At 36.6% G+C, this 112,726-nt stretch overlaps 9 protein-coding genes across 11 annotated transcripts; 7 read left to right on the forward strand and 2 right to left on the reverse strand.

Annotated features, from left to right (window-relative positions):
• Window positions 1-11,818: 11,818 nt before the first annotated feature.
• LOC122724381 (retrovirus-related Pol polyprotein from transposon TNT 1-94) lies at window positions 11,819-34,364 on the reverse strand. Its single transcript, XM_043959115.1, has 6 exons — window positions 33,878-34,364; window positions 33,622-33,659; window positions 33,506-33,553; window positions 32,975-33,412; window positions 12,295-12,724; window positions 11,819-12,096 (listed from the first exon to the last, which is right to left on the reverse strand). The coding sequence occupies exons 1-6, from the start codon at window positions 34,362-34,364 to the stop codon at window positions 11,819-11,821; spliced, it is 1,719 nt and encodes a 572-aa protein (XP_043815050.1).
• A 1,087-nt stretch (window positions 34,365-35,451) lies between these two features.
• On the forward strand, window positions 35,452-36,691 carry LOC110621333 (secoisolariciresinol dehydrogenase). The gene is made up of 2 exons (XM_021765582.2): window positions 35,452-35,648; window positions 35,751-36,691. Exons 1-2 carry the CDS (start codon window positions 35,611-35,613, stop codon window positions 36,547-36,549), a joined length of 837 nt encoding a protein of 278 aa, XP_021621274.1. The 5' UTR covers window positions 35,452-35,610; the 3' UTR covers window positions 36,550-36,691.
• An 18,916-nt stretch (window positions 36,692-55,607) lies between these two features.
• On the forward strand, window positions 55,608-56,830 carry LOC110620376 (secoisolariciresinol dehydrogenase). Of its 2 annotated transcripts, XM_021764085.2 has the most exons (3): window positions 55,608-55,768; window positions 55,867-56,097; window positions 56,173-56,830. In XM_021764085.2, the coding sequence occupies exons 1-3, from the start codon at window positions 55,731-55,733 to the stop codon at window positions 56,669-56,671; spliced, it is 768 nt and encodes a 255-aa protein (XP_021619777.1). In that variant the 5' UTR covers window positions 55,608-55,730; the 3' UTR covers window positions 56,672-56,830. The 2 variants fall into 2 exon arrangements, with proteins under 2 accessions (XP_021619777.1, XP_021619776.1); XM_021764084.2 differs by having other exon boundaries at window positions 55,867-56,830.
• Window positions 56,831-58,987: 2,157 nt separating this feature from the next.
• LOC110620465 (secoisolariciresinol dehydrogenase) lies at window positions 58,988-60,196 on the forward strand. Its single transcript, XM_021764213.2, has 2 exons — window positions 58,988-59,146; window positions 59,241-60,196. The coding sequence occupies exons 1-2, from the start codon at window positions 59,109-59,111 to the stop codon at window positions 60,037-60,039; spliced, it is 837 nt and encodes a 278-aa protein (XP_021619905.1). The 5' UTR covers window positions 58,988-59,108; the 3' UTR covers window positions 60,040-60,196.
• A 3,316-nt stretch (window positions 60,197-63,512) lies between these two features.
• On the forward strand, window positions 63,513-64,228 carry LOC110620288 (40S ribosomal protein S17-4). Its single transcript, XM_021763970.2, has one exon. It carries the CDS (start codon window positions 63,609-63,611, stop codon window positions 64,044-64,046), a length of 438 nt encoding a protein of 145 aa, XP_021619662.1. The 5' UTR covers window positions 63,513-63,608; the 3' UTR covers window positions 64,047-64,228.
• A 1,370-nt stretch (window positions 64,229-65,598) lies between these two features.
• Window positions 65,599-70,832, reverse strand: LOC110621633 (MTOR-associated protein MEAK7). Its single transcript, XM_021765901.2, has 8 exons — window positions 70,704-70,832; window positions 70,501-70,603; window positions 70,302-70,406; window positions 70,135-70,220; window positions 69,790-70,031; window positions 68,136-68,325; window positions 67,249-67,432; window positions 65,599-66,238 (listed from the first exon to the last, which is right to left on the reverse strand). The coding sequence occupies exons 1-8, from the start codon at window positions 70,754-70,756 to the stop codon at window positions 65,933-65,935; spliced, it is 1,269 nt and encodes a 422-aa protein (XP_021621593.1). The 5' UTR covers window positions 70,757-70,832; the 3' UTR covers window positions 65,599-65,932.
• Window positions 70,833-71,598: 766 nt separating this feature from the next.
• Window positions 71,599-76,421, forward strand: LOC110620013. Of its 2 annotated transcripts, none has more exons than XM_021763559.2 (4): window positions 71,599-71,757; window positions 71,878-72,069; window positions 75,840-76,034; window positions 76,195-76,421. In XM_021763559.2, the coding sequence occupies exons 2-3, from the start codon at window positions 71,911-71,913 to the stop codon at window positions 76,002-76,004; spliced, it is 324 nt and encodes a 107-aa protein (XP_021619251.1). In that variant the 5' UTR covers window positions 71,599-71,757; window positions 71,878-71,910; the 3' UTR covers window positions 76,005-76,034; window positions 76,195-76,421. The 2 variants fall into 2 exon arrangements, with proteins under 2 accessions (XP_021619251.1, XP_021619252.1); XM_021763560.2 differs by having other exon boundaries at window positions 71,617-71,757; window positions 71,884-72,069.
• Window positions 76,422-92,011: 15,590 nt separating this feature from the next.
• Window positions 92,012-92,772, forward strand: LOC122724340 (protein GL2-INTERACTING REPRESSOR 1-like). Its single transcript, XM_043958885.1, has one exon. It carries the CDS (start codon window positions 92,025-92,027, stop codon window positions 92,355-92,357), a length of 333 nt encoding a protein of 110 aa, XP_043814820.1. The 5' UTR covers window positions 92,012-92,024; the 3' UTR covers window positions 92,358-92,772.
• A 9,092-nt stretch (window positions 92,773-101,864) lies between these two features.
• Window positions 101,865-104,626, forward strand: LOC110621675 (ubiquitin-conjugating enzyme E2 variant 1D). The gene is made up of 5 exons (XM_021765952.2): window positions 101,865-101,970; window positions 102,046-102,089; window positions 103,153-103,292; window positions 103,699-103,824; window positions 104,223-104,626. The coding sequence occupies exons 2-5, from the start codon at window positions 102,056-102,058 to the stop codon at window positions 104,361-104,363; spliced, it is 441 nt and encodes a 146-aa protein (XP_021621644.1). The 5' UTR covers window positions 101,865-101,970; window positions 102,046-102,055; the 3' UTR covers window positions 104,364-104,626.
• The last annotated feature ends 8,100 nt before the right edge of the window (window positions 104,627-112,726 follow it).

The raw sequence follows: 112,726 nt of genomic DNA on the forward strand, positions 1-112,726 counted from the left end.
CATAATTATAATTTATTTATTTAATTAGTTAAATAAATAAATAAACACTATTATATTGAAATCCTAGAGTTTTAGTATAAAAGGATATATTATGAGAATATGTGCCTCAGCTGACAAAAACATTTTGATAGCCTCCAGAATTTATAGGAAAGACAGAGAGTTAACACTCAAAACATCTACACTTCTCGATCCCTTAGAACCGTTCTAAGATTTTTCAATTGTCATTCTGCCTAGATATCGTTAGAGACCGTACACTTGTACAATTTATGATTTGCGACAACCCAATCGAGATGAACGATCTTGTGTTTTGCTGCAAAAAAAAAATGGAAGGTATTTATTTTCTCTTTAAATATTATTGCTTTTTTCTTTTAAACGAGATTCATGTTGGTGAAAAATTTTATTTTTCTATTTTTTTTCTTTACGTTCAATCCGATTGAAACCCAGTATACACCTAGATATTTACTTAGATTATCAGATGCTACAACCTCTAATTGTGCACATACATTTTGCACACTGGTATTGACATTTCTAGCAAAAAAAACACTCGCGTCTTAGGAAAAACTTTAAGAAATGATATTAATACTACATGGAGAGTAGCAAGTTATTGTTAGGAATCGAACAATCACATAATCTAAAAATAAGCACAAAAAGAAATTAACACACATATTTAACGTGGGTCACTAATTTGACTATGTCCATGGCGGCTAGAGTTTTCTTATTTCTCTTGAGTTTTGAAACAGAATACACTAGGAGAATATTACATATTTATATACTCAGGAAAAATACAAAAAATAAAATAGCTCTCAAAAAAATTAGAGACAGTAGGGTATGGTGTATAGTCCATAATATATTATTAGATTACATATCTTAACAATTCTCCCACTTGGAGACTAATCTAGTCAACCCAACCATTTTCATACTCCATGCCAATGTACCAATAGAGACACCTAACTGCAAATATCTTCCATACTATTGTAGAAGACCAACTGAAGTCTTGTACAGCCCCAACTTTCCAGCATCAACATCTTTAGTCAACATGTCTGCTGGATTCTTAGTATCTTCAATTTTCTTCAAACACATCTCACCTTCTTCCATCAAACTGTGAGTGAAATGGTACCTATGTTAGATGTGTTTTGTTCTGAAGTGATACATTGGGTTTTTCACTAAATGTATGACACTCTGACTATCGGTAAAAAGAAGTTTGTCAAGCTGCTTCTTGTCAAACTCTTCCAAATAATCAGTCAACCATATCATCCCCTTACCAGCTTCAGCAATTATAATATATTCAACCTCTGTAGATAACATAAAGACACACTTCTGAAGTTTAGACATCCAACTCACTACTGTCCCATCTATAGTGTAGACATACCTAAATATACTTTTACTTGTATCTATATCTCCACTAAGATCAGCATCAACAAAATCTTCTAATACTATCTTGTTATTCCCATTACAAAGTGATGTACTAGCTGTTCCTTTCAAGTATCTCACGAGCCACTTCACAGCTTTTCAATGCTCTTTTCTTGGATCTGATATATATCTACTCACAGCTCTTACTGCATGTGCTATATCAAGTCTAGTACTGTAATATCCGGCTCAAGTCCGGCCTCGGAATTCCTGTAGTTCGGTGGAATCTCGAGTGTCGGAACCCTCGAGAAGGGTAAGACATATGTTTTCATGTGTGTTTTAAGAGTTTTGAATGTTTTCAGGTGTGAAAGGAAATGAGTGTTGAAAGAAAAGCAACAAGGGAGAAATGCAAAGGTTCGGCCGCCGAAGGTCACTTTCGGCCGCCGAACATTGCATGGTTTCGGATTCACGTTCGGCTGCAGAAGGTGGTCTGGCCAGCCACCTATAAAAGGGCCAAAGGTCGGTGGAAGGAGGCTATTTCTCCTCCACTTGCAGCCAGAGGTGAGTTCTAGCCTCTCTCACGTTGACTTTCATGGTTTTTATGATTTCCTTCAAATCTTTCCAAGGTTTTAAGCGTTTTGATGATTTTTGAAGGTTTTAAGCAAAAAGAACAAAGTTTGAAGCTTGGAGAGTTTGAGAACGGATTTCTCTCTATCTCCACGTTAGGATCGTGTAATCTCTTGTTTAGAAGAGGTAAGTACAGATCCTGAACCTTCTTTGTTGATTTTTGAAGGTTTTATGAAGTTTGTATGGGTAGTATGCATGTTTAGGTTTAGGTGAGGTTTTTGGTGATCTTTCATGTTTAAGTGTTATGTGCTATGTTTGTTTGGGGTTTAGGATAGTTTGAGACTCCTTTGTGCATATATATGTGTATGTGCTAGTTGGGAGTAGTTGATATGCATGTTGTAGGTTTTTGGGCAAAGTTTGCATGAAACAGAGCAAGGTTCTGTCCCCTGGACAAAACCAGGTTCGGCCGTCGAACATGCTTGGAGGCAGTTTCGGCTGCCAAAGCTTGCCTCCGAAAGCTAAGCTTTCGGTTTAGAAAGGGACTTTCGGCCGCCGAAAGAGGGAGTTCGGCCGCCGAAAGAGGGAGTTCGGCCGCCGAAAGGAGGTGAGTTTCGTCTCTGGAGAGGGGTTTCGGCCGCCGAACCTGCCGCCGAAAGTGCCCTGTCCAGCCTTCTTTTGCCTGTTTTCTGTGAATGTTCTAGGATGGTTTAGAAGGGTTTTGGGGAGTTTCTTAGAAGTGTTCTTGAGTGAGTTTGGTCCCTCATTTGAGTCCACCTGTGTAGGTACGGACCAGAGGAATCAGGGAGGTCAGCAGTGAGTCCAGTTTCAGAACCTGCAGAGTCAGTTCAGAGTCAACCCGAGGTGAGTGGAACTGAATTTCGTATTTTAATATGAGAAACGAGTATTTTATCATGCTTCATGCATCATGAATATGCTATAGGGTGAGTGCATTAGTGTACACGAATATGATGCATTGCATTTATCCTTGATTCTATGACTGTATGGACATAGTAAGGATTCAATAGCCCTCAGAGGAAAGACCTGGAACAGCCCTACGGGGACCAGGCATAAAGACCTGGAACAGCCCTACGGGGACCAGGCACAAAGACCTGGAACAGCCCTACAGGGACCAGGCATATGATATAGAGGGAGTGTTGATCCGTCCATGCTGAGATGTGATTACTTGTGATGTGAGACATTGCATGAAAGCATGTTTTATCACCTGTTCTTTATTACTGTTCTACTCACTGGGCTATAGTAGCTCATCCCTCTCCCCTAACTCCAGTTGTGCAGGTTCAGAATTCAGAGGGAAGTCAGCAGGGTACAGGAAGAGTATATAGTTTGTAATAGTTAGTTAGTGTGGACATGTAACTGTAAATGTAAAGAGATAATGTATGTGTACAGTGTATAGAATGGTGCTTGATTATAAGAGTTGTAATCCCTTTTTGTGGTTTCACATGATCAGTTTATGTTTATATATTGTTGTATGTTTATGAGAAAACCAGGCTTAACATTATGAGTTTTATCCGCCTAGAGCAATGAGGAGCTCTAGTAGGGATTGGTAGAGAACAGAGATAGTGCATGCACAGGTTAAGCCTTGGAATGAAGAAAAGTTTTATGTTTTGACAGCAAATATATGATCATGTATGGGATGTCACAGGTTCACAGTCAGGATAGCAGGCTTACTACGGGTCCCGGCGACCTTAAGTCGATCTGGATCCTAGTGCCGGTGGCAGTTCGATTTTCGGGCTGTTACAGATTGGTATCAGAGCCCTAGGTTCACATGGTCGGACCTATAGAGCTAGAGTTGGGCTCATAGAGGTTTTAGCAGGTCAGGCACCATAGGGAAACATGTCCACTAGGATAGGATGTCAGTCCTGTCGCTATATACTGATGTGCAATGCCATGATTCATACATGTGCATTCGTTTATATGTGGTGTATGCTGATATGTGTTGCTTATGTGCTCTGTGATGTGTTGTTTTCCAGCGAGAGTTAAGATGCGAGGAACTCGTCGATCCGCGAGATTGACTGGAGTCCCACCTGTAAGTGAGGGTACAGCTGCTCGTCCACCTGCCTTGCCAAGGGCAAGATCTCACAGGTCAAGCAGGGAGGGAACGTCAAGAGACCCTAGAAGGTCTTCTGACGAGAGCAGAAGAGGAATAGACAGAGGGGGAAGATCAGACGAAGAGAGAGTTTCTATGGAGGAGGATCAGAGGAGAGAGGTCAGTATGGGTATAGGAAGGTCAGAAGAAGGTATGGGGGAGTCCCAGGGAGGCGCACATGCCTCAGGGTTTGGCTATCCACCCTTTCCTCAGGGCCCAGAGTATCCGATGGGAGGCACGTCGGATTACTCCAGCTTTGCCCCATATCCACCCTACATGCCATATATGCCCTATCCTTCCTTCTATCCACCATATCATATGTATCCACCCCCACCTTTTCAGCCAAGTTCAGCATCGCCTGAATCCAGAGAAACAGTACCTCCACCACCACCTGAACCAATAGCCCCTGTTGTTGAAATACAACCCAGTTCTTCAGGGGGAACTAAGGTGAAGATGATTGAGTACTTAAAGTTGGATGCTCCTAAATTCAATACGGGAGATGATCCCTTTGAGTATCTCAGTGCAGTCAGAATGATAACAAGCGAGTTGGGAGCAGATGATAGCAGGGCCATTGAGATGGCAGGGTTCACATTAAAGTGCAAGAAAGCCAGAGAATGGTTTAAGAACTATGTGGACCCCAGAATTGACAGTATGACATGGGAAGAGTTCGCCAACGAATTTGCTGGGTGGGCTTTCCCTGACAGTTCCAGGGAGCTAAAGGTTGTGGAGTTTGAGCAGTTGAGACAGACGGAGGAGATGAGCGTTGATGAGTATACAGATAAGTTCCTGGAATTGTTACCATACGTGGGTCAGGCGTATGATACAGATCAGAAGAAGGCAAAGAGATATGCCACAAGGCTTCATCCCCGGTATTTCTCTTTGATTCTCCACGCGGAGAAGGAGAGTTTCCACTCCATTGTGGATGCTGCTAGAAAGATGGAGGCCAGTGCCATAAGTCAAGGAGTAGTCAATCAACCAAAGGCACAGTCTTCTGGTACTAAACCAGGTTCCTCCTCACAGAGTACAGCAAGTGCGAGTAAGAAGAGATGGCACAAACTCAGAGGAAAGAGAGGCAAGTTCTGGAACCGGATTAAAACGGGTCTGGGAATGAGGAGCGGCTCTAGTTCTGGCACAGATCTTCCAGTTTGCAATAGGTGTGGGAGACCACATAGCGGAGCTTGTTTGTTGGGATCTACAGCCTGCTATAGATGTGGGCAGGAGGGACATTTTGCACGGGAATGTCCTCAGGCGACTTTGGTTACACCATCCCAGCAGATGACCTTAGGTAGTGTCGTTCAGTCAGCAGCTTCAGTCCGTCCACCAAGCAGTGGCAGAGGTAGAGGAAGAGGGGCAGCCTCCTCATCAGGGATGGGTTCCCGAGGTGCAGGTCCATCAGCCCCAGCACGGATTTTCACCATGACTCAATAGGAGGCAGACACTTCGAACACAGTGGTGTCAGGTAATCTCATCATTGGGTGTTCAGAGGTGTATGCTTTGATGGACCCCGGTGCTTCTCACTCTTTCATTTCTTATAGAGCCGCAGAGAGATTGGGGTTGATTGTATCCGAGTTAGCGTGTCCTCTCTGGGTCAGTGGACCTAGATGTGACCCATCCTTGGCAGAGTCAGTCTGTCAGTTCAGTCCAGTGTTTATAGAGGATAGATGCCTTCCAGCTGACCTTGTGGTTCTAGAGTTGACAGATTTTGATGTCATTCTAGGGATGGATTGGTTATCTATCTATAGTGCTACCTTGCACTGTAGGGACAAGGTAGTGAGTCTCAGAGACCAGGATGGGTCAGAGTGTGTCTTCAGAGGAGATAGGAGAGGGACACCTAGGGGTTTAATATCAGCCCTCCAGGCTCGTAGGATGTTGCGGAAAGGTTGTCAGGGGTTCCTAGCTTATGTGAGAGAGCTAGACAGTCAGGTTAGGGAACCATCCTCAGTACCAGTTGTTAGAGACTTCCCAGATGTGTTTCCTGAAGAGCTTCCAGGACTACCACCTGATAGGGAAATAGAGTTCGAGATAGAGTTGATGCCCAGTGCCAGACCGATCTCTATTCCTCCCTACAGGATGGCACCAGCAGAGTTGAGAGAGTTGAAAGAGCAGTTACAGGATTTGGTAGCTAAGGGTTTCATCCGTCCGAGTACCTCACCCTGGGGTGCTCCAGTTTTATTTGTCAGAAAGAAGGATGGACCTCTTAGACTTTGTGTCGACTACAGAAAGTTGAACAAAGTTACTATAAAAAACAAGTATCCTTTACCCAGGATCGATGATCTATTCGACCAACTGTTAGGAGCAGGTTGTTTTTCGAAGATAGATATGAGATCCGGATACCACCAGTTAAAGATCAGGGAAGGAGATGTCTCCAAGGATGCTTTTCGAACCAGATATGGGCATTATGAGTTCCTAGTGATGCCGTTCGGGTTGACTAATGCCCCTGCAGCATTCATGGATCTCATGAATAGGGTTTTCAGGGAGTACTTGGATCGTTTTGTGATCGTCTTTATAGATGATATCTTGGTGTACTCCAGGAATGCAGAAGAGCATGCCCAGCATCTGAGGATAGTGTTGCAAACCTTGCGAGAGCATGGCTTGTATGCCAAGTTCTCCAAGTGCAAATTCTGGCTAAGGAGCATTGCCTTTTTGGGACATGTAGTTTCAGAGAAAGGAATAGCAGTAGATCCCAAGAAGGTAGAGGCAGTAGCTAATTGGTCTACACCCACGACAGTGACTGAGATCAAGAGTTTTCTGGGTTTGGCAGGCTACTATCGGAGGTTCGTTCAGGACTTTTCGAAGATAGCTGCTCCTATGACCAGACTGACCAGGAAGAATCAGAAGTTCGTATGGTCAGAGGATTGTGATGCGAGTTTTGAAGAGTTGAAGAGACGGTTGACTTTAGCACCGGTGTTAGCTCTGCCGATTAATGATGAAGACTTCACAGTGTTCTGTGATGCATCCCGAGTGGGATTAGGTTGTGTGTTAATGCAGAATGACAGAGTGATAGCTTATGCTTCTAGGCAGCTGAAGAGGCACGAGCTGAACTATCCGACACATGATCTTGAGATGGCAGCTGTTATCTTTGCACTTAAGATGTGGAGGCATTACCTCTATGGGGTAAAGTGTGAGATCTATACAGATCATAAGAGCCTGCAGCACATCTTGAGTCAGAGAGAGTTAAACTTGAGGCAGAGACGGTGGGTAGAATTGCTCAGTGATTACGATTGTAAGATCCAGTATCATCCGGGTAAGGCTAATGTTGTAGCTAATGCCTTAAGCCGGAAATCACTTGGCAGTTTATCCCACATTGCAGTAGAGAGAAGACCGGTGGTGAAGGACTTTTATAGACTCATGGATGAAGGACTACAGTTGCAGTTATCTGGTACAGGTGCTTTGCTTGCACAGATGAGAGTTACACCAGTGTTTCTAGAGCAAGTGGCTCTGAAACAGCACGAAGATCCTGAGTTAGTGAAAATTGCCAGGACTGTTCAGTCTGGCAACAGTGCAGCGTTCAGATTTGACAGTGAGGGGATTCTTCGTCATGGTAAGAGATTATGTGTACCAGATGATAGCAGTTTAAAGGAAGACATTATGAGGGAAGCTCATAATGCAAGGTATAGCGTTCACCCTGGAGCCACCAAGATGTATCAAGATCTGAGAAGGGTGTATTGGTGGCCAGCAATGAAGAGGGAAGTGGCACAGTTTGTGTCAGCCTGCGAGACATGTCAAAGGGTGAAGCTAGAACACCAGAAGCCGGCTGGAATGCTTAACCCACTGCCGATTCCAGAGTGGAAATGGGAGACCATAGCTATGGATTTTGTAGTGGGGTTACCGACGACGTCTAACAGACTAGACTCCATATGGGTGATTGTGGATAGACTCACCAAATCTGCCCACTTCATTCCAGTCAGGAGTAACTATTCTGTGGACAAGTTGGCGCAGGTGTATGTAGACGAGATAGTGAGGCTGCATGGAGTTCCAGTGTCGATAGTATCAGATAGAGGACCTCAGTTCACCTCCAGGTTTTGGCGAAGTCTGCAGAGTGAATTGGGCACAAGATTGGATTTCAGCACTGCTTTCCATCCACAGACAGACGGTCAGTCAGAGAGGACCATCCAAACCATAGAAGATATGTTGAGAATGTGTGTGTTAGACTTTGGCGGTTCTTGGAGGCAGCATCTACCTCTGGTGGAGTTTGCCTACAACAACAGCCATCATGCTAGCATAGGGATGGCCCCTTATGAAGCTTTGTATGGGAGGAAGTGCCGAACACCTGTTTGCTGGGAAGAGGTAGGAGAGAAGGCTCTTGCAGGGCCAGAGCTAGTTGAGATTACCAGCAAGTTAGTGCCTATCATCAGAGAGAGGATCAAGACAGCTGTTAGCAGACAGAAAAGCTATGCAGACATCCGTAGGAAACAGATAGAGTTTCAGGAGGGGGATATGGTATTGTTAAAGGTGTCTCCAATGAAGGGAGTGGTTCGCTTTGGAAAGAAGGGTAAACTGGCCCCACAGTACATTGGTCCCTTTGAGATTTTGCAAAGGATCGGAAATGTGTCGTATAAGCTGGATTTACCTACCTCGATGGAAAGAATTCACCCGGTATTCCATGTTTCTATGTTGAGCAAGTTTGTGTCAGATCCAGAGAAGGTTCTTAATGAACCTGAGGTGGAAATCTTAAGTGATCTCACCTATGTAGAGCAGCCAGTGCGGATCTTAGACACCCAGATCAGAAAGCTGAGAAACAAGGAGATACCAATGGTTAAAGTCCTATGGAACCACCACAATCTAGAAGAGTGCACCTGGGAGACACGGGAGTCTATGCTCCAACAGTACCCATATCTGTTTTAAGGTTAGTTTTTCCCCTTTTCTATGTGTTTTATGTTGTGTTAGGGACATTCGGGGACGAATGTTCTTAAGGGGGGGAGAATGTAATATCCGGCTCGAGTCCGGCCTCGGAATTCCTGTAGTTCGGTGGAATCTCGAGTGTCGGAACCCTCGAGAAGGGTAAGACATATGTTTTCATGTGTATTTTAAGAGTTTTGAATGTTTTCAGGTGTGAAAGGAAATGAGTGTTGAAAGAAAAGCAACAAGGGAGAAATGCAAAGGTTCGGCCGCCGAAGGTCACTTTCGGCCGCCGAACATTGCATGGTTTCGGATTCACGTTCGGCTGCCGAAGGTGGTCTGGCCAGCCACCTATAAAAGGGCCAAAGGTCGGTGGAAGGAGGCTATTTCTCCTCCACTTGCAGCCAGAGGTGAGTTCTAGCCTCTCTCACGTTGACTTTCATGGTTTTTATGATTTCCTTCAAATCTTTCCAAGGTTTTAAGCGTTTTGATGATTTTTGAAGGTTTTAAGCAAAAAGAACAAAGTTTGAAGCTTGGAGAGTTTGAAAACAGATTTCTCTCTATCTCCACGTTAGGATCGTGTAATCTCTTGTTTAGAAGAGGTAAGTACAGATCCTGAACCTTCTTTGTTGATTTTTGAAGGTTTTATGAAGTTTGTATGGGTAGTATGCATGTTTAGGTTTAGGTGAGGTTTTTGGTGATCTTTCATGTTTAAGTGTTATGTGCTATGTTTGTTTGGGGTTTAGGATAATTTGAGACCCCTTTGTGCATATATATGTGTATGTGCTAGTTGGGAGTAGTTGATATGCATGTTGTAGGTTTTTGGGCAAAGTTTGCATGAAACAGAGCAAGGTTCTGTCCCCTGGACAAAACCAGATTCGGCCGCCGAAAGAAGGTTCGGCCGCCGAACATGCTTGGAGGCAGTTTCGGCTGCCAAAGCTTGCCCCCGAAAGCTAAGCTTTCGGTTTAGAAAGGGACTTTCGGCCGCCGAAAGAGGGAGTTCGGCCGCCGAAAGGAGGTGAGTTTCGTCTCTGGAGAGGGGTTTCGGCCGCCGAACCTGCCGCCGAAAGTGCCCTGTCCAGCCTTCTTTTGCCTGTTTTCTGTGAATGTTCTAGGATGGTTTAGAAGGGTTTTGGGGAGTTTCTTAGAAGTGTTCTTGAGTTAGTTTGGTCCCTCATTTGAGTCCACCTGTGTAGGTACGGACCAGAGGAATCAGGGAGGTCAGCAGTGAGTCCAGTTTCAGAACCTGCAGAGTCAGTTCAGAGTCAACCCGAGGTGAGTGGAACTGAATTTCGTATTTTAATATGAGAAACGAGTATTTTATCATGCTTCATGCATCATGAATATTCTATAGGGTGAGTGCATTAGTGTACACGAATATGATGCATTGCATTTATCCTTGATTCTATGACTGTATGGACATAGTAAGGATTCAATAGCCCTCAGAGGAAAGACCTGGAACAGCCCTACGGGGACCAGGCATAAAGACCTGGAACAGCCCTACGGGGACCAGGCACAAAGACCTGGAACAGCCCTACGAGGACCAGGCATATGATATAGAGGGAGTGTTGATCCGTCCATGCTGAGATGTGATTACTTGTGATGTGAGACATTGCATGAAAGTATGTTTTATCACCTGTTCTTTATTACTGTTCTACTCACTGGGCTATAGTAGCTCATCCCTCTCCCCTAACTCCAGTTGTGCAGGTTCAGAATTCAGAGGGAAGTCAGCAGGGTACCGGAAGAGTATATAGTTTGTAATAGTTAGTTAGTGTGGACATGTAACTGTAAATGTAAAGAGATAATGTATGTGTACAGTGTATAAAATGGTGCTTGATTATAAGAGTTGTAATCCTTTTTTGTGGTTTCACATGATCAGTTTATGTTTATATATTGTTGTATGTTTATGAGAAAACCAGGCTTAACATTATGAGTTTTATCCGCCTAGAGCAATGAGGAGCTCTAGTAGGGATTGGTAGAGAACAGAGATAGTGCATGCACAGGTTAAGCCTTCGAATGAAGAAAAGTTTTATGTTTTGACAGCAAATATATGATCATGTATGGGATGTCACAGGTTCACAGTCAGGATAGCAGGCTTACTACGGGTCCCGGCGACCTTAAGTCGATCTGGATCCTAGTGCCGGTGGCAGTTCGGTTTCCGGGCTGTTACAAGTACAAACCATAGCATACATCAAACTCCCAACTGCGGAAGCATAAGGTATTTTTGCCATATGATCACGCTCCATAGCTATCTTAGGTGATTGTTCCTTTGATAATTTGAGATGGTTAGCCAAAGACGTGCACATGGGCTTAGTATCATTAACTCAGAACCTGGACAATACCTTTTGAATATATTGCTCCGAGGACAAATTTAGAATTCAAGCAGAATTATCCCGAAAAATCCTCATCCCTAGAATTTGCTTTGTTGCACCCAAAATTTTCATCTCAAACTCCAATGACAGTCTTCTCTTAGAATTATTGATCTCCTCCATACTTGACCCTACAATTAACATATCATCCATATACAAGGGTAAAATAACAAAGAAGTCAGTAGACTTCTTAATATAATAACACTAATTCTTTTCACTCTTGCAAAAACCGTTTCTGCACATGAAAGAGTCAAACTTCTTATTTTACTGTCTTGGAGCCTACTTCAACCCATACAAACTCCTCTTGAGCTTGCACATCATGTGTTCCATATCAGGAACCTCATATTCCTATAGTTGCTTTATGTAGATCTTGAGCTTGCACATCCATCTGCTCAAGGTGCAAGTTTTCTACTGCAACAATACTCAGTAAAATTCTGATTGTGATTAACTTCACAACAGGAGAGAATATTTTAGTGTAATCAATATCTTTTCTTTGTTAATACCCCTTGACCACCAATCGAGCTTTGAACCTAATTTTACCATCAGTTTCATTCTTGATCCTGTAAACCCACTTGTTCAACAAAGCTTTCTTCTATGCAGGCAACTCAGTTAATTTCCAAGTGTCATTCTTCTCAAGTGACCATATCTCATCATCCATGGCTTGCTCCCACTTAATTGAATCCTTCACCTGCAAATCCTCATCAAAGGATTCTGATTCCCCTCCATCAGTCAACAACAAATAATACAGGAAAGGTGAATACCTTTCTGATGACTTGGTAGCCCTAGTAGATCTCCTCAACACTGGTGCAGGTGTGGCTGGTTGCTGTTCTGATTCTGCAATAGTATTTTTTGGATTCTCCTGTGGTCTTACTACAACATCACTAGGTGAAATTTCCTACAACTCAACTTGAGCTCCCACTTCTTCTGCATCTTTAGATCGCACCCCAAATTTGTCTTTATATAGGATATTCTCATCAAATGTCACATCACAGTGTCTCAAGATCTTCCTATTTTTGTCATCCTAAAATCTGTACCCAAACTAATCTGAACCATACCCAATGAACTAACACTTCAAAGCCTTTGCATCAAGCTTGTCTCTCTTTTCTGGATCAATGCGAACATAGGCAGCACACCCAAAAGTCCGCAGATAAATAAACTTAAGCTCTTTACCCGACGAAACTTCTTCTAGAATCTTAAAACCCAAAGGAACTGAAGGTCCTCTATTTATTAAATATGTTATTGTGCTCACTATATCTGCCCAAAACATTTTTAGCAGCCTAACATGTAGCATCATGCTTCTTGCTCGCTCATTCAACGTTCTGTTCATCCTTTCAACAATCTCATTCTGTCTTACCTTGCCAAGAACTATCTTGGTGCACCTAATTTCCTCATCAGCACAGAACTTCTTGAATTCTGTAGAATTATACTCGCCTCCATTATCAGACCTTAGGTATTTGATCTTCAACCCAGTCTGATTTTCAACTTCAGCCTTCCATCTCTTAAAAGTGACAAACACATCTGATTTGTGTTTCAGAAAGTAAACCCATATTGTAATACCCGGCTAGATTCCGGCATCGGAATCCCTACCTTCCGGCGGAATCTCCGTTAAAATCTGGAATTTTGAAGATGCCAGAGGCTTCTAGAGGGGTAAAATGTGTTTCTAAAATATTTTCACATGATTTTATGGTTTTAAATGGAAAAGAATTGAGTTTTGAAAAGAAAAGACCAAGGAGGCATGTACCAGGTTCGGCCGCCGAACATGGGAAGGTTTTGGAAGCGCTTTTGGCCTCCAAAAGCTTTGTTTGAACTAACCAAGGTTCGGCTGCCAAACCTCAAGTTCGGCCGCCGAACATGCATGAGTTTAGGGGGCACGTTAGGCTGCCGAAGGTTGTTGACCAGGCCACCTATAAAGAGCCCTCAGATCGGAAATGGGTGAGTTTTCTCCCCATTTTCGAGCTCAGGTGAGTTTTTGTACTCCTTCAATCATTTTCATGTTTTCTCTACCCATCCCTCTAGTTTTCATGAGTTCTACCCTTGTTTTGAAGTTTTGAAGCTTAAATAGGAGTTTTGGGAACTTGGAGACTGTTGGAGCTTGGATCCTCCACACCTCCGAGTTAGGGATCGCACCACCCCTTGATCTTCAAGAGGTAAGTGTAGATCCTTGCTTTCCTGTGTTTTAATGAAGTTTTACGTGAGTTTAAAGATGTTTTGATGGTTGAGTATGGGTAGATATGCATGTTTAGGTTTTTGTGGGTTTTATGCCCAATGTATGTTTATGTATGTTTAAATGATGTTGTGTTGAGGAGTTTATGTTAGTTTATGCTCCTTTATGCATGTGGGAGAGTGTATGCATGATTGGGAAAGAGCAAGTGAGGTTTTGAGTAGTTTTGGTGGTTTTGGCTTATGTGGGTCATAAGCTATTGATGCATGCTTTTTGATGTTCTTTGTTGGAGTTTAAGCTTGTTTAAGCTCCTTTGTGCATGATTGAGGGTTTATGCATGTTTTTGTAAGGTTGGGTGCTTGTTTGGGGTGTTTGGAAGGCTTGGGAGGCTTGTATGCATAAGAGGCTGAGTTCTGGATGAACTCAGGTTCGGCCGCCGAACCTACCTGTGGATGCATGGATTGGCCGCCTAACCTTACCCCCGAAAGTTGTGTTTCGGATCTGGAGCAGACTTTCGGCCGCCGAAGGTGATGTTCGGCCGCCGAAAGTGCCTGACTTTCGGATCTAGAGAGAGGCTTCGGCCGCCGAACCTGCCGCCGAACCTGCATGGCTTTCGGCTCTGGAAGGGACCTTCGGCCGCCGAAAGTGCCTTGTCCATCCCTTTCATGGTTATTTTCTATGCATGTTTAAGTGATGTTTTAGGGGGTTTTTGGGGAGTTGTTTATGAGTTGTTTAGAGTGTGTTTGGCACCTCATTCGAGTCCACCTGTGTAGGATCGGACCTGAGGGACCGAGGAGGCCATCAGTGTTAGCAGTTGCAGAGTCAATCCAGCGTCTTCCAGAGGTGAGTAGAACTAAACTTAATCTTTTATTTTACGAAATCAAATGCCTAAAGCATGTTCATGCATCATGTTTATATGTAATAGGTTGATTGCATTAGTTACACGACTATGACGCATTGCATTATTTACTGTTGATGTGGATGGACCAAGGCGACCCCAATGGCCCACGATCTTCACGATAAGAGAAGTCCTGTGGAGCTCCTTTGCGGGCCGGGCACCATGTAATGAAAGTCCTGTGAGCTCCTTTGAGGGCCAGGCACTATGTTATGTATTGAAAGTCCTATGTGAGCTCCTTTGGGGCCGGGCATTGGCAGAGGGAGCTTTGGAGGTCATGTCCAATCCGTGACGTGAATTGTTTGTGCTGTGACGCATTTCATAAAAGCATGTAATTAATGAACTGTTTTCCTTGTTTCTACTCACTGGGCTTTTTAGCTCACCCCTCTTTCCTAACCCTAGTGTTACAGGTCTGAGGAAGATTGGGAAGTCTCAAGAGTTAAGGTTTTGCTTTTGTAATAGAGTAGTACTTTTAGAGTGGACATGATGTAATGTAAATTGATATAATGAATTGTAAGATAATGAAATGTAATGTAAAGTAAAGTAGAGTTATGTTTATGTATTAGTACTGTGCTTGGCCCTAAGACTTGGTTAGTCCCTTTTTAGTACATGATGTATGTTATGTCAGATGTTGAGTTGTGTTTGAACTAAACTTGTGGCATGTGTTGTTTACCACGCTATGGTATTTGATGAGGACCCTAGTGGAGGTCTTATGTTTGTGGTTTGATGCATGCACAGGTTAGTTTTGGTTCATTGGATGTGACTCCGGCTTGATGTATGTTGTGTTGATCCAGCTAGAGTTTTGATGAGGACTCTAGTAGGGGGTTCTTTTATGTTTTCAGTTATGTCGCATACAGGTCAGGCTCAGGATGTACATCAGATGTTTAAGTTTTTATGTTAAAGTTTTGATCATATATGGGATTTGACCAGGTGATAGGAAGTATGTTTGGCTTGCTACGGGTCCCGGCGGCCTTAAGCTGATCTGGATCCTAGCGCCGGTAGCGGTTCGGGCCGTTACAGAGGGGTATCGGTTTCCGGACTGTTATAGAGTGGTATCAGAGCTTTGGGCCTCATCAGTACGGTGTGTTGAGCAAAGATGCTCACGGATTAGAGATATCCCACATCGGAAAGAGGTTGGTTTAGAGGTCATAGAAGGGCAAGCATAATAGGAAAAATCATGTCCACTAGGATAGGATGTAGAGTCCTGTCTTGTATGATAATGATGTGAAATGCCATGATGTTATGCTATGTATGCTATGTTTGTTGTAGGTTCATGTGTTTTCATATGAACCGTATAATGCTAATGATTGTTTGCATGCTTGTGTGTGTTGTTCTTCAGAGGAGCTAGGATGCGAGGTGCTCGTCGATCTGTGGAATCGACTGGAATTCCATCTGAGAGGGAAGGTACGGATACCTTTCCCCCTGCTCTGCCAAGAGCGCAGTCGTGGGGAGTCAGCAGATGGGGAACATCAAGGGACCCTGGAAGGTCTTTTGATGTGAGCAGAGAAGGAATGGCTCCAAGAAGGATGTCAGCTAGTATGAGGGAAGTGGAGATGGATGTTCAGAGAAGAGATATCAGTTTGGGAATCAGAGTGCCAGAGGAAGGCATGGGAGATTCTCAGGAGGATGCTCAGACTCAGGATTCCAGAATTTCAAGTTCAGGAGGGATTGATCCCCCCACTCTGAGTACAGCCTCCACGAAAAATAAGAAGTGGGGCAGAACCCTGAGGGGGAAGAGGAAGAAGTTCTGGAAGAATTTGAAGGCTAGTCTGGGTTTTGGTGGTGGCTCGAGTTCTGGCTCAGGCAGTTCAAGATACTTGAGGTGCGGTAGGCCGCATAAGGGAGTCTGTCTGGCGGGGACAACAGCATGTTATAGGTGCGAACAGGAGGGGCACATAGCACGTGAGTGTCCCACTGCGCCCTGGACGGCTCAGTCTCAGCGGGCAACTTCAGGTGGAGCGGCTCAGCCAGTAGCTCCAGCCATGTTCCAGGTCAGTGGTCAAGGCAGAGGAAGAGGGTTGGCCTCTTCTTCAGTAGGTTCCCGTGGAGAAGGTCTGTTAGCTCCAGCTCGGATCTTCACCCAATCTCAGCAGGAGACAAACACATCGAACACAGTGGTGCCAGGTATGCTCACTTTTGATTGTTCTGATGTGTATGTGTTTGTGGACCCTAGTGCTTTTCTTTCTTTAGTTGCTCTAGGAGCCGTCGAGAGGTTGAGTTGATAGCTTCTGGGCTAGAGTGTTCTCTTTGGGTCAGTGGACTCACGTGTGATCCATCTATGGCAGAGTCAGTCTGCCGGTCCAGTTCTGTGTCAGTTGAGGGTAGATGCCTTCCACTCGACTTTGAGGTCCTAGACTTGACTGTCTGGACGTCAATCGAGGGATGGATTTGGTTTTTCTACTCGTGGTACTATCTTGGTCTGCAGAGACAAGGTAGTCAGGTTCAGAGGACAGGATGGGTCAGAGGTAGTCTTCTGAGGGGACACAGTAGGGATGCCTAGAGGTTTGATGTCAGCCTGTCAGGTTCGTAGGGTGCGTAGGAGGGGTTGTCAGAGGGTTCGAGTTCTTGTTGAGAGTTTAGTAGTCAGGTCGGGGAACCAGCCTCAGTGCCAGTTGTTAGAGAGAGTCTTAGAAGTTTTCCCAGGCGGGCTATCAGGTTTACCATCAGTTAGGGCGATAGAGTTGGGGACGGAAGTGGTACTTGGTACCAGAACCATTTCTATCTTTCCTTACAGGATGGCACCTGCAGAGTTGTTAGATCTGTTGCGAGAGCTTGGTAGACAAAGGTTTTATCCGACCTAGTACCTCACCCTGGATTGCTCCAGTGTTGTTGTGGGAAAAGGAGGATGGATCCTTGAGACCCTGTGTCGACTTTAGGCAGTCGGACAAGGTCGCTACCAAGAGCAGGTATCTCTTACCTGTTGAGAGTTAGAGAAGAAGTCAGTTTAGTAGAGAAGAGGAGAGAAGAGTAAGGATCAGAGTAGCGCTTTGTGTAATACCCGGCTAGATTCCGGCATCGGAACCTCTACCTTCCGGCGGAATTTCCGTTGGAACCTAGGGTTTTCTGAAGAAGCCAGAGGCTTCTAGAGGGGTAAAATGTGTTTTTCTAAAATGTTTTTACTGATTTCATGGTTTTAAATGAAAAGGATTTGAGTTTTGAAGAGAAAAGGCCAAGGAGGAAGAACCCAGGTTCGGCCGCCGAAGATGACGTTCGGCCGCCGAACATGAGAAGGTTTCGGATGGACTTTTGGCTTCCGAAAGTTGAGATGGGCAGAAACCAGGTTCGGCTGCCGAACCTCAAGTTCGGCCGCCGAACATGGGGGACTTTAGGGTGCTGGTTTGGCCGCCGAATGTGGCTCAGCCGGTCGCCTATAAAAGGCTCTCAGACCGAAAATGGGCGAGTTTCTCCCCATTCTCGTGCCCAGGTGTGTTCATGTTCTCCCTTGGTCGATTTCATGTTTTCCTTCAATCTTCTATGGTTTTCATGAGTTTTATTCTTGGTTTTAAAGAGTTTTAAGCTTGGATCAAGGATTTGGAGCTTGGAGACCCCGGAGCTAGTTTTCTCCACATCTCCAAGGTTCGGGTCACACCAACCCTCGATCTCCAAGAGGTTAGTGTAGATCCTTGCTTTCCCTTATGTTTAATGAAGTTTTAAGTAAGTTTTATAGAGTTTGATGGTTGAGTTTGGATAGAAATGCATGTTTAAGGTTTATGTGGGTTTTGTGCCAATGTATGTTGTATGTATGTTTATATGATGTATTGTTGAGGTTTAAGCTAGTTGATGCATGTGGGAGTGAGTATGCATGATTGGGAGAGAGTATGTAAGGATTTGGGTGTATTTGAGTTTGGTTTTTGGCTTGGCAGAATCGGACCTGTCGTCCAGAGGGGACCAGGTTCGGCCGCCGAAAGGAGTTTCGGCCGCCGAACCTGCATGGGAGGCAGTCTTTCGGCTGCCGAACGTGCCCCCGAAGGAGGGACTTTCGTTTCTGTCCAGAGGTTTCGGCCGCCGAACCTGCCGCCGAACTTACCCGAGTTTCGTCTCTGGAAGGGACTTTCGGCCGCCGAAGGTGCCTGTAACGACCCGGAAACCGGACCGCTACCGGCGCTAGGATTCAGGTCGGCTTAAGGCCGCCGGAACCCGTAGCAAGCCAAACATACATCCTGTGAACCTGTTCAATCCCATACATGAACCAAAACATACATAAAAATTAAAACTTTTCTTTCATTTAAACATTTCTTTACCCAGCCTAGCCTGTGCAAGCATAACCATAACATAAACCCCTCATTGGAGTTCTCAACAAATACTCCAATGGGGTACATAACATATATCAGGCTTGGGTTACATAAACATCATAAAACATTTATCTCATGTATTCAAGGGATTACAACAGACTCTAGTCAAGCACACTATATAACTTACATTACATTACATAACATACTTTTACATTATGAATAAACCATGTCCACTTCTATGCTATTACAGAGACTTCTCTTACTCTTGCTGACTTCTCTATCTACACAGTACCTGCAAGACTGGGGTTAGGGGAGAGGGGTGAGCTAAAAAGCCCAGTGAGTAAAAAGTAAAAACATGATATTAATTCCTCCCTTTTTAGGTATTTTATTCTTAATTTTATTATTATTATCATTTGATTTAGTTCCACACTTTTTAGGTATATTATTATTCATTTTATTATTAACATTAAATAACTTAACTTTTACTTCACATGCTTTCATGAAATGCAACACATCACATTTAATCACATAAAGGATGGTATTGTCACCATTAGTCCTCACATCTCCAAGTGCCAGGGGCGTAGAATGGGCCTCGCTGGTCTTTCTCTTACATAACATACATATCATAACATTCCAAAGTGCCAGGGGCGTAGAATGGGCCTCGCTGGTCTTTCTCTTACATAGTGCCAGGGGCGTAGAATGGGCCTCACTGGTCTTCCATAACATATCATCATAACATAACATTAGAGGACTATGGATCACCCAATAACCATCCACATCAACATCAAATTATGCAATGCAACATATTCGTGAATTTCTAATGCAAACATCCTGAACATCACATGGCATTAATGATGCATGAGTATGCTATCAGATTCATTCATTTGTTCATTCATTCATTACTTAAAAACTTAGGGAATAATCCCACTCACCTGGTGACCGAAGCTTTAACGACGGACTCTGAAAGACTATCTCACAACCGGGGGTCTCGGGTCCTCGGGTCCGAACCTACACAGGTGGACTCAAATGAGGCACCAAACAACAAGAACATAACTCTAAACATACCCCCAAAAACTTCCTAAAAACACCTCAAAACATCCCTAGAAAACATGCAAGAAAAGGCTGGGAAGGGCACTTTCGGCGGCACCTTCGGCGGCCGGAAGTCCCTCCAGAGCCGAAAGTCAGGCAGGTTCGGCGGCACCTTCGGCGGCCGAAACTCCCAGACAGAGACGAAACTCATGCATGTTCGGCGGCACCTTCGGCGGCCGAAAGTCTCGGACAGAGCCGAAACTCAAACTTTCGGGGGCAGGCTTCGGCAGCCTAAAGCTGCCTCCCACGCTGGTTCGGCGGCCGAAAGTACCTTCGGCTGCCGAACCTGGTTTCTGCCAAAGGGCAGAAACTTGGTTCCTCTTGCCCAAAACAACCCCCTACACAACCAATCATGCATAAACCTATTCTACAACAATCATACTCAAGCATACAAACTCCTAGGGGCCTCCAACAAGCTTAAACCCCAACTACAACACACAAGCAAGCCACATTGCACATAAACACACATTAAACCATGGATTTTTCATAAAAACTCATCGAGCCTACTCATGCATTTCTACCCCAAAAACTTGCATAAAACTTACTTAAAACACATATAGAACTAGAGATCGGCTCTTACCTCTTGAAGATCGAGAGAGAAACGATCCTAGCTCGAAGATGGGGAGATTCGAGTTCTTGAACCTCAAAGCTCCAAAACTTGCTTAAACTTTAAAACTCTTCAAAAACAAGATGTAACTTGTTAAGATCTAAAGGATTTGAGGGAAAACACTTAAAATGATCATAGGAGGGCTAAAGCTTACCGTCGGCCGAAATGGGAGAGAAAACCTCGCCTGTTTCGGTCACGGGGTCTCTTATAGGGCAGGTTCTGTCACCTTTCGGCGGCCTAACGTGCCCCCACATCTCATGCATGTTCGGCGGCCGAACATGAGGTTCGGCGGCCGAACCTTGAGTCTTTCAAACAAGGCTTTCGGAGGCCTAAAGCGCTCCCAAAACCCCACCATGTTCGGCGGCCGAACCTCACTTTCGGCGGCCGAACCTGGCAAAGCCTCCTTTGGTCTTTTTCATTCAAAAACTCAATTTCCTTTTTGTTTAAAACATAAAATACATTAAAAACATTTCATAAAACATGGTTTTACCCTTCTAGAGGTTTCCGACATCCGAGATTCCACCGGACGGTAGGAATTCCGATACCGGAGTCTAGCCGGGTATTACATTCTTCCCCCCTTAAGAACATTCGTCCCCGAATGTTCACCAAACAACACATAACATGGCAAACATATAACATACATACTAAGCACATCAACACATAGGGATCTAACCTTAAAAGAGCTGAGGGTACTGCTGGAGCATAGACTCCCGTGTCTCCCAAGTGCACTCTTCCAAGTTGTGGTGGTTCCACAGGACTTTCACCATCGGGATTTCCTTGTTTCTTAACTTTCTGATCTGCGTGTCTATGATCCGTACTGGCTGTTCAACATAGGTGAGATCCTCTTGGACCTCCACATCAGGCTCACTAAGAACCTTGCTCGGATCTGACACAAACTTCCTCAACATCGAAACATGGAAGACCGGATGGATTCTTGCCATTGAAGCAGGTAAATCTAGCTTGTACGACACATTCCCAATCTTTTGCAAGATTTCAAAGGGTCCGATGTATCGTGGGGCTAGTTTACCTTTCTTCCCGAAGCGAACCACTCCCTTCATTGGAGACACCTTGAGCAATACCAGATCCCCCTCCTGAAACTCTAACTGCCTTCTGCGGTAGTCTGTATAACTCTTCTGCCTGCTTGCAGCAGTCTTGATTCTTTCTCTGATTATGGGTACCACCCTGCTGGTAATCTCTACTAGCTCAGGCCCTGCCAAGGCCTTCTCTCCAACTTCCTCCCAGCAAACAGGTGATCTGCACTTCCTTCCGTACAAAGCTTCATATGGAGCCATCCCGATGCTAGCATGATGGCTGTTATTGTAGGCAAACTCCACCAAAGGTAGATGCTGCCTCCAAGAACCGCCAAAGTCCAGCACACACATTCTGAGCATATCCTCGATAGTCTGGATGGTCCTTTCTGACTGTCCATCAGTCTGGGGGTGGAAGGCAGTACTGAAATCCAACCTAGTACCCATGGCATTCTGCAGACTCCGCCAAAACCTGGAGGTGAACTGGGGCCCTCTATCTGACACTATCGAAACGGGAACCCCATGCAGCCTGACGATCTCGTCCACATACACCTGCGCCAACTTGTCCACAGAATAGCCACTCCTGACAGGAATGAAGTGAGCAGATTTGGTGAGTCTGTCCACAATCACCCATATGGAGTCCACTCTGTTGGACGCCGCTGGTAACCCTACTACGAAGTCCATAGCTATATTTTCCCATTTCCATTCTGGAATAGGTAGCGGGTTAAGCATTCCAGCTGGCTTCTGATGTTCCAGCTTCACCCTCTGACACACTTCGCAGGCTGACACGAACTGTGCCACTTCTTTCTTCATTGCTGGCCACCAATAAACCTTTTTCAAATCTTGATACATCTTGGTGGCTCCGGGGTGAATGCTGTATCTTGCATTATGAGCCTCTCTCATAATGTCTCCTTTTAGCCCTATGTCGTCTGGTACACATAATCGACTCCCATAGCGGAGGATCCCTTTACTGTCGAATCTGAACTCACTATCATTGCCTGACTGAACAGTCCTGGCAATCTTCACTAACTCGGGGTCCTCATGCTGTTTCTGAGCAACTTGCTCAAGGAACACGGGTGTCACTTTCATCTGAGCCAACAAGGCACCTGTACCCGACAACTCTAACTGTAGCCCTTCTTCGATGAGCTTGTAGAACTCCTTTACTACTGGTCTTCGTTCTGCCGTGATGTGGGATAGACTGCCGAGTGATTTCCGGCTTAAGGCATCAGCTACTACATTAGCCTTACCCGGATGATACTGGATTTTGCAATCGTAGTCACTGAGCAGTTCTACCCATCTTCTCTGTCTCAAATTCAAATCTCTTTGACTCAGGATGTGCTGCAGGCTCTTATGATCTGTAAAGATCTCACATTTTACCCCATAGAGGTAGTGCCTCCACATCTTGAGTGCAAAGATTACTGCTGCCATCTCAAGGTCATGTGTGGGGTAATTCAACTCATGCTTCTTCAGCTGCCTAGAAGCATAAGCAATCACCCTCTCATTCTGCATCAGTACACAACCCAGTCCCACACGGGACGCATCACAAAAGACTGTAAAGTCCTCATCACCAGATGGCAGAGCTAAAACTGGTGCTGAAGTCAACCTCTTCTTAAGTTCTTCAAAACTCTCTTCGCACTGGTCGGTCCACAGAAATTTCTGATTCTTCCTGGTTAACCTGGTCAGAGGAGCTGCTATCTTTGAGAAGTCCTGAACGAACCTCCTGTAGTAACCAGCCAAACCCAAGAAACTTCTAATCTCTGTCACTGAAGTGGGTCTAGGCCAGTTAGCCACAGTTTCTGTCTTCTTGGGGTCCACCTCAATACCATTCTCTGACACTACATGCCCCAAGAACGAAATGCTCCTCAGCCAGAATTCACATTTAGAGAACTTGGCATACAAGCCATGTTCCCTCAAAGTCTGCAAGACCAACCGCAGATGATGGGCATGCTCTTCTGCATTCCTGGAATACACTAAGATATCATCTATGAAGACAATAACGAAGTGATCCAGGTATTGGCTAAATACTCTGTTCATGAGATCCATGAATGCTGCAGGGGCGTTTGTTAACCCGAACGGCATCACTAGGAACTCATAGTGCCCATATCTGGTTCTGAAAGCTGTCTTCGGCACGTCCTCATCTCTGATCCTCAGCTGATGATACCCAGATCTCAGATCTATTTTGGAGAAACAACCTGCTCCTGCTAGCTGGTCGAATAGATCATCGATCCTAGGCAACGGGTACTTGTTCTTGGTAGTGACCTTGTTCAACTGTCTGTAGTCGATACAAAGTCTAAGGGATCCATCCTTCTTTTTCACGAACAACACTGGAGCACCCCAGGGTGAGGTACTCGGTCGGATGAAACCCTTATCTACCAGCTCCTGCAACTGTTCTTTAAGCTCTTTCAGCTCTGCTGGCGCCATCCTGTAGGGAGGGATAGAGATCGGTCTGGTTCCTGGCATCAATTCTATCTCGAACTCTATCTCCCTAGGAGGCGGTAAACCTGGCAGTTCGTCTGGGAAGACATCTAAGAACTCTCTAACCACAGGCACTGAGGCGGGCTCTCTGACATCTCTGTCTAGCTCTCTCACATGAGCTAGATAACCCTGACAACCCCTCCTGAGCAGCCTACGAGCCTGTAGGGCTGATATCAAACCTCTAGGTGTACTCCCCCTGTCTCCTCTAAAGACAACCTCTGACCCATCCTGACATCTGAACTTAACTACCTTGTCTCTGCAATCCAAGGTAGCACCATGGGTAGATAGCCAATCCATCCCTAGAATGACGTCAAAATCTGTCAAGTCTAGAACCACAAGGTCGGCGGATAGGCATCTTCCCTCTATGAAAATTGGACTGTACTGGCAGACTGACTCCGCCACTGACGGGTCACACTTGGGTCCACTAACCCATAGGGGACACTCTAACCCAGAGACCATCAAACCCAACCTCTCGACCGCTCTCGGAGAAACAAAAGAATGGGATGCACCCGGGTCCATTAAGGCATAAGCATCTGAACAACCAATGATGATATTACCTGACACCACGGTGTTGGATGCGTTTGCCTCCTGCTGTGTCATAGTGAAGATCCGTGCTGGAGCTGACGGACCTTCCCCTCTGTAAGCTGATGAAGAAGAGGCTGACCCTCTCCCTCGGCCTCTGCCACTGGCCTGTGTCGCGGCTGAAGCTGCTGGCTGTGCCACACTACCCGAAGTAGTCTGCTGGGGCCGTGCCATAGGAACTGCTCTAGGACACTCCATGGACATGTGTCCCTCCTGCCCACACCTGTAGCAGGCTGTTGTCCCAAAACGGCATACCCCTCTGTGTAGCTTACCACACCGTGCACACACTGCATTATCAGCACCAGAGCTTGAGCCACTTCCTAGTCCCAGACCTGATTTGATCTTGCTCCAGAACTTATTCTTCTTTGGTTTCTTAGTGGTACTGCTCCACTTCTTACTAGCTGAACTCAAGGATGAAGGATCTATCCTTCCCCCACCTGGGGTCTTAGAACCAGAAGGTTGTGCCACTGACTGTTTAACTTTTCCCTCTATTACGGCACTAGCCTCCATTCTCCTGGCCATGTCTATAATGGCATGGAAACTTTCTCTATCGGCTGACTGAATCAAAGAGGAATACCTGGAATTGAGCCTCATGGTATACCTCCTCGACTTCTTCGAATCTGTGTCCAGATGTTGCCCAGCAAACGGCAACAACTCTAAGAATCTATCGGTGTACTCATCGACACCCATCTCATCTGTCTGTTTCAGCTGTTCAAACTCAATCATCTTCAACTCCCTTGAACTGTCAGGGAAAGCCCAACCTGCGAACTCAGTCGCGAACTCCTCCCATGAAAGATTGTCCACCCTCGGTTTCACATAGCCCTTGAACCATTCACGGGCCTTTTTGCATTTCAGGGTGAAACCAGCCATCTGAATGGCTCTGCTGTCATCAGCACCTATCTCATCTGTAATTGTTTTGACCTTCTCCAGGTACACAAACGGATCATCACCTGTATCAAACTGGGGAGCACCCAACTTCATGTAGTCGGTCATCTTGGCCTTGCTCCCTCTAGATGAGGTAGGTTGAGGTCTTTGGGTTTCTGGAACTGTGGGTTCTGCTGGTGGTGGTGGTGCGACATCCCCTGGGATAGGGTTTGCCGTGCCTGGATGGAAGGATGGAGGTGGGTACATAGGGTACTGTGGATACTGTGGGTAGAAAGGTGGGTATGGCATGTGAGAAGGGTAATGATTAAAACTGGGGTAATCCGATGTACTTCCCATCGAATACCCGGGGTATGGTGAAAAAGGTGGGTACTGGGGTGGTAGAACAAACCCCGAGGCCTGAGTGCCTCCCTGAGACTCACCCATGCCCTCTTCTGGCATGTTTACACCAAGGTTACCGTCCCTCCTCTGCTCCACATCCATCTCTTCTTCTCCATCAACTGACATTCTTTCCTGAACTGTACCCCTTACTGATCTGCTTCTACCCAGATCCAAGGACCTTCTAGGGTCCCTCACTGTTCTGTCTCTGTTGGACCTGCTTGACATTGCCCTTGGCAATGCTGGAGGACGGGCGCTCGTGCCCTCATCCTCCGGTGGTACTCTAGTCAATCTAGCTGATCGACGAGTTCCTCGCATTCTGTTTACTGAAAAACAGCACAGATAACAAAACATTAGCATCAGATGGTTCATGTGGAAACACATGAACCCACATCATATACACATCATAATCATAGCATATCTCATGGCATACATACTTGCATTCTAGACAGGACTCTACATCCTATCCTAGTGGACATGATTTCCTATTGTGCTTGACCTTTCTATAACATCTATGAGCCCGACACTCTAGGTCCGACCATATGAACCTAGGGCTTTGATACCATTTTGTAACGACCCGGAAACCGGACCGCTACCGGCGCTAGGATTCAGGTCGGCTTAAGGCCGCCGGAACCCGTAGCAAGCCAAACATACATCCTGTGAACCTGTTCAATCCCATACATGAACCAAAACATACATAAAAATTAAAACTTTTCTTTCATTTAAACATTTCTTTACCCAGCCTAGCCTGTGCAAGCATAACCATAACATAAACCCCTCATTGGAGTTCTCAACAAATACTCCAATGGGGTACATAACATATATCAGGCTTGGGTTACATAAACATCATAAAACATTTATCTCATGTATTCAAGGGATTACAACAGACTCTAGTCAAGCACACTATATAACTTACATTACATTACATAACATACTTTTACATTATGAATAAACCATGTCCACTTCTATGCTATTACAGAGACTTCTCTTACTCTTGCTGACTTCTCTATCTACACAGTACCTGCAAGACTGGGGTTAGGGGAGAGGGGTGAGCTAAAAAGCCCAGTGAGTAAAAAGTAAAAACATGATATTAATTCCTCCCTTTTTAGGTATTTTATTCTTAATTTTATTATTATTATCATTTGATTTAGTTCCACACTTTTTAGGTATATTATTATTCATTTTATTATTAACATTAAATAACTTAACTTTTACTTCACATGCTTTCATGAAATGCAACACATCACATTTAATCACATAAAGGATGGTATTGTCACCATTAGTCCTCACATCTCCAAGTGCCAGGGGCGTAGAATGGGCCTCGCTGGTCTTTCTCTTACATAACATACATATCATAACATTCCAAAGTGCCAGGGGCGTAGAATGGGCCTCGCTGGTCTTTCTCTTACATAGTGCCAGGGGCGTAGAATGGGCCTCACTGGTCTTCCATAACATATCATCATAACATAACATTAGAGGACTATGGATCACCCAATAACCATCCACATCAACATCAAATTATGCAATGCAACATATTCGTGAATTTCTAATGCAAACATCCTGAACATCACATGGCATTAATGATGCATGAGTATGCTATCAGATTCATTCATTTGTTCATTCATTCATTACTTAAAAACTTAGGGAATAATCCCACTCACCTGGTGACCGAAGCTTTAACGACGGACTCTGAAAGACTATCTCACAACCGGGGGTCTCGGGTCCTCGGGTCCGAACCTACACAGGTGGACTCAAATGAGGCACCAAACAACAAGAACATAACTCTAAACATACCCCCAAAAACTTCCTAAAAACACCTCAAAACATCCCTAGAAAACATGCAAGAAAAGGCTGGGAAGGGCACTTTCGGCGGCACCTTCGGCGGCCGGAAGTCCCTCCAGAGCCGAAAGTCAGGCAGGTTCGGCGGCACCTTCGGCGGCCGAAACTCCCAGACAGAGACGAAACTCATGCATGTTCGGCGGCACCTTCGGCGGCCGAAAGTCTCGGACAGAGCCGAAACTCAAACTTTCGGGGGCAGGCTTCGGCAGCCTAAAGCTGCCTCCCACGCTGGTTCGGCGGCCGAAAGTACCTTCGGCTGCCGAACCTGGTTTCTGCCAAAGGGCAGAAACTTGGTTCCTCTTGCCCAAAACAACCCCCTACACAACCAATCATGCATAAACCTATTCTACAACAATCATACTCAAGCATACAAACTCCTAGGGGCCTCCAACAAGCTTAAACCCCAACTACAACACACAAGCAAGCCACATTGCACATAAACACACATTAAACCATGGATTTTTCATAAAAACTCATCAAGCCTACTCATGCATTTCTACCCCAAAAACTTGCATAAAACTTACTTAAAACACATATAGAACTAGAGATCGGCTCTTACCTCTTGAAGATCGAGAGAGAAACGATCCTAGCTCGAAGATGGGGAGATTCGAGTTCTTGAACCTCAAAGCTCCAAAACTTGCTTAAACTTTAAAACTCTTCAAAAACAAGATGTAACTTGTTAAGATCTAAAGGATTTGAGGGAAAACACTTAAAATGATCATAGGAGGGCTAAAGCTTACCGTCGGCCGAAATGGGAGAGAAAACCTCGCCTGTTTCGGTCACGGGGTCTCTTATAGGGCAGGTTCTGTCACCTTTCGGCGGCCTAACGTGCCCCCACATCTCATGCATGTTCGGCGGCCGAACATGAGGTTCGGCGGCCGAACCTTGAGTCTTTCAAACAAGGCTTTCGGAGGCCTAAAGCGCTCCCAAAACCCCACCATGTTCGGCGGCCGAACCTCACTTTCGGCGGCCGAACCTGGCAAAGCCTCCTTTGGTCTTTTTCATTCAAAAACTCAATTTCCTTTTTGTTTAAAACATAAAATACATTAAAAACATTTCATAAAACATGGTTTTACCCTTCTAGAGGTTTCCGACATCCGAGATTCCACCGGACGGTAGGAATTCCGATACCGGAGTCTAGCCGGGTATTACAGTGCCGCCGAAAGTGCCCTGTCCAGCCGTTTCTTGGGTGTTTTCTATGCATGTTTAAGTGATGTTTTAGAGGGTTTTTGGGGAGTTGTTCATGAGTGGTTAGATTGTGTTTGGCATCTCATTCGAGTCCACCTGTGTAGGATCGGACCCGAAGGATCGAGGAGGCCATCAGTGTTAGCAGTTGCAGAGTCAGTCAGCGTCTGCCAGGAGGTGAGTAGAACTAAACCTAATCTTTTATGTACGAAATCGAATGCTTAAAGCATGCTCATGCATCATGATTATATGTAATAGGATGATTGCACTAGTTTCACGAATGTGACGCATTGCATTATTTGATGTTGATTCAGGAGGTTCGGACCAAGGCGACTTCAATAGCCCATATCTGTCATTGAGTCTTGGGTGAGTCTTTTGAGAGCCGGACAAGTACATATAGGAAAGTCCTGGTGAGCTCTCTGTGGACTAGGCACCCTGTCATGTATGTGAAAGTCCTGTGTGAGCTCCTTTGGGGGAGCCGGGCACCGACAGAGGGATTTTTGAGGTCATGTCTGATCCTTGAGAGTAAAGGTTGCTAGCAAAGAAAGAAACTCTCAAAAACAGTCCGTGGGGAATATTTAGCTGCATGAACCCCGAGACGGACAAGATACAGTTATGTGATTTCTTTGTGATATGACGCATTTCATGAGAGCATGTAATTAATGAATTGTTTTCTTTGTTTCTACTCACTGGGCTTTTTAGCTCACCCCTCTCCCCTAACCCCAGTTTTGCAGGTTAGAAGTAGTCCAGGAGGACGTCAAGGGTAAAGGTTATGGTTATGTAATAGATTAGTAAGCTTTTAGTGTGGACATGTATTAAGATTCGATATTCTTTATGTAAGATGTTATGCATTGCAAGAATTATGTTTATGGATTAGAAATGTGCTTGGCCCTAAGACTTGGTTAGTCCCTGTTCAATACATGATGTATGTAATGTTTTAGATGTTGAGTTGTGTTGAACTAATCTTGTGGCATGTGTTGTTTACCACGATATGTTATGGATGAGGACCCTAGTAGAGGTCTTATGTTTGTGGTTTGATGCATGCACAGGTTAGGTTCTAGTTCTTTGGATGTATCCCAGCTTGATGTATGTTATGTTGACCCAGCTAGAGTTTTGAGGGCTCTAGAAAAAGGGGGTTTCTTTATGTTTTCAGTTATGTTGCATACAGGTCAAGCTCGGTATTTACATCAGATGTTTCAGTCTTTATGTTTATGTTTTGATCATGTATGGGGATTAAACAGGTTTACAGGTTACATGTTAGGCTTGCTACGGGTCCCGGCGGCCTTAAGCCGATCTGGATCCTAGCGCCGAACAGTTTGGAGCCGTTAAGGCAGGGTACCGGTTTCCGGGCTGTTACACTTTGGAAGCGTGTTGAGTTCAGAAGAAGGTTGGGTATTGCTAAGGTGTTTCTTTTGGTTAGGGTGATTTCCCTATGGAGAAGAATCCATTCGGATTCCCATGTTCCATGTTATGGAAGCTCGTGTCAGATCCAAGTGAGGTTTTAAAGAACCAGGGGTGGAGATCGAAGGAGGTCTCACCTATGTTGAGTAGCTAGTGCGGATCATTGACACACAAGTCGAGAAGCTGAGGAACAAGGAAGTCCCGATGGTGAAAAGTTTTTGGAAGACCCGGGAGTTTATACTCCAGCAGTACCTGTGTCTCTCTTTGGAGAGAGGTTTTAGGTTTTGCTTGCTTGTTTGCTTGCTTATTTATGTATGCTTGATGCTATGTTTTATGAATGCCTGTTTGTTTGTGGAACATTCGGGGATGAATGTTCTTAAAGGGGGGAAGAATGTAATACCCGGCTAGATTCCGGCATCGAAATCCCTACCTTCTGGCGGAATCTCCGTTGAAATCTGGAATTTTAAAGATGCCAGAGGCTTCTAGAGGGGTAAAATGTGTTTCTAAAATATTTTCACATGATTTTATGGTTTTAAATGGAAAAGAATTGAGTTTTGAAAAGAAAAGACCAAGGAGGCATGTGCCAGGTTCGGCCACCGAAAGTGAAGTTCGGCCACCGAAAGTGAAGTTCGGCCTCCGAACATGGGAAGGTTTTGGAAGCGCTTTTGGCCTCCGAAAGCTTTGTTTGAACTAACTAAGATTCGGCCGCTGAACCTCAAGTTCGGCCGCCGAACATGCATGAGTTTAGGGGGCACGTTAGGCTGCCGAAGGTTGTTGACCAGGCCACCTATAAAGAGCCCTCAGATCGAAAATGGGCGAGTTTTCTCCCCATTCTCGAGCTCAGGTGAGTTTTTGTACTCCTTTGGTCGTTTTCATGTTTTCTCTACCCATCCCTCAAGTTTTCATGAGTTCTACCCTTGTTTTGAAGTTTTGAAGCTTAAATAGGAGTTTTGGGAACTTGGAGACTGTTGGAGCTTGGATCCTCCACACCTCCGAGTTAGGGATCGCACCACCCCTAAATCTTTAAGAGGTAAGTGTAGATCCTTGCTTTCCTTATGTTTTAATGAAGTTTTACGTGAGTTTAAAGATGTTTTGATGGTTGAGTATGGGTAGATATGCATGTTTAGGTTTTTGTGGGTTTTATGCCCAATGTATGTTTATGTATGTTTAAATGATGTTGTGTTGAGGAGTTTATGTTAGTTTATGCTCCTTTATGCATGTGGGAGAGTGTATGCATGATTGGGAAAGAGCAAGTGAGGTTTTGAGTAGTTTTGGTGGTTTTGGCTTATGTGGGTCATAAGCTATTGATGCATGCTTTTTGATATTCTTTGTTGGAGTTTAAGCTTGTTTAAGCTCCTTTGTGCATGATTGAGGGTTTATGCATGTTTTTGTAAGGTTGGGTGCTTGTTGGGGGTGTTTGGAAGGCTTGGGAGGCTTGTATGCATAAGAGGCTGAGTTCTGGATGAACTCAGGTTCGGCCGCCGAAGGTGGTTTCGGCCGCCGAACCTGCCTGTGGATGCATGGATTGGCAGCCTAATCTTGCCCCCGAAAGTTGTGTTTCGGATCTGGAGCAGACTTTCGGCCGCCGAAGGTGATGTTCGGCCGCCGAAAGTGCCTGACTTTCTGATCTGAAGAGAGGTTTCGGCCGCCGAACTTGCATGGCTTTCGGCTCTGGAAGGGACCTTCGGCCGCCGAAAGTGCCCTGTCCAGCCCTTTCATGGTTATTTTCTATGCATGTTTAAGTGATGTTTTAGGGGGTTTTTAGGGAGTTATTTATGAGTTGTTTAGAGTGTGTTTGGAACCTCATTCGAGTCCACCTGTGTAGGATCGGACCCGAGGGACCGAGGAGGTCATTAGTGTTAGCAGTTGCAGAGTCAGTCCAGCGTCTGCCAGAGGTGAGTAGAACTAAACTTAATCTTTTATTTTACGAAATCAAATGCCTAAAGCATGTTCATGCATCATGTTTATATGTAATAGGTTGATTGCATTAGTTACACGACTATGACGCATTGCATTATTTACTGTTGATGTGGATGGACCAAGGCGACCCCAATGGCCCACGATCTGTCACGACAAGAGAAGTCCTGTGGAGCTCCTTTGCGGGCCGGGCACCATGTAATGAAAGTCCTGTGAGCTCCTTTGAGGGCCAGGCACCATATTATGTATTGAAAGTCCTATGTGAGCTCCTTTGGGGCCGGGTATTGACAGAGGGAGCTTTGGAGGTCATGTCCAATCCGTGACGTGAATTGTTTGTGCTGTGACGCATTTCATAAAAGCATGTAATTAATGAACTGTTTTCCTTGTTTCTACTCACTGGGCTTTTTAGCTCACCCCTCTCCCCTAACCCCAGTGTTGCAGGTCTGAGGAAGATTGGGAAGTCTCAAGAGTTAAGGTTTTGCTTTTGTAATAGAGTAGTACTTTTAGAGTGGACATGATGTAATGTAAATTGATATAATGAATTGTAAGATAATGAAATGTAATGTAAAGTAAAGTAGAGTTATGTTTATGTATTAGTACTGTGCTTGGCCCTAAGACTTGGTTAGTCCCTTTTTAGTACATGATGTATGTTATGTCAGATGTTGAGTTGTGTTTGAACTAAACTTGTGGCATGTGTTGTTTACCACGCTATGGTATTTGATGAGAACCCTAGTGGAGGTCTTATGTTTGTGGTTTGATGCATGCACAGGTTAGTTTTGGTTCATTGGATGTGACTCCGGCTTGATGTATGTTGTGTTGACCCAGCTAGAGTTTTGATGAGGACTCTAGTAGGGGGTTCTTTTATGTTTTTAGTTATGTCGCATACAGGTCAGGCTCAGGATGTACATCAGATGTTTAAGTTTTTATGTTAAAGTTTTGATCATGTATGGGATTTGACCAGGTGATAGGAAGTATGTTTGGCTTGCTACGGGTCCCGGCGGCCTTAAGTCGATCTGGATCCTAGCGCCGGTAGCGGTTCAGGCCGTTACAGAGGGGTATCGATTTCTGGGCTGTTACACATATCCTCCTACTGAAGTCATCAATGAAGGTAACATAGTATTTCGAACCACCAAGAGAGGAAACTAGAGATGGCCCCCACATGTCTGTATATACTAGTTCTAACCGTTCTGCCTTTGGTTCTATGATAGCCTTTGTGAAACTGACCTGTTTTTGCTTTTCCAGAACACAACTCTCACATAAATCCATATCAACAGATTTCAACTCTTGCATATACCCTTTTGAAGCTAGCATCTCCATCCGCTTCTCACTCATGTGTCCAAGCCTATTGTACCATAGACTTGAGCTCAATATACTATCAATCGCAGCAACCATGTCCGAACACCCTGCAGTAGTGTATAAAGTTCCAGATTTTATACCCCATGCTATCACTATAACTCCTTTCACAATTTTCCAAGAACTCTCCCCAAATACTATTCTGTAACCTGTATTGTCCACCTGGCCAATAGAGATCAGATTCTTCTTCAAGTCATAAATATATCTGACATTCTGCAACTTTCACTTACCCCCACCTGAGGTTTAGATACATACATCCCCCTTTCCAACAATCTTCAAGGCTTTATTATCAGCAAGATACACCTTCCCATAATTTCCAGACTTGAAATTATAGAATAACTATCTGCTCGGAGAAGAATGGAATGATGCACCTGAATCAAGTATCCATGAGTCAATCGGACTATCCACACTAAGAATTAAAGCATCACCAATGTCATTTGTAGAATATACAGAATCATCATCTTCATGAGACTTGTTCTTTTGACCTTTCTTATTCTTAGGTTTAAGGCAGTCCTTTTTAAAGTGTCTCTTTTCACCATAGCTCCAATAGATAATCTCGTTTCTGCCATGAGATTTCCCCTGCCCCTTTAACTTCAATCGACCATGTTTACTATGGCCTCCTTTCACCCTTGCTCCTGCCTCTACCCTCGACACTGAGTGTATTACTAGATGAATCCTTTATTTCATTTTTGTGAATGCTCTCACTCATGACAACATCCCGGACTTTATCAAACTTTAACTTCTCAAATCCACGTGAACTGCTAATTGTGGAAACAATAGTATCACACGACTCAAGTAGAGAGGATAACAAAATTAGAGCTCTTATCTCATCATTAAAATTAATTTTTGCAGATCTTAATTGATCGATGATTATATTAAATTCGTTAATATGATCCGTGACAGATCCACTTTCAGACATTTTCAAATTAAACAAACAACGCATCAGGTATACCTTGTTAATGACCGATGGTTTCTCATACATGTTTGCCAAAGCTGTTAGCAACCCTACAGTCGTCGTCTCTTTAATGATATTGAAGGCAATGTTTCTCGCCAACGTCAAACAGATCAACCCTAGTGCCTTCCGATCTTTTAAATTCCAAACCTCCTGTTTCATAGTTTTTGACTTCTCCCCTAATAGGAATTTATGGAGGTTATTCTGATACAGACAATCTTCAATTTACATGTTTCAGAAACCAAAATCTGTTCCATCAAATTTCTCAATTCGAACCTTCGAGCTTTTCATCGTCTTTTCAGATTATTGGTTTCCATTTCCCTTGTAGCAGCTCCTTCTTTGATCATGTTGAAAGAAGCCAGGAAATCGATTCATGGCATGACTTTTTCGACCAAAACAAGTATTATGATCATGTTTAGTCTTATTTCTACGTAACAAATTTTGTTAGTGAACATTCTAAAAATCCTTTTCTCGGCTCATAAAAAAATTGCAGAAATATGAACAAGTCTCCATATAATGGAAGAACACGACAAAAGAAAATTCCTTTGAAAAATATAGGATATATAATTATTTTATTTGCTTTCATAAATTAAAGAAAAACAACTAAAAATTCCACTTTAGAAAAGAGACAAAAATTAAACTACAGAATGTTAGATATTTTATTATGTGGAATCATGTTTATCTAATCTTTTTACCATTCGTTAGATAGACGTCTTAATTTCAACTTTTAAATATAATATTATATAAGTTTCATTATTTATTTTTATTTTAAATTCAGCATGGGTTAGATCTAAGTTTTTTATGTATACTTCAATTTTAATCATATCTAATAAATACATAAATTTTAAAAATATTATTTTTAAATATAATTTTTTAAATTTATGATATATATATTTGGTGAAGATTTATTGGCCTCTTAATTATGCAATCATACATGTGTGTTTTTATTATGGTGTTGTATTCAATTCATGAATAATGTTATTGTCAACTCCCCCATGGCTATACATGCTGAGACGGCAATGTATAAATAATACAATACAAATTGTTTTTGGCCATATGCATGTGGCAGACGCAAAAACTAAATATAAAGCGAGCAAAACTCAAATAACATACCATTTATAAATTATATTTTTGTCAAATAATAATAAATATTTATTATTTTTTAAATCATATCAAATATATATATATATAAACTTATCAAAAATATTGGTAATAATATACCTAACTTTAATTAGGGGGACGTGTGCCTGGTCGGCCGCTAGGCTCATGTAATCTTCCCATAATGCCTTGGTCAAATTGCACAAGCGCAGGCATTCCAAATCAATAGTCGTTCTTTGCCTATAAAAAAAAAACTCCACACAATCACCACGAAGCCAAAAAAAAATTCATAAACAAACTCTCAGAGAAGATGAGTTCCATCGATTCAACAACTTCCATCACCAGAAGGTAACATCAATAATCACATTTCCTTTCTACAAGTAATTATACAGTTTGTTAATTGTTGGTGCTTATGGATCAGTTTGTAATCAGCTAATTTTCTTTTCACAGGTTAGAAGGCAAGGTAGCCTTGATAACCGGCGGCGCAAGTGGAATAGGAGAGGCCACCGCCAGGCTATTTGTCCACCATGGAGCAAAGGTACTCATCGCCGATATCCAAGATGAGCTTGGTCTCTCCCTCTGCCAAGAATTCAGCTCCCAAGAAACCATCTCTTACGTCCACTGCGATGTAACAAGCGACACAGATGTCAAAAACGCTGTCGATACAGCTATCTCCAAGTATGGAAAGCTCGATATAATGTTCAACAACGCCGGAATCGGAGGCATAGCAGAATCGGGAATATCAACTTCTAGTAATGAAAACTTTAAAAAAGTGTTTGATGTGAATGTGTTCGGTGCCTTCTTGGGTGCCAAGCATGCAGCAAGAGTGATGATCCCTGCTAAGAAAGGCTGCATAATCTTTACTTCTAGTGGGGCTTCAGTATGCGCCATGGAGGTTGCTTCAAATGCATATGCAGCTTCGAAACATGCAGTGGTGGGGCTAGCCAAGAACTTATGCGTGGAGTTGGGGCAATATGGGATAAGGGTTAACTGCATTTCGCCATTTGGTGTCGCCACCCCATTGTTTCTAAGAAATATGACGTTGGGGAAGAAGGAGGCTGAAGAGTTAATTTCATCTGCAGGGAATTTGAAAGGGGTGGTTTTGGAAGTAGAGGATATAGCAGAGGCAGCTTTGTATTTTGCAAGTGAGGAATCAAAGTATGTTAGTGGGATCAACTTGGTCGTTGATGGTGGCTATAGTTTGACCAATCCCACCTTTGCAAATGCATTGAAAAGTCTATTTTCCTAAAAAAACTATTTATTATTCGTTAAGTTGTTTCTTTTTCTTTTTCTGTTTTAATAAAATCGTGAATATTTTAATAAAGCATCTTTGAATTAGCACTTTGTTTTTTCTTTTTTTTTGACCAAGATGGGTTTTGGTGGGTCAAATATTTGTTTTGAGAGATTATATAATACCTGTGATTGTATGTAATACACTGCGTATAAAATGATAATTTAATAAAAAATAACTATAAATATCATTGCAAGATACCCTCCAAAGTTTAAATACATCAGTTCATAAGACTTAATAGGACCAACATATGATATGTCAAATATTTTGAGAGCTTTCCATTTCGATTGGTCTTTTGTTTTTATGAGGCTTCAAGCTTAGTTTGTATCGAACTCTTACAGCTACTCTTACTTTTGTTTATGCCCTTGCCCTTCCTAAGTAGCACTGGCTCCTTTTCTCTCTCCTTCAAACGTGGATTATCTCTTTTTCCGTTTGGGGCAAAGGTGTACATAATTTTGTATATATTCTGTTTTTTGGTGAGAGGCGATTCATCTTAGAGAGTTTGTGTTGTGGCTTTGCTTTATGGTTGTTGTTTTTCTATTTTTTCTTTTTTTTTATAGATGTAGATCCATACCTATGTTCTTTCATGGTATAGTTCGCAAAAGGTGGGTGGTGGTCTTGATTACCAAACACATCCTCTTTTACCACTATTTGGATCAACTGGTATCTCTTTCTTGGCTTTAAAGAGGGTGGTCTGGCTCGATTGGAAGATCGATCTTCCCTTTTTTAAGCATCTAGTACCTTTGTTTCCAACTGAATGTATATCAACATGCATATGCTTTGATTTTCTAATTTCATTGTCTTTTTCTTTATGTTTTGACCTTGATGACGACCGGGCCCTAGACGCCCCGACCATGGCTGAGTCTGCACTAGGAAGATCGAATCTTAGTTCTATTAGAGTCCAATACACGGGCCTACTCCATGTACAAGCTCTAGACTTGCCTTGACGAGCCGGCTGGGCGTGGATCTGCACGTGGAGGACTTGGCCTCGAATATCCATTAGGCCCGTGGGACAACAAATCCCGTGATACCCGGGATCATGTCCAAATGGCGCCAGATGGAATTAAATGGCTGCCTGATGATAAGGAAGGATACAGTACATCCGTACATACGATCAGCATGACTATGACAAGAGAGTACGAGCGCAGGCCAACGGTTACACATCATTAGAGGACAAAAGAGAAAATGAATAAAAGGAAATAAGGGGGAAGGACAAACCAAACTTACCATAATATACTCTGAGCATGACCTCTTACTAGATCTTAAACATCAATTGGCGCCGTCTGTGGGGTGAAGGAGATCTTATCATCACCGGAGTTCTCATTCTCATTTCACCCACTAAAATCCACATGGCCAATCACGACAAAAACCATACTGGAAATACTCCAAACGACCTGAGCTCAATACAAGAAGGTCCACAGTTCTCGTTCTCTAGCCCAACTGCCCCAGTAAATCAGCCACCCATATTGTTTAACACTTCACCAAGCTCAGGTAGGACCATGTCCAGAACTACTCTATCCGATCAAGAACTGTAAAGTATGGCTCTCCAATTACAGAACACTGCCCATTGGCTAGGCTAGATGTTATAGTTGAGAGGGCTCAGTATCTCGTTGAGCATAATACCTGTAGTCAAGAGGCTCAACATCAATGAGCCCTAACTTATATTGAACTATCAAATCCCTCAATAGATTAGTAGAAGGACATACAATGGAGATAGAGAAGCCAGTCAGAGAAACGAGCTAACAGCCCGAGCTAGAAACAGAGTAGTGAGGGAGCTTATTGAGAATGATAGAGGTAAAAGCTACTCTTCCAAGCCAGTAGGAAGGTTGGAAAATGAAGAGCTAGAAAGAACCTACCGCCTAAAGAAGAGGCCTAGAAGGGAAGATGCATACATAGACCAAAAGTTAGAAAGATTGAATAGCAACTACTAACAGAGTTGGGAGCATGAGACAATAGCAATCCCCTATTGCTAATCTCATTGTCGTTTGTGAAATGGGTTCAACAAGAAACCATACAAAAAAAGTTCATGATGCCGACTATAGCAGCCTATGATGGAACGGAAAACCCCCGAGAGCACATCTTAAACTATAAGATATTTATAGAGTTGCAGACCCATTCAGATGTCTTGATGGGTAAGGTCTCTCAAACCACCGTAACAGGACCATCCCAGGCATAGTTTAACAGCTTGGAGTCAAGGAGCATCAAGAACTTCATAAACCTAACCCTTGTATTCATCAGCAGATTCATTGCCAGAGTTCCTGCAGAAAAAAAAAGAGCTACTTAGAAATCATGTGCCAGAGGAGAAATGAATCCCTCAAAGATTATGTGGCCAGATTCAACTATGAGATTTTGCAGATATCCGAGCTGGATGAGGGAAGGGCAATAGAAGCAATGCAAAAGGGTACAACCTCCCCGAAATCTTTAGGTCATTGTGTAGAAAGCCCTAATACCCTATCAGAGCTTATGAAAAAAATAGAAAAATATATATCCGATTTGCTAGGGATGACAAAAAAAGAGGCAAAATTAGGAAAGACAAGAGACAAGAGAGAAAACAAGACTAGGGATAGGGATCAGAGACACTAAATAAATATTGTGATACTTAATTTTCAATTGGGTAGTGATCAAGCATAATTTAACCATGTTTTTAATATATTATTTACTGTTTATTTACACATTTTTCTAGCTTAAATTGTGTTTTTGTTATGATTTTGTAGAAAAGGAAGAAATTGAAAAGTTGGAGAAAAAGTGCAGAAAATGACAGCAAAAGTGATTGGACCAGTGATTTGCCCAAATCACTCGCAGAAACTTCCCAGATCACTAGCAGAGATAGCACAGACTTGCAGAAAGTGATTGGACCAGTGATTTGCCCAAATCACTGCCCCGATCACAATGACAGCAGAAAATACAGCAGAGCGGGAAATTGTTCAGGAAACCGAATTTTGAGTTTGCAGAAGTCCAAATCCAACTCAATCACTACCAAAACAATTGCAAGAGCCACGAAAGAGTTTCTCACTTAAGGAATTCCAGTTGCAATTAAATTCAACATCAAAAGAGGAATCACAAGCCAAATTAAAAAGGGGATTTCAAAACCCTAGAAGGAGGGAATTCTTCAGCTATAAAAGAGCAACCTCCAAACCAGCAAGGGGCATCTTCTGATCAGCTACTCAGCATCTTCTCCTCTCGCCAGAAACTCTGTAACAGCCTGAAAACCGAACTGCTACCGGCACTAGGATCCAGATCGACTTAAGGTCGCCGGGACCTGTAGTAAGCCTGCTAGGAACTCTGTGTGCCTGTGAAATCCCATACATGATCAAACATTTTCTGTAAAATAATGAACATTTTTCTCATACCAAGGCTTAACCTGTGCACATACTGCCACTGTACTACAAAACGCCAGCCAGAGCTCTCCTCTATGCTCAAGGCGGCTCAACTCATCTATGTTAAGCCTGGTTCTTTCATATATACAACACATATATGTAAACATAAACAGATCATGTGAAAAGAACAAGGGATTACAACTCTTCTAGTCAAGCACCATTCTATACCCTATACATAAACCTTATCTCTTTACATTTACATGTCCACACTAGCTATTACAATACTCTGTACTCTTCCTGTACCCTGCTGACCTCTCTGACCTCTGAACCTGCACAACTGGAGTTAGGGGAGAGGGATGAGCTACTATAGCCCAGTGAGTAGAATAGTAATCAAATAACAGGTGATAAAACATGCTCTCATGGAATGCATCACATCACAAGTAATCACATCACCTCGGCCGGACGGATCAAAACTCCCTCTATCTCATCTGGGGTACCGGAGTACCATGTGCCTGGTCCCCGTAGGGCTGTTCCAGGTCTTTGTGCCTGGTCCCCGTAGGGCTGTTCCAGGTCTTTCCTCTGAGGGCTAATGAATCCTCACGAAGTCCGTGCCGTCTCACATAAGCAATGTACAAGGAGCCATGCCAAGTACAAGGATAGATGCAATGCGTCATATTCGTGTCCACTAATGCACTCACCCTAGAGCATATTCATGATGCATGAAGCATGATAAAAGATGCAGTTCTCATCTTAAAATATTAAGTTAAGTTCCACTCACCTCTGGCTATCGCTGAACGGACTCTGCAGGTTCTGACACTGGACTCACTGCTGACTTCCCTGATTCCTCTGGTCCGTACCTACACAGGTGGACTCAAATGAGGGACCAAACTCACTCAAGAACATCTCTAAGAAACTCCCCAAAACCCCTCTAAACAATCCTAAAACCAGCACATAAAACATGCAAAAGAAAGCTGGACAGGGCACTTTCGGCGGCAGGTTCGGCGGCCGAAACCCCACTCTAGAGACGAAACTCATGCATGTTCGGCGGCACCTTCGGCGACCGAAGGTCTCGTCCAGAGACGAAACTCACACACTTTCGGCGGCCGAACTCCCTCTTTCGGCGGCCGAAAGTCCCTTTCTAAACCGAAAGCCTAGCTTTTGGGGGCAACCTTTGGCAGCCGAAACTGCCTCCACAAGGGGTTCGGCGGCCGAACCTGGTTTTGCCCGAAGGGCAGAACCCTGCTCTGTTTCATGCAAACTGTGCCCAAACACCTACAAACATGCATAGCAACTACTCCCAACTAGCATATACACATATATATGCACAAAGGGGTCTAAAACTACCCTAAAACCCCAAACAAACATAGCAACACCACAAATCACCAAAGACCTCACCTAAACCTAAACATGCATACTACCCATACAAACTTCATAAAACCTTTCAAAAGCATCAAAGAAGCTCAGGATCTTCACTTACCTCGGAAACAACTTGAGGATGAAGGATCCTAACGTGGAGATATGAAGAAAAGCTCCTCCAAAGCTCCAAGCTTTAAAACTTGGTTCTTTTGCTCAAAACCTTCACAAATCACCAAAACTCTTAAAACTCTTGAAAGATTTGATGAAAATCATGGAAAACATGAAAGTCAACGTGGGAGAGGCTGGAACTCACCTCTGGCTGCAAGTGGAGGAGAAATAACCTCCTTCCACCGACCCTTGGCCCTTTTATAGGTGGCTGGCCAGACCACCTTCGGCAGCCGAACGTAAAGCCGAAACCATGCAATGTTCGGCAGCCGAAAGTGACCTTCGGCGGCCGAACCTTTGCCTTTCTCCCTTGTTGCTTTTCTTTAAAACTCAATGCTTTTCACACTTCAAAACATGAAAACAAGTGAAAATACCTTAGCAAACATATGTATTACCCTTCTCGAGGGTTCCGACACCCGAGATTTCACCGGACTACCGGAACTCCGATGCCGGACTCGAGCCGGGTATTACATTCCTTTTTTATGTAACAGCCCGGACATGAACCCCGGCACTGTTACCGCTCACAGCCCGTGACCTTCCTCTGGGCCCAGCCACTGTGAGCAGCTCTTAACATCCCTTCACCCTCACGGGTTCCAGGCAGGATTTGTCCCTCGGGGGAGCCATTACGGCCCGCCCTAGCCCGAGTGGATTTGGCCCAATTCCTTCCTCTGGGAATTAGGTCGCCTCCCCCACTGCTCGAACCCTTGACCTCCCAGAGGAAGGAATTGGGCCAAATCCACTCGGGCTAGGGCGGGCCGTAATGGCTCCCCCGAGGGACAAATCCTGCCTGGAACCCGTGAGGGTGAAGGGATGTTAAGAGCTGCTCACAGTGGCTGGGCCCAGAGGAAGGTCACGGGCTGTGAGCGGTAACAGTGCCGGGGTTCACGTCCGGGCTGTTACAAACTCTGCAGCTTCTTTCTTTCTCCTTTCTTTTCATCTTTTGTGTATTTTAGTCACCATGAGTGGCTAAATTCATTCTTTTCTAGTTGAAGTTGAGAATATTCAAATTTGTGATGAATTGGGAGGTTTAATACTCCATTGTTGAACTCTTGTTTGTTTCAATATTTATGCAATCTGATCTTTTCCATAATTATTACTTTGCTTTTAGAATCAATAAGGGCCCATTGCTTTTAAATTGCTTAAGTGATAAATTGTTTGAATGATTTAGGTCCGTAATTGCTTAAATTGTTTGAACATAAATATAATCAGTTGCATAACCTAGCCTTGACCACGCGGTTGGCAAGGATAGAATTGGGTTTCTCTAAGTCTTAATGCGATCAACGGTTGTTCGATGCTAAATGCCCCAAGGACGTTCCTTGGCAACTTGTTGATCAGTGTTTGATTAGCGAACGTTTCCTAATCAAACTAGAACTAAGGAGGAATTTGGATTGTGAGAAGCGTCTTCCACAACCAAAACTGATTTATTGAAATCAAATAGGAGTCTTTAATAATCAATGATCAATTCTGAACAAACTGAATTAGGCTCACACTTCAGCTAGAATCTCTTTCCCATTGATATTCTCACTTATTTAAATTATTGTTCTCTTTTGCTTTTAGATTTTAACTCATCAAAACAAACCCCCCTTTTTTACTTATTTGTTATTACTTGCCTTAGTCATTATTAGGAAGATACTTGGTGTCAATTCCCTGTGGTTCGACCCTATTGCCACTATTTGCAAATTTATTTGTTGATTGATAATAGGTTTATTTTTGACGGCTTCGACAACCGCTTATCAAAAATTGGCGCCGTTGCCGGGGACTTGATCTAACTAACATATTTTCCCTTTATGACCAGGTCTGGCCGTAAAGACACTCTTCTTTACGATCCGGAGATTGAGAAAACTGCCAAGAGCTTAAGAAAGCAAGCAAATTTGAGGAACCAAGCCTCAAAACCATCTTCATCAACAACTCCACCTCACAGACCACCTACTGCCCCTGCTGAAGAAATTTCTGCACCAGCAGAAACTTCCATCACCGCACCTACTACTACTGAATTTGCACCAGAAACTGAACTTCTAGTTATGGCAGAAAATCCAGCAATGGCAGCACCACCTGCTGCACATGTAGAAGCTGAAATACAAGCTGGAAACGTGCCCATCCAAGCACGTCAGCCACGGGAAAGAACTCTCGGAGAGTTAGCTGAACCAGTAGGAGATCAAGCACCCTTATGCATTGAATATCCCCTATTGACAGCACCATTCGAGCTAAAGACAGGTCTAATTCATCTCTTTCCCAAATTCAGAGGCCTAGAAAATGAAGATCCTCACAAACATTTGAAGGCATTCCACGTTTTGTGCTCAACCATGAGACCCCAAGGTATTCCAGAAGAAGATATCAAACTTAGAGCCTTCCCTTTTTCCCTTGAAGACTATGCCAAAGAATGGCTATTCTACTTGCCACCCGGATCCATCACATCATGGGCTGATATGGTAAGAGCATTCTTGAGAAAATTCTTCCCAACCTCAAAAGCCATAGGCATCCGTCGAGAGATAAGTGGCATAAGGCAAAAGCACTCTGAAGGCTTGTATGAGTACTGGAAGAGGTTCAAAAAGTTGTGCACAAGCTGCCCTCGACATGATATTTCTGACCAATCTCTCATCGAGTACTTCTATGGAGGATTGCTACCCTCAGAAAGAAAATTTATTGACGCAGCCTGTGAAGGAACAATTGAAAAAAAATCACCTCGAGAGATGAGGGACTTAATTTCCTCCATGGCTGTAGCTTCTCAACAATTTGGAGACCAAGAGCTGCCATCAAGGAATGTAAATGAGGTGAGTACATCCATTTTAGCATCCCAAATTTCTGAACTCACCAATGCTATCCGTAGCCTTGTTGTGGGTCAAACCCAACAAGTCCAGCAGATTCAGCAGCCCAAGACATGTGGAATATGTGCCAACAACCACCCAACTGATCTATGTCCTTCCCTTCAAGAGGAGGACCAGCAAGTCAATGCTGTTGGAGGTTTCAATGGGCAAAGGAGGTATGATCCCTATGCAAATACTTATAATCCAGGTTGGAGGGACCATCCAAATTTCAGTTATGCAAGGGGAAATCAATATCCAAGCTACCAGCAAAGGAATCAAGCTCAAGCTGCACCTCAGAACTCCAATGCACCTCTTGAAGAGATTGTGAAGAATTTAACAAATACGGTGCAAAATCTTGAAAACAAGTGAGCCAAATGGCCACTTCAATGAGCAAATATGAGTCCCAAGGGAAGCTACCCTCCCAAACTGAGATAAATCCAAGGCAAAATGCTAGTGCCATCACATTGAGGAGTGGAAAAGAGTTGCAAGACAATAGGGCTGAAAAATCACAAAAACAGGCCATGAAAGAAATTCTGCCAGAAAGTGATCAGGGCAGTCGATTTGCCCAAATCACTGACCCAATCGCTAGACAGACTGAGCTGCCCAGCAATGATTTGCCCAAATCACCAGAGAAGGCAGAAAGTGATCAGCCCAAATCAACAGACCAGGCAGAATCCAGTCAAAGGCAGAAACAGCAACCTATGGACAAATTCAAGGTACCTCCTCCCTTCCCAAAGAGATTTGCAAGGTCCCAAAAAGAGAAAGAGGAAAAAGAGATATTGGAGACACTTCGCAAAGTGGAAATCAACATACCCCTACTTGATGCTGTAAAGCAAATTCTAAGGTATGCCAAGTTTCTCAAAGAGCTATGCACCAACCGAAGGAAACTTGCTGAACGTGAAAAGGTAAGTGTGGGGGAGTGTGTTTCAGCTGTCATTCAAAGGAAACTTCCAGTCAAATGCAAGGATAGAGGGATGTTTGCAGTTTCATGCAAGATAGGCAATGTGGGAATAAAGAAGGCCATGTGTGACCTTGGAGCTTCAATTAATGTCATGCCCCTTTCTATTTTTAACTTGTTGAATGCAAGTACACTCAAGGCACCAGCATCATAATCCAATTGGCTAACCGATCCATTGTCTACCCTAAAGGAGTGCTTGAAGATGTGTTAGTGCAAGTGGACCAACTAGTCTTCCCAGCTAATTTTTATGTCATTGACATGGAGGAAGATAAGAGCAACACCACCTCTGATATCTTACTTGGGAGACCATTCTTGAGCACAGCAAGAACAAAAATTGATGTGCATGATGGCACATTGACCATGGAGTTTGAAGGGGAAATTATAAAATTTAATGTTTATGATGCCATGAAATTCCCCAATGATGTTTCTCCTGTTTATGGCCTTGATATAATTGATGATTTAAGTTAAGAAATTTTTTATTTTGATCAAGAAAACTTACTTTATGAAGGTCTTTGCAGGAGAGAAGAAGTGGACAGCAACACCAAGACAGACCAGATGGAGTACTGTTCACAGCTGGTTACAGGTGATTTGCCCAGCGATCTGCCCAAATCACCCAGACAATCTGCCCAAATCAGTGAGCAGACAGACTTAACAGAAAGTGATTTGACCAGTGATTTGCCCAAATCACTGGGCAAATCAGACAGCAAGCAGACAGAAAACCAGCAGACAGAGAAAGCACCAGATCTGAAACCCTTGCCTAGCCACCTCAAATATGCCTACTTGGGGGCTGAAAATACACTTCCAGTAATTATTTCCAACCAGCTCAGCCAAGAAGAAGAGGAAAAGCTCCTGGATGTGTTGAGGAAGCACAAGAAGGCAATTGGGTGGACATTGGAGGACATAAAGGGTATCTCACCCTCAACATGCATGCATCGGATACTTATGGAGGATGAGCGCAAACCTGTTCGTGAGGCACAAAGAAGGCTGAATCCACCAATGATGGAGGTTGTGAAGAAGGAGATAGTGAAGCTCCTAGACATTGGGGTAATCTACCCCATTTCTGACAGTAAGTGGGTGAGTCCCATCCATGTGGTACCAAAGAAGACCGGGATTACCATTGTCCCTAATTCTGAAGGAGAGCTAGTACCCACTCGTGTGCAAAATGGGTGGAGAGTTTGCATGGACTACAGGAAGCTCAACACAGTCACAAGGAAGGACCATTTTCCCTTGCCCTTCATGGACCAAATGCTTGAGAGACTTGCTGGAAAAAGTCATTACTGCCTCCTCGATGGATATTCAGGATTTTATCAAATCCCCGTTGCACCTGAAGATCAAGAGAAGACCACTTTCACTTGCCCATTTGGCACCTTCGCATTTAGGAGGATGCCCTTCGGTCTTTGCAATGCACCAGCCACTTTCCAAAGGTGCATGATGAGCATTTTTTCTGACTATGTGGAGAAAATCATTGAAGTCTTCATGGATGAATTTACGGTGTATGGCAACTCATTCCATGAATGCCTAGCCAACTTGGAGAAGATACTTCAAAGGTGTTTGGAGACAAACTTGGTTCTCAACTATGAGAAGTGCCACTTCATGGCCAGCCATGGCTTAATCTTAGGCCATATTGTTTCAGCAAAAGGGATTGAGGTGGACAAAGCCAAAATTGACACCATCAAAAATCTGCCCTACCCAACCAGCATTAGGGAGATTAGATCATTCCTTGGACATGTTGGTTTTTATAGGAGGTTCATCAAGGATTTTTCCAAAATAACTCAGCCTTTGTGCAAGTTGTTACAGCAGGAGGTACCATTCAACTTTGATGGCAGCTGCAAAACAACTTTTGATTTGATCAAATCACTGCTGATTTCTGCCCCAGTCATCCAGCCACCTGATTGGACTCTTCCATTTGAGATCATATGTGATGCTAGCAACTTTGCTGTAGGTGCAGTATTGGGACAACGTAAAGGTAACTCTCCTCATGTTATTCACTATGCTTCACGCACCCTAGATGCTGCACAATGCAATTATTCAACCATGGAAAAAGAATTACTGGCTGTTGTGTTTGCATTGGAGAAGTTTCGGTCCTATCTACTTGGGACAAAGGTGATTATATACTCAGATCATGCTGCACTAAGATATTTAATCAAGAAAAAGGAGTCCAAACCTAGGTTGGTGCAATGGATATTGCTGTTGCAAGAATTTGACTTGGAAATCCGCGACAAGAAAGGAAAGGAGAACCTTGTGGCTGATCACCTCAGCAGAATTCTGACCGAGATGGAGACATGCCCCATCAATGAGACCTTCCCTGATGAGCACCTCTTTGCTGTCCAAGAAGAGGAACCATGGTATGCTGATATTGTTAATTACCTTGCCATAGGTGATTTGCCCAAACATATGAGAGACAAGATCAAGAAAGAGGCAAGGTATTATGTGTGGGATGAGCCTTACCTATGGAAGCATTGTGCAGACCAAGTCATAAGGAGATGCATCCCAAACCATGAGATCACTTCTGTCCTAACTTTCTGCCACTCTTACAGCTGTGGAGGTCACTTTGGGCCACGCAAGACAGCCTTGAAAGTTCTTGAAAGTGGGTTATTTTGGCCTAAAATATTTAGAGATGCTTATTTATTTTGTAGGTCATGTGCAAGATGCCAACAAACAGGAAACCTTGGCAATAGAAGTGAAATGCCACAAGCCCCCATCATGGTGTGTGAAATCTTTGACATATGGGGCATTGACTTCATGGGACCATTCCCACCTTCCTTTGGCAATACCTACATACTTCTTGCTGTAGATTATGTGTCCAAGTGGATTGAGGCCAAAGCAACAAGGGCTGATGATGCAAAAACAGTGTGTGATTTTGTAAAATCTCACATTTTCTCAAGATTTGGACTGCCCAAGGCCATAATCAGTGACCGAGGCACCCATTTTTGCAACAAGGTGGTAGAAACTCTCCTAAAGAAGCACCATGTCATCCATAGAACCTCTACCGCCTATCATCCTCAAACAAATGGGCTGGCTGAAGTGTTAAATAGGGAGATCAAGTCAATCTTGGAGAAAACGGTCTGTCCAAATCGCAAGGACTGGAGTGTGCGCCTAAATGATGCCTTATGGGCATATAGAACAGCATATAAAACTCCAATTGGGATGTCTCCATATAGGCTGATTTATGGGAAAGCATGCCATCTACCTGTGGAACTTGAACACAAAGCCTATTGGGCTGTGAAGAGCTGCAATCTTGATGAAAAAGAGGCTGGAGTTCACAGAAAATTGCAAATCCAAGAGCTTGAGGAGATTCGGCGTGATGCATATGAAGCTTCATGGGATTATAAAGCAAGGACCAAAGCCTTCCATGACAAAAACATCTCCAGAAAACACTTCCAGGTTGGTGATAAGGTTTTGCTTTTTGATTCCAGGTTCAAATTATTCCCTGGAAAGCTTCGGTCTAGGTGGATTGGGCCATTCTTGGTTGAGCATGTCTATCCACATGGAGCTGTTGACATACGGAGCCCACAAACAAGCAAAGTTTTCAAAGTTAATGGGCATCATTTGAAGAGATTCTATGAAGGTTTTACTGTTCATGTTGTGGAGGAGGTTCCCTTGGATCCCCCTTCCCAAGACTGCTGAGCAAGACACTGAAGTCCAGCCCAAGACAGAAAATAGGGCGCTACTGGGATGCAGCCCAGATGTGGTGATTTGCCCAAATCACCGGAGTGATTTGCCTAAATCACTGGGCATATCACCTGACTGTAGAGTAGTATCAAGTGATTGGGGCAGTGATTTGCCCAAATCGACAATCAGGCAGTTGCACCAAAGAAGTGATTTGCCCAGGTGATTTGACCAAATTACCGGCCAAATCACCAAATCAAGCACATCATCAGGAAAGGCGTGAACAGTCACGTGAACAGTACCAGCCAAGCAACAGCAAGGAAGAAAGTGATCGGGGCAGTGATTTGCCCAAATCACTGCTCAAATCACCCTGTCAAGAATCCAAAGAGCCAACATTGAATGATCAGGGCAGTTCACCTACCCAAATCACTTTAAGTATATTTTCTCTTATTTTTTACTTTTTACACAATTTACTGTTTTCATCTCTTCTTCTTCAAGATTTTCTTCTCCAACCACCACTCACCCACCGGCGAACTCAAGACCACCATGGTCCGAATCAAGATGAAAGCCACCGGCGGACCATTCATGTGGAAGAAATTAGGGCTACCGAGACCACCCAGTCCCTCTGACAGTGATGACGAAACATGGGATGCACCACCAGTCCACACCAGCACCGAAACGCCACCGGCTAAGGGAACAGCATCAGGACGCACTGACTCACCGGCCGTCCAGACATATCGCCGGCAAAAGAAACGGCCAAGGACGCCGACATCACCTCCACCATCCACATCCCCAATAGCCCCGACAGCAAACCCTGCAGGCGAAACGCCACCAGAAGCCACCACTTCCTCCAGCCACGGAAAGAAACGGCCAAGAACGCCGTCACCACCCTCACCGTCACACCCAGAACAAGAAACAGAGACTGCCATTGCCATACATCCCGCAGGACACAAAGAAAGCGGTGCGCCCAGTGATTTGACCAGCAATGTGCCCAGCACTATGCCCAGCAATATGCCAAGCACTGTGCCCAGAAATGTGCCCACTGATACGCCCAGCACTATGCCCAGCAATGTGCCAAGCGCTATGCCCAGAAATGTGCCCACTGATGCGCCCAGCGATTTGCCCACTGATACGCCCACTGACTTGCCCGCTGACTTGCCAACTGATGTGCCCATCGATATGCCGAGTGATTTGCCCAGCGATCTGCCCAGACCATCATGCCCTGATCACATCACTCAGGCCCTGAAATTCAACAAAATTTTTGAGCAGACCGGGCTGGCCAAAATATCATCTCTTCCATATCATCCAGACCTACGCACATTAGATGACATGGGGTTGCTTTGCAAAGTGGGGGATACTTTTTCCATTGCACCTGCAGGTCCAGTAACACCACGCCACGAGCGTATTTTCAGAAGAAAGAAAGCCAACAATACCACCACCCAACAGCCAGTCTCCATCGCTGCCCTAGCAGATAGGACAACACAGGAAACAGGGCAGGAACCAGCACCAGCACAGGAAGCACCCCCAGCAGCCCCCCAGCAAGATGCCCATCAGCCACCTGAAGACGAAGCCCCCAACCAGACATTAGAGGCTCGTCTCACTAGAATTGAGGACCGAATGCAACGGATGGAGCACCTATTGGACCTGCTGGTAGACCATTTTCTGCCCCAGCATCGTGGCAGACAGTGATTTGACCAGTGATTTGGCCAAATCACCCACAGGCCAGGAAATCCCTTTCCCTTTCCTCATTCATTCTTTATATATATATGCTTATACATTGAGGACAATGTTTGCCATAGGTGTGGGGGTATTGTTAGGTTATTTTTGTATTGATTCCATCATCTATTTGTTTCTTTTTGTTCCTTTTTGTTTCTTTTTGCATTGTTTTTACCCCTTTTTGCACACACCAGAATTTTTTTTTTTCACACTTCTTGCACACACACACAGAATTTTGTCTTAGCTAATTGCTCTACTCAACATAGATAACAAGGTTAAAAGAGCTTCCTTATCTCATGACCCCATTGATTTGCCACCCCTTTAAGCCTAAATTGAATCATTCACAGTATATTACCTTCACTTAGGGAGTTTTTTCTCTTGAACTGAATCCTTAAATTTGCTATGGTCAAGGAAAATAAAAATACAAATACATGCAAACAAAAAGTTAGTGTAACTCTCTATGAGCTGATTTGCCCAAACTATCATGAAAAACCAGCACAAAGCACAAATCATAAACCTGTTCCAATGGTCTAAGACTATGAACTGAGCCTAATAGCCACTTGGAGAAGTGACTGACTGAGTAACCGGGGGTGTATCACCCATGTACACAATCGCGTAAAAAGGGTAGTGATTTTTTCAAGCAAATAAGTTTCGATGGTCTAGACTATGAACAGAGCTAGTAGCTACTTGAACAAGTGACTAACTGAGTAACCGGGGGTGTATCACCCATGCACACAATCGCGTAAAAAGGTTAGTGACTTTTTCAGGCAAGGATAAGAATAAGTGCAGCTAAAAATAAAAATAAAAATAAAAAGAAAGAGAGAAAAAAAGGGGCAAGTCACTCCTAGGGGTTGCATTAAAACTAACATAAAGGAATAAGCATGATTGAGCCATAAACCTTTCTCTTGACCATGGTAGGTGAAGGGAAACAAGGAAAGGAGAGGATGACCTTGGTGCATGTACTATATACTGTGATACTTCAGTTTAGGAGTCTAGGGGGGCTGATTAAGTGGTATTTAGGATCAAAAGAAAAGGGGGGCTTGATTAGCTAAGTTATTGTTTGCTTGAGGACAAGCAAAAAGCTAGGTGTGGGGGTATTTGATCAAGCATAATTTAACCATGTTTTTAATATATTATTTACTTTTTATTTACACATTTTTCTAGCTTAAATTGTGTTTTTGTTATGGTTTTGTAGAAAAGGAAGAAATTGAAAAGTTGGAGAAAATGTACAGAAAATGACAGCAAAAGTGATTGGATCAGTGATTTGCCCAAATCACTCGCAAAAACTGCCCAGATCACTAGCAGAGATAGCACAGACTTGCAGAAAGTGATTGGACCAGTGATTTGCCCAAATCACTGCCCCGATCACAATGACAGCAGAAAATACAGCAGAGCGGAAAATTGTTCAGGAAACCGAATTTTGAGTTTTCAGAAGTCCAAATCCAACTCAATCACTACCAAAACAATTCCAAGAGCCACGAAAGAGTTTCTCACTTAAGAAATTCCAGTTGCAATTAAATTCAACATCAAAAGAGGAATCACAAGCCAAATTAAAAAGAGGATTTCAAAACCCTAGAAGGAGGGAATTCTTCAGCTATAAAAGAGCAACCTCCAAACCAGCAAGGGGCATCTTCTGATCAGCTACTCAGCATCTTCTCCTCTCGCCAGAAACTCTGCAGCTTCTTTCTTTCTCCTTTCTTTTCATCTTTTGTGTATTTTAGTCACCATGAGTGGCTAAATTCATTATTTTCTAGTTGAAGTTGAGAATATTCAGATTTGTGATGAATTGGGAGGTTTAATACTCCATTGTTGAACTCTTGTTTGTTTCAATATTTATGCAATCTGATCTTTTCCATAATTATTACTTTGCTTTTAGAATCAATAAGGGCCCATTGCTTTTAAATTGCTTAAGTGATAAATTGTTTGAATGATTTAGGTCCGTAATTGCTTAAATTGTTTGAACATAAATATAATCAGTTGCATAACCTAGCCTTGACCACGCGGTTGGCAAGGATAGAATTGGGTTTCTCTAAGTCTTAATGCGATCAACGGTTGTTCGATGCTAAATGCCCCAAGGACGTTCCTTGGCAACTTGTTGATCAGTGTTTGATTAGCGAACGTTTCCTAATCAAACTAGAACTAAGGAGGAATTTGGATTGTGAGAAGCGTCTTCCACAGCCAAAACTGATTTATTGAAATCAAATAGGAGTCTTTAATAATCAATGATCAATTCTGAACAAACTGAATTAGGCTCACACTTCAGCTAGAATCTCTTTCCCATTGATATTCTCACTTATTTAAATTATTGTTCTCTTTTGCTTTTAGATTTTAACTCATCAAAATAAACCTACCCCTCTTTTACTTATTTGTTATTACTTGCCTTAGTCATTATTAGGAAGATACTTGGTGTCAATTCCTTGTGGTTCGACCCTATTGCCACTATCTGCAAATTTATTTGTTGATTGATAATAGGTTTATTTTTTACGGCTTCGACAACCGCTTATCAGGTAGATATCCACATGACAGTGAATTTACACAAACAATTCCCCTTTTTTATCCAATAAACTAATTTCTTTATTATTTGAAATAGAAAGATTTTTTATTATTATTATTGGCATGTGAAATGTACTTATTTTTCATAATTTTTTCTTATTTTACTAAAAAAATGAGAATTTAAGTTTTTTTTTCAAAAATAAAAAATATATATAAAACAGAAAACTATTTTCACTTTTTAACATGATAAATTATACATAAAACATGTAATACTCATAGGGAAAAAAATTATTTATATCCAAATATATCGATAGAAGATATAATAAATTTATAGTAAAATCATAAAATTATGTATATTTACGTTAATATATACATTCGATTTAAGTTTTAAAAAAATTCCTATCAAAATTGAATTTTGGTGTCACTGACTCGCGATTGTCGAAACCGGTCAAAAATAACCTTCTTGGTTATCAACAATTTACAACTGCAGATAGTGGTGAATGATCGAATCCACAGAGAATTGATTACCTATTTATTTTTTCTCAACAAAACCAATAAAATAAACTGAAACAATGAGATAAACCAAAAATGAGATAAACTGAAAGCGGAATAAAAATAAATTGCAGTAAAATTAAAATGGGGGGTTTGAGATTGATTTGATTAATAAACTAATAATGAGAAAAATAATGGAAAGTAAATAATTAAATAAAAAGTAACCAATAATGAGAAAGCTCTAGTTGAAGTATTGGATCCACTTTAGTTGTTGGGATTGATCACAGACACTTTGTTTTTTGGGTTGATTCAATAGATTAGTTATGGAGATGGAAGACGCTTCTCACCACCATTATCTCTCCTTATTATTAAATTAATTAGTGAACATCCTCTAATTAATTATTAATTAACAAATTGCCAAGGAACGTCCTTGGGTCTTAGGCATCAAAACAATTGTCAATTGTATTAAGAAATAGAGAGATCCAATCCTAACTACCCAAACGTATGGAGACAACGCTAGATCATGCAATTTCCTTGGGTTTGATCCCAAGTGTTCTCATGTAAGAATAATCCAAGCAATTACGGATTTAAATTATTCAAATTAATAAATAATTATTTTGTAATAAAAAATTAATGTAGATCTCAATAACAAATAATATGAGAATTAAATATGAAATTGCATAAATATTGAATTTTTAAAAATTAAATAATATTTGATCAAGTCTCACGATTCATTAACCAATCAAAGTTTCAATCAAATATTTAACTAGATGAAAAGAATTCAGCCACTCATGGCTGAAATAAAAAAAAAAAAAAACAGAAAAATAAAAAGGAAAAGAAAGAAACCCTAGGAGCTGAGACCTTCCTCGCGCCGGGCGGCGGAATTGCCGGGAGAAGAATTTTGTGTCATTCGTTCACTGAAGAGCTCTTTAAATAGAGCTCGAGAGCTGTGCTAATTGGGAAATTGCGGTCCACGTGCATGGTGTGTTGAGCGGCGGGCCTTTGTGAAATGGAATTGAGGTCCCATATGCGTGAGTGGGCAATGTGCGGGAATGGTGAGGCGTGGGCCGTCCATGTGAAGAAGCGCGGTCTACGGGCTGTCCGGGTCCACGTGAATGTGGAGTGAATGGCGAAGCACGGGCCCATGTGCAAATGAAGGAGCGGTCCACGGCGAAGTGATGAAGCGAGGGAATGGGCCATTTGCGTGTGAATTTGCTGAAACGCCTTGGTGGGACCCATGCGCGTGTTGGATGTGCAGGAGTGTGGGCCATGTGCGGGAGCTTCGGCGGGTCCATGCATTTGTGATCTTGGCCCGTGCGCTGGAATTGTGAAATGCACCGGTCATGTGCACTGCGTGGGTGGATGTGCGGGCCCATGTGCTTGTGATTGTGCGTGGACTGGTCCACTGGAGGAAATGGTGGACTTGCGGCCATGTGCTGGAGTGGTGAAAGTGCAGTGGCCCATTTTCGTGGATTGAATTGAAGGGTTGCTTTGGCGGGCCCATATGCTTCAAGTGCTTGGTCCTGTTCTTGAATATTTAAGTCTCAAAATATTTTTTTCATATTTCACTTAATCCAACTTGACAGACTTTCTCTTTTGCTACAAGACAGTTTTAGAGGAATTTTCTTTAAAATGTCCTTTTATACCATTTTCTGTAAAATAATATTAAAAGCAATAAATTAAACAGAAATTATATAAATATTTATCAATAAGATTAATATAAAATGGACTAATTTATATTCTATCAATCACCTTACGAATAGTCAATTGATTGTTCATAATTATCTTTAAAAGAGCAAACCATAAAGAAAAGTCATAAATTTTCAGAAGAAAAGGAAAAGAAAAGTCATAAATTAATTCGAGTTTCTTAAAGAAAAATTTGATAGTGATGGAAAAAAGAATGAATGAAAGTAAAATTCATCACAAACATAAAAGGACTTATCTCTTTGATTTATCGTCGAGCGACTTTTCTTCGTCTACTACTCAGAAACATATAGCGACATTTTCTACAAACGCAATACATCCTTTTCAGAACAAAAAGAAATAATAAAATTTGTTATAAAATACATTATTTAATGATTTTATATAAAATAATTGAAATAAATATGTTTTATTGGAATCCAGAATTATATAATTGTTCGCTTGTAAGGTGTAATTTACAGTGAAGCACAGTTGGCAAACAAAGAGAAGTATCAGTGTTCATCAACTCTTGAAAGATTAAAATAGAAAATGAGTTCCAGTATTTCAGCAAAATCTACCCCCAGGAGGTAATTAAATCACTCCCTCAACCTTGTTTATGAATGAATTATCTTACAAGTAAGGTCAGTTTCCCCACAATTCTTTACGACCAGCCAATTTTTTGTAGGCTAGAAGGCAAGGTAGCATTGATAACTGGTGGCGCAAGTGGAATAGGTGAGTGCACCGCCAGGCTATTCGTCCAACATGGAGCAAAGGTACTCATTGCGGATGTTCAAGATAATCTAGGGAAGTCACTCTGTCAAGAATTTGGCTCCCAAGAAGACATCATCTCTTATGTCCACTGCGATGTAACTTCTGACTCTGATGTCCAAAACGCTGTGGATACCGCCGTTTCCAGGTATGGAAAACTTGATATAATGTTCAATAATGCTGGAATTGAGGGTGACGCAGAACCAACAATCTTGGCTTGTAGTGAAGAAAATTTTAAGAGAGTATTTGATGTCAATACGTTTGGTGCCTTCTTGGGTGCTAAGCATGCAGCCAGAGTGATGATCCCAGCCAAGAAAGGCTGCATACTGTTCACTTCAAGTCTAGCTTCAGTATGTTGCATAGCTTCACATGCCTACACAGCATCAAAACATGCAGTTGTAGGGCTAGCCAAGAACCTGTGCGTGGAATTAGGACAATATGGGATAAGGGTTAATATTATTTCCCCTTATGCTGTTGCAAGCCCGATGTTAGAAAGAGGTTTGAAGATGGAGAAGAAGGAGGCTGAAGAGTTTATTTCATCAACTGCGAATTTGAAAGGAGTAGTGTTAGAACCAGAAGATATTGCACATGCAGCCTTGTACCTAGGGAGTGACGAGTCCAAGTATGTGAGTGGTATCAACTTTGTGGTTGATGGAGGCTATAGTCTCACCAACCCCTCCTTTGGAATGGCAATGAAAAGCCTATTTGCTTCAGATAAGTAGTCTCTGTTCCATGAAAATTTCAAATAAGATGGGGCTCTGTTTTCATCCCCAAGTGTGCTGTTTCTCTTTATACTGAATCAGGCTGTTTAAACATATCCAGCACTCAATAATGGAGATTATAAGTTTGTGCCAGTAAATAAAGGCTTGTTTTCATGGCCATCTATATCTTGCTTAAGCATCTTTGGTACATAAAATGACAATCCCATGAAGGCAATCTTACAAAGGACAATCCAATAAAATCCAATTAGGTATATGTAATAAAAATATCTATTTAGATTTCACTTGTAAATAACTCATTCCATTTAAGCCCAGCTCGCAGAAAATAACCAAATACACATCCAGATAAGGGGAGGAGCTGCCCCAACCCAGAAAGGGCAGGAACAGCTGCAAGACTCGGCAAAAAAGAAAAGCATGTGCCTCAGAAAATACAGAGAACAAACCTCTCTCTAACGTTAGAGAGAGGAAAAGTCACTTGCTGTCGTTTGATTGTGCAATCTGGACATGTGAAATACTACTTTTCTGTACAAGTTTGAAAATTTGCTGGTTCTACTAATCTTTGAAGGTTATATTTTCAAATATCAAGTGTGACAGTTGAATTAGACAAATATTTGAATTGAAATTAAGAATATGTACATATAATTTACAATTTTCAAATTTGGCACCTCCTATCCTTCTCATAGACAAAATTTTATTGGACTTTTTTTTTCCTCTGATTAGACCTCCAACTTGTTAAGTTTATGGAAGTTTTTAACACTGAGAAAACAGAGTATCCGTGCCAAAAGGTGGAAAAGTAGAAAGAACATACTTCTGTAGAATGAAAGCAAGCAGTTGAAACATATTCCACAAATGCCATGTCTTGGGTTAAAGTCAAACTCATACATAAATACAAATTTTATATTTTTTAATTTTTTAGTAATTTAATATTAAATTAATTCAAATCTTAATATTTTAGATTTCATAAGATTTGCAAGCCCTTTTCGTTAACAGAAAATAATTAGTGACGAGATACTCTTTTGCTAAAATAATGGTTAATTGAATAAAGCATGTAATTAATATATGATTGTCGTTAGAGTCGGAGAAATGTATTTTCCTTTTATAGTGAGTCTAAGTTTAAGTGGAAATTAGGTATTTCCCCTTTGTTTTTTTTATCCCACATAATGTCATTCTATTACAGTAACATCATATATTTCTATCATACAACCTTTGTTTTTTTTTTATCCCACATAATCGCCATTTTATTACAGTAACATCACATGTTTCTATCATACAAATTTATTATGTACAGATGTACCTCATTATTTATTTTTATTAGATGATCATTTGATTTCTTTTCGGCGTGCGTACTTATAGAGTCGTAGCGTAATTAGACCTACTCTTTAACTTCTCACCACACCAAACAAGATAAACTCTCTTTTAACGGATCTAAACACTCGGTCAGTCCGACCTGCTTTAGCAGTTTGGACTATCTCGATTTACTTAATTATAAATAATTAGATAATTCTTATTTTCAATCACAAACTTATAATAGCAGATCGGACTACCTCGGTTTACTTGATTATAAATAATTAGATAATTCTTATTTTCAATCATAAACTTATAATAAATTATGTGTAGTTTAAATAACATAAAAATATATTACCATGGTCTACTTATTATAAATAATTAGATAATTTTTATTTTCAACCACAAACTTATAATAAATTATGTGTAGTTTAAATAACATAAAGATATATTACCATTTAATTTAAAATATTTTACAACAAATTTAATCACTATTACTTATTTTTGAATTTCAAATAAAATTAATTATATAAAAAATGAAGGTGAAACTTTCTTCCCTTCTATATATATTATTTAAAAAAAAATTGTACATGTCAAAAGGTGATGGCTGCAAGGAAAAGGCAGAAACCTACATTAATTTTTTTAATATATATGATATAGTACTCATCAAAATTATTTATTAATTAAAAATATAATTTTTCTTCCTAATGATAAATTGCTTTGATCGTTCTGAAATAAACAAATATTGCAGGCAGGAGCCAAGTATGACTTCCTGGCATTCATATCATAAAATAATAGTATTAGTAGAAATTTTATCCTTTAAAAAATTCCCCCAAGTGCTTGGCATGCTTGATTGCCTCGCCATTTGCCCTTCCATTGTTTGAAACTTATATTAAATTGAATTTTTTTATTTTATTCTTCACAGACTTTATTGAATACTTGAACAATAGACTTACTGGCCACGTCACATAAACCCCCAGGTAATTTCCTTTGTTTTTTCTTACTTGGACTGCAAAGCCTGTACACATGGCAAGATATTCTCACTTTGCTCTCAGCTTTTTGCCTATAAAGGTCCAATCATCCAACAACACAAACATCACAAGCTTGCATACATTACACTGAGCAAGTAACCATCACCCACCAGTTCTCTGCTAAAATGGCTTCCATTCCTCCTGCAACTTCCACCCCCAGGAGGTGAGATTAACAATGTCTTCAACTTGAATTGTCTTATTATTGTTTTTTAAGGTTTTTGTGTTGATTGATATGATTATTTGATGGATTTTTGCAGGCTTGAAGGAAAGGTGGCACTGATAACTGGTGGAGCTAGTGGCATTGGCGAGTGCACCGCCAGGATATTTGTCCAACATGGTGCTAAAGTTGTAATAGCAGATGTCCAAGATGAGCTCGGCCACAATCTTTGCCAAGAATTTGGATCCGATGAAATCATCTCTTATGTTCACTGCGATGTGACTAGCGACTCTGACGTAAAAAACGCTGTGGATACTGCCGTCTCTAAGTATGGAAAACTAGACATCATGTTCAACAACGCTGGAGTTTCAGGCAGCCCTGGAGCAAACATCCTGGGATCTGACAACGAAGAATTCAAGAAGGTGTTTGATGTGAACGTCTACGGTCCATTCTTGGGAGCCAAGCACGCTGCAAGGGTGATGATCCCAGCCAAAAAAGGTTGCATACTTTTCACTTCAAGCGCAGTTTCTGTTTGCTGCGGTGAATCTTCGCACGCATATGCAGCATCGAAGCACGCAGTGGTGGGGCTTGCCAAGAACTTGTGTGTGGAGTTGGGGCAATACGGAATAAGAGTTAACAGTATCTCTCCATTTACTGTTGTGACTCCAATGATGAAGAATCTCTTGGGGATACAGAACAAGAGAGAGGCGGAGGAATTTATTTCATCGATTGGGAACTTGAAAACAGTGATATTGGAACCAGAAGACATTGCAAATGCAGCTCTGTATTTAGCAAGTGATGAGTCTAAGTATGTGAGTGGGATGAATTTGGTGGTTGATGGAGGCTATCACGTCACCAATCCATCGTTTGCAATTGCTATGAGAAACTTATACTCTTGAGATATGGTTGATGAAGACGCTGGTGCTTTCAGCGATTTTCTCCTTTTTCTACTATTCTGTTTTTTTCCTCCTTCTGTGATCAATCATGTATGCTTCTTTTAAACCCCAATATAATAACAAAATGCTTAATAATAAAGATGATGATGAGATTCGAAGATTTGTTTTGTATTATCTCTTTTTATTGTTTTTGATATGGTGGGACCCATTGTTGGAGAATTAATTTATTTGCATAATAAGATGTCACATGCATCAGCATGTGACCACTGCAAGCACATGCTAGACTTAATAAAATTTATAAATTATAAAAGCTATTTTTTTTTAATTTTATAAATTATTTTTTATTATTAAAATTAAAATTATAATAACAGACTCTCAGATTTAGTCTAATAATAAATGTATCAAAATAAATATAAAAAATTTCAAGTTACATTCTTTTAATTTTTATTTAAAAAAAAATTAAATACATATAAATTTTACTAAGTCTGTTAGTAGGTGTATCAAAATAAATTTAAAAAATTTTAAATTTTATTTTTTAATTTTTATTTTAAAAAAATAATTAAATATATATAAATTTTAAAAGTACGGAGATAAATTTATAAATTTCAATAAACTATACCAACTTGTAGTTTATTCAATAAGAAATCAGCTTTTTTTTTTAAAGCTGATTTTGTATTACAATATTAAATATAATTAATTTTTTTATTGAGTATCTATATTTTACCGCTTTAATTACCGTCATAGTGGCAGTCAAAAGTTTTGGACTGATGAAATGTAGTCAAAATTTTCAGGCATCCATTTTCCATGGTAAGCAAACAATAACTACTCTCCATTTACTAATTTTCGGCTTCCACGGCCACTTGCTTTTTTCTATTTTTCTTCCCCAACTTTCTCTCTAGAAAAACGTTGGAGAAAATAATTATTCTGTCTGTTTCATCATTTTTTATTTTATTTTTTTATTCATATTAAAAACATATTTTTTTATTAATTTTTCAGTTATATTTATTTTACATTAATTTTTATTAAATATTTATTTTATTTCATAATTTTTATTTATTTAATTTTTTATATATATTAAAAAAATAATATTTTATTAACTTTTCAATTATATTCATTTTAAAAATATTAAATTTTATTAAATATAAAGAAATATTTTTAAAAATTATTTAAAAATAAAATAAAATAAAATAAAATTATAATAATCAATTTATATATTATTATAGTGTAGAAAAAAATGTGAATAATAATTTTAGAATAAAAAAATAAATAAAAATTAAAAAATAGAGAAAATATTTAAAAAAATTTTAAAAATAATATAAAATTAAATAGAATTATGGGAGTCAATTTTTATAAATATTCATGCTTTAAGAAATAAAAACTATATATGGAAATTGTTAACAAATAAAATCTTAAATGTGTGCTGGGTGACTTCCTTGGGGTCTCCCAGTCCAGCTAATATTACCATTAAAAAACTGTATGCCTGATGTGACCCGTGCACATCTAAAAATTAATATTTATATAGTCACTCAATTTTATAATTTCTTTTTATTATTTTAAAATTATTTTTTATTATAATTTTATTTTATTTAATTTTATTTATAAAATTTTTTAAAAATATTTCTTAATATTTAATAAAATTAATATATTTAATATAAATATAATTAAAAATTAATAAAGAAATTATATTATTTAATATAAATAAAAAAATAAAATCAACTAAAATTATGAAGAGAATATTTGATAGGTTCCATAATTTTAGTTTCCATTTGAATTTCAAAAATGGTGTCTCCATATTTATTTTTCGTGCATTTTTGTCTCTTGCGATCTTGAATCTTTACTATTAAGATGCTCAGCAGCGGAAGAAGGTCGGGGATAGCCCCACAACCGTTTTGAAATTTTGTATATATATATATATATTAAGAAAAACTTATTTAAACACTCTTCATATTAAAATGAATTAAATCTAATCTATAAATAAGTGATAGAACTATTAATCCGGAGTTAGTGTAATTAATCTTTCAATATTTTAAAAATATAAAAAGTGAATAAAAATTTAATTTTGAGTCTTCTTAACTATTAAAATATATATATTTAAAATTGTAATCGAATTGAATTAAATTTTGATACGTTCAGCCTCGATTATAAAATAAATTTAAAATTTTAGATTATAGTTCGAATTCGATTCGAGTTTCATTTATAAGTTCGAACTCAATTCATAAAATAAATATTAAACTCGAACTCAATTTGAGTTGGATTAGTAATAAACTCATTTATTATATTAATCAGCTAACTCAAATTCAACTCAAAAAATTTAAATTTAAATTCATTTTATACTCCAATTTGACCTCTATTATATTATAAATAAGTTCAATTTAATTTAAATTTATTTAAATTATAAATAAATTTAAATTATATAAATTTAAATTAAAAATAAAATTTAAATTATAAAGTCAAATTTTTAAATTAAAATTTTTTATTTAATTAAAATTTCTCTAATTTAAAACTAATAAAAAAATATAAATAGATTATTTTTTTATAGATAAAACACAATTCTCTATATTTCTTGAACTTCCAACGTGGGATTGCTGTTGGCGAACAAGTCTGCTCACAAGTTTGTTCGTGAGTCTGCTTATGAATTTTTTCGCGAGTCCATTTACAAATCAGTTCACGAACTTATTCATAAATTTGAAAATCAACCGAATTGAATATTATTAAATTTAAATTCGATTAATTTATTAAACAAGTCTAAAAAGTGATATTGAGTTCGACTCGTTTTCTAAACGAGTCGAATCCGATCAAATTTTTATTGAGTCGAGTATCGAATAACTGACGAATCAACAGTCTAATTTAATTACATATTTATTTATATTTACACTGAAAAAACAAAATCTTGATGTTTACTTCAGAGAGCAAAGATAACTCAAGTATAAAAAATTTAACAATAAATCAATTAAATTTTTGTGTAAAATTCTCTAGTCAAATTATATATTTATTTTTTAAATAGAAACTCTTGGAGTGCGTTTTATCTCTCATGGCTCATAGGTATTTCGGCTTTTGACTGGGTGATGAGAAGAGAAAAAACTTGTATGGACCCAATTTACTGTAAAATACATATAGGCAGGTCTTATTTAATTTTATATAATAGGACCCAATCGTATATATTTTGGTCTATCTTGGATCCTGTCCCAATAAGAATTTTCCAGGATGACTGATCTGTATTGCGGCGTGGATTTGCTCTTCATTTCTGCCGGGTGCCTTTTCTGGGTCGGGTACCCATACTGCATAGGGTTTTGATTGTTAGGCTTGAGCCCTCTGATTTACATTGAGCTGTATTGGTAAAATTAGGCTTTAATTGCATATGGGCTTCTGGCTTACTGGATATTGTTTGAAGCATGACGAAGCCCATGGCTGAACCCTAGCCATGTAGCATATTTCCCTTTTTGCCCCTCATTCATATAAACATATACTAACAAAACCCTAGACCCTTTATCTTCCTCCCTCCATCTCTGCGGCCACTGCACTGCACACCCCCGCCCGTCGAGTCTCTCTATTGGAAGGAACCACCATCAAAAATGGGTCGCGTCCGTACCAAGACCGTGAAGAAATCCTCTCGTCAAGTGATAGAGCGCTATTACTCTCGCATGACACTCGACTTCCACACCAACAAGAAGATTCTTGAAGAGGTTGCTATCATCCCTTCAAAGCGCCTCCGCAATAAGATTGCTGGGTTCTCTACCCATCTCATGAAGCGGATCCAGAAGGGTCCTGTTCGCGGGATCTCGCTCAAGCTTCAGGAGGAAGAGCGCGAGCGCCGCATGGACTTTGTTCCTGAGGTCTCCGCCATCAAGACTGACCAGATTGAGGTCGATAAGGAAACTATTGATATGCTTTCTGCCCTGGGTATGGGCGATATTCCTGGGATTGTTCAGGTCGACCCGGTTGCTGTGCCCGTGACCCAGTTCGGATTTGGTAGAGGGGGCGGTGCTGGTAGACCAGGGGGAAGGTTTTAAATTTTAGAAGTCTTACTTCTGTTTCATCTTATACTGTTTTGTTCAGCTATGGATATTTTGATTTTAGTTGTTTAATTTGGAAACTTTTTGGTGCTGTTCAACTTATGATCAACTATGGCCTAAATGCTTTGTTTTTTGGAGTGCCTTGGATTATTTTTAATGAGTAATCTCAATTTTGAGGATTTTTGGTAGCATTGCCTTCTTGTTTGGATCTTATAATTTTATTGAAATGGATATTTCCCACAACTGAACTCTTGATGCACTTTAAGTTTGGGCTAAGTTATTGAGAATGCAGGTTCATTGCTTTACATACTTGAGTGAAGATAAATATTTGGTATTTCAATGTATGCTCTCTTTTTAGTTGTACTGGTTCAAATTATTTTTCATAGTCGACCATTGTTAGTTTTGTTCTATGAGTCTGTGATATGTCATTGTTTTTACCAGTTGATTGAACCAATTCCTTTGTTCTTGCTACGAATATTGTGAATCTTCAGAATGGATTATGTTGGGCATTATGTAGTAAAGTTGTCATTTCTGGTACACTGCTCTACTTGATGCAATATTGCATTAATTGCTGTTTTCATGTAGGATATTAGCTTGTTGAGATCAGTAGATTCATAAATGTGACTTAAATTTACCATTATTCCTAGTCCAGTTTATAACATGTAAGCTGCAGTACTTCGTTGTTCAGTGGTTTATCCTGCTTTGGGTGTGAATCATCAAACATGGTGTGGCAAATAGTTCTGTCAGACTCAGGAGAATGGGAAAATAGATAGTAATAGATAGCAAAATTTCTCATTGTAGGATGCTCACATCATTTGGTAAAAGCTGTGGTACAATTGTTGTTTTCTCAACTTTTTTCATAAATCAAGTTTTTTTGCTGTTTGCCTTTCTGATAAGATGATCATGGTGAACCTAGATTCTTTTTATTAGCTATATGCCTACTAGGGTTTGTCACTTGTGACTGGGAAAACATTTGTCTTCGTATTGAGTATCAGTACCACAGTTTACAACTTGTTTAACACCAACGCACATTTTAATTGTTATTTTCAATAGTCAACAACTAATCACCCACCATTGTTATGATAGTTACTATACAGTTTCACTGCCACTACTAGCCATAGTGACACAAGTAATGCACCCAAACCCAATCATGTATTTGAGTCTGCAGTGCAAACAGAATGATAATGAAGTGAAAGAAAGAATAGTTCTCAAATTTATGAAGAGACCATAGGCAGTGGTGGCATATAAGCCCTCCTACTTTGTTATCTTAATTATGTTGTTTTCTGTGACAGAAATTTATGTTTATAAGCCCTCCTATTAATATTATTAATGGCTAATAATTACTCAAGTGGTCCTTTGTATATGGCTGTTTAGACGATAGATGGATGGATGTTCACCATGTTGATGGTTGGTGCCTGTGCTTTGCCTCTTTGTTCATTGAATTGATTATGTACATTAGTAGTTTAGTGCATGATAAAACTTGGTTATGCACACTGTACCAGCCAATAAAAGCTTGCTATTATAAATCCTTTGCTCCGGGCGTGAATGCTGATCATAAGAACTTTTTCCATGAGCATTTCAAGTGAATCTCCTTGGAGGCTGTAATACAATATGGAGAAATGTGTTATGCACACAGGCCCGCACCTAATATAGTTTTCTCACATCCTACTATTGGTCCCTGAACATATAAGGCCAATAATGCAATGGCTGTGTATAAATTCAATCACATAGAATGTTAGGTCATGAAACAGTCAAATATAGCTCCAGTTTACCGTAGATACCACATCAGAATCCATGTCTTATGCACATGGGTAATAGAGCAAATGTTGCTGCAAATCATTTTCTGGAATTGCAAACTGTAATGCTTGAAAACTCAGCCAGAATTATTCGCTCGAATTTGCAAGCCCAACCATGTTGAGCATGTGGCGATCCTCCTTGAATCTCTCCAGCACTGTACCTTTCATAGCATCCTGCTTTTCTTGCTGTACTCCTTTTTGAACAATTCCCCAGCATTCTATAACTTCTGGCAGTATTCTATTGTTCTTGGAGAGCGAAGGGCTACCAAATGTGGTGCAAGTGAAGGAATGCCCTACATCAAAGCTTGCTGAGAGGAAAAGACCAAAATGATTTACTCGGCCTCCAAAACCGATGCCGTTTGGTATGTTTTCTGAACTAAAATTCGCAGCACACTGCCAATGCAAGACAAATGCAATGTCAGTTTCTTAAAACACCCGACCACATTTTATTTTCAAGCTAGTTTAATATAAAAGCTTAGTTGTTATTGCTGCTACTACTTGCATTACGCAATATTTGATGCAAATCAAGTTTTCACCTATAATATATATGCACTAATCAAACATGCAGCATCTTCATCCAGAGTAAAATAACAAATAATAATTAGAAAAAATACAGAGAACCAGTTTGAAGATAAGATTAAATGGTGGCAGGAAAAATACAGAGAACCAGTTTAAACCAACTTTACCGTCCAAGTCATGTTTGTTCCCTTTTACAGAATTTCCTCTCCTCCCATCTCTCTCTCACTCGCAAGTCGCAATAAATGCACATGCATGCACGAAGAAAATCATCAAGCTGGTTTGACAATTCCCTGAACAACCTTAAAATGAGGTCAAATGTTAATCCAGAAAACATTTCACCCAGCGCATACCATAAATCGCTTCAGTGACAAAACTCAACTATACCAGGTTTGAAGGTCCCATGCATTAGTCAGGAATTTAAACCATGCATAATTTAATTTGATCAATTTTTTTCTAAATTTAAATCTTGATACCATTAAAGATCAATCAGTTCATTAATTTTAAAGGATCAAACTTTGAACAAGATTTCCTTATCCGTTGTTTAAAGGAAAAAATCAAGATGGTTAGACTTGGGATCACTTAATATGAAAGAGAAGAAAAATAAATTTAAAAAAATTGTACTCTACTCAAAAATCCAAAAGCACGTTCTTAGCATCCATTCAGTTAATATTTAGTGTATATAATGCATAGCATTCTAATTTTATTAGTTCTCTTGAACAAACCTTGGTAAATGCAAAATTGCTATTATTAACCCCATAGAAGTTCTTTTATTTATTTATTTAGTACTAGCAAATGTAATATGAAACAGCCACAACCAGAGATCCTTAATGATACCATTCACAAACATCTTTTTTAACCATTGATGCACATAAATTTATACGTACCCATTGTATATTGCTGTTTGCTCCAGTGGGCTTGAAAATTGAAGCCTTAGGATATAGCTGAAAGAGAAAAGACTTCATATCTCCGTAGAAATCGCCATGCCTGTCCCAAGGCTGAGAAGCATAACCTCCATATATGCAGTCTTCTTTATCCTTAACAATCAGAACTGTTGGCCCTTCACCATTTCTGCAGTTCAATTGAACAATTACCTTTCTCAAAAGGAACTCTAATGAGTGTATATTATAGTAGTTTGACGAGTGTGTACATAGTGAATGCATGCAACAAATACATTATTAACAGCTATTTTTACCACAAACAGCCTCCTAAATCCTAGCTATAGACAACTGAAATCTCATTCCAAGTATGCACCCTAAGGCATTGCCTTGAGAAGTTCTCATTACAAATAGCATTGAGCAAATGCCATTATCTAGCCATAGTCTCACAGATGTAAGGAAGCATTTACAACCATAAATATTAATGTGTGAAAACATATAGAGATGAAATTGCCATTTGCAAATTGCATATCAAATTCAGACAACCAACCATAAGATATAGAGCCTAACTAATATAATAGTAGATTATGGTAGCAGGCATTGGCCCACTGGGGAAGACCCACTAATTTACAACAACACAGCAGTCCAACCAACAGACACAGAACTTCCCTCATGGACTTTTAAATTTGTTCTGAAGAGAAAACAAGTTCTACAATCCAAAACATGAACTGAACAGCCTAGCTATTGAAGCACTCAGATGGTTATTTCCATTTTTCAATCTGAAGCAGGACAGAACTGATGAAACATAGAAGCATATTTTTTCAGGAGGATGATGACCAAACAATCTGATGGATATGCACAGAGAATATTAATGTATGGAGAAACAAATTACTCACGAGACACTGCCCAAGAACGTGTTGAAACTTAGGCCATTAACAGCACTATGGTACAAGAGTTTCCATTCCTCCAGCTCTTGGTGAGAAAGGGCTCCTCCTATATGCCAAGCGTACTCTTTCCTTAACAGTATCATGTTAGGATCAATATTTTCCCCGTGCAACAACTGAGGAACTTGAGAACCAGGCCTCCCTGCAAAGAACTTAACAGTTAAAATTGGAAGAAACAAATCACACTTTATTTATTTTCATTTACTTGACAAAATTAAGATCACCAAACTATTTTTCTGATCAAATATATCATCGTCTGGAAATGATATTACTTGAAAATTACACCCCAGGTGGAACCAAAGAAAAAAAAGGTCTCCATCAATATTTGTTAGGCTAGGGCCTAACTTTGGGTATTTCAGCAGCAAAAGCAGAGAATTAGAAGAAAAGAAGAAGCAGATAGTGAGATAGATAAAGTGTGGATGAGTAGAAAGGAAGATAAATTAGGAGAATAGAAGAAAGAAGACCTCATTGGGAATATATAAGTTTTACAATTACTATATGAGAAAAAAAAGGGGGGATAAATAAAAGACATTTAAGTGGGAAGAACCAATATATCCATTGCTTTACAGTAGTATCAACGGCTAGACCCCTTCGGATTCCCCTCAAAGAAGGTATTCATACTCTTACACACCGAGTGTGATCGATGCGGTAATACTTAATGCATCTATTACTCCTTAGTTTCATTCAAATCACCCTGGTCTATGACTTGTTTTTTTTCCAGACCTAGGATGAAGTAATTTCTTTTAACTCTCTTAAGCAAAAAGCATATTTTAAAACTTGGCAAAATGTATATGTTAGCCCTTAAATTATATGTTGATAGTCATATAAGCCCTTACATAATTTTTAGATCTAAACAAGCCATTTAATTATTAAAATAAATCAAATATGCCTTTGAAATTTAATAATAGATCAAATATACTCTTAAAGGAGATATAAGCCTTTTAAACTCTAAAAAAGTTAAATAAAGCCTTTAAAATTTTAAAATATATTAAATAAGCTCTTATGTCTAATTCATATATCTTTTTTTCTTTCATATTTTATTTCATTGCGTTGTAACTAACATCTTTAAGTGATATCTGTCTTGTTCAGCTCTATTTGATATAATATTCAAGACTTATAAATCCTTTGATCCTACTTCCGTCCATTTCATCTAAGGTCTCCCCATTTTTCTTGTCGCTCCTTCCCTTACTTATCACACTTATGTACTGGGGCATTTAGCACTGTATGTTGGACATGACCAGGACACATAAAAGAAATTCCAAAATCCTGATATTAAAAGGTCCACATTGCCAACAGGGAAGAACACAATTAAATTGCCCTATCATCAAGATTGGTAATGAAAACAAACAGATCTAAGTCCATTTAATCATTAAATTGCACTTACAATATGGAAATTTGATTTATAAGCAAGTATTTTTTGTTCATATTCACAAATTATGAATTAACTAACTTAAAATTATAAACCTATTGAAAATGTTTTTCCATCTTTGCCACTGCAATAGAGTCAATTATGTACATTCTTCAAAGACTGTTAAATTGCAGAACAGCAAATCTGAAAAGGATTCAAGGATTGAGTGGACTAGATAAACGAAGAATGATGACAAACCTGCATCTGATGGAATCAACAAGCTCCCAAGGAACTTCCTGACTGAAGGGAGAAGGCCACACCAACATCTGAAATCCTCAAAAGTCATACTCTTTTCGGAAGCTCCTTGAACATCCTTTGAAAACGTGGCAGCTTTAAGAAATACATCAGCAACATCCTGACATGAGCTTGATCCATCTCCATTAACTTTTGGCAAAAATACACTCTTCAAAATTGCAATTAGAACAGATTCTAGATCAGACCTGACAACAGATTTAAACACACCAACACAATTAAATCAACAAGAAAAAAAAGGAACAATTATATCTCTAAGTAGAGGTAGTAAATATTAAACAAAGACCATACCTTCCTAAAATCCCATCATCTGTTATATCCAGTAATTGATAAATAAACTCCTCAATCTCATCTTTCGTTCCTTTCTCATATATGCTCTGCAAATGGAAAATAAATTTCTACAGAAATACAGTTATAAACTCTATGTGGAACAGATGAAAATGATCAATAATGCTTGCCTTAGCAATCACAAGGTCCTCGAAGGTGAGTTTGTCATCTTTTCGCTTCTGGGTAACTAAATCGAACAATCTCTCTCCTGACGGACCGTTCAATCCAAAATATGCCTAAACTAACACAATCCTGTTAGTTTCAATAAATTCTAAAGGTGATTTATCAAATTGGATGATAAAAAAAACAAAGGAGAAACCATCAACTGACCTGAAAAACGGAAGAGGAAACGTAGTCACCTTTGCTCTGAGATTGAGCAGCCAAGGAAACAAAGAATTGTTTGAGGTCATCGAGTTCGTGTGGAGTAAAAGCTCTGTACTAAAATCGAAATTCCTCAATTGTAAGCAAATTAGACTTTGATGCGTGTATGTGTCAGTGTAAAGAGGAATAAAGATTCTTTTAGAGAGAGAAACCTGATGGCGGAAGCGAAGCGAGGATTCGCCGGAGGCGACTGAGCGTTGCCCATTTCTTCCCTGACTATCTGTGAAAAGCGCGTGCAATATGTATATAGGGTAAATTGCTATCAGGTACCTGAAAATTATCAAAATTAACCATTTTGGCTTTACTTGCATAGCTTAACTAAAATGTTTCATTTAAAAAAAAAAATGTAAAATTAAAGCTTTTTATGCTTTCTATCAAATAAAATATTAACTATTTTTAAAGAAATCAATTAACTTGTCTTGTATACATCGAACTAATATATTATATATTTTTAGAATTATAAAAATGAAATATTATAAATATTTAAAATTAAAATAAATTAATTAGTATTTTTAAAAAAACAAACTAAAGAGCTTAATTACTAAATCTAAAAATAGAAACTAACTAATTGATGTTAATAAAATAAATAAACACAAATGGTAATTTACCTCTATATCTATATATTGTTTTTATAATAGACCCTATACTTTACTATAATTCTACAGGGACCCATGCCGACTGCCTTTTTAATTATCTTGTTAGAAATAAATATGTATGCTTTTATTTTTTTATAAATTTTTACTTAAACAAACAGCCTTTTTAATTTTTAAAAAACAACCTATCTTATTATTAGTCGTTAGATTATTTTAAATTGCTTTCTAGATTGGATTTTATTTTGAATTTAAATTTTTTAATTAGTCATAATTTAAATATAATTTAATTATTTTTTTATATAAATTTAATGAATTTGAATTTGACTGACTGCTAAGGCAACTTTATTGCTTAAACACAAGCATTGATGTAATTTACGTACTGAATCAATATTCTAATTGTTGTTGGAGAATTTATTAAAAAATAAAAAACCGTAGAGTTACAACGAAATTTCTAAATATTTGGGGCACAAATGTAATTATTCAAAAAAGTGGAGAAAGAAAAGGGGCCGACTTTCAACTTTCAACTTCCAAGTGATTTCTACCTGAAAAGAATCAAATTCAATCAAAGTGACAGCAAATCGAAGTCGGATGACCACCAACTCTGAGAAATGAGGTCTGATCTATTAGTTCCCTCAAACTGAATTTTTTCTTCTAATAAATTTTTGTGCAATAGCCTCTAACTGAAGCTGAAGCTCATCCCCTTCTTTCTTTGCTATCGTTGGTTTGGATTCAGGAGCAGATTATGTGAAAAAAGCTAAAATTAACGATGTCGAGACCGTGGGTACTGGTTTTTCTTCTCTTGTTGATTGTATTTACCTCGCAGTTTGAGTGGAAGCAGCAATTTGGGAATGAGATTGAAGCGACTCCAACCATTTCCCGGAAGGATCAAATTAATTCGAAAAGGGAGGAAGCTGTCAAAGAAAAGGTTTGTGATTTTTACTGAGTTTCCTATTTCAAAGTTTCAATTCATCATTATGGAACCCGTTTGTACAAATAGAGGAGATAGATGAGCTAAATTCCGTTTTGGGCTTGCTTAAATTTGGGATTTTTAGGCTCTGTCATCACCCTAATTTAGAAAGTTTCATGCAATCATAATGATGATTGGGAATTATTGCTGCTTTTGAATATGACGCTTGATTTGCATTTAATGAACTCAAAATGGTAAAATAAAGTACTCTTGTGAAGGTAAGGGCTTGAATCTGGCCTTTGTCAAACTAGTCCCTTGTTGAACTTCGCGCTAAAGGATTAGCTTCCTAATATTCTAACACATAATCCTACTGCTACTGATTTTGCTTTCCTTTTATTGTAGAGAGGGAATTTAATAGGGAGAAGAGAAATTGAGAGTAAAGGATAAGGTATTCTCCTTCAAAAAAGATATGACCTAGTGACACTCTTTAAGAGTACTAAAAGCAGCAATCCATAAAAGTCTTCTCCTCAAAGAAGTTATCTAATCCACCTTTCTCAGACAATTTGGCTTTTTACTTTGTCTTGAACCCTCTCTTGTAAATAGCTTTCTTAAAAAATAATTTTTCATTTTAATGTTATCAGAAATCACTGCAACACTCATAGCTATTTGCAATTGAGATAGCAAAGGCCAAATTATGGCTCATTTGCAATGTGGATATGAAAAATATATTTTTGAGATGCAAACAACCATGGGTGGAGACTCAAACCACCTTAGCTTACATAGATAATAGATATACAAATTTTAGGATTTGGATAATTTTATACCATAAAAGTATTTGGTGTAGCATTTTTAATTGAAGTTAACTCACTTTTCTGACCTGAATGTCATGGATTCAAGTCATTAAAACAGCCTTTCTACATAGCAGTGAGGATGCGTACTTCAACTCTCCCCAGAGCCCTCAAGTAGAGGAAGCTTCATGCGCTTGTTCCCTTCTTTTCCCCTTTTTAGTTCATTTTCATTTTACCTGTAGGATTTAGGAAATTGTTGTTGTTATTTTTATATACGATATTTTGCATATATTTCTTTACATTTGCAATTCTAAAGGCATGTGTTGCTGATAATTATATATGTTCGCAATAAGGATCTGTAGAAGCATGCCCCCACCATAGGACATTTCTAGACAAGGACATCTTGCATTTCCATTTCATTGCATGTATTGAACCAACTCAATGCTTCAAGCAAGTTGGCTTCAAGTGGCCTCTCCTTATAATATGCTTTTCAAAAAAAAAAAGATCTTTTAAATCTTATATTTTTTATATTTACATTTGTTTTCATCATGCATTACCAAAACCTTCTGCATCTTATTCTTCAACTATCTTTAAGAGATTTCAGTTTATTTGGTGAACTTAAAATGTTTCCAAGCATTGACTCCCAGCAACCCCTTTGCTTCCTTTTGACTAGCAATTTCAAACCCTGCCTGTTAGTGTCCTTGTCCTAATCATGTGTTACTGTAAATCATGCTTTTCCTTCCATTATAATTCTACAGCAATAACAGTACAAAATAGTAGCAGTAGCTGTAGGAAGATGATTGTTCCTCCAAAAATTAACATTTCATCACATCCTCATTCAGAACTAGTAAGTTTTCTAAAAGAACTGGAGTTGATGCTCTGGATTTGCTTTTCTCTTCTTGTTGCATTTGTTTTTTGTTAGCATTGATGAGATTCCATGCTCCAACTTAAGGGGGAGCTCAATGGAAGTTTTATATATTCCTACTTGATATTCCTATTTATTAGAGGATCCCTTGATTCATGGTATCATGCTATGTATGTCTTGGTTCATCTACTATAAACACGGAAGCTTATGTATTATGAGGAATGGAATGTAAATGAATAAAGATGTAGCTCTTCAAGGCTTTGTGTCTGTGGACATAGCTGAACTTTCTCTTCTGTTGTTCTAACTTTAACATGGTATTAGAGCTCCAAATTTCTGGGCTGCTTTATTTTCTTCTTCCCCTTTTTTCTGCCTTGGTCTTGTAAATCTTTGTTTGTGGTACTTGTTCCCATTGATTTTCTGCCCTGTTTCTCATTAGTTGTCTGCCCTATTTTAAAGCTTCCCTGTTAAGAAGCTACTGCAACTTTGGGTCACCACTCAAGGATGCTATTTTGTTTCACCACCCCTTCTAGAAGAAAGCCAAGCAGCCAGCAAGCCCCTCTCCAGAATCCAATACTGTGGTATCAACTACAGTTCTGTTTGGTGATTCCCAGAGGCTGTTTGATAAGATCTTTCTTTTGGTAACTGAGGAAGGGTTCAGGGGCTTCTTTAATGAAATTTGGGTTTCCTTGGCTGGTTGGGCTTTCTTGTCTGTGTTATTGACCCTGAAAGTTGTTTATACTTGCAACTACAATTATTCCGCGGGTGCAGCTACTGCTTTGAGGGGAAATTTGGGTGATTTTGGTGCTGCTGCTGCCTCTGTTCTTGCTTTCTTGGTTCCTGCACCTGGTTCTGTGTACTCCTTGTGTTGCTGTTTGTTTGGTATAAAGATGCTTCAAGGATGTATGCTTTGGAAGAATCTTGTTTTTGCTATATTTTTTCCGTTGCCATGTGATTTGTTTCTTGGTCATCCCTGTGACCTGCTGCCTGCCCATTTGGTTTCCTTTTAGACCCTGATTTGTGAGCTACTGTGATGTTTTAAGGATCATTTTGAGGGTGTTTTGGGTGACCCAGAGCTGAGTCTTGTGGCCTCCTATTTGTGCAACTCAATGAATTGCTTTGCCTTGGTGAAGGTGTTTCTGAATTTGGAGACTAGTTGCACCCTTAAAATCTGAATGCTTGTGATATTAAGCAATCATTTGAGCTACTGTCTGATGTTTGGCTGCTGCAAGTTTTCTATGGGTGGTTTTATGTTTTTCTGTGACATGGTTATCAATTTCTTGTAATTGTATTGTGAGAGAATTATTGGCTTTGTTAAGATTTAAGAGTGAAAAGGAGAAAAGGAAAGAAAAGAAAGAAAGGGAAAGGAGGAAGAGAAGGGAAAGAACGCAACACATAGGTTACATCCTTATTTCTCTACGCTTCTGTAAAATAGAAGATTACATTTTTATGCACAAATATCCGTAAAATCACTCTAGCAAAGCCCTAAAGATTGACTTTCCATAACACTCTCCCTAAAGTTGAATCATGTATCTCGTCATTTCCAACACCTCCCCTTGATGAGATTCTAATTATGGAAAGAATATACATTTGAGTCTACTGAGGAAATATTTTACATTCTCCTCGACAATTCCTTTTTCCCTCTGCAATTCTTGTGAATCATTGATGAAATATGTGCATTTAGAAGATATTGTCATTAGGAAATCCTGGCACAAGCTCTCACAATATATTAGCTATTCCCAACAGTATTTTGTTGCTCGCAAGAGCACTAAGCGTAATCTATTATTTAGTATCTGAAGGAGAACGCTTTTTTGCTTTCTTTATTCTACCTGCTTTAACGGAGCCATATAAGAGCACAACAGGTCTTTTCTAGAACCGTATACCTTGTCTCATAATCAGTGAACTTCTTGCTGAATATGCTTTATCTGATCTTCTTCTTCTTTTTCTTTCCCTTTTTCTTCTGTCAAAAGTTGTTTTAAGAATGACCTATTTTTCAACTTCATTTGACAGCTGCATGTGTCTTGTTTCATAGTCTGACTGGATTACTTGACTCACAAGGTTGCTCAAAAGTTAGTCAACAATTATCTCCTTTATGTTGTGGCTATCGTTAATCCTATGCACTTTCAACTTTGCTACAGATCATCCTGTCTCAAGAAAAGAATATTCAGAAACTTAATGAGCTAGTCCAGAGTCTTCGAGAACAATTGCTACAATGTAGAAGTGAAAACATTGTTGCAAATGGCACAGCAATCCCTTTGACTGAACATTTAAATGAGCTTGAGCAGCAAGCAATATTGGACTAGAGATGGATCCGTTTAACATCAATAAGTTTGGTACGTGTATATATACGAGCCTTGTTTTTCTTTCTCAACGAAATCTATTGAATTCTTTGTGATTGATCACAATATTTCAGTTGACTCGTATAATGCAACTGTAACTCATGTTCCATTGTGTTGTGATTTCTAACCAGTGGATGCATTCTTTTTGAAACAGGTGAGTAGATATTGTGCTGTTTTGGAGGAGATTGAAGGGCTGCTGACTCCCGTGAAAATTGTAATCTGAATACATAAAAGTAATAGGGCAAAACATTATATTAGCGTTTTAAATAAGTCTTAGTTGAGTTAAGCAGAGTGTATACTTGTGTTGTTCTTCAGCAAGAACATTGAATGTTAAATTCATGGAGTAGTATCACAACAATGACATCAACTTCGCTTTTGCAAGATCTCCAGTAATTGTAATTACAGGTCTTAGATTTCAAATTTTATTACGTAGAAATCTGCCCTAAAATACTCATTACCAAACACTCGCATGAATTTTTTCTTTTTATCTGGTCCATAACACTGCTTGTAAAGTGTTAGGTATGTACGACTTATACTGTTGTGATTTTGATAATCCCCACATTTTCTGTGCGTGTATTTATTTGAGAGAAAAAAAAAATTTGCTGCACATCTTCTTATAAGGCACAAGATATTAAAATCAGTTTGTCTCATAAATAAAACAATTACGACTTGACCTACCGTTTCAACTTGTGTTCAACATTCAAACATATTACTATGTAGTAATGCATTTTGTCAGTAACGGTTAATAATATTGCTGCCATTTCTGGATAGCTTTTAGTTGACATGACTTCCCTTCATTTTAACTGTATCTATGTTTGCCTTCTCTTTCCCTTCCCTTCCCATTAAAGGTATTTAATGCAACATGACAGAGTTTGCTGTGATTTCAATTATTTGTACTGTAAAAATTGATTTTTTTTTAAATATTATTTTAATTTTTATGCTATGAAAAAAATTTTTAATTAATTTTTTAATTTTTAAAAATATATTAAAATATTTTTAAAATTTTAAAAAATTTATAAATTATTTTAACTAATAATTTCGATCATTAAATATTATTGAAAATTTTAAAACGTTTTTAATATAATTAAAGTAATTTTTTAATTATTGAGTCTCCCATATTATATATATTAAATAGTATTTTATTTTTTATTTTCCTTAAAGAATTTTACTTTTGTTAGAATAAATATGAGAAGTGAGGATCGAACCTGCTAAATTTTGCAAATATGTGTTTGCTACCTAAATTAAGCAAGAGTAGCTAAGGACTCTTGGCGTACTTTGTATCGAATTAACGATCTAATGTACTTTTAAGTTACAATTTTATTAACCCCTTATATTTTTAAAACTCTATAAATTTTGATTTAATAAGACACTGTTATTTTAAGATATTCTTTACTCGTGCAAATCTACAAATATATGTTAAAAATCAAACAATTACGTAGTAAAAAAATAAGTATTAATTAATAAATAACACATAAATTTTAATATAATTTACTAATTTTGTTAGGTTTACGGTGGTTAGAATGTTCTTATTTTTCTTAACAGAATATATTAGGAGAATATTATATATTTATATATTTAAAAAAATTTTAATAAAAATAAAAATAATTTTAAAAAAATTCACCTAAATTAAATATAAAATTATAAATTACGATTTGCAATTTATAATATATTATTACATTTCATATTTCAACACTATACAGATTAGTAAATATGATAAATAAAGTATCATTCTTAAAAGAAATTTGTGTTTAACTACTAAACAATTATTTAAATTATGAGAATGTAATTTGTGTAGTGAATTAATCTAAATTCAGCTTTAAAACTCATTAAATCCACAAATCAATTTAAGACATTACAAGCCAATATGTGAAATTTAAAAAAAAAAACAACACTACTCCCTCGTAGTGATATTTATAAATAAGTCTATAAAAATAAAAAAAATAATATTAGGTTCCAATATGAAAAGTATTTTTTAATGAGATAATTTATTTTTAATTATTTAATTTTAATTTAAAAAATAAATTTATTAAAAAAGTTTTTTTTTTAAATAACTTATTTTTTATTTAAAAAATATTTTTTATTAATTAAATTTTTTAAATGTTCAAACACTAAAAAATATAAGAAATATTTTTCTGAGAAACATTTTCTATAAAATAAATGAAGCCTTAAAAAGAGAATTATAAAAAAAAAACTTAGAATCACTAAAGATGTCCAGTTGAGGTGTTGGGTCTGCTCTGCAGAAATAATTAAAATAGGAAAAATACAAAAAAATATATATTATGTGTTTCATTTATTTTTATTTTATATTAAAATAATATTTATATAATTATACTGATAATTTTTTAATATGATTGCATCAACTAAAATATAATTATTAATTAAAAAATTATAAAAAAAATTATATAATTTTATTCATTTTTATTTTAAAATATATAATTTAATTTATATTAAATTAGTATTTCATTATATAATTTTCATATTAATATTTTTAATCGCGTATAAAAATTAACTATTTATTAATAATATAATATCATAAATATTATTTTAATATAAATTAAATTACAAACTTTTAAATAAAAAATTCATATATTTCTTCATTAAAATAAAGGTACATACTAATTAAAATACCGAATTAATAGGACAAAATAAATGCAAAACTGTCCTAATGTCAATATGAAATTAATATATCAATTCTAACATATTTTGTTTGTCAAATTTAGCATAAATAGATCCTAAATTTTGCCATTATTTAATACTTTTGTCCATTAGTTTTAGAGAAATAAACCAAAACATCTTGTAATTTTTAACTTTTATAAGGGTATTTTAGTCTTTTTACTAAATATTAATAGTTAAATGGATGAAAGTATAAAAGTGTTTAACAAAATTAAGATTAAATACATGTAAATGAATTTCTAATAAGTTTTAAAGTATCAAATCAATTAAGTTTGTCAATCGAAATTAGATTGGACAGTCTTGAGTAGGAATAACAGTATTTGGTTTAAATTAAAATAATTGATTAAAATAAATTAAATAAATAATTCAATTTGATTTATTAAAAAATTTAATTTCATTCGATTTTTATTTTTTAAAAAAATTAATCTAATCGATGTTAATTTTCATGAAATGCAATGGCTGTAAGATAATGAGATTTGCTTGACTTTATTATGTATACCTTGACTTTTACAATGGCTGTAAGATAATTCTGTATATGAGTATTCTCTTAATAAATTTTAAAAATTAATATAATTTATAATGAGATTTAATAATTATGAAAATTTATATATTTATTGATGAAATTTATACGATGTTAATTTTCAGAACTTTGAATGTGAAGACTGAACTTTTGATTTGAGATTTAAAAAATAATTATTATCTTTTTATGTGTTGTTATTGATTTTTAAGAAATAATTGAATCAAATTGAATTGAATTAATTCGATTTGATTCGATTCAGTTTTTATCAAAATTGATTTTGATTATATTCCATATTTTAAAAAGTTTGATTTATTTAGTTTAATTGATTTAAGTTAATATCAAATGGTCACTCCTGAGATTTCCTGTTCTAATTTTCTTATCATCATATTTTTAAAATATTCACCTGCAACAGAAAACCATTTTCTAATATATAATTAATTAATTATACTCAATTTTTTATATCTTATTCATATATAAAAAAAAATTAATTAACCATCTCAAACTTAAATTTTCAATGGATTACATATATTTTTTAACTAGTTAGGCTAGATAATTTTCATTTTACTTAAAATCATAGTTTTTCCATATAAAAATACTGATGGGATTTTTTTTTATTAATCAAACTGTTTATGCATTTTGAAAAAAATATCCATCAATAATTATTCAACTAAAAAATTAATATTTAAAATTAGTTTATGCTCTTTCTTTTTCATGCTACTCATGTCAATACACATGTAAAAATAGATTTGACCGTGGGTCGATTTATAATTCATATTAGTTCAAATCAAATTAACTAAAGGTACGTTAGGTTCAAACTTACCATAATTAGTCAATTTCATTTTTAATTAAATTATTTTCAAAAACAAATTAATTATTAATTTAATAAAAAATAGAATCAGAACAGAAAATAAATCGAACTGTCCAACCAGAATTAAAAAAAAAAAAATCTTCAAGAGTTGATTTCGATCTCTTAAATCTGGAACTAAAACCACTGATTCATATCTGAAATCAGACCAAACTAATGCCTGACGATAAACCCGGTTCGGAAATAAATTTTCTATTTGGCTACTCATTCAACTGCTGTGATGGGACCAGCATATTGTTGCATTAGGACAAGACATAACCTTATCCAATTACCAAACCTGAGGCTGCGAGTGCCACTGCGCTAATTGACCCAATGATTTGCTAAGACATCAAATAGGTTAAAATACTGTTAGTTACATCCATTGAGGAGCTAGTGAGCTGAATTGGCAAAAATTTAAAAAATAAAAATAAAAATTAAGAGTAGCACAGAAAGAAATTAAAATTGAATAATTATGAGTAGGCTGGTCCTAGAAGGATTTTCAATGCCTCAGAAGAAATAAGGTGGCTAACATTCTTAATTTAATGGATGCATCAACCATAGAATCATAACCTACCTCACCCACCCCATGAGCCACCCAACAGAATTTACTTAATGACTCATAAAGCTATAATTAATTATTTCAGTTGTTACCAATCTCTTGAGGAGAACAGCTAGCTCAATTGCAAATGCATGCAATTCCAATTTCCAATTTCCAAACCCTAGCTAGGCCTCATTAATAAAACCTCTATTTTAGCTCATAAAATATAAATTAAGGGTTTATATTAGTATTCAATGATCAAAATAAATATATCATTATTGCTACACATTTCAAGGGTTTAATCAAAATTAAATGTATTGCCGATATGCACATTCATTACCAATATCAATAAAGTGAAATAGATATTCTTTAGAATATATATAATATAATATTTTTAATAAAATTTTATTAGAATTTTATTTCATAATTCATATATATATATTTAAAGAGTTAAAAAAACAATATTAATTTATTTAGATATAAGATTTTGCTTTTAATATTTTAATAATATATAAAAATTTGAGATGTAATAATTTGTTTTCTTTTAATTCTAGTAGGTCTATCCGACTGAAGACGGCTAGTCTGAAGCAATAGGCTCGGTGGTGGTGCCGCGCCCCCAGTGAACACAGTACAACGCGATAAAAATTGTGGGGTAGCCAATTTACAATTACACCCCGTTATATAAATAATTTAATGAAAATTAAATTATTTAGTACTTATTTTTTTTTGAATAAAATTAACCGATTATTTTTAAATCATTTACTATTTAATTTTTATTTATTTAAATCATTATTAATATATTAAAAATTTTATAATTCATTTATCCATTTATACAAAATTATTTAAGAATAACTATTTGCTGCGCCTTGATTTTGCAGAAATTTATTTAGCCAAAATTGAAATTTTTAAAAATCAAAATATAACTGAATTGAAAATGAAATAAGATAAAACTGAATTAAAATTTTAAATTTATTTAGATTAATTATTTTCATTTAAACTAAGATCAACTTACTAAATATTTTAGTTGTTTATTTGTATATATAATATATATAAAAATGGAAAATAGGGTCATTAATAGCTTACTAAATATACCATAATAATTTTGTATATTATTATAATAAAAAGGTGAAATTTTAATGAGTTTTTATAATTAATTTATTGTAAATTCATTATTCATTAATTATAGAATTTATATAAACTTAAAATTGTTATTACCTATTTCTACTTAAATTCGTTTTGATTATAAAAAAAATGCTAAAAATAATATTAATAATGTGAATAACGATTTAACATTATTTATTTAAAATTGAAATTTTATAATATATTAAATTTAAAAATGGCATAGAAACTATTTCATTAAATAATAATTTAATTGAAATAAATATTTATAATCATTATAATATTTTCTAGTTATTTTTATATTTTTTCTACAATATATTTATTATAGGCGGGAAAAATAGCAAGGAAGAAAATAATGTAAAAAATATATCTCATAAGTTATATTATTTATAAACTCATCAATATAATGTGTCTATAGTATTTCTTTCATTCTATAACTTTTATCTATTTTTTTATTTTATAATTATTATTCATTTTTCTTTTTTATTAATATAAAAATTAAATATTATAATTTTATTTAATTATTATTTTTTAAACAAATATATAAAATATATATTAATATATAATAAAATTTAATTTTTTTTGAAAGCAAAACTACTTATTAAATTAATAAAATTCTATCAAGCAAAAAGAGATATCATCCTAAACAGAGAGAGACGATCATATCTAATAAATTCTCTAACCAAAATATGAGCCATTAGAGTGGCATGACGACGAACCCATTTAACAGAAATATTAGTTTTAGAGTCTAACAAAAATTTACAATCATTTAAAATCAAACCCAATTTAGAAATATCTAAATATGGAGACCGAAGATATTGAACCACTTGCAAACAGTTCATAAGAATGCAGATATTAAAAGGCAAAAATTCTGTCACAAAGAGCAAACAGTGATGGAGAGCTAAAACTTTTATTTCCATAAAAAATAAAATATCCAGCTTGTAACTAGTAACCAAATCCTTCAATGCATTAACTGTCCGAGAATTGTCGAGTTCTCGATAGTTTCAACGCAGGACGATCGTTGAATTCGGCTATTCCGACCTTTTACGAGATGAGCCGCTTCACTGTTACCTATCAAATTAACATTCGCAGGGGTATGGTTAGAGGTATTCTGTTAAGAGGAAGGAAAATCTATAGCATCATCATCATTGAGAGGAAGGAAAATCAATATTGTTAAAAAATCGAAACAAATATTTTTTTGCCTCTAATTCTATAATAGATACCTCTCTGAAGAATGTCATAAATCTGCCAAAAAGGTCTGTATATTCTAAAAATTGAATGAATTGTATGTGAGAAATATCCAAACAATACAAAAATCATAAGTGACGATCGGAATATCTCTGGAACTCTTAATAGGACAACAACATTTTCTTTTTTATCGATAATCAATTGACGCAGATCATTTTTAATGAGGGAAAGGAAAAGAATGAATTAGATTTAAGGAAAATAATGAATTAGGTTTAAAGAAGAGAAAAAAGCGAGAGTATCGAGTCACAGAGAGAATACAGAGGGAAATTTTATAAAATTTAATATTTTTTAAAATGTGTATAATTAAAAAATTGATAAAAAAAATACTTTTTTAATATATATATATAAAATAAAATTAACAAAAATTATAAACCCAACTTATAATATGGTTGAGCTTAAAAACAATTTCAATGTATATCAATTTGTCACTATCAACTTCCGGCGATAAATAAGCTGTCACTAATGCTTCTAACAATAAATGGGTTATCATCTAATATTTATTTAGTTTGGATAATTAAATAAGAGAATTTGAAATTTTGAGGAAGTATGAAAATTATTTTAATTTGATTGACATTTTTTATTTCCGGAGAAGTTAAGAGTTTTTCTCCCAAGTAACTTATTTATTCAAGATTACTTAAATTATTTCCTTAAAAGTGATAATCTAAAACATTTCAACCAAACAAAATATTAATCATCCATCATCAAAACCATTCAATTCAGACGGTAAGTTATTTTCTGAATATTATTCAAAATTAATAATTGAGTATTCTGTTCAATACATATAGTTAAAACATCTCTTGAATATTGTTCGAAGTCAAAAATTAATTACTATATTCAATTTATATGATTAAAGCATTTTCTTAATATTGTTCAGAATTAAGAATTGAATATTCTGTTTAATTTATATGACTAAGGCATCTCTCGAATATTGTCCAAAATCAAGAATTAAATATTTCGTTCAATTTATATGATTAAGGCATTTTTTAGACATTGTCCAGAATTCAGTCCCCTACTCAGTGGTTAAAAATACTATAAAACATTTGTAAAAAGAAAAATCCATAGCTAAATCTATAAATTACGTTACATATAAAATAAATAGGTTAGCCTAATTTTTATATAAAAAAAAATCAGAAAAACCGGCAAACTGCTCTTAGTTTGTTTTGTTTTCTTAATTATTTATATTTTGGATAATTTTTTCAATTTTCCATTAATATTTTCTTTTATTTTCTTTGCCTTTTCTTAATCCCTTTTCATTTTTTCATTTTTCTTATTTTATTTTATTTTTTTCAATTTCTCTCGTTCTCTTTCATTTCTTTAATTTTCTTCATTTACTTATAATAATTAATTATTATAAAATTACTATAATTTAAAATAAAAATTAATATTTCAATATAAAATATGATAATAAAATTAATTATTTTCTTTATTAAATACATTTAGTAATAGATTTAATTATCAATATTTTTTTAATTTTATCAAATTAAATTTAGCAATGGATTATTGTCATATACTTTTTAATTTTTTTTATCAAGTTAATAATAAATTTCATAATCCATCTAATAATTTGTTGCTAATTTATTATAGAATTAATAACAAATTACCAAATCCGTTAACATTGAATTAATAATGAGATTTACAATAAATGATATAAATTTACTACTAATAATTTAAATAACATGAATTTTTAAATTAATAACGAAAAAATTCGTTAGTAATTCAGAAAACTCTTGTAGCAGTGAACATCCATATATATCTCTCTTTACTAAGGGACCCTCTCGGCGGAGATTGAATAGCAAACATTCCAAAACTTATTTCCATTATGAAGACAAACTAAATGATCTTATAAAGTAATTGAGTTTTATTTAATTAAGTTGGTCATCAACCTCTTTAAGAGTTTGGCTGATGGTTTATAAAACTTCAAATTTCTGCATATACTAAAGAAACAGGTAAATTTATTAATTTATTTTTTGATTTTATAAAAATATAAATTAATTAATCTCTCAAATTGAAAGTATTTTATTTTTTTCAGTATTTAATAATTAAAATTAATAAATAAATTATTTAATAAAATTTTTAAAATTTTATAAATATTTTAGTATATTTTTTAAAAATAATTAATAAATTTTTTATATTATAAAAATTAAATAATAATTTTGGGGATGGTGAAGCACAACTCATAATAAAAGCAAAATAAAGAAAAAAGTGTATCTGACAAACAACTTTTGAAGCGGCAATAATCACAGGATTCATTTGATACAGAAATTAAGATAAGAATGCAATATTTCCAATTAATGAATGGAAATGGCATTAACCATTGGTTGGAAAGAGTCTTTATCTCGATAATGACTTAATAAAAATCTCTAAATTTTAAAAAATTTCTATTTTTTAAATATATATTCTCCTAAATAAGAAGCTGTAGGATTTGTCAATCAATCTGAAGTTTCCCTCCAAATAAATATCATTTTATAATTCACCGTTGCATCCTAGAGCTTTAACAGCATTAAAACAACAGTAGTTTTCAAATTATTACAAAGAAATTTTAACTCTCTTATTATATAATAATATATTTTAATAAATAATTTTTTTATATTTAATTTTTGAATAATAAAAATATTTTTTTGAATAATAAAAATATTATTTTGAATAATAAAAATATTTTTTATATAATAATTTTTTTACAATTTTAAAAATTATTTATTATATTTATATTTTTTGAAATTTTTATATTAATTAATATACTAAATTTTTGATATTTTAACATATAAAGATAATATTTTATTTTTTAAAAATATTATTATATTATTTAGTCCCTAATATAAATATATAAATTTAATTAGTCCAATAATTTAAATTGATCTTTAAAAGAAAATGTTAATTTTAATTGGACTTATTTTTAAATAAAAAATTATCTGATTAGTTTACTGCTAGAGAGAAGCACTCTTTATTTTTTTTTCTTGATTTTTTTTATATAATAATTATGTTTTTTCTATCATCATCTTATATGGTTTTACTTCATTCTGCTTAGAGAGTATGTAGATTTATTTTTTTTTCTCACCTCTAATTGGAGGTGTGTAAATAAATAAATAATTTTTAATTTAGTAGATCTATGCTTGTCGAGAGAGGGAGGAGCTTTAATCTACTTGCTTGTTTATTTTTTCTATTTATTATTATTTTTTAGTTGCATGTAAGTCGACTATCTTTGTTATTTATTATTATTTATATTATTATTTTAATTTTTGATAACCGCTGGGTTTCACCACCCCGATATAAGGTTTAGCTCATGAAAGCGATCCTGATTCAAAGGTCATGGAGTCTCTTCAACGAGCCGGCCTGGACCACTCAGCCTTGAGGTCGAGCTTCCCGTGGGCCTCAGTCCTTTCACACCAAGCTCGGCCTTGAAACGTGACAGGAAAAAGAACAGCAGGTCCAGTCACCTCGCAATCCTGTCTACACGTGCGGGGGGCGTCTGATGCTTTCGTACATATGGATCTGTATGACAGAGATAAATGACAATGTAACTGAGAGGCCGTTAGGCATCGCTAGCAGAGAAAAGGAAAGGAATAAAGGGGGAGAGCACCTTCCCCTCACCTAAATTTACTCAACCATTGTAAATCCTATTTTCTCTGAATCTCTATAAGATCATCGGTTAAAAAAGTATTAAAAAAATTAATTATATTAAATTTTTGTAAATTTTTTATTTCAAGAGAAAGAATTAAAAAAATAGTTTGAATTAATAATTAAGTCGTTCTATATTGTTCAGCTCTAACATAGTTAGTTAGTTATTATGTGTTTTGCTTTATGTAACTTAGAGAGCAATCCAGTGATAAAAAGGACTAATATTTCCATTAATAGAATTTATGTCAGAACTATATTGAATAATTTTTTTTCTTATTTCCATTTCTTTTATTTTATAAGGAAAAAATTTAATTGAATTGAACTATTGTAAATTTTTTTATCACAAACAAAAAAAATTATGTAATTTAATTTGTATTTCATATAAATAAACCAGTAATTTTACCTCCACATAATTTTTTTTTGTCAAAAATTAGCTTTTGTCAGAATTATTCCCTCCTTGTCCTTGCTTTTAAAAAATTATATTAAAAGAAAATTGTATTAAAAAATGGAAAAAAAAGGGAAAAAAAAAGGGAAAAGCCTTTAACGTAATATTTAGCACTTCAATTATTAAACAAAAGCAATGGGCTGGCTATAAGCTTGCAATAAGTAAATAAACTTTTTTTTCTCAAGGCTTTCATGAAATATAATTTTAAATAAATTTTTATTTCAACTGAAGGGCTTTAATTTAATGATATTATAATCTATTTAAAAATTAAAAATTTTAAATTCTTTTTTAAATCAAAACTAATTATATCAAAACAAATAATTTTCCTTTTAAAATTAACCGACCCAGTTGATGATTTATAAATTTACCAATCTAACAGACATAATTGCTTTGAAATTTAGCAACTATTCACAAGTCAAAGGGCAATTCCAATCTATTTTGGTCAATTTGTATTCCCCTTTAGAATCCAAATTCAATAATTTAAGGAAAGTCTTATCTCAACGGATATAAATTCTAACTTATCCAAAACAGACTTTAAAATAAAACAGAAATTGTGCAATTTTGGCCTTGGCGTCTCTATTAAAGCACAACTTAATACCCATTTACTGAAACCAGCTCACTATTTATCAATTCAATTTTTTTTATATGTATATTTAAAATATTTAACCGACAGGATTAGTTGGAATTTGGTAATTTCTATTCGCAATAAATTAATTCAAATTAATTTTGATGCATGAATTGAGTGATGATCACTATTATTATTATTATTATTATTATTATTATTATTATTATTATTATTATTATTAATAAAGAAAAATATTTGTTTCAACTTGCTTAAACCAAGATTTTTATGCAAGTGATATTAGAATTTCTTTTTAAATTATGACGTAAATTATAATGAGCATATGTTTTATACTAAAAACATTCAAAGATAATCTATTTTCCTATTTGTCCAGATGCTATGAACACCATGACAATGATATTTTCAAATGTCACCATTGTCATAGTTTATTATTATTATTATTGAAACTATATATTTAATTAATATAACAAAATTATTAATAAAACCAAATAATTTTCCTCTAGAAATTAACAAACCCCGTTGATGATTTATAGATTTAACAATCTAACAGCCATAATTGCTTTGAAATTTAGCAACTGCTCACAAGTCAAAAATTTCTAATTTCTATGTTGTTCGGTTAGGGTTTTCAAATGGCAATGTCAATCCATTTTGGTCAATTTTTTATCCTGTAAAATCCAAATTGAATGATTTAAGGAGAGTCTTATTTCAATGGATATAAATACTAACTTATTTTTTTGTCAGAACAAAGATTAACTTTTTCAAATCTGACGTTTAAAATACAACAGAAATTATGCCCATATCAATTTATATATATATTTTTCATAATTTAATTATTTTATAATTATCATATTAATATAATGAAAAATTATAAAAATATAAAAAATAGTGCCACTTTGTAAAAATTGCAGGTTATCATAATTTTTTAAAAGACAAAAAACAATAATATTTTCAAATAATAATATTATATGTATTATAAAAATTTAAATAATCTAATTCCTTATTATTAATTTATTATGAATATTATATTAATTTTAAAATATTATAATTGTATTTTGAAATATCATTGTTTTTGTTAATATATTAATATTGCATAAATTTATGAAATAAAATATATAAATTTAAAAATAGATTATTTTATAATTAAAATAATTTTATCATCTTTCGAAATAAAAATAATTAAGAATTCAAACGGGTTATTATATATATTTAAATATTCAATTCGATTGAATTTTAAATTTTAAAATAATAAATTATAAAATAATAAATTTAAATAATTATAATGTGATTCGAGTTTAAAAATAATAACATGATATGTTTGATTTGGATTTTAATACGTTGGAATCTATTGATATAAATAATTGATTTAATATAAAAGTATATATTTTATAATAATATTTATAATTTTTTATATATTTTATTTAAAAATTAAAAATTAATAATTTTTTAAAAATATAAAATTTTTTAAATAAAAATTATTTTTTTATATAAATTATTAATTAAAATATATAAAATTAAATAAATTTAAATTTAATTTAACTAATAATCATCAAATTTTAAACTGTTTAAATAATTTAAATTAATTTATAATCAGATTTAAAATGAATTATGAATTAGATTGAGATTAAAATAATTTAATTTTTACAGATACTCTATTTATTTAGCTTATTAAAATATAAATTAAGCTATTTATTATTATCTAAATAAAATAATAATATTTAATAATTTTAAACTGCCATAAAATCACTACCTGAATAATAAGAAAATAATTTCACAACAACTTTACTTATTTTTCTTTTGTTTCCAAAAATAAAATTCTTAATAATTAATCTCTATTTTTTATTTTTTTAAATAGTAATAAACAATTTATTTTTGTTTGGAGGATAATAAATCTTTTAACAAGTAAAAGAAGTCTTATAATATTTGATTTTCTAGAAGTACAAGTAGATATATTTTCTAGAAACACAAGGTGTCTACCAAACCTAAACCCAAATCCGAAGGAAAAAGAGTGAGCGGTAATCTATTTCCTATGAGTCTAGATGCTATGAACAACATGACAATGATATTTTCAAATGTCACCCTGGTCATAGTTTATTATTATTATTGATACTATATATTTAATTAATATAACAAAATTATATAATATTACTCTCTGCAATGTTATTAAAATAAAAATAAATTACATTTTAATTTTTAAATTTTATATAGTTAATAGTTTAATTTCTATATTTTTAAAATTAAATATTTCAATTTTTTATAATTATTTCATTCAAACTTTAATTTTTTATTTATTTTTATTATTAAAATATAAATATATCTTTTTTTTTAAATTAATGAATTACACTTTAATTTTTAAATTTTAGTATAATTAATAAATTAATTTATTTATATTAAAAATTAAATAATTAAATTTCTATGTATGGATACATCTAAACTCATGTTCATTCATCCATTTTCTACTATTATAAAAAAGCGTGAAAATTATTTTATTGTTTTTTTAAATTCAAAATTTTAAAAATTTAAAATTCTATCCATTTTTCATCATTTATTAAAAATTAAATACTTTAATTTTTTTTTAAAAATAAATTTTCATTAATTTTTAGCCAAATTAATGGTATTCAACTATTTTTTAATACTTTTGCCCTTCAATTCTTAATCATTAATATTTTAGTACTTCATAATTCTAAAATTTTTTATAAAAAATTTTTCAATTTTATTCATTTTTAAGTGATACTAAATAACATTTAAATAAATTATAAATTTTTACAAAGAGTATTTAAAAAAAAATTATATTTTTAAAAATTTGACTATTCTTAAATTAATATTTATAATAAATAAAAAAATTATTATTTTAAATTGAGTATTTAGAAGGATCTAAGGGTTTAGTTTTAAAAATACAAAAATTATAAAACTCGAAAATTAAAGTATAATTTATTAGAATTTAAAATATTTTATCCATATTTATATGAATTTAAGTGTTTATAAAAGTATTTTAAGTATTTAAAATTTTTATTTTTCTTTGATTTGTTATCTAATAGAATTATGAATGAAATACATCTAATTTAAAAAATGAATTATAAAGAGATTTAAATGTCAATTTAAAAAGATATAGAGGTTAATCTATTAATTATGCTAAAATTTAAAAATTAAAATATAATTTATTTATTAAAGAAATAAAATTATTTCCAAATTATTTCACTAAATAATTATAGTAATTAAAATTGTCTTTGAATTTTTCTTTGATTTATTTTCCATATCAGAATTCTAAGGTTAAAAAAAAATATCAAATCTTTATGAAATTAAGTATTAATTTGTAATTTTTCTCCTCCTAATTATCATAGAAAAATATAAGATATGCTTTGGGAAGCTGAAAATTATTTGCTTGCCTTTCAAATAATGCTTTTTTAAAAAAAAAAAAATTGAAAGAAAGAAGAAGCACAACAACAAGCGAGGCAAATGATATATTAATGAGAAATACAAGGATGTTTTAAATATTTACCAAGTTTTCCATTTTATTTTTTTAGAAAAAAATGATGGCAGGGGGAGAAGAGGGTGTTGCTTGAAATTTAATATGTTGTTGTTTTCTATGTAATTTGAGTACTTTCATTTATTTTTTTTTCTGGTGATTTTAGATTTCAATTTCTTTATGTGCTGTTGGGTATTTAAATTGTGTTTATCTGCAATGGTTACTTTTATTTAGTTGACATTTAATTTCTTGGTGTTTTCTATTAAATTCTTAGGTGGTGATGGTTTCAATATCTTTCTTTTTTCTTTCTTTCCTTTTTTTTCATAAAAAAATTTTAAAAAAATTTAATTATTTATAGCCTTGCAAGCCAGTGGATTTTTCCTGTGCTACATTGTTCTCAAAGACTTTAAAACACCTACCCCTCCTCTCTCTCAAAGCAATCAATGAAACATTTCTGCATTTTCTAATTGCAATATTTACTCCAAAATTTTCCCACTTCTGCATACTTTCTTAGGGTTTTTCAATTCATTAATTCATTTCCTGGCGTCAATTGACACCCTCTTCTTCCACCAATCCTTCAATTCAATTCTCTCTCTCTCCACCCTCCACCTCTCCCCCATAATTAAATTGAGCTTTAAAGCAAAACCCATCTCTCTCCTTTCATTTCTCTTATATATAATGGCCTTTCTGGTTCAAACCCATCCCCACCAAGACCTCTCTGAAGGTGCTACAGCTTGTTGGCCATGGTTCAAGCCTAGCTGGTAGCTGCTCCGCCACCACTCACTCTTGATCTCTTCCATAGCACCAACCTCCCTTCTTCCTCCCTTCAGGTATCATCATCCCAATAGCTTATATCCAATCACTTGTGTTAGAAAGATTTAGTTTCTGAATTGAACTCTGTTGGGGTTGTCTTTTTTATACAGGTGAAATATAAAGATGAGTCGAAGAAATGGCAACGGTCCTAAGCTGGACCTGAAGCTGAACTTATCACCACCGAGGGCTAATCGTAGAGTGGAATCACCGAGCCGATCAGCTACAGTTTCACCAATAACATCACCACCAAGCTCATGTGTGTCTTCAGAGTTGAACCAAGAAGACACTGTGCCACACTCTAATAGCCCTGAAGCTACTTCCATGGTGCTTGTGGGTTGCCCAAGGTGTCTCATGTATGTGATGCTCTCTGAAGATGATCCTAAATGTCCCAAATGCAAGAGTACTGTGTTGCTTGATTTCCTCCATGACAACACTGTGCAGACAAGGAACCATTAGAAAATAATAATAATAATAATAAATAAAAATTAAGGCTTCCTTCTGCTGATTCTGCCGCCATGGGACTAGTAGACTCTTTGAGGAAGTGCTATCTGGGCTCCAGTTTTCACTGCTGGATTCCATGTTAGAATTAAGTGATTGCTAGGAATTAAAGAGAGGAAATTAAACCTGGAGCCCAAATAGCACTACTCTTTTTTTTTTTTTTCAAAAGAAATTTTGTTTCTACCTATTTTGTAGTCACAGTCACAGAACAAAGAAGTGAAGCTGTATGAGCTCAGAGGAAGCATGTGTGTTTGTGGTTTCTTTCTGGGTTCAGCTTTCTCTGCTTTTTAGCAGAAGACAATGTAAGAAGGGTTAGTTGTAGTAGCCCAAATTTTCCTATGAATCTTAGGCAGTTTATATTTTATCCTCTTAATTATTTTTATTATTATTATTATTATTATTATATTTCTTGTATATTTTACTATGGGATTGAACTTGAAATCTCTAGATGATTACTATTGACTGCAATACTCATGTCAGCAGAAAAATGGGAAAGTGAATAATCAGTCAATTTACTAGGTCTTCTCATGGGGATGGGTAAATCTTTGGGACAAGAAAATAGATACTTTTTGTACTTGAAAGAAGATTTAGAAGATGGCAGTGGGGAGACTCATGCCCCACAGCCTTATCACTAATCCAACCCTAGCTAGCTTAATCTGGGTTTGAAAGAAAATTTTACCAGAGCAAAGAGATTATGTGCTAATATTAACAGAAGATGGTGAATTCCAAATATTAAACAATCAAAGAGTTTATTAAGAAATAAGCAGAAAACCCACAATTAGAAAAATGTTTATTTTAATTTAGAGAAATGATTACATTTATTAACCAACTTTCAGAACCTCAAACGCTTGGAAGTACATTGGGCAAGTGATGGTTCTATGAAAAGAGACAAATGTTTGCCCAGTTATGCACTAAGGGCAATCTTTTAATTGTTTTCCTTGCTATTTTGACCTAATACACTCACTCGTTTATCCCGATGGTAAAAGTATTTAATTGAATTTTGAAATGTTTCACGTTTAATATCATAATTTTATATTTTATATTTTTAATTTTAAAAAAAATATATATATCTTTAACAATTCAGGATCAAAGTGGATAGAGTATAAAAAAATAAACTATATATATTACTAAAAACTATGAGAATAATTATAATATGGTATGGGAATAGAGTATAATTGATGTAGAATAATAATAACAAAGGAATCAATATTTAAAAAAAATTCTCAAAAGAATACTTAGTAATTTTTAATATATTATCATGAAAAAAATTAAAATGTAAGAATAAAAAATGTATATGAAGTAGTTATCGTTAGATCTCAATCAGATTGAACACAAAAAAAAATAAAATAAAATATTTCTTTGATATAAATGAAAAAAAATTAAAGAAAAAATAAATAATTTTATTTTATGTAAACCAGAAAAATAATAATAAGTAAAGAAAAAATAAATATATATATATGTTTTAGCAAAATACGAGATTTATTGTTTTGATTGAATTATTGCAAACTGGAAATCATAAACTGTTTAAGTGTCTAGTTTCTAATAATATCTACATAAAATAGCAAGTGAAAAATCTTAGAGCAGTTTTAGGGATTGAGAAAGAAAGAAGTGTCCGGTTTCTAACGATATTTACATAGAATAGCAAGTGAAAAATCTTAGAACAGTTTTAGAGATTGAGAAAGAATTTATTATTTTAATTTAATCTAAGGTGATAAATCATATCTTAATTATATAAATACCTTTATATAGTTACTAATATATTCATTTCATCCTCATTTATTACTCATGAATTAAGTAACATGTAAGATGAATTAAAATATTTATTGATTTCAAGTTAAAAGATCACTTACACAGAAGACATTACAGTGTCTAGTTTTGATTCCACTTGGATGTTTTGTTTGTGGTTCTTGAATTTTTTCGAGTTCTATCTTACTCCTACTGCTTTTTTTCAAAGATAATATTTTTTTAATAAGATAGCATGTTATGAGACAAATATATTTTTTCATTTGAATGATAGAAGTAATATCCAATAGTTTTTATTAGATATCTCACAAAATCACATTTATTTGACTTAGCTTCAAGCTTATCACATATCCGACGCTTTACATAAATCTTAATGTATGATAAAACTAATTTTTGTTAGTCCACATCTCATTTGGATCTTATTTACAAATTTGGATAAAATTCTATTAAGAAGATATATCGCAGTTCGCAATGTATTTCTTAGAAAGATAAAGGTGAGTCTGCAAGACTCATCATGAAATTTATCTTTACTGAAACTCCATTGTGTTGAAGTATTCTAAGTGAAGTCCATTGTGAGAGTATCTATTCTCTGTTTAGATAATCACAAAATTAATGACTTAAGTATTCATCAATTTGATTGGATCTAAGTGATTTAATACTTTTGCCATACTCATATTTTATTTTATTAAATACACATAATCATATCTAATATAGTAATTAGTGAATATATTGAAATATAATAAGTACTTATCTATGGTCGGAGTGATTATTGGTCCAATAATTATTGTGACAATTTACCTTTTATTTTAAAAGGTATTTAGTACCCATTAAACAAGTTTCACAAGTTTCATAATCAGATAAATTAAAATATTTATTTTTATGTAATTTAGTGATTCTTATTTCATTTATATGACTAAATCTACAATATAAAAAATGAGATAAAAGTTGATTATTCATTTTGAGTTTCTTATCATTTATGTTGAAAATAAGTTTTCTAGAAAAAATATTATATAGACCATCTATATAATATTTTAGTTTATAATAAATGTTTTTATTATAAAAAGAGTAAATATTATTTTTAATAATAAATTTAAATTCATAATTCAAAATTAAATATGAAACTGAAATAATATTTCTGTAAAGTATTGAAATAAAATAATAATTTATTTAATTATAATATTAAGTCGAGGATAAAGACATATGATAAGTTCTTATAACTAATAATAATTTATTTAATTATAATATTAAGTCGAGGATAAAGACATATGATAAGTTCTTATAACTAATGCAATCACTCTTTATTTCAATTTTCACCCGTAAGTCCTCTCCTTTTTTATCTCATCTCTTCACTACTTTAATTTCAGCATATTATTACAAATGTGAAAAATACATCCCAATTGAAAATACTTAGAAATATAAACCTAATAAATTTAAAAATATCGTAGACTTCCTGAATAAAGTAATAAATTTAATAAAATTTCTTAAATAATAAAAAATTTGAAATTTCTAATTTAGAAGAAATATAATTCTTTGTTAAGGGTGTATTTGCCAATACAATTAAAATTATTGTTTAATTATAAAATATTAAAAATTAATTTACAATTATTTTGACATAATTTAATAGTAAAATTACGAAAATAATAAAACATTATCTAAAATAATACCTTTTCAAAAAAATACTTGTGTGACTTTTAAATTCAATACCAAACAAATTCTAAATTGCTCTTCTTCCAATACCTTTAGTCGCTCAACTTCAAAATTTTCTTGAAGAAGAGGTTGTTCAAAGGTTATTTATAGAATTGGTTTTTCAACATATGAATTGTCAACAATCAAATTTTATAATGCTTCTGTTTCACCTTCTTCAATTTCAAAATTCTTCTTCTTGCACATCTTCAATTTTAATTTATATAATTTATGTTCTTCATTTTCAACTTCTTCCTCCATTATCTACCTAGTAAAAATTATTGTATATCTCAATATTCTCTTCCCTTATCTAATAAATTTCTATTTAATTTCTTAATATCGAAAATATAAATATTAATAAATTCTAAAAAAATTAACTCCAATGATAAAATACCTTCAAATGAAATATTACAATAATAATTTTTTAGCACAATTGGCTCCCATTGGTTTAAATTTAAGAATTCACAATTTTGAATATGTCTTCATAGTTAAAATTTATTAATTATATACTGATAAATTCTAATTAAAATATGCCAAGAAATTAGGAAAATTAAATAAACTTAAACTTTTTCTAAAAAATAAATACAAAATCGAAATCAATTTTATAGTGAATGCAATTTAAGTTGACTTAGAGATTAGAAAAATAGATAGATAGATAAGCTGATTTGTATTAAAGGAAAAAAGAAAGGAAGGGGTAAATAAGTAAATGGGGAGGGGAGGGGAGGGAAGGTTTGGGTAGTTAGCGCATTGAAAAAGATTAGATTGAAAGGCTAATAAAAACACATAAATGCAAAAGTAATTGAGACAGTTGAGCATAATGAAAGAGTATTACGTCATATGATAAATACCAAATTCAATTCCACCCTTCAATCACTCCATATCAATGTCCTTCTCTATTTTTATTTTTATTTTTTTAAATCTCTCTTACTATTAATGAGAAATTATTTCTGTATCAAAATATAAACACTCCACCAATAAAACATAATCAAACTTAATACTTTTAATTAATTTAATATATATATATTTTTAATTTACTCTTTTTTTCAACAAACTCTAAAAAATTTTAAAAAAATTTTAAAAAAATTTTTAAAAAAACTTGATGTAATTTTATTAGATATTTTTTTATCATGTATAAAATATTTAAAGTAAATGTGAGAATATGGATGTATATGCCTTATCATTGCACTGCACCGATCAAAAACTCAGCAATTTTACTGGATATTTAAAGATAATAGTAGTATAAGGTCAACAAAGACACGTTCGAACCTTAAATTAGTTTATATTTATTGTTTAGATAATCTTAAGAAATCAGAAGCAAGTTGTGTAGCCGCCTAGGTATCTACATGAGATTAATCACAGGAAACAAATGGAAACAAATGGAATCATGCAATTGTGCCACGCGGACATGCAAAAGAGAGCCACATCAAATTAAACTTCAAATAGAAAGCAGCAACTTACCTTATTGTTCTTTCTTGTTTTTTTTTTAACCTGCACAGTATTTTTTAACTTGCAGTAGAATAGCACCATTAAAATGAACTGTTCAGTCCAGTTGGATTTCATCTGTATGGATTTAATTTTAAAATAAGTTAAATTAAAAAATTAAAAAATTTATTAAAAATAAATTTTTAATATTTAAACTCAATCAGTCTAAGCATATGTAGTGTAAACATATTTTTCTTTTTAAATTGAATTGAAATTAGAAAAAAACTAATTAAATTCACACATAAAAATTTTATATCATACCAATAATAATCAACAAATGAATGACTTCAAAAAATAAAAATCAACAAATGAAAAAACTCTATATTTTTTATTTTTCTTATGTCATTTCAATAGGTACTATGATTATCTACAATGTATCATATATTAATAAAAATAAATATAAAAAAATTATAATTTTAATAACTTTCATAATTGAAAATTATCAAATAAAAAAACTTAACATTTAATTAAATTAAAATCTAAATAAATTATATTAAAATTATCTAAATAATAAAATAAATTTACTAAAAATCATACAAAATAAAAAAAATACCAACCAACACCGTATTTCTTCAAATCAACATCATTTAAATTTTATTTAAAAATTAATACATATTTTCTATTTATTCTTTTATTGTCATTAATATCTTAATTTTCATTTATAAAAAATAAAATCAATAAATAAAATGATATTATTTTAATATTTTTAAATTAAATAGTCTGTGAACTCATTCGATTCGATTTGTGTAAACTCGATCTTAAAATAAATTGAATAAATTTTTTTTTAAAAAATAAATCTTAAATCTTTTGTACAGATAAAAAAAATATGGTATCGCCCGAGAAATCCATTAAAACTTGGAGGTCTTCATTAACTGGCCATTCACCCCACAAGTTTATGGATTCTCATGTTAATTTAGAGGTTGCTTAGTTGCTTATCCTCCAGCTGTGTATATCTAGTTTCAGTTGAGGCTTCTTATGTTACCAAATAAAAAAAATTATTACAAGTTATTTAATTTTTAATAAAGCAATATAAGCAGAAAGTGGATTATGAAAAATAATAAGTAAAATTTATTAGTTTAAACATATTAATTATATATTATTAAATTATGTCAAAATAAAAATATCTTAAATAGAATTAAGCATATTTTATATGCACTGAGAAGAGAAAAACTCTATTGAAGAATATTATTTATTTTAATAACAGTTAATTATTTTAATAGTTATAACTATTTCAGTAGTTAATTATCAAATATAGAAATATTTTTATACAATTTACTTTTATAAGCTGAATCAAAACACTAAATATTATTTTTAAAATTATTGTCAAATAAAATATAAATATAGAAATATTAAGTTTCCAACCCAGAAGCTACTTACATTTTTTTTTCTTACTAGAAAGAGAAATAAAACAAACCTGACAGTTAACAGTTTTCTGTCAAATCTATAAATGAAAATCTAGTACAAGATTAATGACATCCCATCAAACACCTAGGTTTCTTGGAATTCATTTTCAATTGGTTAAATAACACATCATGTCTCACATGCATATCAATCTTTATGTGTTTGACAGAAACCTAACCGCTAATCCAATTAAAATTCTCACTTGCTTAACTCAAACTTGAAGAAATATACAAGAGAAAGAGAGGAACAAAAACAAATTTCACTGAATGAGCAATCTAAATCTTATAACGTTTAGTGATCAATTTTTGTTCAGGCAATAGGCAGTGAGCAGAAGATACTACCCGAGATCATGAACTGAACATCTAAGTCCACTGGAATCCTCAAATTCTTGTCAAATTGTGTGAGCTGACAAGATGATATGCAATTGAAGATCACAATTAGTTCCAAGTTGTGTTAACAACCAAAACTCATCAGAAAAATTTAGCTTTTTGAGTGGATATAAAATACCTATAAATTATATTAATAGGTTTTAGCATATTGATATTAAAATCATCTTTAAATTTGAGAAGTAAAAGTTCGTATCAACTAATTATATATATAAAAAAAGTTTATAAATTATACTTTCTTTTTCGGTGGAAAAATAATCAATTTACAGCAGATAACTTATAAAAATTAGAACTTTCAAAATCGTGACACATGTACATGCAAATTGAAAATCTTACTATTTAGTGGATCGAACAGTAAAAAACTCGACCTATCGAATATAAATAATAAGATCAGTGAGTTTATTAAAGTCTAAAATAGACAAACACCTTTTCAAAGACTGGAGAGGATGATCAGACATTCTCAGAAGTCCATACTACAATAAGGTTTTAAATGCCGACGTGACTGACTTCAGTGCCCCAAAGGAGCTTATTTCTATGTAAGTCGAATGAATGAGACACCACTTGATAAAATTAGGGTAAGAATGCCAACCTCCTACGAGTTGGTCATCTCCTTATACAGCACAGGAATCATAAGTGTGTATGCATAGAATACGAACCAGTTAGCTCCGCATTTATTATCCTGTAGCCATCATTAATGTACTGTCTAACATACCTGCACATAAGCATTCCTATCCTATCAGAAGAGGACATGACACCTGGAGTATCAACTTTATTTTAAAGTGTTTATACATCAAATTAACCCTAAAAAGAGGATCTCTTCTTCTGGAGAAAAAATTCTTACAGAGATTACTTTCCTTCACTCCATTAAGTTCTTAGATCTGACTTGAGAGTCTCCACCAGTCCTTGGTAGATCCCTGACCATCTTTTTCATCTTATAAGTCCTCTTCCTCAAAGCCAAACATGGAAGGACCCAACGAATCGATTACAGATCGATGATCAATCCAGCGAATTAGACATCTGCCTAGGTGTCCTTATCTAGACGCCCCACCAGATTTAAGCATTATCGCCAAGCATGGAGAGACCCCATGAATAAACTCCGCCAGATTTTAGCATTATCAATGACTAAAAAGTAATATTAAGATATTATCCTTAATTTATAAAGGGAGTATAAAACACGAATAAACAATCTAGCATCAATTGCTTAATAAGATACTTTGCAACTAGGTATGCAATCAACAGAACAAATCTATATATATGGATTCCATACATAAGTGCAACTCCAGAGTGAAGAGAAAGAGGAAAAAAGAACAAATGTCCATTCAAAACATTTGATATAGCTAGTGAATCGAGACTAGCAAAACAGATATATACCAATACAAGCTTTCGGTTTTCCTAAAGTAGTTTTCCAAGTTCAGAAGAAATTATATAGCCAGACAAACATGAACAGAGTCAGCCTCAACTTTGGCTATGCGTAGTAGCATTACTTAAACCAAATGAAAATACAGACACAATATTAGAGCACAAGTTATTTTTAACAAAACAAGACAAAAAAATAAAATTATTTCTTTAATTAGTATTTATACTTCACAATAAATATATATTTTTTAATTATATATTGTAAGGTTGATGAATAAATTTAATTTCTTATTCATTGATATATACTTATATGGAGTAAGTTAAGTACACAATACTTCATTTTATATTATTCAATGTGAATAATTTCTATCTCTTATAATAAAATTTTATATAATTAATTTGAATAAAATCCACTATTTTAATAGAAATCCTCTCTTTATTAATAAAAATAAAGTTTTCATTAATTTTATTACATTAATATTTTATTTTTTTCATCATTTAATTTATATTTAGTATTAATAAATAACATATTTTTTTAATAAAAATTAAAAATAAAAAAGTAAAATCTAAAATCTCTCGAAACAGAAATCTGTAAGTGCAATATATTATCTATTTATATTTAATGTTTTATTTCTATTTATATTTTTTTTATAAATAAACTAATTTTTAATATATTAAAAAAAACAATTGTAACAACCGATATTAATTATATAATCGATTGAATTAATAAAATTTTAATTTTATAAATAGAGTAATTGTTATTATATTTTAAAGAAAGTAATTGTGACAACCGATATTAACTTGCAAATTAAATAAAAATTAAAATAGTTGAAAACTATTTAATTTAATTTAATTGAGAAAATTTTAAATGAAAAATAATTTAATAATAATGAATTTAATTATTTAAAGTTAAAAAACTTGAAACTTGAAGTTTAATTTATAATTAACTATAAATTAAAACGAGCATTACCCTAATTCCGAGTATAGAGAGGGGCTCCCTGCATTTGTTCAATCTGAAAACATACCAAGTAATATTGAAAATCTAAATAAGAAGAAGCAAATCAAGATCAAAGAAATATTTTTAATCAAGAAAAATAAAATTGCGAGGAAAATATTGTGATATTCTTTTTTTTTTTAATCAAAAGAAAACAGAAAGCCCAATCGGCTAAAATGAGAAATGCCAACCGAAAAGATGGGCTTGGCCTTTGCTTCACGGCATGAACAGAAATGGTCCATGAATGATTCAAAGCTTCATGGGTTTCCATGTGCTCGCTGTATTTTGGAAAGTGGCAGCAAAAATGGATGGACAACCGAAAAATCCAGTCCACTTTGTTCCCCAAAAAATCCCACCCACGACACGACCCAACCACCATCGTCCATTCAGCTAGCCTTTTATGCTCTTTTCCCCCTCCATTTCTTTCTTTCTTTCTTAATCTGCGTCTGCTCTTGCCCTGCCTTCTTTATTCTCAGCTTTGCCTTCGTCGCCTTTTTTTATTGTTCTTAGATTCTCCACCTTTGAGGTTCTGACGCTTCTCTATTCCTTTTCCTTTCACTCTTCAATCAGATCCCAACTAACTCCTTCAGGGAAATTGCAGTGAACCATCCATGACGCTTGGCTCAGGAGGATCCAGTGTCGTGGGTGAGTCCTTCGATTGTATACCACAATAGCCTTTTTGGGTTTTTCATTTCCTGACTCTGATCTGCTGCTTTTGTGGGTTTGATTGTTTTATCCTTTTGAATGTTTATCTGATGCTGGATTATGTTGCTGTGTTGGGTTTATAATGGAATCTATCTGGGTTTTTTTTTCCTTTCTTTTCTTTTTCAAAAAAAATTTTGAAGTCTTTGATGATGTCAGTTTTGTGGCTTTTGGGTGATTCAGACAAATCTGCTTTCTCTTTTTAATTTTTAAACCGATTGCGTGCAGTTCAACTTATTTCCTGGTGGCTTTATCTGATCGGTTTATGTAATGGGGTTGTTCTTATATTATCAAGTGGTGGAAGCTCTATTTGATCCTTTTTCTCCTGTGTGTATTTGGCCAAGAGTTGGTTGTTGTTAAATAAATTGATATCTTCAACCACTTCAATGAAGTTTTCAAGCGTTATTATATCAATTTTTAGGATATGCACATTTATAATGCTAACTTATATGATTTTTTTGGTTTATCTATGTTTACAGTTAGGTTATTGCTTAAATTTAATTCTAAAAGATGGATTCTTTTTTTAAAAGAATTTGGAGTTACCTGTTGTACTCAATTTCAATGTTACAACAGTGCAAGGCTTTAATTAATTCAAAACTGGAGGTTTGGGATTTGGGACAGATAATGAAACATCGGAATACATTTAAGATAGCTTGCATGGTAGAAATGATGAGAAGCAAGAATTGCTGGATTTAGACTAGTTGAGTGAATGCATTAAGGTTGCCATAGTGAACTACTGAACTTCTTTGTGAGTTACTGGTATAAAAAACTAGTTATATGGGATGTGTTTTGTCTTTTATATATAAAGAAGGGGATGCCTGAAGATTGCAGAGTGAGAAGTTTAGTTTGTTGGTTGAACTTTGTATTTTCTTTCAGAAGAATTCTTATGGTTAAACAACTGTATGGAGTATGAATTTGTTTGTTACTTGAAGTCCATTTTGGGGCTTTTTGTCTGGTTAAAATTGCAGAATTATGTATGACACTGACTGTTTGAGTTTCTGAGCAGTGCCTCGAAACTTCAGATTGCTTGAGGAACTTGAACGTGGTGAAAAAGGTATTGGGGATGGAACTGTAAGCTATGGAATGGATGATGGAGATGACATCTACATGCGTTCCTGGACTGGCACTATAATTGGCCCTCACAATGTACTTCTTCTTTCTCTTTTTCCTCTGTGTGTGAGCGAGCAATGACTATTACTAAGCAATTCAAGAAGACGGAACATTAATGTCATGCATTTAAGATATAAACATGCAGTCTATTTGATTTATCATTTGATTTGCTTCATTGTCTTTTGAAATTGGCTTATGCTCAAAGATGGCAAAGAAATGTTGCATTTGGTATTTTGGTTGGTAGCTATGTTCTCAATGTCTCTGTATTCAGATTGGGTTCTAGTCTTTTAAATCTGAGGAGCACATAAAGGTCTTCTTTTATTGGTGACTTTAGGTAATTTGTATTGCAGCATGAAAAGTGCCACTGTTTATATCTTGTGTGGCTTTCTTATATATTACAAAAGTTCAAGAGTTTGACAAATTTACCTCTTTTTTGTGTCAGACTGTACATGAAGGTCGCATTTATCAATTGAAGCTGTTTTGTGATAAAGATTATCCAGAGAAGCCACCAAGTGTTCGCTTTCATTCACGGATCAACATGACTTGTGTTAACCACGAAACTGGAGTGGTATGAATTTATTCAAGAATGCAATTATGTTCCATGTCATAACATTATCCGACTTCATTCTATTACATTGTGCAGGGTGACATATGTACTTTATTGAGTTTTATTTCTTATTATATGATGTATAGAAGTGCTGCTTTTGTTAGTTACCTCTAAATTCTGTGGAATATTCATTAGTGTTGCATTTTATAGAGCACTGCTGTTGTTATGTCATGTGAGATCTAGACCATTTGGCTGTTTCTTGACACTTAATTGAAATGGATTGTATTACGGTTGTAATAAACAGACGGGATTTGGTCCATGTGCTGGTTTATTGATTTGTGTTTGAACTTTGAACTGGAGCATAGCTTCATGTGAATTTGGGAATGTCGCTCTAACATGTTAGCACCTGTTTGCTGCAGGTGGAACCAAAGAAGTTTGGACTTCTTGCAAATTGGCAGCGAGATTACACTATGGAGGATATTCTGACACAGCTGAAGAAGGAGATGGCAGCCCCACACAACCGGAAACTAGTCCAACCTCCAGAGGGTACCTACTTCTAGCTTTAAAGGTCATATAGGTATATATGTATATCATATTGCTTTTGCAATATGCAATATATAGTTTGTACTCCTGTGTTAATTTGGTGAAGTTTGGAACATACAGGGGAATGCCCAAAAAAAGCTTTCTCCAGTTATCTCTCCATGGCTTCATTGTCATTTTGTTTTCTCTTATGAAACTCTGTTCATGGGATGCTGTTTGATTAATGGGATTTATCCGTGTGTCTAATGTTTAAAGTATCTACCAAGTAGTATTTTCAGCTCTAGTTCGGCCATTCTCTAGTCGCTTCTCTGCTTGTTTTCTATTGCCTCTGGCAACTGAAGAGTCAGGAGTGGTACTATTTTTTTTTTTTTTTTAATATGTCTGCCACTTTTTCCTGGAACTTCATTTTGTCTTTTTCTCATTTTGAACTGGAACCAGCTAAGCTGGAGATTTTCTTGGCAATGCAAAGTTGTTAAGGAAGGCAAAAGTTTTGAAGCTTTCTGGATGTTCATGAACTTGTAATTTGTGGAAATGGAGTTGGTAGGTCTTGTATACATCATTAGATAGCTATTGCTGAATGTGGAACTTGGGAACAGAATCCTGTAAATTGAAGTCCATTGATGAAGACTCCCACCTTGGACTTGGACGCTGTCTCTGCGAAGACCACTATTGCTATTATTTTAGTTAGGATTGTGAGTTGTTATTGTGATTGATTTGGATGGTATGAGATTTAGTATCCATTTATTTGCTGAAAATAATTGGAAAATATTTTTGAATGAGATAATTAATTTTTTAAAAAATAAAAATATATTTAACAAATTTATTTAGAGAGGATCATTAAAATGTGAAAAGAAAAAAATTATTTTTCTAAAATATTTAAATTTTTATTTTGATTAGAAAATATTTGACTTGAATATTGAAAAAATATTGAATGGAGTCAAATTTCTAACGTATTTTAATGAATAAGTTATACTAATGCCCCTTTGGATCTCATTACATGTTGATCAACTTGATTTCTAATAATTTCTTTAATTTAAATTCTTATTTTAAAAAAATAATTAGTTCTCGTTTAATATGCATTTTTTTAAAAAAATAAAATTTATTAATAAAATTTAATTTTTTTTACTTATAAAAAATTTATTTGTTTGAAATTAATTAAAATATAATAAAATTCAATTAAATTTTTATATTAAATAAATTAATAATAAATTTAAATTGACTTAATTTATTTATCATTCTTATTATTTTTAAATTAAATATAAATATTTATTTTTATAAATTACAATATTTTTATAATGAAAAAATTATTATTAATATTTTTATAACATTTAAAATAATTTCACATCTTTTACCATTAAAAATATAAAATTGTTTTTTAAATTAATAAAATAATATAATAAATTTTTTAATATAATTATAAATGTATTAAGTATTCAATAGTTAACATTAAATTAAAATAATTTTTTAAATAGGAATTATCAATTAAAAAATAAAAAATAAATTTAAAATTAGAACAAATAAAAAAAATAAAAGATTAAGGAAAAATAAAATAGTTTTCCAAAATTAATTAAATAATTTTAATATAAATAGGTGAAATTATTTTAAAATTCTAGCTATTTTGATAAGATTTATTTTTAATTGAAAATTAATTTTTATAAAAAAATAAAATTTATATTATTATTTTATTAAACATAAAAATTTAGAAAAAATATTTTTTAAAATTAAACATTTTAAATAAAAATTTAATGATAAATTTATTATATAAAAATAAATAAAACATAAAAAATAAATAAAAATTATGAGACTGAATAGTAATTTCATTAAACTTTTTGATGACCGATGGATTTTTTCACCTCGGACCAGGGGCCTAACCACCGCTAAAAGCCCATAACATAGAGGCCCACGTATCTGATATACCCAACAAGCCTGGCTCATTCAACTTTCAAGATCGGGCTCGGCCCAGCTTCTTCATAACGGCCCAGCCCACACGAAACAGGCTCTCTCCTCTCAAGCCTAGCGTCCGGCCCGACTTTCGGCCCAACCCAGGATCCAGAATAATATTCACCAGACAGCCTGGCAGATCCGCTTAAACGTACGCACGAGGAGAATCAGAGGCCGTTACGCATGGAGCAGGCAGCTGATACCCTAGTACCTCCGAATCCGCATGGCAGAGACGCGTGGCCCAATCCTGGAGAGGCCTTTACACGCCACCAGCAAGCAAGACAATGTATAAAAGAGGAGTCCCCTCCTCAGGAAACTTAAGCCTTATTCTGTAATACATAAACCCTTGTAAAACCTTATTCTATTGGATCTCAGATCATCAATTGGCGCCGTCTGTGGGAAACGAAGGAGATCTTTTCATCACCGGAGTTTTCACTTTCAAAACCCACTGAGATCCACGATGGCAAACCACCAAGAAAGTAACCTTAACACCCCAAATGACTTGAGCTCTGCCCAAGAAGGGCAGCAGTTCTCTTTTTCTAGCCCTACAACGCTGAATAACCAAACGCCTATTCCTCTTAATCCCTCACCAAGCTTGGCAGGGAATACTCCCACCATGATCCTGTCCAACCAGGACATTCAAACTATGGCTCTCCAGTTACAGACTACTGCTCACTGGTTGGGGCAGATAATGCAACAGAGGGGACTTAGCACCCCAATGAATACACTCCCAGTGGTGGAAGAACCCAGAACCAATGAGCCCCGACCCACCCCTGACCGCCTCCAAACTAACAGCCATGACGCCAGGGAAGAAGAAGAACCGGAGGCCCGAATCCATGGGAGGAGGGCAAGGGAGTTGATAGAAAATGAGGAGACGGACAACTATTCCACCGAAACAACCAGGGAAACGGGAACTGAAACGGAGGAGGAGGAATGCAGCTTGGGCAAAAGCACCAGCCCTGAAGATGAGAAGATGAACCAAAAGCTGAAAAGGTTGAAAGAGCAGCTCCTAGCCGAGCTAGGTAAGAAAGATCAGAGTCAAACCTCCTTGCCTACTTCTTCTCCCTTCTCAAAGTTAATGCAGCAGGAGACCGTTCCCAAGAAGTTCATGATGCCGCCGATGGCGGCCTATAATGGGGCTGGTAACCCGAGAGAGCATGTCATGAACTATAAGACCTTCATGGAGTTGCAAACTCTGTCAGATGCTCTGATGTGCAAGGTGTTCCCAACAACGCTCTCGGGACCAGCAAGGGCATGGTTCAACAGCCTGGAGGCCGGAAGCATTAAAAGTTTCGGAGATCTTGCCACCCGCTTCATCAGCCGGTTCGTAGCCGGGGTGCCGGCAGATAGGAAGACGAGCTATCTGGAAACAGTGAGACAAAAAACTGGTGAATCCCTCAGAGAGTATGTCGCCCGTTTCAATACGGAGGCCCTGCAGATTCCCGAGCTCGACGAAGGAAGGGCGGTAGAGGCCATGCAAAAGGGAACAACCTCTGTCGAGTTCTTTGGTTCACTGAGCAGGAAACCTCCGACCTCACTGGCCGAGTTGATGAAGAGGGCGGAAAAGTATATAAGGCAGGATGACGCCTTAGTAACGAGTAGATTTGCCAAAGGGGTGGCAGGAAAAGAGAAAGCCCCGGAGGAGGGGAGGCCGGAGAAACACGAGAAGAAGCGTGGAAAGAGGCCTGAGCCGTATAAGCAGGCCTGGGAAAGAAGGGATCAAAGGCCTCCTCCTCCTCGGGTTCTTGAATCAAGAGTACTCCCTCCTTGGGTCTCGGAAAAACCGACTCCATTAAATGCGTCCAGAGCCGAGGTGCTCATGGCTGTCCAGGATAAGGAGTTTCTCCAGTGGCCTAAACCTTTGAAGTCGGAAGCAGACCAACGGAATCCTGACAAGTATTGTCAATATCATCAGACGCATGGCCACGATACCAACAGCTGCTTCCAGTTGATAGCAGAAATCGAGAGGTTGATAAAGAGGGGGCACCTAAAGAATTTTGTGAAGAAATCGGAGGGGCAGATTTAAGGGAAGTATTTGGGGTATTAGATCAGTACAGAATGAAGTTGAACCCAGCAAAGTGTGCCTTCTTCATCAGAGGAGGAAAGTTCTTGGGATACATGGTGAGCGGAAGAGGCATCGAGCCCAATCCGGAGAAGGTAGAAGCCATATTGAATATGCCGGAGCCGACCTGTGTAAGGGACGTCCAGAGATTAACTGGGAGAGTAGTGGCGCTTAACCGATTTATGTCGAGGTCGGCAGAAAAGTGTTTGCCATTTTTCAAAAAATTGAGGAAGGTTCCGAATTTTGAATGGACAGAAGACTGCCAAAAAGCCTTCACAGAGCTTAAGAAATACCTCAGCTCGCCTCACGTGCTCAGCAGCCCCATAAAAGGGGAAGAACTCCTGATATACTTGGCAGCCTCAGAGCAAGCAGTCAGCGCAGTACTAGTAAGGGTGGAAGAAGGAGAGCAGAAGCCTGTCTTCTACGTCAGCAAGGTGCTCAGAGATACCGAAGTCAGGTATTCAAACATAGAAAAATTGGCTTATGCCCTACTGTTGGCAGTCCGGAAATTCAAAGTTTATCTAGAAGGCCACCAAGGAGTTGTGATGACAGATCAACCCCTAAAGAAGATTTTACGCAGGCCGGAAACTTCAGGGCGAATGTTGGCTTGGTCCGTAGAGATCAGCCCCTATTGTTTGGAATACCGACCTCGGACAGCTATAAAATCTCAAGCGCTGGCTGACTTCATTGCAGAATGCTCATTCAATGAGGAGAAGGAAGGATCATCCTCGGAGATACCAAGAAAGGAGGGAGAGGGAGAGCTTTCCCAAGAATTTAGCTGGAAGCTATATGTAGACGGAGCATCAGGTGCTGAGGGCAGTGGCGCTGGAGTAATGCTTAAAGGGCCGGAGGGCTTTAAAGTATGTTATGCTTTACGGATGGAGTTCAAGGCTTCCAACAATATGGCCGAATATGAGGCCTTGGTGAATGGGATGTTGGTAGCCTTGGAAGTGGGGGTAACCGACCTCGAAGTAAATAGCGACTCTCAGTTGGTGATCAACCAGGTGACGGGAGTATATCAGGCTAGGGACCCTATCATGCAGAACTATCTTGATAAAGTCAAAACTATAGAGGCCGAGCTTACGGGTCGGGGAGTTATCGTCAGGTTTCAAAAGATACCTCGGGATGAAAACGAGGAGGCAGACCTGCTTAGTCGGTTGTCCAGAGAAGAACTAGAGCAGCTTCCCGATGAAGTATATATACAGCATGTCCGTACACCTGCTTTCAAAAAGGCAAACACGACACTGCAGGTGGAACATAGCCTAACATGGATAAGTCCTTATCTAAAATACTTAGAGAAGGGTGAGCTCCCTGAAGATAAAGACGAAGCCAGAAAGATAGCAGCTCGAGCTGCCAATTACCAGGTAATAAGAGGAACCTTATACAGAAAAGGGAAGTCCAGCCCATGGCTCCGATGTGTGAGCCCGGAAGAGGCTACGAGGATAATGGAAGAGATACATAGAGGCCTATGTGGAGCTCACGAGGGAGCAGGGACATTAGCCAACAAAATATTCAGGCAAGGATACTATTGGCCCACTGTTAAAAAAGAAGCAGAAGAGTTTGTCCGGAGGTGCGACGTATGTCAGAGATTTGCTAACGCCATCAGGACCCCTGCCACTCCTCAAGCAAGCATATCCAGTCCATGGCCTTTCTCACAATGGGGAATTGACATCCTGGGACCTTTCCCCAAGACTACGGGGCAAAGGAAATTTGTAGTAGTGGCTGTGGAATACTTCTCGAAATGGCCAGAGGCAGAAGCAATTGCCACAATCACAGCCAGAAAGATGATAGATTTTGTATGGGGGCATATCATCTGCAGATTTGGCATACCCAGAGTGCTTATCTCAGACAATGGCAGACAATTTGACTGCAGCACTTTCAAAACCTTCACGACGAACATGGGCATATGGTATAAGTTCTCCTCCGTGGCTCATCCTCAGACTAATGGCCAAACAGAAGTCACTAACAGAGCAATCCTCCAAGGATTAAAGAAGCGGCTGGATGGTGCAAAGGAGAATTGGGCAGAAGAACTCAATAGCATCCTATGGGCACTCCGAACTACTCCAAGAGCACCCACTAAAGAAACACCGTTCGCACTCGCTTACGGCACAGAGGCTGTAGTTCCAGTTGAGTTGCAGATCCCCACTCATCGAGTCCAATTTGTTAGTGAGGACACTAATGGGGACAAGTTAAGAAGCAACCTGGATGCTCTTGAAGAAGTCAGGGAAGAAGCCCAAGTCCGGACTGCTGCTTATCAACAACGAGCAGCACAATATTACAACCAAAAGGTTAGGGAAAGAAGCTTGAAGGTAGGGGACTTGACCTTAAGAAACCTGGAAGCTACAGGAAAAAGAGTAGCCGCAGGAAAACTAGCACCAACCTGGGAAGGACCTTTCAAGGTAACAAAAGTGGTCAAGCCAGGGGTATACCGAATCGAAGACATGCAAGGAAACCCCGAGCCCCACGCTTGGAACATCCAGCACCTAAAAAGGTATTTTCCTTGAAATATTCGTAAAGAAAAAACGTTGTATTTTGACAGACATGAGTAAATAAAAATTGTTTATACAATGTGATTATCTTCATGAATAACGTTCTACATAAGATCCCCTGAAACAAGGCCTCAGTTAGGCACAAAAACCAGCTGAGATGACGAAGCGACAGTAAGGCCAATGAGCCTGAATCTTGTACAAAACCCCAAAGTAAACAACCGGCGAGGCCCCGAGGTCGTCCCAGAAATTCAAAGAAAACCAGGATCCCGTAAGATCTCCTGGAGTCAAAAACAATCGGCGAGGCCCCAAGGTCGTCCCGGAAATTCAAAGAAAACCAGGATCCCGTAAGATCTCCTGGAATCAAAATCAACCGGCGAGGCCCCGAGGTCGTCCCGGAAATTCAAAGAAAACCAGGATCCCGTAAGATCTCCTGGAAATAAAAAAACAACCGGCGAGGCCCCGAGGTCGTCCCGAAAATTCAAAGAAAACCAGGATCCCGTAAGATCTCCTGGAAACAAAAAACAACCGGCGAGGCCCCGAGGTCGTCCCGGAAATTCAAAGAAAACCCGGATCCCATAAGATCTCCTGGAAACAAAAAACAACCGGCGAGGCCCCGAGGTCATCCCGGAAATTCAAAGAAAACCAGGATCCCGTAAGATCTCCTGGAATCAAAAATAGGTCGGTGAAGGACTTAAGAGCCTCCCGAAATGAAAAATTTCCCCACACCACATGCAGGGACAACTTATAAAATCCAATTCCGACCTCGGAAAGAGAAGAGCCCAGAGCTGTAAAAAAAAAAAAAAAAAAAAAAAAAAAAAAAAAGACCGAGCTCCCAGCTCGGATAGACTTATCTTCTCAAAAACTCAAGGTATGAAGGAAGAGGCCGAACTTCCAGCTCGGATAGTCAGATTCCGACCTACTAAAAAGGCGCAAGGCCTAATAGCTAAAAAAGCGCCGATCTCGAAATAGATGCTAACAATAAAAGTTTAGCTACAGAGCAAGAGGCCTCGCTCTCAGCTCGGATAGATCTATGTTCACTAAGGCTGAAGACCGAGCTCCCAGCACGGATAAACTTACATCCTCAAAAGCTGAAGGTATAAAGGCTAATAAAACAGGCCGAGCTCTCTCCAAAAGGACTCATGAATGAAGAAATCCTTAGGAGGATAAAAAGGCTATAATCAAAGCCTAAATCAGTTTATATAAAACAAATATACAAAGTCACAACCAAGAGGGAATGACTAAAAGCAAAAACAGACATGATAGTTGCCATTAAAAAGGTACGAGATTTGATCTCTCAGACTATCAGCTAAGAGCTGAGCTCGCAACTTAAGATTAATTCAGAGCTTATGAATGAAAATATGTAGTTTACACCACAAATACGAAAGATAAATTTCAAGAAATATGAAAAACAAAAAAGAGGAAACTGATAATGACTGTTACAATTTATCTCTCCGGCGAGGTGGGAGGATAAATAGTCCTTAAAGGACTTACATCAGTAAGAACACCCTCGCCTGCATTATCTCTATTTACAGTCACCTCCGAAGGAAGCTCGGTGTCCCTTGGGCCAGAGCTCTCAACATTAATAGTAGGGGCAACTTCTGACCCAGGGTGGAGGCCTTCTTTCTCAAAATCAGGATCATCTTCCTCCGACCCTAGCTCGGATTCCCCTGACGAAGACTCAGCTGGCCGGTCTATGTTCCTCCGGGAATCTCCTCGAGGCAAAGGGAAATCATCCTCCCCGTATAGCACTGACTCGCCATCTGAGTCCACTTCGCGCCTACGAAGCTTGGCCAAAGGAATATCAGGAGCCTGTCTAGCTTCTTTTAAACCGCGATTGTAGCCAGTTACATACATGCAGAAGGCCTTATCAATGATAGCCTGTTTCATCTCA

The sequence above is a fragment of the Manihot esculenta genome, chromosome 8, assembly GCF_001659605.2.
Source record: "Manihot esculenta cultivar AM560-2 chromosome 8, M.esculenta_v8, whole genome shotgun sequence".
NCBI classification, from domain to species: Eukaryota; Viridiplantae; Streptophyta; class Magnoliopsida; order Malpighiales; family Euphorbiaceae; genus Manihot; species Manihot esculenta.

Coding starts and splice junctions, on each gene's coding strand:
- LOC122724381 (XM_043959115.1), bottom strand. CDS start 34,364: ATGAAACAGGAGGTTTGGAATTTAAAAGATCGGAAGGCACTAGGGTTG. Junction 33,554..33,621: donor CTCATGGATACTTGATTCAG/GTGCATCATTCC, acceptor AATTATGGGAAG/GTGTATCTTGCTGATAATAA. Junction 12,097..12,294: donor TGATGCAAAGGCTTTGAAGT/GTTAGTTCATTG, acceptor GTGATGTTGTAG/TAAGACCACAGGAGAATCCA.
- LOC110621333 (XM_021765582.2), top strand. CDS start 35,611: ATGAGTTCCATCGATTCAACAACTTCCATCACCAGAAG. Junction 35,649..35,750: donor ACAACTTCCATCACCAGAAG/GTAACATCAATA, acceptor TTCTTTTCACAG/GTTAGAAGGCAAGGTAGCCT.
- LOC110620376 (XM_021764084.2), top strand. CDS start 55,731: ATGAGTTCCAGTATTTCAGCAAAATCTACCCCCAGGAG. Junction 55,769..55,866: donor GCAAAATCTACCCCCAGGAG/GTAATTAAATCA, acceptor AATTTTTTGTAG/GCTAGAAGGCAAGGTAGCAT.
- LOC110620465 (XM_021764213.2), top strand. CDS start 59,109: ATGGCTTCCATTCCTCCTGCAACTTCCACCCCCAGGAG. Junction 59,147..59,240: donor GCAACTTCCACCCCCAGGAG/GTGAGATTAACA, acceptor GGATTTTTGCAG/GCTTGAAGGAAAGGTGGCAC.
- LOC110620288 (XM_021763970.2), top strand. CDS start 63,609: ATGGGTCGCGTCCGTACCAAGACCGTGAAGAAATCCTCTCGTCAAGTG.
- LOC110621633 (XM_021765901.2), bottom strand. CDS start 70,756: ATGGGCAACGCTCAGTCGCCTCCGGCGAATCCTCGCTTCGCTTCCGCC. Junction 70,221..70,301: donor AGGACCTTGTGATTGCTAAG/GCAAGCATTATT, acceptor TTCCATTTGCAG/AGCATATATGAGAAAGGAAC. Junction 66,239..67,248: donor CAAACAGCAATATACAATGG/GTACGTATAAAT, acceptor TTGCATTGGCAG/TGTGCTGCGAATTTTAGTTC.
- LOC110620013 (XM_021763559.2), top strand. CDS start 71,911: ATGTCGAGACCGTGGGTACTGGTTTTTCTTCTCTTGTTGATTGTATTT. Junction 72,070..75,839: donor AGGAAGCTGTCAAAGAAAAG/GTTTGTGATTTT, acceptor ACTTTGCTACAG/ATCATCCTGTCTCAAGAAAA.
- LOC122724340 (XM_043958885.1), top strand. CDS start 92,025: ATGAGTCGAAGAAATGGCAACGGTCCTAAGCTGGACCTGAAGCTGAAC.
- LOC110621675 (XM_021765952.2), top strand. CDS start 102,056: ATGACGCTTGGCTCAGGAGGATCCAGTGTCGTGG. Junction 102,090..103,152: donor AGGAGGATCCAGTGTCGTGG/GTGAGTCCTTCG, acceptor GTTTCTGAGCAG/TGCCTCGAAACTTCAGATTG. Junction 103,293..103,698: donor CTATAATTGGCCCTCACAAT/GTACTTCTTCTT, acceptor TTTTTGTGTCAG/ACTGTACATGAAGGTCGCAT.